Source organism: Parambassis ranga, chromosome 20, assembly GCF_900634625.1.
Source record: "Parambassis ranga chromosome 20, fParRan2.1, whole genome shotgun sequence".
In the NCBI taxonomy this organism is placed as follows: domain Eukaryota; kingdom Metazoa; phylum Chordata; class Actinopteri; family Ambassidae; genus Parambassis; species Parambassis ranga.
In genome coordinates this window covers 14,332,982-14,476,850 of record NC_041040.1, presented here as the reverse complement: position 1 = coordinate 14,476,850, position 143,869 = coordinate 14,332,982, and the positions used below count along the sequence as shown (strand labels likewise).

Sequence of the window (143,869 nt, the reverse complement as noted above, 5' to 3'; positions counted from 1 at the left end):
TGTGCTTCTGTTGTCACTGTCGACGTTTTCACAACTGTCCTCCAAGAAAAACTAAAAACGAAGAAAGTGATGCAGGAGGAGCAGAGTAATTTACGGGCTGCCAATAATCCAGCAATAAATAAACATTTGTTTAGGAGCTGCTGTGGCACCCAATGACCAAATGACCCCCTCCAACAGACAGAACTGCTCTCTACAGCAGCTTCATGTCACTCTGTGGAAAACTCTGCTGTGTAGCTTGATATCATTCATGTAGTGGAGCGAATAAACCTAGACAAGCAGAAGTCTTCACTTTATCACAAACATCTTTGAAAGCCAGGAGAGGACGAGGAGCGGGGCTGATGAAGAGTGAAGGAGAATGGTATTCATGAGGTACAGATAATATTAATGGCATGAGGAAACATATGCAATTTGTGATTATTGACATTTCTACAGATGCTCAAACCATTTATAATTTATTATCATTATTAAAAATGTATTGATTGTATAAATGGAATCAATGGCCTCAGAATAAAAACCGAGCACACATCTTTTCACTGCAACTACAGATGATCAACATTAAGAAGTCATTAAAGGTTTCACAAGAGTTAAAAATCTTTTATCACTTGTATATGACTGTAAAAAGTTTGACATCACCGCCAATGAAAAACAAATGACTGGACACAGTAGTCCATGTACCCCTAGAATACTGCCTAATGCTGTCCACACACATAATGCAGAAAGTCATTTTTTAAAGACGTCCAAATGCAAAACCTGTTCCAAAAACCTAATATATGGACAAATGTTTTGGTGACTGACCCAAAATGAGGGCATATTTATATTTAACCTGCAGTCATTAAAACAGACGCTGCGTGCCGATTTCCCGGTAACACCCTGTGCAGTTTGGATTTCATCTGCTCACTCACACCCGTAACGCTCACACATTTTGAAGCGCTGTGCTGTTTCTATCCTGAACATGGCCTTAGCCCCGGTTGGCAAAGACGCCTCCTGCATCTCAAGCAGAAAGATAAGACCCCTCAGAAAGAGAAGGGGGGGGGAGTGGGTGGACCGAGGGGGTGAGCGGGTGCAGGCGGAGATAGTGGAAAGATGGAGGAGCACTTTAATAGTATGATTCAGCAGAGGTATCAATTCCCACAGATGGCAGGCTGGCTCCTATTGACTTACATAGGAGGGGAGTAAAGAGGCAATCAAAACCACCCCAGGGACAGACAGTCAGCACATCAAAAGGGAGCCGGATCTGTGTGCCCGAGGCTGCCCGTCAGACCCCAGAGGGAACGCACCGAGGCTGTAGAGTGACAATCAAATTAAATATCTTCTTTAAATGCCGCTGTAAACACTGAACTCTTCTTTCCTCTCACTGGAAGATACACTACACAACCAGCTCCCCGCTGCCTGCATCTGTCCATCCAGACAGACAGCTGGAGATCTTGAGTGACAGCAAGGACCAGGATGTCCCTCAACACATAAACACACAGTGACCGTCCGACAGGCTCTGCCGGTTGGTTTTGGAGGCATGCTTTCACACTTACAGCTTTAAAAAAAAAACACAACAGCAGAGGAGAGGTGAGAAGCTGCAGCCGCTCTCACCTCAGTGCTAAAACAGCTTCTCATCTGGTGAATCCCGCCTCGCCACGACAACACGCGGACCAGTGCTGCTCCTGGAGTGAAGCTACATTAACCTTCTGCGGGGACTTTTAATCAGTCTAATGAATGCCACCAGACAGACAGCAGCTGACCTCCAACCCCTGATGAGCAAATGATGGAGGGAGTCGGCACTGACAAGACACTATTAATATTTCATCACTGGTGCTTTAATGATCATTAAACTGCACTGTGAACTCTGCTGGCTACATGTGATCCGTGTTGTCAGTCTGCTTCTCTTTGTAACATACACAGATGAATGTAAATGATGTGGGAGGGCTGAAATCTGATTAACATCAAAAGAAGTAAATGTCTTTAACACAGCACAAAGCATGGTGACGGGTCTGTAAAACATTCTGCATGAGTTGGATTAGTCTATGCCCATTTCTATGCCGCGTGGCACTAAAGGATAAAATTGTCACGTCACCATATCTGACCATGTGAATACAGAGACAAATGCTTTACTAGGGTCATAAAATTGGTAAATGGACAGTAAGATCTATATGCTGCTATCAGCAATAATGTCAATTATATATTCATCATTGCTGTTAACATATTAAAATGTCCTGTGGCTAAAAGCTCAAAAATGTGGGGAATGGTGGGACTCATCACCATGGCAGCCAAGAACATGGGGGAGATATTGTGAGTAGCTGTTGACCTCGCTGGCGTAGCAACAGCTGACCCTTTATAGTTGTTGCTCTTTATGGTGAGTCTGTCGTCTGACATGCTGCATGACATGCGGGTACTGCAAACATAGAAATAAAGTGTAAACTGACCCTATGGATCAGCCCCATTATGCTGCACCTGCTCTATCTACTTATGGCAAGATCTCAAATATGTAATTATTAGAGCGGTGTTACATGTTTAGTGACTACATCCACTGCCAGCTCAGAGGTGCAACAAAACACCTTGCTGCTCCACCGTAGTCTCCTTCACACTGTATGGTAAAGAGCATTGTTGCTCTACAGTCTGGCCTGAATAGGCTGTGAGAAAGAGGTTTGTTCTTCTATATGTATATGGTGTTGTGTGGCACAAAGAGGTAAATAAAAAGTGTCAAAAACTCTGCCTTCTAACTTGATTATATTTTTATATAATAATAACAACACAAAAAACAGAGAAACAGCAGCTCCTAAATCTAAGTTGACTTTTAACAGCCTCATTCAGGCTTACAGTTTTGGCCCAAAACTCTGATGTGCTCTGACAATAACACCAAAACCAGACCTATTTAATTGCTTAAAACCACACACACACACACGGGCAGCCATTATTATTAATAGGCCTGGATGAATCTGTGGAAATGTATTATCCAACATTACACAGATAATAAATGATCGTTTCTTTTCTTCTCTGTAATTCTTCTGGTGACAGTTTGGGGAGAGTAATTTAAAAACTTTGATCATACGCCACCAACATGTGAGAAGGGGGCTTATATGGAAACAACACTGGTAGCACATGTCAGGTTACTCATCATATTTGGCTCTCAGCATCACTGCCGCACATGTGGACCTCACCTCTCACTGCTGCAGGCAAACAAAAGGTGTCTGTTCGTCTCGGGCTCCTCCTCTGCTCTGTCAGCTCGACAATGGAATTTAGAAAGCGGCTTATTAAACGTGTGGGCATGTTTCCTTTCAAACACCAGTCCTTCCACCAGCACAGTGGCAGGACACATAAACACAGTATGTAGGTCAGTCAAACAGTTTGCGTCTGTTCTCTCCCCTCCACGCCTGAGGTAAGCCAACAGTGAAATCAAACACATTGTTTGCAGAGTGTGACTCATCTCAGCCTGAGAGAACCTGGGAAGTGGAACAAGGTTCGCCTTCGTCAACCCACAGAGTTTGTGCCAGCGTCTACCTGCCGAGCCGAACCACTTGTGTCCTGACTGCAGCAGCAGCGGAGGATCACATTTCCTCTGACAGAAGGTTAACGCAGACCTCCTGGGTGTGTTTATAGCTGCATGTCATTTAGTGGGATAAACCGTGTCCAGCTACTTGTAGAGAGAACGAAGAGAGAGATATGTGTCATGGGAAGAAATCCATTCATTGAATTATACACAGCTTCACGCTGAATTTTCCATTTGATGTAATGCTGCTGCCATAAAATTCTATGTGTGACAGCTTCAGTGGACAGAAAATAGAAAAAAAATCCTGGACAGAAAACAGTTTTCTAACTTTGAAGTGACATTAAACGGAGGCTCGGGGAATCCATGGTGTGGTTCAAGAGGTTAAAGATGAATTAACTCCAAACTGGCTGTGCGGCTTTTATTCCACACGACACACACACACTGACCATTTCAGACCGCTTCTTTAAACACATTAAAGTGAACAGGGTGAAGCTGGTAGAGGACACACAAAGCAGGGAAAATGAGCAGTTTTCAAAGGTCTGCACCATGCATGATGGGATGGATGGGATGAGAGAGAATAACTGAAGAAAGGTGGGGATGAGAACAAGACCTATGTTCTGCATAATGCAGCTGATTCTGCCTTAAACACATCTTCAAAAAGATGGAAGCAGGAAACACAGTCACAGTGTTCCCCTCTGTTCCTGAATTCTTCCAACAATCTGCTTTGTGATGTCACTCTGACCCTTTTATCCTTAATGAAATATCTTCCATGTGCCCTTGATGCACTGCATTTACAAAGAGGGGACGGATGTGAGGTCACAGTGACCTTTGCCCACCAAATTCAAACCACTTCATCCTAAAGCTCGGGTGAATGTTTGCCCGCCAAATATGAAGAACAACAATCAATGCACTTCCTTGTTGGTCCATTTCAAAATGATCCATTCAGTTTTCTTTATTCTGCTTCAGCTGGCAGCAGCTGTGGTCATAATAAACAGAGGCACCAGACTGAGCTGTAAATAAAACCTTGACACATTTAAATTCAACCATTTTCCAGCTGTAAAACTACAGGAACAGTTGTGGTAGAGAAGTTCAGATAATTTAAGTTCCATCATCTGTCAGGGCCACTTATTGATCACAGTCTGTAATGTCTATAGGGAGACGTTAATGTGAACACTGAGTAGTATGTCCTTAGACTTCCCTCCTTGACGTACACCGCCAGGACCTTCAACAACTTCACATGGTCAGTCCCGTAATGGCAGCTTAGGCCTGCGTTCATATGTCACATTACAGGTATTTTTGGTATGCAGGTCACCACTCTGCTGCCAGGGTCATCAATCAAAACTCTGGCGCCAAGAGGATCATGTTAATGAACCAATTAACACAAGATTTAAAATAGTTTGCCCTTTGATAGCAGAGAGCAGAGCTGCAGCACCCATTACTTATGATTTATTTAGCCTATAAAATACAGGAAAGCTGTGGATAAATGTCTTTACGTCTATTAAAAAATACACAGTAATAATGAATGACTGGAATTGTAGATGTCATTTCAACATTTAACAACGATCAGTAAGGTTCCCGGCCTGCTTCACAGTAACATATGAACGTCAGTGCTTCTTTCTGTGAAGTCTGTATGTGGAAACATTCCTTCCTTGTACTCTGACTGGGCTTCACATCACTGCCCTCTTCTTGGCCTCCTGTGTGAAAGTCTGCACATCCAACCCTTGTGGGAGAATTAGCACTAATCCAGCTGCTCCACCCCGCTTTGATCGTCACAATAAAGTGCACAACAATACACCCGGCACTCCGCTACAGTACGCATTCATGTCCTCTGCATGTTGATATAAAAAAAAAGGCTGACCGGCAACCGTATTCAGCAGCTCGTTTTCCATCTGAATGCAGGTCGAGCAAGCAGCCTGAAAAGCTGCGCTCCGACTTCTCTGCGAGAGGATGAGACGAGAATCTGGTCTCTGTATCAGTTTGTCCATCCTGAAGTTATTTCCTTTATCAGAATGTATATTTTATGAGCATAGCCACTGACATCACTCACCAGAGGGACCAATAATGTTACATAAGAGCCAGACGTTGCCGAGGGCGTCCCACAACACTTTTCCAAATGCTTCTTCAGTGGATCCACAAAACTTCTTTATATGTGAGAAACGAACAGTTCAGTCAGGCACTGACCTCAAATCCGCCAGAAATAGTTTTATTATAACAACAAGCACCAATGACCATCACTGGAATATACAGCAGGGTGCATCCACATGTGGAGCAACTGTCAAATGTCATGTTGTGCACATTGTTTACCACTAACTGACGTCACATAATGCTTCTTTGATTATTTTCTGCAGTTACACACTTGGTAAAATAACTGATCACCTATAGGGCAACAAGATCAGCAGCATATGAATCAGTGCCCAGCTCAGAAACTCAGCTGAGGGGCTGGTTGTATCACCTCCCTCAGATGTGGCTTCCAAACACATTCTTCTTTTTTCTGGTTATAAAGGATGGATGGATTCTTTCAGCAGGGGACTCCACAATCTGAATTTTAACTTTAGTGGACCCTGCGCAGAGTATTGGCTGGTTGTCACTCTCTTCCTGCTCTGTGTGCACCAGAGAGATACGTACATGATGGCCGAAGTCACAGACTGGTTGGGAGGCGTGGATTCGGGGTGAACTCCGAGAGAAAAGGGCGTGTGTTTACTTTCAAAATCTGGCTGACTCTCACTGAGTTTTCAAAATCTCCTACCCTACCTTTAACATCCACAAATAGATTATTGTGAAGGGACAAATGCTGCGTTATTGATGTTGATAGAACTAGTTTTAAGTATGTTACCTAGCAATGTCTGCTACCAGACGCCACCCTACTACAGCCATGGTAGCTGCCCACCCAGTGGCTTCAAGCTGTGCACACCTTCCACAAGAATAGTTTGAACCCTTTTAAAAATGTGAACAGGTCATACTGAACAGTTACAGTTAAGACTTTAATGGCGTGATGTTGCTGCTTCCACGTGTCACATTTCTCAGAATGTATTCCTAAACAGTCTCACATGGTAAAAAGGTCTTACACAGTGCAGAAAATACGCTGGCAGCCAAACGCAGGTCGTCACTGCCAATAAAAACACACTGACAGCACCAAAACAGAGGATGCAAATGAAGCAGCCAGCTCCCAAAAGAGGACGGTGATGTCATTTGATCATAACGCAGCCCTAAATCAGGAAAAGCTGAAACTGGCAGACAACTAAAGTTTTCAGGAGTATCAGCTGCTTTAATCTGTTCCAGCTTCAGAGCCTGACAAACAGAGATTACATAAGAGCAGACCTCCATGTATTCCTGGGCCTCTAAGTATGTGTGCATGCCTTGTGGTGGGGCGGTGGAGTTTGGCTCCTCGGTACGTTTGCCTGGAAATCACACAGGTCTCTAAGTTACACTTTAACATATACAACGTTTACTGCAAAACAGCCCCGCAGAGGAGGACAAGGTCTCAGTGTGTCAGACCGGCCAGGAGCTGATGTAACCATGCAGAAAGTAAAAACTCTTTGCTGCTTCGAGAAGAAGGAGATTTGGATCTGTGAACACATGGATATCCACCTCCAGTTTTTACGCTGTATATCCACACCAGATATGATTAGTTATCACCGAATTAACCAGATTGGTCCTTAAATATGAGGGTTTGCTGCTTTTTGTTTTAGTCGAACAAGACCCTAAAACCAACTCCTAATGCGTCATCAGTAACGTTACATCCGGAACGGAACCTTTTGTTTTATACGATTAATCATAAGCACTTTAACACTTTCAGTGGATTAAACTATAAGCACCTTATGGATGGAGAAATGATCACATCTGCTGCAGAAGTAACTACAATTGTTTCCTAAATATGGACAGGAAGCAGCACTTTTATTGTGAAGCAACTGATTACAATAATCTCACAATTAAAAAAACGAAAACAGATGTAAGGCTCAGGATTCGACTTCCTGCCTCTGAGAGTACACCAACAGCTACAAAGGCACCAACTGCACAAAACAGAGGCTGACATTGAAAACTGAAGCCGACACAGTTCCTCTAGTGACCTGACAGTCAGCCCTCAGAGACCTCCATGTTAAAATAAGCATGTTTACAGTATGGTCCATACAGATAAAAGTTAGCAGAAACCTTCACATGCATATTGGTGGATTAGCTGTGAGGCTAATCTACTCTCCAGAAAACCTACACTGAACCTCACAAACGCCTCATCCATGTTCTCCATTTGTGGTGTCAAGTACAAATACTTCTGTTACCTTTTCTGTTACAGGTCTTGGATATTCCTACTGTACATGTGCATGCATGTGACAAATAAACAGGCCGACAAGTGTTGGAACTGACGATAGAATACGACAAATGAAATGTCGGGAAGCACCGGCAGCCAGGAGGAAAGCCAGCCGGCCCTCTTACTGCATCCATGGCCGTACCTGGAAGAACTGTTTGAAGTCGGATCAGAGAACAACAGTATCCGAATGGTTTGTCCCAGAGCCCAATCGCCAAGAACTTATGGCATTTATAACTCGCCATCCATTTAAAAAAAGCATGTGGAGGTAAGCTGTATTATTGTATTCTGTCGATCATTGTTGGCCTATCAACGGGAATCAATCCAACAATGTTGTGGATCTTCTGAAACAGGTGATCGACTCCCTTTTGCAAAACTAAAAGCATGTCCAGATGGTTCATGGTGAGCCAGTTCAGCATGAATTTCTGTGGTTTGCAGGTAAAATGACATGAGAGTTTAGACATCATAGTAAAGTAAACTGGGTTAAACCTCAGTGTGTGTGTACAGCTACAGAGAGGTGGTTTAAAACGGCAGTTATTTGTGACCAAGACAGGAAAAAAACCCACTTCTCATTCAAATTTAGCCCAGTTTATCTATTCCTCCAAAACCAGCCTGCTACATGAGAGCACCTCCTCTGAACCTGTCGATAAAGATTCTCATCATCCGGGCTGTGGAGGTTCAACAAACTCTTTAAACTCTGAGCTGATGTATCCTGATGGAAAACTCGGAGTTTCCAGTTTCCGATGATTTGACTCTGTTGCCCCTGAATTCATCCCTGATGCTACAATTCACCATGGCAACAGCAGCTGGAAAAAAAGGTCTGCCAACTTTTCCCTCAAAAATGCAATCATACAATGACTCTAAACATATTTTATTTTTTTAAAGGCAACATGGCTACAGCAGCTACGTACAGACAGTCTCTGTGGTAAGTGAGTAGTATTTAATCCCTCTTATCCCGCGTATAATCCCTCGCAGGTGGAAAGTGATGAAATACTGAACCTGAAATGTATTTTCATGTAGAAGAATAGACATGGAAGCAACTTTAAATGAAATATAAATATACTATAAATCTGTAAGGGTTGCCCCTTACTTCAATAACTCATTTTTTTTAAAAACACAAACGTCCTCTTATCTGTTCGGTTTCATCATTTAAGCTAGAAGTGGGAGTCTGGGTACAGTTATCAATAATATCAAAACAAATAAAATGCTTTGTACATCTAAAAACACTGTGGATGATTTGACTGCTCTCAGTAGTATGAATACGAAGTCACTGGAATATGAGAAAAACTGTCAAACATAAATTAAGCCTCCAGTGAACCGAAGCAGCATCATCTACACGATCCTCGGTCCTGATGCTAACATCCGTCTGATAACGACTGAATGAATGAAGAAAAGAATGAATCTCAGCTCTGTGATGGGGGAGACAGGAGGAAACTCTGGGTGTATTATGTTCACAGACTACGTTACCATGGTAACAGACTGAGTATGGTACCTCACTTTAGAAAAGGGGCTTGGCTCGCCCCCCCTCTTTTTGGTTTGTAAAACAGTAAGTTTCCTCTTTTCAGGCTGAACACAGAGTTTCTCTAGACCTGCTTCATGAACACCTGATGCTGTTCTGGAGCCTTGAACCCGGACCAGCAGCACACATTAGCTGCTCCCTGTCCACCCGCCCTGCCCACCCAGAGAGTCCACACTAATCCCATCTTTTGTGGTCCTCCCAGTGTGGCTGCACCTCATGTCTCAAACATTCAGCTGCACCACCTCTGCCTTTTTTTTCCTCCATATGCATCCAAACAGACAAAAACAATCTGAGGCGCGCGCGCGCGCACACACACACACACACACACACCAGCCCACAGGACCCTTTTGTTATCTGTTATTCTGATCATACTATCACACACTGGCAGACATGCTTCACCAGCTTCTGAGCTGCACACAGACTACATGCTTCCAAATACAGAATAATAAGGAGCCATCTGATCACCTGGAACAACAATGGAGTGGCAGAGCACGTGTCTCAGATCCAAACTCTGCAGCATTAGCAGACTTTCCCAGACAATGGAGGAGCCACACAGAGAAAACAACAACACTTTCACTGGACATCCCACCGTTTTATCCTCCTTTACATCAACTTTCCATCAGGCAGACTCAAACACAAAGAGATCTCAGCCCCTTCAGGTCTATGTGAACATCCAAATAAACACTTTTTAAAATAAGAGGAGAGCAGCGTGCGCAGGGCTCTTACCGGCTGCTCTCTGACGCCGCTTTCTTCTGTCAATTATTCCGTTTCTTTCTGTCTTTTTTTCTGATGATCCGCCGCTGAGCTCCACACACAGACACAAACCTCGACCTCACTTCCATGTGCTCGCGACCAGGACCACGCGCTCATGGGGGAGCGCTCGGGATATGGCGTGTGACGTCAGAGCGAGACGAAAAGGACCAGTGGAAAAAAAAATCGATTCGATATCAATACAGGTGTATTACACACCACACAACAAGGACCTGGATCTGCCTGCGAGGAATGTCTCTGATATTTATTATTTATTAGTAAATAAAAAAAATCCCTGGAAGGATTATACGCTCTATCCTCTGACTCATCACAGATTATTAAAACACAACGCACGTTAGTGCAGTGAGAGGCAACTTTACAGTGAATATTATTGCAATAATGTGTCTTAATCTGAGAAATTACATCAAGAGATTATTTGATCATAATCCAATGATGCAACTTTATGCAAACAAGGACTCTGGTCTGTTTGAGATTTTTGTGCATTTAATAACACAAGGATCACAAGACATGCAAACTGGGATTTACGTGTGAAAACTGGTGGTTTTAAGTGTCTGATTCATTTTACAGCAACTCAAAGACACTTTGGTATCAGGTTTATTAAAAGTATCTGAAGTACAGTGTGGTGTTTCAGCGCCTCTACCTGCTTACCTGCTCTCCTTCACAAGCCTGACATCAAAACACTGCAGTCCACTTCAGGTGCAGCATCATCACTTTACATCAGTCACATGATCCACATATAATAACGCCCCATGTGTGTCTGCACTCATCATGCACCCTCCTCTTGTGTATGTGTGTTCAGTGTAACTGATGAAATGCAAAAACACGAGGACACAAATTCAAGAAGAGACATGTTTTTTTTATATTTCAAAAAGAATCTAGGAACATAATGGAAAAACCAAACACTGGGTCTGAACATCCAGACAAATTGAGATCCAAAAATACATTTTCTTAGGAAATATTAATTATATACAAAACATAAAAATTTTATATTTTAGTTTGAGCCTTCAACAGGACAGCCCAATTTTTTAACATTTTATTAATAAAAATAAACTTTTAAATATTTAAATCCACCCATAACTTCAGTTGAGGCAGTTTCAACATTGAAATCAAACAAGATTCCAAACAACTTAATCCATTTTGCATTTGCATGCAACAACTGTACACCTTAACTCTTGAACTTGCATTTAACAAAAAAAGGCCAAAACAGTCTATGAATCAAACTTTAACCCCGAGAGCCCTGCAGCTGTGCAAGTCTCTGCTTTAAAAGTTCACTTTTCCTCCTCAGCTGCTCTTTGAGTGAGAGGAGTCTCTGTTCATCTGACTGCATGCTGTAAATGCACTCTGTTGCCTTCTTCAGGATCACCACTTTGGCCGCCTTCTCGTTGTTGGCCACCTCTGGGATCTCGTCCCGCAGAGCGAAGAAGCTCATCTTCAGCTCATTCCTCCTCTGGCGCTCCAGGACGTTATGAGTCCTTCTCTTGTCATAGTCCTCCGTGTCCGACGTCCGGGGGCTCGAACATTTGCGGTTGCTGCTGATCTGTTTGAGGACCCTGCTATGACTGTTGCTGCTGCCGCTGCCAGCGCCACCACCTCCTCCTGCACTGCTGCTGCTGCTGCTCTCCAGCTTCAGCCTCTTGACAGCCGGCTGCTCGTGCCTCATGGATGGATGGGCGGCGTAATTGTGCTGGTGGGTGGAGACGTGGCACCTCTTCAGCACGAGTGGGCTGGGATGCCTGGTCTCTAGCGGGCTAGGGTCACACCGTTTCACCGCTTGCCTCTTCTCCACTGTGACCACATCGATCTCCTCCTCCTCCTCCTCTTCCTCTTCTTCCTCCTCCTGATCGTCATCATCATCACCATCCTCATCTTCTGCAAAACAGCACAAAAAAAACAACAATCAGCGATGCACTCTTCACTTTTACATGGCACAGCAGGACGGGATGTTTAAATCTCTGCAGTCCATGTCCCACTCCCCTCCCACATCCACCCTCTGGCTAATCTCACAGCGGTCTATGACATGGGTGGAACTGGCAGCATGGCTCTACCTCCTGCCTGATGAATCAAAGCAAGCCCTGTACACTGAAGCATAGTGGTGTCCCTGTCATGCACACTCAGCAGGGGGGAGACTTCTAATGTTGCACAGAGGGGTGTGTCTGCAGCTTACCTGAGTCGCTACAGCTGCTGCTGCTCCCGCTGCTGTTGGGCGGCGTGTCCAGTCCCAGATCCTTACTAGACGGCGTCCCTGCGCTCTGCTTGGGCGTCTCTGCTATTGGATAGGGGAAAACCACTGACGGATCAATACACTCCGACGCGGCTGTGCTGAGGTCTTGCAGGTAGCTGCTGTTCAGCCTCCACGCAGAGCCGGCGTGTTCCGCGCTGTCACCGGTTGCCGACGACTCTTTCCTGGCAGCGTGGAGGGAGGCGAGCCGCTCCGAGACCACCTTCTTCAGTTTAGCCGCGGCGGAGAAGCCGCTCCACATGCAGTCCTGGATGATGATGGACTTGAGGAAGGTCTGGGAGTAGTCCGCGTCGCAGATGATGCTCTGGTTGACTACGTCGTCGCCCAGGAACTCGGTCACCATCTCCAGCTGATCCGCGGTGGAGGGGAAGAGGCTGGACAGGGACGGCCGGCGGCTCGGTGAGAGGGGAGGGGTCGGCAGCAGTTCAAATTTCTTCCAGATGTCCTCGCTTGGTGCCGGAGGCTGAAGCTGCTGAGGGTAGAAATCCTCCTCCTCGTTGTCATAGTAGAAATACGGCTGCAGAGAGTCGTAGTCATAGTCATAGTTTTTACTCGCCAAACTTGAATTCAGCGGCATGTTTGCCTCCTTCCCGTCGTGGAGCTGCTTGGAAAAAAAGGGGGAAAGTGGGTGATTAGTTGTTTGTAGACGTGTGGGAGGTTCAAAGCTGTGTAGTGTGTAAGCAACGTCACATGGTCACTCCAAAACACCGACTCTGCACGCCCTGCATGCATGCACCACTGCTGCTGCTGCGGCAGGTGCGCAAAACGATAATAAGAGGGGAAATCCCAGCTTCACTACACCCAACTATTTACCCCAAACTGCGATGGGAAGCTCCGCAAAAACAGAGAAAACACTCCTCTTCTTACCTTTTAGACTTTTCACTGCAGACAGAAGAAGAAGCGGAGCCAAGGCGCGCAAAGACAAAAAAGAAAAAGATGGCAGGAAAGATATTCCAGTGCGAAAGTAACATTAAATCCTTCCACTGCGGCGTTTCAGTCTGTCAGGCTGAGAGAAGCATGCATGCAGAGGCGAAAGGCTGCAGCAGCGACCCGATGAGGACGACGCGCTGTCTACCATCAGAAGCGTGAGAATCACAGCTGAGCGCCTCCCCGGCCGCAATAAAAACGACCGCAGCACACTAAGCCAATATCACTCCGCGCCCGTGTCCTTCCGCGCTCGTTTCCCGCGAAACACTCACCGGCATTAAAAATGTTGCCCAGCCTGATTTTAATTGATAAACATACAGCTTAGATTCCTTTGAGTTTTATTTGCACTCTAAAAACGCGCAGTCACATGTGGAATCGATCATTTTAACGTGAATTGTTTCGGCGGCGCCCTACTTCTATTAGTAGCGAAGTGGGAGGGGTCATAGTAGAGCAGGGCTCCATTGACGGCTTGCAGGAAATACTAATGCAAGTAGTAGTGACGGATAATTAGGTTATTTTACTACTGCATCCACTCCCCCCGCCAAAATTACACATAAACAACTCCACGCTGCCTCACTGCGACTTAACCGAACCAGATCTGCACCACGATACACAATTTCACCACTTTTCTTTTAAAAAAAAAAGAAAACACAACTATTATTTTGATGACATTTGTCTGCAGTCAATAACACACTGCCAGGTTTGCACACTTCCACAGAAATGCCGCACAGGTGCAGGAGATTACCTCTGCAGACATGACAGCTCAGAGCAGGCTGGGATTTTGCAGCAGGTTCAGAAGTGATTTAACGCTTCAAGTTCACAAACAAACACACACACGAATACAACTGTTGTATTGTAGTGTGTGTGTGTAGTGTTGTAAATGCTGGGCAGATTAGCACCAATTAACAACAAGCATAAGGAAGCAATTACAGGACTGACATGACGCACCGCACTTACACGGAGGTGTCCTCCTCTGCTGCGAGCGGTGGGTCATTGGACGGGCTTATAGCGCCCCCTACTGTTTAAAGTGCTGCAGGAATGGAGGCAGGTGGCTGCAGCAGGACCAAAGTGCACGTAATCCTACACAGGAACTGACAGATTATTTGCTTAGAGTGTACAAAGATTAAATTACAACATAACAGAATTCAGTGGGTTAGTGGATCTTACTGGATCATTAACCTAAATAAAAAAAACCTGATTTTAAGAGCAGCTGGAAAATACCTAAAAACGGATGTTTATCAATATTAGCCACTCTGACAAATGTTCCATTGGGTGATGGATGTGGTGGAGGAAAAATGATTACTGCACCAGGATGTTGAATTAAACCTGCAACAGATCAGCCTTTTATGTTCCTGCATGTGAAAACTGTCAGGAGGTAAACAGCATGGTACATGTGCAATTATTGAATATTAATGTGCATAGAACAATATGACAGTGACTGTGTCACTGCATGTTAAGTCTGATGGTGGAAGGAAAGAAAGAGTTCCTGAGTCTGGTGGTCCTGCACTTCACACTCCTGTACCTCCGGCCTGAGGCGAGGAGGGGGAACAATGGCTGTAGAGCTGCCGTACCTCTCGGTGATGCAGCTGGTCAGGATGGACTCAACGACGCAGCTGTAGAAGCTGCTGAGGATCTTTGGCGACATGCCAAACCTCCTCAGCCTCCTCAGGAAGTACAGCCGCTGCTGAGCTTTCTTCACCAGCTGTGTAGTTTTGAGAGTCCAGGTGAGGTCCTGGCTGATGGGGACCCCCAGATATTTGATAAGCAGTGGCTGGTGAGGGCTCCTCTCTTTCCTCATGTCCACTATCATCTCCTTAGTCTTGGCTGTGTTGAGGGTGATGTTGTTGTCCTCACACCATGTCACCAGAGTGGCCACCTCCCTCCTGTAGGCCACCTCGCCCCTGCCATTAATGTTCTCCTTGTGGGAGGCCAATACTTGTATGGGTATTTGCATCGAACGTCTTTATTCAGATGTGTGAAAGTTGATGTAGCTCTTTATTTGCTGCACAGGGCTAAATTCTAAAAGCAACAGCAAATGAAATACAATGAAATAATAGTTGTTAAAAATCCACTTCAACTTCAACATGGAACCTGGTCCTCAGGACACTGTGGTCTAGGACATGTTAAATCAACCAGGCTGGAGGAATACAGCCTCTGTTTGTGAAGGCATAGGTCTTTGGTGTTGTGATAGCAAAGGGATGTGGCTTTATTGCCGTCATTGTCTTTATCCCATCAAGTGAAGAACCAAATGGTCCTGAGAGCCTCAAAGTCTGAGCTGCTGTGGCAGCTTACACAATTAAACATAGCTGTGATTTGTCATGGAGATATTTGTTTTTATGATCATTTTATAAAGTGTTTAATTGATCTCTCATGATGATCATTCATCATTCTTTCTTCTAACATTTAAGGTAAAGCGGAAGCTGTGGTGGTTATTTTTAATGTTGTCCTCATGTAACATGTTTTAAGAAGCAAATACTGCCCCCAGTGTTCAGTCTATGAAACAGCAATAACAAATGTGACCTGCTAGGAGTTTTTTTCTAAAAGCTGAAAGTTACTGAAGACACAGCAGAGTCATATCATTTTCAACAAAGGTTTGTAACATAAAGATAATTGCAGTCATGATGACATTGTGTCTTTGACCATTAGTATGACAAGTTATTAAAAATATCTACACTGCCTTAAATGTGAAACACAGTTTATAATTGGTTATGAGACAAATGGTAAGTTTGTAAAATATAAATAAATAAATTGGGCAATTTTCCTACCCACACTTAACAAGCCCAAAAATCAGTCAACTGCATTGTATGATTATAGCGTTTCTTGCTTTTGGGTCCACCTCTTGTCAGCAGCAGACACAACACGCCTCCTTAATACAGCTTATGGATAAACAAAGTCTGGGAGCTAAAGACACTCAGAGTGTCTCTGAGCTGAGGCTGGGTGCTCATGGTGGTCAGGACTAGAGTCATGTTGATACTCATGGTCATGTTGGTGTTGTGACTGGTTCACGGTTGGTGTGCCGTATCGCCGCACCTCCTGAGATGTAACTTTCTGCTTCACTGTCCATCACTGCAGCACCACAGGGACCATGTGGGCTGTGGGCTGAATAGACTGGGCTCTCTCCTTTGGGACTTTGCCCTCCATATTATTCCCAATGTCTGTCTAATCCACCTGAAGCTATAATTCATGGTTTTAATCCCAATCCCTTGAATCTAAAGCCATTCAAGGACAGAAGCACTGTCAGACAGGCCGTGTGCTGGCTGCTGGTCTATGATGTGAAGTCAAAACAGAGAAAATAAAATAAAATTAAATGAATTGGAGCCTATCCCAGCTATCATAGGGGTTACACCCTGGTACCCTGGTACACCCCGTTGGAGGGCCAACACAGACAGACAGACAACCATTCACACTCACACCGACAGCAGATAAGAATGAGAATGAAACCCCACAGAGAGAAAACAGCAGCACCACTGTGCCACATTTCACATCAAATCTAAACCAGAAACACAAAAAAGAAAATGAGAATTAATTAAAATAAAACAAACAAACAAACAAAGAATAAGTAGAGGAAGAAAACAAGAGGGAAAAGAGAGGCATTAAACCAAATCAGAATTACAATAAATACATGCAAAATGTCTTTATGCCATCTTTTTATGATCATATGTCTGACTTTTTCCTTTACAGTGCTACTAATTCACTTCTTATAAAACGCAAATGAATCACAACCATACACATAAACAATAACACAAGTAAGAGCAAATGTTTCTCTGTGAATGTGCTGAAGATAATGATCTGAAGTAGAATCATTAAATGCCACCAGGTGCTGCTCCTGCGCAGGTTCAGATGAACTGTCCAGCCAAAGAACAAACACATCTGCAGTTTAACTTACCAAATAAACTTAAATCCTGCAGAACATACATAATTCTGAAATGAACTGAAAACTTTAAAAAACAGTAAAGAAAGAAAGAAAGAAAGAAGGGCCTCTACACTTCAAATATCAACAATTTGAATGAATGCTTTGCAGCAATCAAACTAATTATAGAATGATAACAGCCAGCAGTGCAGCTCTGCCAACCATTCACTGATCTTTCAGGCACATTTTATTTATCAAATTATTTTTCAGAAGCACAACAGGCCACAGTTAAGAAACACAATATGTAGAAAATGACACCAAAGTGACAGTGGTAAGCCACTTCCACGTTGGCCTCACAGTCAGCCCTGGATTTATACTGCAGCAGCTGTAACACACACTAAGTACTGAGTAACAGATCACAGACAGTTTCTCAGTACTCCTGGTCAAACCTCTGTTTCTGTTTTTCTGTACGTGACTAATGTGCACACACCCTGTGGACTCAACAGCAGCTGCGTATGATGCTAAATCAGATCATATTGGTAAAGTTGGAAAAAAGTGTAGTTTTCCACTTCCTGAAATCAAGCTTATCGTGCAGCAGGAGGTCTCAATCTATCTAATCCCTGAACATACACACTTTAATATTAGCAGAGTATTCTATGTGATATTGTCAAGAAAACAGTTGCTTGTTGAAGCCATCAATGGTAGATACAGAATTCATGGGTTCTATTCAATATACATATAATGTATATGATATTTAGGTCTATTTAAAGTTATTTTTGCATTACATGTCCTCTTTGGAAGCCCTGAACTGCTTCGAGTGTCTTACATAAACCATAGTAACCCTCAGACCCCTGATCAATACTGACAGCATGCTGCGTTAAGTGTCCTCTTCATGTCAGGCAGCCTAATGTACTGACAGCATCCACTTCCTGGAGTCACAGCACTGAACAATGTCTTAATGGGATCCATATTAAAAGCAAATGGGAGTGCATCTGACACACTAAGAGCATTTTAGCTCTCTGCTGGGAACCAACAGATGACAGCATATACAACAGAATAGCTCTAACAGAGGTTTAATAAGACTGTTCTATAAAATACATGACAAATGAGAAAATATTTCACAATCCTACAACTAAAACCAGGTCCAGTATGTGGACCACAAAGACCACATTGTTTGTTATTAAACACTCTGGTGGCCAATAAGCAGTAATGAAACAAAAGATAGCATTGTAGATTCTCACAAAGTGCACTAGCTGGTTTGCTAAAATCCGACTTAAGGTATGTGTGCGATGATTAAATGCTGTGTCAGCTGTTAAACCACCTGCAGAAACTCCCTCAGGCCAAAGTGAAAGGCACAAACAATTCCCTGTTTTGACTGAACACAGCTCAGCAAGGTTTTTCCCACATTTACTGGTGTTCATGTAAAACAAAGTACACTGAGGGCTTTAGGAATCTGACACCAACTTCGAGCTCTTATTGACTGTGACTCCAAACTTTGCAAAATTAGCAGAATATTTTAATTACTCAGCAAACTAATATCATCTCACAGCAAGTCTGATGATACTCTTTATGAGATGATGAATTTAAGTTGGAGCTCACATGGTTAAAGAACAGATTATTTTCCTCAAAGTAAAATATTTGATCTTATAAATGCACAAAATGTTCTGGAAAAAAATGAATAAACAGAAATAAGAAACAATTTTGTGAGAGGATATGAAAAGAAATGTCTCCAACAGTATTCTATCAATGACGGTTAAATCTGATATGCACAGAACAAATAATAATTACTATTAATTACTAAATTACTAGTAATAGGTAAATATTTGATAAAAAAAAAAAACTTATAGAGTATACAAATGAAAAAATAAAATGAAAAATGTAAATGTATAACATATTATTTGATTTTGTTATGAGGGAACACAATATTACAAATATACAATAAATAATTGAAAATGATCCAAATATGAATATTTATATTGTGATTTAATCACATTGCTTTAAAATGCATTACCGTCAGTGTCCACTAGGTGTCAGTACTCGACTCTTTATGTCCCCCTCTATCCTGCAGCAGGTATAATTCCACTGAGGAAGGGTCCAGTAACATAAGCACAGCTCTGTGACATGCAGATCTGTGTTTAAAACATAAGATACTGTCAAACCTGTTCATAAATATATTAATATATGTTTCTGCCATGACGCCGTGCAGTTACGTTTTTGTACATGTGTTCTGTGTTTACGTGTTTATGGATGTTTAGAAATAATATTCCAGAAATCTGTGTGTGTGTGTGTGTGTGTGTGTGTGTTTCCTCTTTGAACAGCGCTGTTTCTGTCTCGTTATTATACAACACAGGCCTCTGTCCGGTGAGTCGCGTGCAGCCGTAATAATAAAAGCCAGGTTTAGAGCCGGTGATGACGTCACGGTCCGGATGGGATGCCAGGCCCACGTGCGGGCAGCAGCGGCGGCGGGTTCCAGCCTCTGGGAGGGTCGAGGGTTTAGCAGCGGCAGCCCGGGACCGCACAGCACAGCACAGCACAGGCGCAGTCCAGAGCGCAGCAGCAGCCACGTTCCGATCCAGACTCCCTGTTTGATCTGAGTCTCCTCCTCGGGACGCTTCCTCGCTTAAATTCGGCGCTGTTTGATGTCACCTCGCGTGTCTCTCCACCCCCTCGACGATGATTTGCGGGGAAGATGCGCTGCTCTGAAATTTCCGTTGACCTTCGGATCCTCTCAGCAACACCGAAGCATTGTGAAGCGCTGCCGCCGCCGCCACAGGAGCGCCCCGGCTCCTGCCGCTGCCCCACTTAAACCCCGCAGATCTCGCTAGAAATACAGGTGCTTCGTCTGCCTTTCTAGCCGCTAATCTTTGAATTTAATCATCAAGACCGAGGCAGATGCCCCTCGCTCTGTCTTCCCGGCTTGTACTATGGTGGAGTTTCCATCTCTCAGTCCTTACTGGCCTCTCATCCGCTTTCTGGTGCCGTTGGCTATCACCAATGTTGCCATCGACTTCGGGGAACAGGTAACGACTCTGTTTTTGTTCGCTGTTCGCAGGGTGAGGACAATAATAACAGCAGCTTTGCTAGCAGCGGCTAGCGGCTTTAAATGTGTGTGTGTGTGTTATAAGCGTCCCTGCTGTCGAGCATCATGTTTGAACACTGACACTCATCATTTCGGCCTGTTTTTTTTATTTTGTTTCAATCAAACACAGCCGGGTTCTCTTCCAGCTAAAGCTAGCTTAGCTGAGTTGTGGTGACATCCATACATTATTTAGGAGGAGAAGAAGAAGAGGAGGAGGAGGAGGAGGAGGTGCCCCCCTCAGAAAGGCCCGTGTTTGTGTGTTTTTTAACAACAATATCGCCTAAAACAACACGCTGCCTGCTCATCAAATGTGCACCAGGGCCCAGATTTCACTGCATGTTTTTTTCCTTCACTGTAATTGTCATCTTTTCCTGCTTGGAAATTTCCTGTCCTGATGTAGGGGCTTGTTCTCCGAGGTACCCTGAGCAGATAGTGTGAGAGTACAAAAACACATAAAGGCTGGGAGATGTCAGGATTAAGCTTATGTAATGGCTCTGTTAGCTGAGTATTAATAGCAGCAGCCCTGTGAAAGGAAAGGGACAGCTGTGGTGGTGTTTTCTGAAAGGTAAAAGTCTATTGTGTGTATGTGTGTGTGTGTGTGAGACAGAGAGAGACATGGTAAAAAGAGACACAGTCATGTTCTCTGTGTGTGTTTTATGTCCTCCAGGCCCTCAACAGGGGCATAGCCACAGTCAAAGAGGATGCGGTGGAAATGCTGGCCAGCTACGGCCTGGCCTACTCCCTGATGAAGTTCTTCACGGGGCCCATGAGCGACTTCAAGAATGTGGGCTTGGTGTTTGTCAACAGCAAGCGAGACCGGAGGAAGGCGGTGTTCTGCATGGTGGCGGCCGGGGTCATCGCGTTTGTCCTGCATATCTTGATAGGTGTGTGTGGTTGTTGATGACATGCTGTGTTTAAACCACATCCTGTTGAAGTTGATGTTTTGGGTATTTGTGGTAAGCCCAAAGTTCAAAACAATCTGAGTGGTGTTAAAATGCTCTGCTTCACCTCTGCTCACCTTCTCTCTGTCTTTTCTATAGCGTACACAGATTTAGGATACTACATCATTAATAAGCTCCACCATGTGGACGACTCTGTGGGTCGCAAGACGAGGAGGGCCTTCTTATACCTGGCTGCTTTCCCTTTGCTGGATGCAATGGTGAGTGCTGAGACTGAAACACACCTGAGACAAAAAAACACGTCCAGCTGCTTACCTCCACCCTGCCATCCAGCTGTGGTTGACTGCCAGAGTGGAGCTTTTGTTTTTTTTTTAGCTAACCTTTGTGTCCACTGTTCTGTTGGCAGGCGTGGATTCATGCAGGGATTCTTCTCAAGCACAAGTACAGCGTCATCGTCGGCTCGGCCTCCATCTCTGATGTGGTGGCTCAGGTAATAATGTGTTTCCTGCAGCGCTGGTCCATTCATTCTCACGCAGGTTGTGCAGTTTTTTTTAATCGCCGCTGTTCTTTCCTACAGATCGTGTTTGTGGCCATCCTCCTCCACAGTAACCTGGAATGCGTGGAGCCGTTGCTTATCCCCATTCTTTCACTGTATATGGGTGCCTTGGTCCGCTTCAGCATTGTCGGTCTGGGTTACTACTGCAACATTCACGACAACATCCCAGACTCCAGTGGACTTGATGTAGGGGTACGTGCTGCTGCTTTCCTCCTGTAATAGTAGATAAAAGGGTCTGCCAAATTATTAACTATACACACAAATGAATCAAATGCACATGAGCAGTTCTTCAGGGGGCTTACTGAGTTTGGCCATGATAAGAGAGTCAGTCCCTGCAGACCTCCATGTGAAGGTGTCCAACTTTACTGCAGAAATAAACATGGTCACAGCCTGTAGGTGCATGAGTTTCTATATAATTCACCAATTTAAATTATAGGGTGATAAAAAGGCTTAAAATTATGCATAATTAGAGGAGTGGCTGCTTTGAGTGACTGGAATGGTAACAGCTACTTTGGCCTTTGCTTCGCCTTCACTCCTTATCGGGAATGAGGTGGAGTCAGGTGCTACTACGGTAAAATGATGTCAGCCACACACTGCTCCTCAGTAAGGAGGTCTTCATCCATCTTTGTATATATGCATCCCGGCGTAGCCTCGTGAACTAAAAAATAATAAACCTCAACTTAAGCACTTTTTCTGTGATTTCTGTGTGTGTGTCTTGGTCCATGCAGGGTGACGCTACCTTCAAAAAGATGCTGAGCTTCTGGTGGCCCCTGGCCCTCATCCTGGCCACTCAGCGCATCAGTCGACCCATCGTCAACCTCTTTGTGTCTCGTGACCTCAAGGGGACCAGTGATGCCACAGAGGTGGGTGAAGTGTTTCATTAAGAAAAATCTGTGCCTTTCTGCGGCTTAAATCTTTTATTTTCATATGTGATCTGGCATTTATTAGCATAGCTGCCACGGACTACTTAATAGTAGCCATTTTTATAGAAATTCAGACTCATTAAGAAAGTCTTTACAGCTATGTAAAGCTTGTAGACTAATTTTCCCCTCAAGTTATTGCAGATTAAATGCCAGATGCTAACAAACTCCCTCTGGAGCTTTCTGGCTTACAGAGACCCTAACTACTAGAGACAATACAAAGCTGTTTACCAGAATGAACTGGAAATAATCGACAACACTGGCTGCCAGTGGTTTGGGTGATTCACCATGTTCATGTGAAACTCAGGCCATGATTACACTCAGTGAAAACATTCCTATGCGTCTCTGCTGCTGCTGCTTTAAAGCCTGACGCTGCCCATTGTTGTTTGGGACACAATAACAAGCTCAAGGCTGCTATCCAATCATAAACTTGTGTATAACCGCATGCCACTGGGAAAGTGAGAGACACACGTGTTGCTTTCATGGCGGCTATTGTTAGGCACCTGTCATTAATTTAGCCGTGTGCGGTGTGAGTGGTATTTTCAGCATTAAAGTAGCCATGACTTGTAGCTGCCGTGTCTTTGTCATTCCAGGCCGTGGCTGTGCTCACAGCCACATACCCTGTAGGTCACATGCCCTACGGTTGGTTAACCGAGCTGAGAGCAGTGTATCCGGCCTTTGACAAGGTAAACCAGACGCCCCCCCCCCCCCTGCAAGTGTTTACTGTGGAGACATCAGATTATGGGTTGTGTTTGTGCCACTAATGAACGTCTTCTACAAACAGAACAATCCCAGCAACAAGATGAACGCTGGCAGCCCCGTCACCAAGTTGCATATTAAGAAGTTTACGTTCTGCTGCCTGGCGCTGTCGCTCACGGTAAGATGAAGCTGAATCATTTTGTACTTTTTCCTGTTTCTGTCCGTTTTTATGTAAATTGAGCTTAAGCTAAAAATAAATATTCAACAGAAATGTACAAGTTTAGTATTATTTTTATTATTATAAACTTATTTTTGGTTCTAGCTTCTCATTTTAAGACTTTCTGTGACTCCTGCTGCTGGCAGTAATTACATAAACAGTGTTCTATCCATGATAATTATGCACTGCATGCAGGGAAAACTCTCCTTGTGGACCTCAGAATATGTTGTTACACCGGCACCTGTCTGTGCAGCATCGTTACTTTAGACTTTAGAAGCCTTTTAGAAGGTTTTTCAGTAGAGTGTGTTGCTGACCCAGGAGTAAGCGGCAGTGTTTGTGTTGTTATTCAATGAGACAGATGCCTCAGTTACATTGTCCCTCTTCGTCCTGTGTGGTGTCATATGATCTCTCGATAATGTGCTTGTCGGTTAATTAGCAATGCTAGTGATGTTGATTGTGCTACGCTGTTAATTCATGTCGATTCTATAGTGATAAATATTAGAGGATAGATGATGATTTAGTAATAAAAAGACGGAATATGTATGCCTGTATATTATGGGGAATGTGAGGTTGTACATTTCCAGTATAGACTGGAAACCTTTACTGATGTTTGTTGTTATTTAATAAACATTAGCTTTATTACAAAAAGGGATAATAGCTTATGTTGAATACACAGAGCCTGGTGGCTATTTGACTAGTTAATTGTTATTACTTCAGGGAATTTACGTTAAACTAATGACTGTTCTGTTGTCCTACACCACTCCCTCCATCTACATAAGTAAAGAGCCTGAGAATCCATCCCTCTGTCCCGTTTGTTTATGTTGGGAATTGTGTTCTGGCCGACACACTGTCATGAATAAGTGACAAACCCCCAACCAGTGACACGTTGGAGCGGAGCCTCCATTACAATTACAGTATCACTGTCAGAGCAGCACGCTGCAGCTGACTACCAGCAGGTTTGATGAAGCTGGTTCATCACTGGGTCATCAAGAACCACTGAACTATACGTTTGGACTTCTGGATAATGTATGATGCTTAAAGAAGACTTCTACTTCTACTCAAGTTATTTTTGGTAGTATGGGTCTCTGGTAGTAGTGGTCTCCATTTCTAGGGTGGTAATTGTTGAGTTCATTGTAACAGTTGTGCACTACACAAGAACAAATAATCCTATTTTGTAATGTATACACCGTCACTCACACCTGCTTGCATTAAGTTTCAGTGTTCTTTTCCATGATGGGTGGTTCCATGTTGTAGAGTATTTGTTTACAGTCTCAGGTGACACTTGACCCTTCACACCATGTCCATCTGTCATGTCCTGCAACACCTCCTATCACTCAAGCTCAGAAAGTGACAGAGGTTTTATTATATTTTGTGTCCGAGCTGTTCTTGCATACCTTCTCTACCCTTTTTAACTCCTGCAGCGTCACAGTTCAGAATGTATCGCATGTCAGCATGGGAACAGTTCCAGACAAGTATAACCGGTCGTGTGTTGTGCAGAATAATGACAGACATGTTGTAAAGTGTGCCAAAGGCAACAGTGGCAAGTCTCCAGCAGGTCTTTTTTAAACCTGACTGCATCTCGCCAAAACAAAAACAAAAGTACCAGGTTCCATGTTCAGTGTCACACAAGGTGGTGGGAATTCACAGCTTGGTTGCATGCACACAAACTGTACTGTGCCGTTGTCATGCTGTCTAGGTTTCAGGTTGCAGTTAGACAGACAGAGAGAGAGAGAGAGAGACAGCGAGACACGTTAGGTGGAAGTTATGAGGAGGCTAAGGGGGCTTTTGTCCCACCCTGCTTTGAGGCATTCACATAAAACATATCAAGTGCCACATTCCAAAAGCCCCTTGTAGGTCCACTGTGCTGCTAAGTAATGAGTGCTGCAGTCACATTGTATACGCTGCTGCAGTGTGTGTGTGTTTTTTTTTTTTTTTAGCTAAAGGCTGGGGCAATTATAGCAGCAGATCAGCAGGAACACTCACTTATCATATTTGCCTTCACCATAAAACAATGATTCAGAAGTGAATATCTGTTGGCAGCATGTGCTCCAGTTTGCTGTCTTTAACAGCTCCGGTAAGAAAAACAGGAAGTTTGTGGCAAAGGTTGGGTCTTTTAGGAGGTGGAGAAGGAGGAGGAGAAGGAGGAGGAGGAGGAAAAAGGCACACCAGATGTGGAATCCTAAAACTGTAAACATGTATGTGAGGGTGTGTGTGTGTGTGCTTAGCACAGCACAACAGGCAGATAGGTACGGGCTGTTTTGGTGTGTGAAAACAAGCCCTCTTGCTCGAACTTGTCCTGATTACTGACGGATGAACAACAAAGGAGTGTGTATGAGAACTTGCTGTGACGAATAATTTAATGAAAACAGACTTTGTTGAGTGTTGATGTCTCACCTTGTTTAGAGAAACCACAGCTGAGTCAGGGCAGACCGGCAGATGATAGCTGGTATTCTAAATCATCATTACAAGTAATCCTGGTGCAGAGGATCAAAAATCAACCACATCAAGGCTCTGTGCAGCTTACAACTTACTGTGCATATCAGATTCTTAAAGAAGAGTCGGACGTTGTTTATTTTACAATCAGCATTCAATCCTACCTGCAGAAGAATGTTGACATTTATATTCTGAGCTTGATGGAAGCAAACGAATGACAATCCCAGCTGCAGTGAATCAAAGAGAGGCCTCTGAGATGTATTGATCCCTGTGGCAGTCCAGTGGCCTCTGATGTAACATTCTTAGCATACTTTGGTGGATCTGCTTCAGCAAGCTGAGAGTTGTCACCACTGACTGTTTCTCATCACTGCAAAGGCTGGAGGACAGAAAGGAAATCTGGTGGTCAAGGAGACCTGGTGGTAGAAAATTGTATATGAGCCTGGGCTGTAGTTATCAGCTGAGATAAGTAAGGTAAAGCCTGTGGGAAATCCACACTAAGTTATTGTTCAGAGATGGGAGCTCACTAAAGCCGTCCTGCTGCAGAAGAAAGTGCATGAAATCACTGTGATTGCAATAAGGGAGGAAGCATGATGGCTGAAATAGCAGTGATTTCTGGACGTACATGACGGGGGAAGATGTGGAGGCTGGACAGGAAGTGTGAATGGATGAGGTCACAACACAAAGGGAGCAGATGCTCCTTCGCTGACCTTTATTTAAATGTTAAGTGCCAGATGTCAAACAGCTGATACATTGATGATTAAATTATCAGTGTATTGCTCACAGTTAAGACTGCATCAGCAGTGAGAACTCCAGAGCGTGGAGTATGATGACGCTCTGCTCTGGGCCCTGTGACTGAGATGACTCAAATGAACGATGATGCGTCCATTTTCTCCGTTACCTGACATGGAAATATCACAGAACCGTCTCTGTAATCGTTCAAAGAGATGAGCTGCACACGGTAAACAGAGTGATGTATTATTCATGCTCACATCAGACAGTTAAGTTTGCATTTTTTGCCTAACACCCCCTAATGTTCTGATCACACTGTAATAGCTTTGAATCACTATGTTAATGCTGCACGTGCCTCGGAAACTGCTTCTGCAAACAATCACATTGTCTGTGCTGTGTTTGGCCGCCTGCTTGTTTTATGTGAGCTTCAAAGGGGCCACGCTCAGTCCGAGAGCTCCTTGAGCTAATGAACTAATGAAATCTAATGAGGCGTGCCAGCGACTCCATTGTAACGCAGCGGATGCAGAAATTAATTTGCTTTTTGTTCATCGCAGCTATGCTTTGTGGTGTTCTGGTCTCCACACGTGTCGGAGAAGATCCTGGTTGATGTCATCGGGGTGGAGTATGCTTTCGCTGAGCTGTGTGTGGTCCCACTCAGAATTTTCTCCTTTTTTCCGCTGCCAGGTAAGATGCACGCATGTTGTTTTTAACAGAATCCCAACACTCCCCCCCCCACCCTCCGCTTGAGCTCGGGTGTAGCTCGGACCAGTGGGGTGATGTTTCCACTTTGTGTTTACAGTGACTGTTCGGGCTCATTTGACTGGATGGCTCATGACCCTGAAAAAGACCTTTGTGCTGGCCCCCAGCTCCGTTCTCCGCATCATTGTCCTCATCACCAGTCTAGTTGTGCTGCCTTATATGGGGTAAGTCAACACCTCAGAGAACACTGTGAGGTTCACAGAAGGTCAGCGCTGTGACTCAGGACTTCACTCGGCACGTTTTCATTCAGCAGGATTCATGTATGAAACTGCAAAATAATTACTTTTAATTGAATAAATCCTTTGTGTTGCAGAGTTCACGGGGCCACGCTCGGTGTTGGATCCCTCCTAGCAGGATTCATAGGGGAGTCAACAATGGTTGCTATAGCAGCCTGCTATGTTTATCGACAACAGGTGAGAACACCTGGTCTGAGATCATGGAAAACATGCAGCTCATTTTGTACACGTATGTTAGAAGACATTCTGAACCAGGTGTTGTCCTGTTTAGTCTAAGAAGGCGGAGGGGGGGGGGGACGTCAGAGCGGCTGCACTTTTATCACTTACTATTCTGAGTCTGTCTCACAGATTGTGAGGAAGAATTCTAACTTTCATTTCTGGAAAAAAAGCGACTGAAAGGCTGGCTCTTCTCAGCAAAATGACCTTGTCGGTGGCAGCTTCCTGTTCAAGCAGCATTTCCATGTATTCTTAATGTTATGAATACTGTAAAGTGTAGGATCATGCTGTGTAATATTCAGGTTTTAGAAGGCAAGATTGTACAAGATTCTCTTTTAAAGGCACTCCGTTGTTAGCCTAGCATAGCATCACGGGCGTAGTTTGAGGAGGTGACGCGTCCCCACCATGCCCTCCAACATAAAAAGCTTCTTTTTTTCCTTCTTGGAGTCTTATACACAATGTGTCTCTAATGTCCGCAGAAAAACAATGAGATGTCTAACGAGCTGGTGGTGGAGGGCGAGGACTCCGCCCCGATGAGCGAGGTGTGCTCCCGGACTCAGATGGACGCCATCGAGGAGCTCCAGGAAGAGGAAGAGGAGGAGCAGGAGTGAGTTCTCACAGCAAGCTGGAGGTAAAGCCCACCAGAACTTTGACAAAGGAGGAGGAGACTGCCGCGGTGTGGAAGAGAACTGAGGACCGGAGTACGGCTTGGTTTCAGAGGGTTCTCTACCACAGAAATGAGGTCATCTTCACACGGACCTACACACCATTTAAAAAAAAAAAACAAAAAAAAACGCACACTGTAAAGAAAGCCATGCACCTCCAAGTGTTCATCATCAGTGTAAATATCGTTAATGTCTTCCGATCTTTTCAACATTTAAGTTTTGCATCATCTTCACATCATTAACCTTTTTAACGTGTTTACTGGTGAACAAGGGAAATCAACGCAGGAGAACTTTTCCTCCTCAGCGGAGAAAACCAAACGTCTGTCGAGTGGTAGTGGAGTTCCCAAAAAATACAGAGTTCATTATTTTACGTTGTTTTATTAAGATTAAGCAGCAAAGCCTTGCTTGAGCTCATTTATAGATATGTTGTGGGACTTGTTGGGTTGTGCAATCGTATTTTACATACACCGGTGTACAGACTATTGTTGTTTTATATAGGTAATGCATTGTGTATATTTAATTGCCCTGAGGGGTCGGGAATCCCTCGATATATCACTGCGTGTTGAAGAATACAGTCATGATTGTTCACTTTTCATGCAGTCTGGGAGTCTATCTACTTTTGTGTTGCAAAGCAGTTTCCTGGTAGTGTTGAGACTGTCGTATGTACTGTACATACTGTATAGGCATTATATTTGGCAAATAAATTGCTTTATTATTAACGCCTGTCCTGACCTGGATTTGGCTTTGTTCGGTCTGACCAGTACTACTGAGCTCAGTAGCTTTTGGCCAATGGCAGCCATCACTACTGTGGGCTGGAGTGTTGTCCTGGTCTTCTGTAGCTGTGTCAGGGATCAGCGTAGTCAGCCCCCTTTAAAGACTCATTTCCAGGTTGTCCATCAGCAGCAGGCCATCACCTTGATGTAGGCCTCACTGGAGGCTTCTGCTGTTTGGATTGTTCTGTGGTTGACATCTTGGTTATGGTGTCCTATATGTTGATGGCAGCCTGAGGAGCACACCCTCCACCATGTCCTTGTGGTTGACCTTAATGGCTCCGCCAAAGGCCGGTGTTGACCATTTTCTCAGATAGCTCTGCTTCTCAAAACAGAAACACCACCACATTTCTTTCAGACTCTCCCTATAATCACTCAAATAGTTGAGCTGCCGCTGCATGTAATAACAGCTGTTTAAAGAAAACACTTTGGAGACTGACTTTGCCAAAAACGTATTTATTGAAATGCCATTAAAACTCTGACGGTGCAAGAACAATCCTGCAAATGGCATCATCAGCTTTTTTTTTTTTTTTAACTTTACCTGCTCTGGAATTAGGGCAAGGAAATGGCCTCTTATCACTAATAACCAACATTCATTCTTATTGTGCATTATTTCTAAGGCAACATGGAGGACCAAGCGACCCCTTTTTTTTTTTTCGTACTGAATCCAGCGGCTGGTGTTTTGGACTGTTGCCAGTATGTGCAGCAACACTGGCACGTTTCTTCCTGTCAGAACAGCTTGGTTAAAAGGCAACATGTTACACATGGAGTTTTAACACACACATGGTTGCAAACACACACACACACTGTCACAAATCACGCCTCTGACACAGAGGCTGCAATTAATCTTCCAAGTTGTCCGATCGACATCTGGTGTTACCTGATAAATCATCAAACCCTTCATTGACTAATACAGCCATTTCTCATGACTGTCACACTTCATTCAAAATGACACAATCAGAAACAATAAATTAACACGCAAAGTGCCAAAGATCCAGTGTAAACACCATCCTTATAGTTTGTTGGCAGCTCCACTGTGTTCAGGATTTTACAGAAAAAAAAATGTCAAATTGTTATTTGGGTATTTTTTTCATAAGAAACTCAAACCGACACCCTGCAAACTAAACTGAGATTATATGTGATATGTACACATACCCAAATAGAAAACTCTTTACAGTACAGTGTGCACAAGAACAGCTAAAATCGCATCTTGTACAGGGTCTCAAATCAGCATATTTCGAAGGGATAGGGTGACTTTTTGGGATGTGCTTATTTGCCAAGAGTTAAAAAGTCTCAAGCTGCAGTCAGGAACATCTGTTAGCTTAGCAATAAAGACTGGAAACACATGACCTCCTGAACTATTACAAAGTCAGGGCAGTGCCTCTGCTGCTCAAAGGTTCGACATGTAAGAATCAGAATATCCTTGATCCTTATAGACCCTGTTTACCTGAGTGTTGATATAATCAAAATAAAGCTGAACTATACTGAGCTGCGTAGCAATGTAATAATGCAATGTAGCTACCACTACTTGGTATTCTGCTAGTGATAACCTAAAGAAGCAAGCTAAGCTTAGCCAACTAGCTATTAGTTATCCACACTGCATGGATCTGGCTCTTGCTCTTTGCAGCATTAGCTAATAAAGTCATAAAGAAAATACCAAGCTTGCACACTATTATAACCACTCAAATAATGTTCTACTAGTGATAAGACTGCAACCAAAGCATGCAGAGCTTAGCTGGCTAGCTGTAGCGAAGCTACACAGAATTGATGTCCACTTAGTTCATCATTAGTTGCTTAGCTGATACTTGCAGCTCCACAAATTTGGTGGATGTCTTCATCCACTCAAAGGACTTCTGCTACTTCAGGGTGTTAGCGAGCTAATGTTTGCTAACTTCCCTTGGGAGCAAACAGACAGTCATAAGCAACTAAGAATGTTTGTGAAGGTCTCAATTTTCAGTTATGAAACTTTTTGGCAACAATGAGTGATTGACACAATTTACTTTAACGTCTTACAGACAGAACCTTTAAAGCGGCCTCTGCGCAGTCTGACTGCACTGTGCACCTCTAAATCTCACATGTCTGCCCACTGCCAAGCGTGGCCTGGCTCTTTTCCCACTCTGTCCTTACAAGGCAGGCTTATTTTTGTCCAACTAGCGCATGTCAGTCGATTTAAAATTAAATGACAAACTATCATGAGGAGACTTTTACCTATTGATCACAAACAAAGCAGGATTATAATTTAAAATGGCTCCTAAGAAAGTTTAAGATTCCTCTCAGCATTGACATTATTCCAACCTTGGGCTGCCATGTCTAAAAATACCAGCCCCACTCCGCCGTGCTTCCAGTCTTTGTGCTAACCAAACCAACTGCAGACTCTTGTGGTGTTAATTGACTTATTCAACTTTCGGGAAGCAGGCTGACAAGCACATTTCCCAAACTGTCCCTTTAATTGGTGTAAATCTATTCATCTTGATGGACCTGAGGGGTGTTTGTATGGCAGGAGGTTTCTCTCAGCTAGAGAGGGGCTCCTTGTGTAGTTCTGCAGCTTCTACAACTGGCACGTTGTAGTGGCGATCATCCTCTGTAACAAGGCACACGGACTGCCAGTCGTCCTTATGGTCGTCTGGGTAGAAGGTAACAAACTCCTCCGTGTCCGCCTTGTATAGTCTGTAAACTTGAATGGTGCACTGTAGGGCGTAGCCCAGCAGGAACATCTCCACCTGGACAAAAGGGGAAATGATTGTATGGTTACAGAGGAATTTGAACAGTTTAATCAGCTGCTTGGGAACACATTGTTTAAGGGTGGAGTCTCTTCATGCCTGTTAAAGCTTGAATCAAAGCAATAAAAAAACAAAAAACAATTAAATCACTCAGCAACCTATCCTGAAACCACCTCAGCCCTGGAGCAGCTGATCCAGTCTGAATTCAAAAACACTTCTCACCACTCAGATCCTCAGATTTTAAAACATATTACACAACTATCACATAACATCTATAATTGCTGTTTTGGTTCATTGTTCAGCATGACAGCAGTTTATTTAGCCTAAATTTATTGGGAGTAAAAAAAAAAAAAAAACACCAGCAGCTTCTGCTAAGCACCGTTCCTACCTGCTCCAGCCCAGCACTGAGGCCCACGTGGCTGAGGTGGTTGGAGAGGAAGGAGCGTGGCGTGTCAGATGAGTCCCGGGCAAACAGTAGCCAGCAGAAGAGAGGGACGTCTCCGCCGGCCTGCATGCAGCTGTGCAGCTCCGCCGCTCTGCCCAGCATCAGCAGCTTCAGCGCCTCCAGCAGCCCGAGCTCCTCTTCCCCGCCCTGGAACACTCGCTCGCACAGCTGCTGCCGCTCTGCAGCTGAGCAGCAGTCCGCTGCTGCCTGCAACTGGACAGAAATCAGAGACACAGTCTATCGGCTGGAACTGCACACTAGCAGGAAACAAACAGTCAGGGCAACGTTCTTCTGTGAGTTTTATGAATGTCATTTTAACAATCTGGCCACACATCACATGCTGCAGTAAAAGTACTGCTGACGTTTAAGCAATATACTGATGTATAAGGTGGAACATACAGTAGTTTGTTTTACAACGGTTTTAATGACTAACATCACTCAAGTCACAAGGTAAAGTAATCTGATTTTATTCCACCAGCTTGCAACACCACTAACCCTTCCTGGTACATGTAAGGGCTGTGATCATGTCTGTGTGAGCAGGAACTCGATTACCCTAAATGACTGGACAACCACATAAAAAAACACCATTTTTGTTACACGGCTCTTTTGCGCCATCCACTCAACCATTCCAATCATGCGACAGCAAAAAAACACGGTGACTAAGGTTTTACCCTATCATCAGGCTGATGTTTTAGTTCCTCAAATGTGGTGAAAATGGAAACACGTCAGTGACACATGGAGCTGAGTGTCTGACTGGGAAATTTTCTTTGCCACAAGACATACTGACGCTTTTAACATTACCCTGTTTTTTTTCCTTGCAAGGTGCTATTTTGTATACACACTAGTGCACATGGACTGTACAGCACACACCACAAAACACAACAGAGCCTATTCCAAGAGAAACTACATGGAGCCCATGCAGCCAGGACGCAGCTACGTCTCATAAAGCCACAGGTCTGCAGTAAGCAGCAGAATTCCTCCACCTACAGAGCGGCACTGACAACTATAAATCCAGCCTAGGTCCTCATAATGTTACAGTAAAAAGTCTCAGTGCTTTTAACAGTTCAAAGACTCTCTTTGAGGGTCCACCTAATCCTCCAGATCCTTCAGAGTGCTACCAGGCAGGGTTAATGGCACACTAAGAGAAGAAAAGCCACAAAACTACCTCCTGGTAACATATGGTAGCAATCACATTCAAAAGGTCTGTGGACGAATATCAATACCCTCAGTGTCAACGGGTGACAGAAGAATAGTGCTGCGTCTTTAAAATACTTTTTGACAGTATGGATGTTCCACCCGTACCTTCTCGCGGAGAAGCTCCATGTAGCCTTTCAGCTGCTGGGCGACATCTCCTGTTCCCTCTCCCTGCAGACACTCACCAGGAAACCTCCACTGACTGATCAGCCCCTCCTGGGCCTCCAGTTGCTTCGGCAGCTGTAAACAAAAATAATTAAGATGACGTATGATCAGCTGTCTCAACATGTCCTAAAATTATATATATATATGTATATTCAGGGCTGGAGAGAGGTTTTCTTTTCCTACCTGTTCCTTTCATAGTAATGCTACGTTCATAATTAGCACATTAGTTTTCCACTAATTTGACAGTAAGGTCCCAGATGACATTCAGGCTTTAATTTGTAGAGGGTAAATGTGAGCCTCTGCACAGATATGTGCATCCCCATGCTGTGGGAGAGGATTCTTATAGGGCTGACGGTAATGTTTAATGCTCTTTAATGTGACCCCAGATTCTACAGGTACCTGTGTAGGTTTTGCAGTAGCACTTTCTCCCTGGACACATAAGCAAAAGTGAACATTTACCATGGTTATGTCGTCCTCCTGCAGCCAAGCAGGCAGCTGGGTGGTGTGAGACAACACCTGGAACAGTGTGGCTCTGAGGGCACAGTAGTTGTCCCCCCTCACTCTCCTCACGCTGCCAAACTTCTGGGACATCTCCTTATAACCCTGTATCAACACACAGAAAACACCACAGGAAGCCGTTTAGCCGTTCATGTAAAACACAACAACTGGCTTTAATCTGAAATATACGTCCACAGGCATCAACCTTTTTAATGAGAGCACTTCTGGCAGTGTTTCCTTTCCACTCTCTCTCACTGTAAGACAGAATATTCACTGCCGGGGACAAACTGCATCTGTCCTTCACCTTCAAAACTGAGAGGAGAGGAATGTGACACAGCAGACCAAAACAAAAAGGCTACTGTCTACGTTTCATGTCAAAAAACAAAAGCAGTGGTTGTTCGGAGAGAGGGATGTACTGACGTTTAGTTTCTAACTCGGCTGGTGGCCCAGGTTTATCACGTTGTGAGGCAGACAGCTCCTCTGCTCCTCTGTACAGATCTTCCTCACTAAAAAGAAACAGACAGACTCGCAATAAAAAAACACACATTCAAACAGTCCCTGTAGTCCTGTGCTTTACAGACCTGTTGCTCAGACCGTCTTCCTGTTCAGCTACAGGTACAGCATCAGCCTCCTTTCCTATGTCCTCCTGACTCTCAGCGTCTTTCCCAGTCTCAGTCTCAGTGGCAAGAGTCTCCACCACCTCCTCCTCCTCCTCCTTCTCCTGCTGCTGCTTTCCCTCTTTTGCTTTGGAAACATCTTCATCTTGCATCGTATCCCCCCCAACATCCTGTTTCATTTTCTCAGAGGTGGTTGTACACTCAGGAACTTGATTTTCATCCTGCTCAGACTTCAGGCTGCAGAAAAATAAACCATGTTACACTTACACAGTCTTAAACATGTTCAACTGTAAAGATATTGTATGAAACAGAAGAGTGACATGCTGGTACACAACCAGCAATGGTAAAATTTTGCCCCCTAGTGGTCACAATGCCACAATCAAAAACACTAGTAAACAAGTTTGTGTAAACAAGTGTTGTGTTTTGGTATCACTCGCTCTGAACTCACTGACCTCTCGCTGGCAGCTGCTGGATCTGTGGTTTCAGGCGCCATGACAGAGCCGGCAGAGTCCTGTTCCTCAGTGCTGTGGTTGACTCCTGCAGGCGTCTGTCCAGAAGAAGACTGAAGGACATCATGGCTGTTAGTGTCCTCTGGACCGGCCTCCGTGAAGCACACAGAGGAGCTGCTTTGCTCTGAAGCCTCGGTCACAGTGCTGGACACACAGCAGACAGAGAGGATCTTTTAACAAGCTGAACAGCCTGTTTCCACATTAAAAGTGAATTTGTAACACAGCGATGTCCCCTAATGTAATCACAGTTGTGATCGATCAGATGAATGATTAAAGGACTGTAACCTTGGGACAGCAAACATCAGACAACAGAGAAAAGAAGCATAAATCCTCCAGTATTCAACCTCATCATGTCAGATGTAAAATATGGTTGTTTACTTCAGTGGCTTCTCATATTTTTGACCTTTAAAGGAAACTGTCAACACAACTCAATGTGTGACACCAGTTTAACCAAAACCAGACCAGTTATTCTTTCTCTGACTGTTTTATTTGGATTCCTCTAACCCTCTGTGCTCAAAAATACACCGGCAGGTTCCAAAGGACACAAACACACTATCCTCTTCACAAGAGAACAAAAATGATTTTCAGCTTTCTGACAGCTTTAGAATGAATCATATGAGAACCAGCAAAAAATAACCAAATAAAAACCAAACAGGTTCAGAATTATATTCATAAAAATCACCCCCTGCACAGAAGGGCGGTGGGGTGGGGTCTATATTTATCATCACAACCATGTGAAATGACTAAGTTAAAATAAATGGCTTAAATTTAGCAACGCTAAGCGCACAAACCACAAATCACTGACCAATATCTTTATATAACACACACATATGAAATTAATTATGTTTATTGTGAGCATGACAAGTATGAAAGGCGCCCTAAGGGCAGGGAAGTCACTCTTCTAAAATATTTTAAGAAAATGAACCGTTTGTGTTCACAAGATCTTAGAAATAATACTCATTAAAAAGTAACAACTTATTTTATGACCAAAATCTCTCTGACTTTCACCATGATCCAAAAAGGTGCACGGTGCTATATTCAAAATGATTAAACTAAATAAGCAGAAATTAATGACAAAAAAAAAACATAAAAATGTCAGGGTGTAATTTCACTGTGTCACTTACCTGATCAGAGTCTCTGTGTTGTCCTCCTGACTGACCACAGTGGACACCTGACCTGCAGCTGCAGCAGGCTGACTGTTTGGCACAGACAACACTTCATCATTTTGAGTGGACTCCCCTGATGGTTTGGCTGCAGCATCGACAACAGTGACTCTGGGGCCTGCTTCTTCGTCTTCCTCATCATTATGAGTAGCACTCGCTGCACTGTGCTCTGTTGTTGTGTTTGTCTGAAGACATGAAGCACTTTCTGAGCAGACCACCTTAGCTGTCTGTGAGGCGCCATCTGGGACTTTGTCCTGCACTGAGGCCGGATTTTCTTCCTCGATTTTTACATTTGTTTTCCCAAGAATCTCTGACTCCGCTGTTTGTTCCTGCAGTGAGTTTAAAGTGCAATGCAGAGGCTCGTCTCCACTGTCAGCAGGCGATTCTTTAACATCCTTGTCTTGTCCTCTAATGGCATTTTCTGTGGGTTCGGACACTTTGCGTGGAGAATGCGTCACTGCTTGAATACCTTCCTTCTGCAAAGGTCCGTTTTCCTGAGTGTTATTGGGCTCCGTCTCCTCATTCTCAGGACTCTGCTTCTTCTGCGCTCCATCAGCCTTCTCATCAGTTCTCCTGGGTGGCATAAGACAGCAAGCAGAAGCCATGACACAAAGGAAAACACACTTTGAATCAAAACTCTAACTCAGCTGTGATATTTTATATGATCAGATATGTGACCGCAGATAGGATTCTGAGAAAAGATCAAGATTTTTCTACACTGTGGGTGGAGATGAAACTGGGACGATGATGAAGTGTCACCTTTTACTCAGTGAACCAAATGATACAAACATTTCTTGCCCTTATGACTTTTAAGATTAAGAAAGATTGAGAAACCTTTATTAGTCCCACAATGGGGAAATTGCATTTGGAAGTTCCCTCATCACTGCTGTGTGTGTGTGTCAGATTTGGTTTAAAGGCGCACCCCACACAAACCGCAGGGGGAAATCTAATCCACTTTTACTAGTTCTTCAGAAGGTTTTGTTATTTAAGTGTGTGTTCATGATCAGAAATCTCTCTAATTTCTGCCTGCAAAAGCAAACCTGGTTATCTGGACACGGAAACATAAAAAGCACACGTCATCTTACTGATGTCCATCACTTTGAGTTAGACCTTCTCTTACCTCATGGCATCTTCACCTTCACATCCAAAATTGGCAACCACTTCTGCTTCGCCCGTGACTGCAGTGACTTTCGACTCATCCTTCAGCAAACCGCTTCTCTCTTCCACACTGCCACAGGGACTTTCAGAACGACAGCAGTTCCCCATCTGCTCACTCCCTCTGCTCGGGAGGTAGTTCTGAGCGGTGGCGTCCGGTCCAAAACAACCACAGAGCGACCTGACGAGTCGCTGAAGCCTGAAAATTCATGAGGAGTTCATGATGATGAGGAGGGTCAAGCAGCTGCTGCTGAAACCAGGAAGAAGAATGTGTTTATGTTTTATACAGAAACATACTGCGATGAAGAGATGCTGTCATTGCCACTACTATAATTGAATTAAGATTACAGTATGTTTTGAAAGGTTTTAGTATAAATTAGGCACCTGTGGTTTTTAGATATAGAGCATTAACTGTATGTGGCGTCTGAATTTTGTCAGGTGCTCCACAGATACACCTGTACTCTTTAAAAACACAACATACAGCTTTTTAAATCAAACTACAATAAATAATTTAACAACTAAAGCAGTGTCAGTTGAACTAAAATGTCCTGCCTGATGTGAGAGCTGATTCTGCGAGTGTACACCATGAATTTAATATAGAAACACGGTCACACCCCTTTGTTAATGCCAACACACGAAGTATCATTAATAATGACAGCTGCGTACTCGACTGTCAACACAATTTAATGACACACAAACATACCTTGTTTTAGCTTCACCGGAGTCAAACTCCTCGAGCTTTCACCATGTAGCTACTGTTTTCCTTTCACTTTTGGTGAGCTGGTTAGCTAGCCAGCTAGCTGCGGAAAACTTAAAATACACACATGCGCTACTAAAGAGTGGTCACCGCTCATTGGAATCGCTGCAGCAGCAGCGCTAACCGCCTACTGTGACTGCGCCGTTAACGTTTAATGCGGCTCATTTCATTTAAAAATGGGTATTTGCTGTGTGGAACATCTGGTTAGTGCGAACCCTTAGCATAGCCGGAGCAGCAGGTCACGGCTCGGTCCGAGCGCATGACGTCATACTCATGTGCGAACGGAGTTTTGGTGCGTTCAGGTTCTCCTCTGACATTCGCGTTTCAACTGTGTTTTTTTATACGAAATGCCCTCGAACACGTCACATCGTCTAAAATATGATGGCGTGTTTTGTTTTCTTCTCAACGTCCCAAACAGAATTACTTATAAATGTTTAAAACGTTTTCAGGATTTAACTTAATAACGTTTTTTTTTTAACTTTGTTTATACAATTTATTTGCACCTAATCAGAAAATCCTACACAGACACTGTGAGTACCATAGTACCGTGAATTACCATAGATGTCTCAACTCAAATGTTAACATACATATGGTGCATTTTATTCTCAGATTCTGTTCCAAAGCTTCTGTAAGAAAATTCTTGCCAAATGTCTGCTGCAGCATTAAACTATATTTACACAAAGTGGATTCATCGTCAGCTTTGTTTAAGGAAAACTCTGATAATCAAACCCTTTGAAATGTATTATTTGTTTCATCTTCAGTTAAAACATTTTAAATAAATAAATAATGTTCAAATAGGAGATAATATACAATAATAATGAGAGCATCCATATTGTTATTTACATACTGTTTATTTTCAATCTTAATGAAACTGTAAAAATACAAAAACTCTATATTATATGATACATTATATACATCATACACTCTTTATGTGTGTATGCAAGAACTTCCCTTCAAATTCATTTCACAGTTCACGTGTCACGGCTCCGGCCCACTGTGATGTCACATCTTTTAGAAACTACATGTCCTTCAGCTCCTGTATGTGTCCGAGCAGCTCCATCGGCAGTCCCATCTCTGACACTAAGTCCATGCAGCGCTGCAGGAGGGCATTCAGGGCACCTTCATCTGAGCTGGTGGAGCAGCCTGTGGACCCTGAACAGAGCTGTGATGGCTGGCGAGGATGATCCAAGTCCATTTTCGCTGCTCCCTTGCAGCAGCCCGACTCTTTACATTTCCCTCCGCAGCAGCCTGGATCTGTCTGCTCCACCTCCAGGTCTTCCATGTTCTCAGAGATGTCGCTCACACTAGGAGGAGGATTTGTCAAAGTGTTTCTGATGCGCTCCGCGATTTGTTCCTCATGCTGCGTGACCTGCTGCAAGAGGTCGATCACAGAGGCTGGGATGGGGTTTTCCGGATGCTCCGTTTGGCACCAGCACGATATCGCACTGTGACATGAAGCACAAAGAGGCGACAGTGTTACATACAATGGCACAGAGTAGTGACAGGGACAGAAAAGAGTCTTCAATGACATCAGTACAAAAGAGACTCGTGATGTTTCTGTGCCAGAAAGAGAGAGTTCATAAACAAACAAACAGCCTAAATATCTGAATTCATTTTAGAGAAACATCTTGTGCCATCCTTGTTTTAAATACGAAAAATAAAATAAATAAATGCATTTAAGCAGTGTGAAAAAATATTGAAATAGTGCAAGCTAATATAAAAAAATATAAAAAATGATAGGTGAACTTGTCTACCTTCAGTGATTAAAAAAACAGGATCAATAAAATCAAGAAAAGTTTACATACATATGTATATATATATATATATATATATATATACATATATATATATATACACACATATACATATGTATATATATATATATATACACATATATATATATATATACACACATATACATATGTATATATATATATATATATATACATATATACACATATATATATATATATATATATATATATATATATATATATATATATATATATATATATACACACATGTATATATATATATATAAAATGAATATGTTTTGCAACAGGATATATAATTATCACAATATATATATATATGTATATACATATATATAGCATGGACATATTTCACAAACATGAGACCCAGAAGAAAAGACCCAACTCGGAGCACAATGTTTGGAGGATATTGATTTTGACCCGTCCTCAATAAGCTCTGCTGGCAGCACCACGTACAACGTACGTACAACAACAATAACATGTATATGTGGTGACATTACTGGCTTGTAACCCATTTATAACTAATCTCCAACCAGAGCTAAATCTCTTAACACGTCTTCACTCACATGTGGTGGATTAAGTAGTGTTGTTTACCTCACAATTCCTCTGAGGCGGCTCACCGCCATAGTCTGCTTAGCTCCCTCTTTAAAGCCCAGGTTGAATCCCAGCTGAAGTGAGGCCTCCTCCCCGGCATCGATTCCGTCCACGTACCCGTCCTGCACACAACAGCCACAGCATCAGTGTCAGTAGCTCCATTCACATCTGCCTGAAACACAGCTACAGCACATGTTAAGCTAACACTGACTTTACCCTGATTCGTTTCTTCATGTTGGACGCCCACTCTTTACTCAGTAAACCCAGCTCGTCCGCGTTCTCGTCGAAAACATCTTCCCCGCTGGACGACATCGCTTTAACCCAAGACATCCTCAAACCTATAAAAGCCTGTTTCGCAGTAGAACTGTCGATGTTTCACTGACATCTGAGCAAACTTCACCGGCTCAGCAACAACTTCCAGCGAGCATCAATACGTCATCACCCTGCGACGGAAAGTCCGTCCCAAACCGGAAATGTGACATTAAATAAAAATAAAATGGACTTTATCGCTGCGCTCATAAGACAAATATAATCTACAACAGTAAATTTGTTTAAAATTTAAACTTTTCATGTTCGCATAATGTATATCATGTTGGTCTTGTATATTTTTTGAAAATAATAATAATAATAACAGTGACATTTAACATTTTTTTTAAATTATAATTATTATGAAACAGTAAGAAACACATTTGAATAATTAACAAAGTTTTCACACATTCTTTGTAAGAATTTCTAGCTGTCTAAAGAGTTTTTTAAAGTGAACACAATCATCATGAAGCTTGTTTACACTTTACAGTCCCTATTCATCTAGTTTGTCCTGTTTCTGTTCTCTGATAAGAATATAGGTAATTACTAAGTCTTTTTTAGGGTGGAATTTCCCTTTTAATGAACCCCAATTCTTCACATAAGTGACGCTGCGATCTGGTAAACAGGCACTAACAATTAAATCCAGCAGGGGGCGCTAAAGCATCACTATAAAACTTGCTGTGGTCCACATGGCTGTCCTCATCATCATCATCATCATCCTGCTCTGGTAAAGCTATTCCAGCAGTTTCCTGTTTTGTGATTTCGTTTTGTTTGTTTGTTTCACAGGTTTGCTGTTATATGTTATTTTAGTACTCAGACGCTTCTCATTACACTACTGCTTATTTTATCTAATCTAAATGGGCACATTAATAAATACATATATTATATGACATATAAAGATCAGAGATCGTTTTTAATCAAAGGGTTTTTTTAAATACAGCATAGGTAAAAAAAAATGTAAAATGTAAATTCAGACTTTGCACTTTCACACAGCATCTCCCAACATTACAGAGTAAACTGTGGGAGTACAGCAAACAGATAGTACAGATACATCCAGGTTGATTATTTGAGTACAGTAAATACTGTAGAAAATACACATTTACATATGTGTGATGGATACTTGTTGATGTTACAGTCAATAAATAAACATGTTCCACTAACACTGTTTCTAATGTAACAACATAAGGACAAATAAATGGATCTGTATGTATGCCTGTGAAGAACTGACACACATGATGCCAGAGTGTCCGGAATCCCTGAAACAGTTGAAGATCAATACAAATGTTCTGTTGAAATCACTGTCCAGTGCATCTTCACAGCTTCCTGTTTAAGTTTTCAAACCAGGAAATGTCATCCTTCATGACAAACACATTATTCACTCATCAATAATGCATCTCACTTCCTTTTTTCTTACTGTTGAGTACAGAAAGAGGGGGGGAGACAGAAAACCCTCCTTGTTTTATTTTCAGATTTTCTCATTCTTCATGCCGTGCTTTATGGAAAACACAGGAGAGAGTGGAAAGAGGGTAAATGCATTTCACCTTGGTGAAGTGCATTTGCAGCCGCTGGACAACAATGGCCTTGAGAATACTCTGAGGCCACGGCGGAGCTGTCTCTGTTCTGGAAATGGAGTCGGGCCGCAGGCCTCATTCACGGCAGCCACACCTTTCGGTCCCCTCACTAGAAGAGTCAAAACAAGCAGCCGGGGCAATCACCTGACACATTTCCATCCAATTTCCACTGCAGAATGTGTTCATTTTCAGGCTAATGGCATGTCATTTTGCAGGAGCCTTTGGTCAAGAATTAATCCTGGAATCAAAACAGATTTTCCGGGGAGCAATCTTCCATCAAGTATTGATTTTTTTACACTCACGGAGCCTGTACTCCCTAATTTAACCTGACAGCCAGCAGCACAATGGACTGGGAGCACCTTGGCGTCTCACAGAGGGAGCTCTCCTCCTCCTCCTCCTCCTCTCCAAGAAGTGAAAGAGAGATTGGGAAGGAGGAGAAAAAGGACTCCCAGATGTATAAAACAAAGAGCATTGCTTACAGAAAACAGAGAGATAAAGCTTCCGTCTCTCTGTTTTACCTCTAATTATGTTTTCTAGGATAGTGCAACTTGGGCAGGTAAGGCTGAGAGGGAAGAGGGGAGAGTGTTCTGGGGCCATCAGCTATCATTATGGGCCTGTTGACATCTCCCTGTCTTTGAGTGATTCTCATCTGTGATTTCCCCTGGCCATTTTCTGTAGATGCACGAAGAGGGGTTTCATCATGGCCCCATAAAAAGGGCCCAAAGTGTCCGTACAGGCCCTCACTAATAAGAAAGCAAAGATGTGTCCGACCATGTCACTCCTCTCCCATCCATATCTGCTCTCTTGATGCCTTCAGATATGCAATCATTCTCTTTTCTCCCTCCTCTTCCTCTGCCGCTCGCTCTCAGTATGTGCTGTAAGTATACTATACCGTACGTGGAGGTCAGCGGGATGAGAGGATGATGGAGGGCAGGGCCGGTTATTTTCCTCTAGCTCTTAAAGCTGCGATGACCCGTGTGCAGGAGAGTTGCACTTTGCCAAAGGGTTTTTCATGCGCTGCTTACAAACTACCTGACAGCAGGGAAACTGTTTCAGTTCTCATCTGCTGCTTTTAACTCGTAATCATCCATTTTGGAGCGGGTTTGTGATGCTGCGGTTCCATCTCGTTTCAGGTTAGGGGGGAGGGGTCATATTTTAAGTGGCGATAACCTGCTGCTAAATCTCTGATTTTAATCATCACATAGCCCCACTGCTTCCTGTATGTAAATGTGTTCCTCTTCACCAACCAGGACTCCGCTATGCTATGAGCTACATGCTAGCAGGCGGTTCGGCCCAGACCGGATTGGTTGAAGTTACTTTTGGTTTATCTGATCACCTGCCAAGTATACAGGTGTGACTCCTACAACAACACACAGGTGTTTGGCAGCCGACTGTGTCTGCATATGAGGGCGGTGGGAGAGATGGTGTCGGTGGGGTCAAGGCTTTTGTTTTAGGGTTTAGGTGACTCATCAGTGAGTTGGGCTGGTGTCATTCAAGTTGGATTAAAGGCCTTTACAAGCTCCGAAGATGTTGTTAGTTTTCTCGACGTGGCAGGAACAAGAACCTGCTCTGCTCCTTGCTCTAGACAGAACATTTTAGACTTCATGAGAAACTCAAGTGCAGAACTCCTGGGAAGTCCTCATAGGGCACGTCCCACAATACAGTGACAGCACAATGACAAAAGCAGAGATGGCAGTTTTTGAGTTGATGAAGGAGGAGAACAACATGTTTGAAGTGGAGGAGTAGGATTTGTTGTTGCCCTTTGTGATTACCAAGGAGAAAAGAGTGAACGTACGACCTCTCAATACGACCAGAGTTGAGCAGGGTGAGTACAGTGTCGTGGGACATGGACGGTGAGAGTGGAGTTCCTTAGTTCAGGATGTCGGCCGGTCGTTTTGATGACCGTGTCTGTCAGATCATGCTGTTCTCTCAACACACACACACACAGCGTGCCGATCTCTACCAATATTAGCTTCTGGGAGCTCACAGAACATTTCTGCTTTTCCACATCAACCACGCCCACTTTACATTTCTGACCAATCACTCAGTAGTTGTTGGAGACCACAGGAGACAAAGTTCTGCTCAGACGATGTGTCGAAAACAAGCTGCAAGAACTCCCAAAAACCAAGAATGACGCCATTCTTCTATCACAGCCTTTGGGAGAGAGAACGAATGTCTCTGTTCTTGCAGAGTATGAACAGGTCTTTACAGGGGCCAGCATCACCTGACGCACAATGAACGCCCTCTGGAAGCATTTAGATACAACCGATCAGAGAAACGAAGCATGTGAGGTAGACAGAGCGACAATCAAAAAGACAGTTACAATGCCATGCAGAGGAGTAGGCAAACAAAAAAAACCCTTGAAAATCCAAGGTGTTATTAGCAATTCTGCAAATATGTTTGAACGAGGCATGCAGCATGTTCCATGAACAGCAGCTGCGTCTGGTTGGAAAGGGTTCGTACCGATGAGGGGAACTGGCTGTGGAGGGGGGGCAGGACTGACCAGGCTACATGGCTGCACAATGTTAAACACATGTTACAAGCCTAACTACTGTGGTGATGGAGCCCCACGCTGACACACACACACACACACACACACACACACACACACACACACACTACATTACAGCTCTTTCAGTCTGCTTTCACATGAGACAAACATCATCATCGTTTAGCAGTAATTGGTAGTAAAATGTTGAAGTAATTTACCGTAAACTGAATTTAATGTGAACAATCCAGTGATTGTCTCTTCATGTAAATAAAATGTTGGAACCACCTGAGGCTGCAGAGGAACACAGTGAGATAAGAGAAACCCACGGACAAAGTCTGACTTGAAATGCGCTCAAACATTTTCTTGGAAAAGCTGCATTTTCTTTTTGTTTTCAGTCCTGATCAGAGATCTGAGAGCTGTACACAGCAGTGTGAGGAGCCTTTGTGGTGTGTGATGTTTCTAGTAAAGACATTCGGCCAGTAAAGACGAGTTTTGATCTTTGAATCTTTGTGATTTTTGTTGTGAACCTACAGGAGCAGCCGAGGTCTCAGGATTTAGAGTAAGCCTTCCTTTATTCTGCGTCGTCCCTCCATCTTTGTGTGTTTGTTTTTTTTCTCCTCTAAGCAGAATCAAAGTGAAGACTTTGACTTGTTGAAATAAAACATTCCTGTTCAAACTGCAACCACCTGAAATTGTCCTGAATGGGGACAGGGAGAAATATAATGACATGTCGGCGCTCCAAATGGATTATGTTTCAATATCAGTCAGGACACAGAAACAAGAAAGGTGGAGGAGGAGAGTGCATGTGTTGGATGCAGATGGTTTTAAATTGCTGCCTTTGTTTTCCATCAGGCATGAAGCATTCACTTTCCTTATCTTTCAGACAATGTGCGGTGGGCTGATGTTCTGGGTAAATGAACTGTCTGTATATCCCTCACCCTCCGCTCCTCCGCCTCCTTGTTTTCACTTCCTCCTCAGGGTTGAGATGTTGGTACACTGACTGTGAAGCCCGAGCTGCTCAGGCGTCTCCCACTTTGCAGCTCTGCACACCCAGATGCCTCTGGGGGTGCAATTACCAATCCTCACATGCAATCGAGCTTGGCCATGCATATGATCCCTTTTGCTTTCACTCATGTTTCTGTTTTTTTTTCAGCGTTATTAGCAATGACACACAGAGAGGTATTTGCAGGTAGAGGAGTTAATAGCCCCGGTCTTTACAGAGACACCTGTCTGACTTCAGCAGCTGATTGCATCGGCCCATAGTCCATTTAACTTTCTAGTTTGTGAATGCATGTCTTTAGGCTGTGATGTCTCTGTTTTCCAGCCGCCTGGACAGGAACGCTTCCCCAAAGTATCGCCAACAAACAGCGGCGGAGATGCTGCACACCTGCTCTGCCTTCTGCCGGCCTCACACACAAACATCAAGGAAAGGATCAATAACGCTTCATTTAAAAGTTCAAATCTATTTTTATTACTGAATACATTTAGTCTGAGAGAAACACACACAGAGGCCTGTCAGCTACAGGGGAAGCTGAAGCATTGTTATTATTATTAGTAGCATGTATTTAATTAAAGTCTTAGTTCTGGTTTTCTCAGTTATCCACTGATTTACAGGCATCATTTGATCAGCTGGTGACTGAAGCGGTGGAAATGGCTGCTTATGATATTTGGCCACTATGAAACTATATTGTTCCAGTGCACTCTGGAGGTCCTGGTTCGATGAAGTCAACAGGACAACATCGTCCGCAAAAAGCAGAGAGGAAATCCTGTGGTCCCCCATACTGGACCCCCTCCAGGCCCCTCGCTGCACCTAGAAATTCTGTCCATTAAAACAAAGGGCCAGAGTCCAACATGCACCAGGAAAAGTCTGACTTACTGCCAGCATGCGACCCAAGCTCCTGCTCTGGTCATACGGGGACCGGACAGCCCCTAGCAGAGGGCCTCGGACCCCGTACTCCCAGAGTTTGGCTGTGTTCTGTTTGCTTTTACAGATCTTTCTACACTTTTGTCATGTAATTCTGATCTGTTTTAAGTTGTGTCAGTTTTGCACAAATAATAATAATAATAATAATAATAATAAAAACATAATTTGTTAGTTTTGATCAAATAATAAAACAAAACACCTTCTGACACGTTCGTGCACGTAAAGTATTCTCAGCACAAGCTTCAAACTTTAAGCCGTGAACAGATAAGAACTAAACTTTTTTTTTCCGTCTCATTCTTACCGGATTCACATCCAGGAATGATTGATAAAAAAAAAATAATAAAAAAATAAAAACCTGACATTTGAGGATCCCTTTTTAACTAAGCTGTTACTCTGTGCTGTGCGGCTGCTCACAGAGGATGGAAAGAAAACTTTTATCAGGCGCAGAATACAAACAGTTTGAGACAGCAGATATGGGTCAGGAGCTGCATCTGCACAATTACATTGTTAATGGCAAAGACAATGAAAATGGCGCCGGGTAGAAAAACAAAAGAATATCAAATAACTCGCTGGAGCTGCGTACACCTCAGCCATCACAGCTCAAAAATACATCCAGTGCTCTGAAATGAAGGGTGGAGAGACAGAGAGAGAGAGAGAGAGCTGAAAGGAAGACGAAAAAGCATCTGGAACATCAGTTTTCAGTCTAATGTTAATAATTTATGTTGTCTGTGCTTTTTATTATTATTATTTATTTATTTACTACTTTCTTTTTCAGCTGCCTGCCCGTTTTTTTTTTTCAAAGGCGTCGTGGACGGGGGAAGCTGTATCAAACTTTTGAGTTTAGTTTCAAAAGGCTTTCTTCTCGTTTATTTATATATTTCTTCTCCTTTACACTTGTCTTGTTGTTATTTGGTGAGGCAAACACATGAAGCTTTGATGAGAAGCAAACCTGACATGTATTCTTCTCTACTGACCCCCCAAGGAAATCTAAATAAATGGATAAATATTGTATGTGAGACTCTTTTGTTTTGTTCATGTGCTCTCATTAAAAACACTTTAAATGGCCAGTTCATCCATTCTCCCACTAACAATAAGTCAAACAGGTCAGATAACGCCCCCCCCACCACCACCCCACCCCTACGGCCGCACTTCACCGTGACCTTGGAAATGGACAGGTTGGATTTTTTTCAGACGCTCTCAATAGATGTGTTTATGTGAGCAGCTCAAAAAGATGTTTTCTGAACGTCTGCACGCATCTGCTTATTTATAGTCAAACAAACCATCTTGACTTCTTGACTTTAACATCTTTGCTATTTAAATAAGCAGTACATCAAATTTGTCTGTTTAACTGCACTATAAGCTTTTCCCAACATGTTTGTCTGACTGTGAAGTAGCCATACCTAAGCTAGTTAGCAGCTTTACCCCCTCTAATGTGACTTAAGTCAGACTAAGGCTCCATTATAAGTGTAATTAGAAGCTAACTCTGTGACGAGGGGTTAAATAAGTGAGCTGCTGTCTCATATAGATGAACAAACAACAACACAGAAAACAGAGATTTAAGTCAGCATGACATTTTTCATCATATTGTTTCATTTCATAGCTTTTATGGTGTACGGTACATGTTTTGATGACTTGATGTGTTTCTGTGCAGATTTATCATAGTTTTGAATCAGATTAATAGAGATTTGTTGCGAAAAGTCACCCAACTAACACAAAACTCATGTCAAACAATTGTTTATTACTAATTATGGTACAAATCAATGTGACAGACTTGAAGCTTTTTTTTTCTTTTCTTTTTTAAGAAATACACAAAGTGCTGCTTAACTGACCAAACAGATATTGCTCTATAGATTACAGTTTTCAGTCTATAAAAAAATGAAAACCACCCTCTGCAGGCTCTTCAGCTTTGGTTTCTAGTTCTTCAGCTATTAACAAAATGTCAGAGCAGTTTGTCTGTGTTAGTAAAATTTCACAAATGTATTCAAAGGTGAGAAACAAATCATCCCAATTGAGTTAAGAGCAACATCTCCTTCCTTCCTCTACACGGGTCTACAGGGCTGTGAGAACTGAGAGGTGAACGTACGGCACACACAAAAAATAAATAAAGAGAAATAATTCTACATTATTATAAAAACAGATGAGTCACATGTGGCTCAGGAAGCCGCTTCACAAACAATAAAACAACAATGTGTCACGTAACAAAAACACCCCCCCCCCAACACGGAAGGTGAACATGGACACACACAGTGAAGAATAGTGGTCTGTCTCTTCTACTGACCTGCGGCCGCTCGTATGGCATCTGTATGATTCTCACAAGGACGTCACTGAGGTAAACCTTGAATGAACTAGTCTACATTTCTACTCCTCCATCCTTTTCCTCTCAGATTTGAAAGATTGTCAACATCATGAGTCTATTTCTCTGTACAATGTGCATAACTATAGAGCTTTGGTCCAGCATTGAAAAGTTAAGCGAAGGCATAACTCACTTTTTTTCTGTTTCATCTTTTTTTTCTTTTTTATTGGTTTTGGTTACAGCTTTTATTGTTTTAAGCCTCAGAACTGCTGACATGTTGAATTTCTTGGCCGAAGGTTTGCCTGAAGTTGGGAGCGAAATAAAAAAATGCACAAAAAAGCAACACAAACATAAAAATGAAGTTCAAATTCTGTATGGTCCCTTTCACAATCTTACATGTAAAGCTTTTATTTCATGTGTTTCCCAACATTTACAGTGTGTGTGTGTGTGTGTGTGTTTTCTAGGCAGTAAAGAACCCAGCAGTGCGCATGGGGACTGTAAATCTGAGATAACCAAAGTGACATGGAAGGACATGTATCGAACAGACACACGATTCTGAATAAATTGCATCAAATTTCACCTCACTTCAAATTAAGTTCACTCGTTCTGACATGTGACACTTACTCTCAGCATTCGCCTCTTTTTCCTTTGAGGATTTTTTGTGAGAGCCAAATATTTGTAGCGACGGTCTGAGAAGGTTTTTGTTTTTGTCTTGCCAGGAATATTGACATTTCTGACAAGGTAATACTGTGTAAGAGAAAAAAAAAAGTGTAGCACACACACACAAGGATCGATGTTTTTCCAAACACCACCGAAGTGCAAAATTGTGAAGAAAATATCCACAAATACATAATAAATAATACATCTGATGTGACAAAATACACAATGAGCTCAGTAGTTTGGTCAGTGGCAACAAAAAAATGCACACATTTCATTTCAGGGTGTGGTTAAAGGGTTTTTTCGTGTGGTTTTTGGGGCCGCCTGGTGAAGCATGCAGAGGAAACCTGCTGAAGAAAAAAAAAAAAGGAAACGCAGCTTCTATATTGTCATGATAAGAAATTACAGCAGACACTGTTGTGGCTGTTTGACATGATTTTTTTTTGACCCACAGAGTAAAACACTTTAGAAAAAGGGGGAATAAAGCCATGTGAACAAATAAATAAAAAGGTAAAATCATCCCCAGTCCTTGAGCAGAAGTTTTTTTTTGTGTGTGTGTTCTTTGGCTATCAGGCTTTGGCAAAAGAATGACACAGTAGCTCCAAACAAAGCTGCAGCAGACTCGACAGACCCATCATCATCATCATCATCATCATCATCATCGTCTGACAGTCCTTTGTCCATCCTCATCAAATCATTAATAAATACCTGTAAAAGTTGTACAAAGTTACACTGTGACTGAAAATATCTGCAGATGAAACACAAATTCGGAGGCAAACAACATTATTATGCAATTGTTCAACAGCAAAGTTTTTTTTTTTGTCCAAAAAAGAGAACTTTATCAGCGTGATTTTAATTTTGAAGACAGTATTTTTTCCTTTTTCCCCCCTCTCTTACATATTTACATACAAACAATGAAGGAAAAAGTAAGCGAGACAAAGATAAAATGTATACTCAACCGCACACATATAGCTTAGATTTGCCAGTACAAATGTAAAAATTTAGAGCACATTTACATTACAAAATTATTCTTAGTACTCAGATGCAACAGACTTTGGTAAATAGTGTTTTTGATTTGGTATGATTTCTTTACTAAATCCCTCCTGGTGGGAACCAAAATTTGGGCGACAGTCTGGTCCATAAAGGCCAGAATCTAAAACTCTTTGAAACAGCACACTGTATGTTTTTACATAATTCTCACATATTAATCTCTTTTTTTTTTTCATATTTTTGGTTTCGCCAGGGTCATTTACATAACGGTGGTAATCACACTGACAACACATAGTTTTTGTTTGCAAACTCATGACTGTCCATCCAGGTGACGAAGAAGAAGAAGTTCATCCACCTGTCTTGTTTTTAATGGCTGCCACTTTTTTCTCCGCTCCGCCGTCTTTTGTTTTGTTTTTATTTTTTGTGGAGAGCTCGCTCACTTGGGGAGCTCCTCTAGAGAATCACTGAGAGGGTCCATTTTTGCTGCTGTGCCGATGTCGGGCTGTTTCAAACGCTTTATTGTGTTTTTCAAGGCTTGCCTCTTGTTGCAGAACCAGACGCGAACCACCTCCCGGTCATAGTTCAGTTTCTCGGCTATTTCAGTCATTTCCTGTCCGGAGGGGTGTGTGTTCTTCTCAAAGTGGCTGTTGAGGATCTCCAGCGCCTGCGGGGTGAAAGAGGTCCTCCGCTTGCGTTTTTTGGAAGGCTCGCTGCCGATAAACTCAGTCAGGTTCTGCATGCCGGATCGGTGGCGGGCTTCAGCCTCGGCCATCCAGCGCTCCAGAACAGGCTTAATCTTCTGGGCGCTTTTAGGGGTGATGTCCAACTTCTCAAACCTGGCAGGATATAAAAGGCCAGGGTTCAGTTTGCCTGTCAGACTGCTACCTATAGTGTTCTCTTGGGCTTCCTGTGGTAGGAAAAAGTGGCTTCTCAGGATGGTGTGTCTGGGGAGAATTGAGAAAAAAGAATCTTACTTAGGTGCCCTGCCAGAACAAGGGATAAGCTGCCTGCCTCTTTGTCTCCTCAACCAGAATGCCACAGGGACTGAGACTAACATCCAGGTGCACATACGTACTCTGCACCTGGAGACACCTCAGCTCCAGCGGCGGAGCTGGAGGTGACCAGTGGTGTGCTAATTTTTTGGACGAGGCTCTGGTTCTCTGTCCCAAATTGGCAATAGTGGAACAAGGAGATTACTGCCAGCGGCTGCAGATCAGGTCCAGCTGAACCAAAAACATACCAAACATCTAACGGAACGTAAAACCAACCAGGAATTACTCCAAAACATCCCGTTTCTTTCCCCTTAGGTGATGAAAACCAAAAAAAAACTAACACTAATGCATGCAGTTAAATACGGCACCATCATTTATTTACAAAAAGACCTTGAATTATTCATCAAAGTGTACATTTAATACATTTTTCAAACTTTGTCTCATCTTCTGAGCACCTCTCATCTTATATTGAATAAGAATACATTTACACACTGTAATAACAGTTCATGCAGCTTTACACATAATTCTGACCTCACATTTTAGTGAGTCACAGTAAGAATGCAGAATGGCTGTGAAAACCCTGCTGGGTGGCAGCTCAATGACTGTCAGGTGCGTTCTGTGTGTGACGTGACGTGTGTGTGGAGTCTGAATAAAAAATGATGAAGGCTATGAAAGGATTCCTCGAGTGTCTGTGTCAATATTTGTGCCGCTTTGTGTCTGACCTCTCTATATCTTAATGCATATTTAGTGTTTAATGATGATAAAGTTATCTTTGGGATGTGTTAATATTACAGGGAACGTTCAAAAACAAATATCTGCAGTGCCTCTCTTTATTATTAAGGAATAAGATCAACTAAAAACACTAACGTTCTCACTGATTTGTTCCTGCTCTTGTAGACCGGAGGTCCAAACACTTTACAATAAATAACTGTTGTGTGTAAAATGCTTTTAGTAAAATAACTCTTATGGAAACAGAGCACAGTGATGCTCTGCTCTCTGTGGAACAAAAAATGCAAAAAGGTGAACTGAGGGCGACATGCCCATGCATGCATGAACTTCCTCTGTTCCTACACCTTCGTCGGTGCATCCCTCCTTGTCGAAAGGCGGTATTATTTATAACCTCCTCCTAAACAGTGGAGAGAGGAGAGCTCCATACTGCAGGGAACACATTAGTAAATACAGAGAGTCACCAGAGACAGGACATTTCATGGATCAACAGGAACCACAGATACTAAAATGAGTTGAGAGCTGCTCAGCCGGGGTATGTGCTCGCTCCTCTAGTGCATCAACACGATGGAAGGAGTCTTCTTAAAAGTACCTCCGGAGCTCTGCTGCATGTGCGGCCTGTTACAGTATACTTGAAGGTTTACAGCCATTTAAAACAAAGCAGCATCACATGCTTCTTCTTATTTCTTTGAACTTCCTGCCTCCATATTTACCTCCATCATTTAAAACGTTTGAATATGTTTGTCCTGCTTCATCAGCATATACTCCTTAACAACATACACTGGGACTGTTGTATTAGACCATTGTGAGTATCATTAAACCACTGAAGACGAGGACAGTTTCTATTGGATTTGGACCTGATTCTGAGATCGACATCATGATTGATCAGGTTCTGACCTCAGTCACAAACAGATATTATTGATTGTTTGGTTTGAAAAGTGTGTATTTGGTTGGACTTTTCCTGTCATAAAGGGTGAAAACAAATGATTGTTTACAGTGTAATTAATTGTATACATTTAGTGTAAACAGGTGAGTCAGTAAAGATGTTCATAAGTTATACAATATGGCTGTAAATATTGCTTATACTGTTTAATTTTTACCGTTAGAGGTATATTTTTAGTATGCTTGAGTGCCTGTATTTTGCTGCTGCAATAGCGAAATTTCCCAGCTTGGGATAAATAAAGTATTTTCTATTCTATTCTATTCTGTGGATAAGATGTGGGGCTAACTGTTCATTACTTTAAATCAGATTCTCTTTTGTTTAGCTGATTTCATCTAATCCAGCCTCCATTTCAGCCCAAAGAGGACAGCCACTGGTTTGAAAAATGCCTTCATGTTTAGATAAACTAATAAAGCGCCTGAAAACACAGTGAGCAATGAAAGCAGACAAGATGGAAGCATCTGTCAGTGTCTGTTCACTGTCTGAGTCCAGAGCCAGAGCCCCAGAGCTACTGTGACGGCCCCCTTTCTCCTCAAACTTCATGTCTATGTTGATGTTAACTAAACTAAAGCATGTGAAGTTTGCCCCGCTACTTAAAGCATCAGGATGTCATGTCCAATGTCATACAAACAGAAAAAAAAACGTCTTAACGGCTTGAATAACAGCCCGCAGAGCGTTTATTTTTGAAGCTAATGGCTTTTAATGTATGTTATAAATATTTGAATTATGCTGAAGTGTAAATATTTCATGTGTGATTTTAAGACTTTAAACATTGGTCTGGGCCTCATAAGAACCCCGGCTCCTGTACTGTTTCACTTTTTATCGGCTGTTTGATGTTGATGTGATGAAAATTTTAAAAGTGCGTGGCACTGCTGTGTCGCATAAACAGTACGGGTCATCAGCAAAGCACATGCAGAGTGAAGGAGACATTAAAATTAATACAGCCATAGGATCAGCGTTTTTTGCTGGATAATCACAAAACAGTTTACGTTTGTGTGATTTCAGCGTCTTTATAAATGATTTACACTGTAAAACATGTGATTCTCAAAATGTAATATTTGGACTCCATGTAGCCTGATTATTCTGATTCTCATTTCTTGCTAAATGTTAGTGGAGTGGAACAATGTGAGGGATGAAGCGCTGATTGTCTGATTGTCTCATGAATATATAATGCACCATTTATGACTAAACTGTCCTGGCGGAAGCAGTAAGAACACGGCAGGCTTATTAACAGATCATCGCCGTCAAGCTCGCTCATGTTCATGCAGAGCGAACAGCAACGGGCCTTAGAAATTATTAAATGCTTTAAGTGCTTGGTGTAATACTTGTGTATGTATTTTGCATAAGTAACACGCTGCTGTCATGTCAGCTGGATGAGAGGAGGACGGGTGAGTGCGGAGCTCGTCAGTCAATTATGTATTCTAATATCTTAATAATGTCTACTAAAAACGTGACATGAAAAATAGATGACAGCACCAGACAGCTCATTGACTCATCTGCTCTCTTTTAACAGAGTCTGATGATCAGGATGTATTGATTAGAAATAATGATCGATTAGTGTCCTTACCTGCAGATGGCAGACTGGCTGTACGCCGGGCCCTCAGCTGCGCTCAGCGCCTGGCCCACCTGAGTCTGAGTCAGGCCCAGGGACAGCCGGCGGATCTTGAATGCTTTGGCGAACTCACGAATCTCCTCCAGGTTAACCCCGTCCACCTCACTGGGGGCGGTCTGAGGGTCTACAATACAACACACACACACATCTCACTTTATTAGCCCTCTGCTCCTCCACCGCTTACTTTATTTTTGAGTGAATGAGGCAAACATATGTGATCAAGATCTCTCTAAAAAAAAAAGAAGAAAGAACACAGTCCTGCTCTGGGTCAGAACTCCTTCATTCTTCCTCTGCTGTGAACTACACGTCTGGGAGATGTTTCTGAAGAACACATTCATCTGAGGTGTGAATGCGGGCATGTCATGGCTTTGCAGAAGTTAATCTTTAATCTCCCATACAAAAGCATACAGGTAAAAACACGACACACAGCTTGGTAATTCAATAGATGGCTGCTGCAGCGCTATAGCTTTTCTCTATGAATATGTATATATTCTAAAGCGAGCCCTCTCAGGTAAGCATTGAAGACATTATTTCATCCATTGAACCCTCAGTAAAGACAGTTCGAGTCTTCAAAGCAACAACTGACCTCACACACAAACCAAAGAGAAAAGACATCACGCAACAAAACCCTTTTTTTGTGACTCTCCGCATGAAAACCTTCACTGGAGCATCTTGAAGAATTTCCCTGCTAATAAAAAGTGATTTCACATTGTACATCAATGTCAGGTGCCCTGGCATCCTGCTTACTAAAGCAAAGTTTGCCTCTGAATTATTCATTTTGGTCATTATCAATGAATTATTAAAGGAATCCTCCAAGCGTATTTAAGCAAAAATCTATGGGGCTGCCATCTTGTTGTGCCTCATAAGTGACGCGTAGCGTATGTAGCATGCTCCAGACGTGTGAACCCTCTGAGGATGGGGGACTCTAAGCACTTACAGCTTCGGGTCCCATCATCTCCACGGTGATGAGCATCTCTTCATCATTCCCAGCGGACACTATTTACTTAGTGGTTTTTGAAAGACTAATAGCAGCAGTTCTCAACTGGTCTAGATCCACATTTTTCAGTAGACATCAAGTCAGCACCCGAACATAATTTAAGATTTAAAGCCTCCTCATTTCTTTTGCAATAATGTATGGTGAAGTAAAGCTTCACAAAGAAACATAAAAGAGGTTTAGATCCAAACAGAAGGATTCAGGATTCTCATAAATGATGCTATGATGTGTCTTTAATTTATGACACAGTACAGCCCAGCTTAGTCTCTGTCTCTGTTCTTGATCGCTGAAGTGCTGATGAGTGATGTTTTTGCTGGTGCAGTTGAGAAACATTAGAGCGTTAGACTACACAAAACACCTGCTGACAAGGACACCTGACATTAACGCGTGTAATCAAACTTCAGCTTCTTAGTCTTTATCAAACCGAGCACACTGTGTGAGCTGTTACAGGGCCCGCTGCTCTCCTGGCCGTATAAAGAGTGTGCAAACACAGGGGTGGTGATTGTGTTGCTTCCTTCCTGAAGTCCTTTGTCACACAATGAACATGCCACTTGTGGTAGGTTAGGGTGAGGAAAGGATTGTAACAAAAAAACACTTAACACAAGTTAAACGTGTTAACACCATGCCTGTACAGGGCCTTTGGTCCTACTCCCACTGTTTTAGCAGTAATTTACTTGTGTTTTTCTTTATTTTACTCTATCCTGACTGCAACTGAACCTATTTTTTCTTCCTATGCAGCAGTTTACGTTTTACCAGTTTCAAAAAAAAGCACAAAATACTGCCGGCGTTCTTCTTTATGATTGACATTTTGCCATCTGATTATTAAGAGACATTCTTCAATCTGTGTCGGATGCTTTGTGGACGGAGGATGAAATGGCATTTCATCTTCTCCTGTTCTGATTCTGTCATGGGATTTTGTGCATGTATGCTGTAAGTGATATTGAGAGGAAGTGATATGGCTCATACTCAGCATAAAGCATTAATTCTATTTACTGCACAACTGAGCCACTGTGTGTGTTTGTGTGTGTTTGATATTTTCCAAGCTACCAGTAAACATAAACTAAACACAATGTCTACAACGAGTTGATCAATGGTGACTGTTTTTTTTATTAAATCCAGCAGCATTGTAGCTGCCTCTGAAATGAGTTTACATGGAGTTTAGGAGAATCGACTCTGACAAATGAAATTTATCTGAATAAAAGAGAGTTTTTAAAGGCAGTAGCTGCGTGCTGACAGGCTGCAGCCTTGTGATTTATAAGGCCCTGTCGAAGGCCCACGCACTGGGAGAATGAAACTTATGTTCATTATACATAACGCACGCCACTTTGGATTGTCTAATAAACCAAAGAAAATGACAGTCGGGGAAGAAATGAAACAATCGTAGGAGGCGGGGATCAGTCAAAACCTGTCCACGCTGACACACATCTAAGATTTCTGGCACCACCCCAGTACGCTGTAGGTAGATTTCTTTCCCTTCGTTTTTGTTAGGTAGTAATATATATATATATAAAACCTTTTTTAAGGAATGGATCTAGTCTGTCAACTGCAAAAAGTTTTATAATTTCTGTTGTTTCTGAAAATAAAGACATAAATCTAATTTTTGTAACATTTAATTTGTCACTATGATTTGGTTGGTTAGAAACTGTTTAGAGTAAATACTTTGAGACAAGAATGCATGTGACTGTGTGTGTGTTAAGAGTTTTGACGGTAAAATAGGTCACAGGATTTTGCATTAATGAAGCCACAATTTAAATCCTGGAACAACATTTCACATCCATTGTGGTGAAGTGGACACAGAATTCTCAGAGACAAATCAAAACAATCTAAATAGCTAAATTCTAGTAGTGGTATAAAATAAAATGCAGTTTTAACACAGTGGGGACACAATTCTTTCAGAGTACCGCAGGAATGCATCATAAAATCTGAATTATTAGCAGTGTTGCATGTCTAATTTTCTCATTTGAAAGTTGATGTTTTTTTAATATGGCTGTGGTTACATGATAATGTAACCACAGATAATGATAATAAGTTTAAAACGTTTGTTGCTATAAAGTGGCTGAATAAGACAAAGGCTGCTAGTAACAAACATACCACACACTGTGTTGTAGTTTGTTTGTAGTGTATCATCACCTTTCAACTTCTGGCTTGTTTTTAGGCTTCATAATCAATGAAGTGGTCTTCTTTTGAAATCATCTTCTTTCTTTGGGGGGCACCAGTGTGACGCCAACTTCCATGTTGGCCTACAAAAATACGTCATCCCTGCGGCACTCTATTCCATGTATCTGAAGGCATGTTGTGTTTCTGTGAGCTGACACTTACTGCTGACCAGCTGCCCCACGCTGAGAGCCGAGGAGGAGGAGGAGGTGGAGGAGGAGGAGGATGCCTGGTGGAGAGGACTCTGTCTGTGGGGCATGTGGAGCAGGTTGGGCTGAGACGATGCAGGGCCTGTCTGACCCTGCTGAGCCTGAGGCAGCTGGACACACAAACACACAGAGCTGACATTGTACATATCGACAACAGAATATCCGCTACATCCTCCTCTGTAACATCATCATAATAATCACCATTTAGAGTGATCATGTCATTACAGTGATTGGACTACAATATTGTCTCTAATGCACTAATCAGTACCTATCAAATTAGCCAATTAGAAGCCACATATAATGACATTTACCGTGTGGCTGATGATGAAGAAACGTAATTACCACCTGCAGTATGTACAGTGGTGGAACAGAGCAGACTACAGCGGTAGTTTGCCGTTGTGGGAGACAGTAAGAGTGGATCAGCTCAGACTGTCTTTATGAGCTTTACAATTGCTTCTCTGCAGAAATCAGCTCATGACAATTAGAGTCTTCCCTCTTGTCATCAGGCTTGTGAGGGTGCTCTAAATAGCAGCGTGAATGTGAAATAAAAACATGTGGACACAGCAGTCCCCATATCAAACATAATTCATGATCCACAAGCTACCTGCTATGATGGCAAAAAACGATGTATTTTCATGTTTTATGCACATTTGAATTGCTTTTACAAGATCAAGATGGTATGTCTTCACTTTTAAAGCGAAGAGCTGTCTCCGCCGTAAACTGGGCTGGCTTCTCCTCTCCTTCTTTGCTATTAATTATTTTCTCTGTGGCATGTGTTTGTTTGGATGGTTGGGGGGGTGTCAACAGCGATGCACACACTGTCAGGACTGTTGACAGGCTCGGAGAATTATCTAGCCTCACTGGAAATATTCTAGACTGCAGGCTCTGACAACCGTAAATTATGCCTGTGGAACAATGTGTACATGCGGGCTTTGAAGTGGAGACAAAAGCATAAACATTATTACAAATGCATTAATTCATTCAAGAGTATGATCTGCTGCTTCTGAGGGCCACAATTAGGTGTCCGACTTCACCCCATCTGCATTGTATAGGGGCCTTTGCTGTGAACCTTTACCCTGTAATTGTGCACTGACATCATCATTATCAAGTCAATAACATTGTCATTGTGCATATACCTGGCGGCACCATATAGATCACCAAATTGGAAGGAGAATGTGTATGTGCACTCTCCACTTACAGTGTAAACTCAAATCAGGTGTGCATAAAAAAAAAAAGCACTAGAGTGTGCCGTACTCTAAATCAAAACAAAATACTTGTTGTTCAGGTCAGAGAGGACAAATCATACGGCTGGAGAGCGTGACTGAGGAAGGCAGGGAGAGTGAAACGGAAAAGAGGTGGAGAACAGAGCCAGGAGTGTTTGAGTTTTAAGTGGGGTGATGAAAAGTGTTGTGTTGTTGTAGGGGTTTTTTTTTTTTTTGGGGGGGGGGGGGGGGGGGGGGGGGGGGCTCTGCAGGGGTTTAGCAGTCTGAAAGGTTGGCTGACAAGTACGCACACACGCACACACACACACACGCACACACACACACACTGAATAATTGTACCAAAAGCTCCAATTTTTAGTAGAATGAGTAGAAGAACATTCAAGTAGAATGATGCAAATGAGTGTTATGAGTATAAATATGAGGTGTTTAGCATAAAAGAGAGCTGGCTAGCATTGCTCTCATGAGTAAACAGAGCTCTCGTCTGACTCCACTAGGTGATGCTCATTCAACAATTTTAAAACCAGGTCTTGATGATATTTGAAGTTTAAGAATGCAATAAGCTGACATCTTCCTTTTATATAGAAGTGTGTGTTTGTACATGAGTGTATATGTTACCTGCTGTCCAGGCTTGATTGGTGACAGCGTGATTCCCTGGGTGTTGATGACAGGCAAGATCTGATTGCCGATCACTGTGGCGATGATCTGGCCTTGAGCGTTGGTCAGAAGCTGAGGTGTAATTGGCTGTACCTGCAGTGCTGGGTTGCCACCCCCTGATTGGCTGGAGGGCCCTGCGGAGTTGGGCATCAGTGGGATTGTTCCAATTATCTACAAAGGGGGTAGAGAGGAGACAAAATCAGCTGGGCAGTTTTAAAAAGGGTGAAGGAACAGAGAGGGTAAACACTACTGGAGATACCAGCCGTAATGATATCTGCTGCTGTGAGTCTCTGTTCGGGGATTTTTGGTCATTTCTGCATGTTACGAAGCTAATCAGAGCCCTCGCAGTTGGTCTGCGTGTGTTTTGGAGAGAGAAAAACATGCACGAGTGTCCACTGATCATCTGTCACTGAGGTGGTTTTACAGGCTAGAGCAAGTGAAGCCAGCGCAGACTGCTGGGAGCACACTGCAAAGGTCAGCGCTGAATACCTGTGTGTGTGATGGTGCACACCAGTGACTGTATTATCCATCACCAGGCCAAGACCGGGATGATTGTGAACGTGTGCGTGTGTGTGTGTCTAAGTGTGTTTGTGCTTAAGTGTCTTTGTCTGTCTCTGGTAAGGAGTGAGGCTGCTGAGAGACAGAGACGCACATACAGGCAGACAGGAAGGAGTGGAAAGCAAGAAAAGAAACAATAAGAGGGAGAAAGAGGAGCATCAGAGAGTGAGACAGGACCCTGTGTCTCTAATTCAACTCTCAGGGTCCCAGGGGTACTTCATCCCCCCCTTCCTCCAGCCCATGCTCCTCTCCTCTGTGGCTGTAATCAGGAAGGGCAGATCAAAGGGGTGGCAGAGTGTCACTGCTACGTTTTAGCTCTCAGAGCTGCCAGAGTGTGGCCAAGAGTGGCGCTTTAGGGGGGACTTAGCGCCTCTTCACCATGATGAAGGTTAATGTCATCTGGGGACTGGTTCTGGGCAGCTCCTGAGCAGTCGTTGCCCTGCCCCCCCCCTCCTCTCCTGGTGGCAGCGCTCCTCGAACCAAGCCTCATTACACCAGAGAGCAGCTCAACGTGGATGAGACGCCATCATTCTAAATTCTGTTATTTGGCAACTGGGCAAAGAGCTGCTTTTGCTAAAATTGCACTGGCTTCTCTTCAGGTTTGTATTTCAGTATTGCAACACAACACTACAAGCAGCCCGTCCAGGCTCCCTAGTCTCTATCGCCACCACTGCTAATGTATTACAGCGCATGATCTATCTCCCCCCTCCTTTCTCCCCCCTATCTCTTTGACATAATAGGGAGGGATCAGTGAGAGAAAGGTGGGCCGACAATCTGTAATTCATCCCTGCCATGCCTCATTTGCTTACGTTACTTCGCATTAGGGGAGAGATAATTTATCTCTCTCTCTGCGCTGGCTTTACACACTCTCTGTAATGCTCTCCTGCCACTTAGCATATTTTATTGCCCTGTCTGACGCTCGTGTCTCCTGAGTCCCACTGATCCTGCTTTGCATGCCACTGTGGCGGGGAACTTGTTCCGCTCAATTATTCATCGTCATTGGACTAAGTGGTTGTTCTATAAGCATAATAAAAGAGCAGGCAAGTGACAGCTTAGCTCCTGCTCCTGTCCCACCATGCCATGCTTCTCTATCTGAATATCTCAGGCAGCTGTTTCATGGCACAGAACTCCACTCCTCCAGGCTGGAAGGGTAGAGATGTTAGACTGTTAACTTATGGTCAGGAGAGGGAGGGCTTTGCTGTATAAACTAATGGGAAAATGGGAATTTTATTCTAGCATAATAAGAACTGACAGCTCGTATTTTATTAGGCAAATAAAAGAGAAAAACAGTTTACATTTTCCCATGTACTATGTAAAGTAGCGTAGTAGAGTGGTGTGTTTAAGAGCCACAAACCTGTGTTTACATCTCACATGAGGTGACTGTGTGTGTGTTAGATGGAAAAACCCTTCATGAGATCACAGAAAGGCTGTTTGTTACCACGCTGTTTATTTCTGCTGTAAAAAATTCAAATGCTAATGTTAGAACTGGAGTTCTTTACATGTTGGGTTGCCTTCATATCTCATTATTAAAATATGTGTAATGGTTTAATTTGATAATACATATATATCTATATTTATTAATGGCAATACATACTAGGGGAAGCTTCTTTGCTCAGAGTCTGCCTTTAAATTTGTGGAGCTCTAAATCAATCAAGATTAAAGGACAAGACAACATTTCCATTTTCAAAATACAAGTTCTTTTTTAAGGCACAATAACATCAGCAGGACCTCTATCCATTGACTGGTCTCACTTTTCAGTTTCAGTTTTTTCTTCTTTTCTGGGCGTGCTGTGTTTGTTTCCACTTCATAGTCTGGCATGTGAGAAACGTGTCTCTCTCTCTACCCAGCAGAACTCATTAAGATTATGCTGCTCTTGTTTCCACAGAAATGTCATCTCATCTCTCCAGCCAGGGCAATCTGTGTCTTTAGCCATGGTCACCAGGCAATATCTCTGCCCATTTTCTCTCCTCCACTGTTCAGGCAGTGAATTGAGACCCGTGAGGGGGAAATGTTTGGGAAGTTTGGACTCGTGTCAACACACAAGTCCAAGGAAGCTAACATTCATAGCAAATTAAAGCCTGGGACAGCAGACTCAAAGCGCTGCACTGGACAGGAGATGACTGTTGCTTATTATTTTTATACCTTAAGACAACATCTAAGTCTACAAATACAATATATTAGGAAAATCTGATCAGCAGACGGGTTGAACATATCATTTATTGAACTATTTGCATCTTAAATGTATTTCTGTGTTTTTGTTAATCAGTGGTTTTAGCACTACAGTAACCATACATTATAAGGTTAATTTACACTGTGGTTACACTTGATGAGGGTTAAAGGCGTCTGCTAGCTGTGTTTGTGTTGAGGTTCAGATGCACCTGCTTTATGGGCCAACTACTTTTGCAAGTCAACAATGAAATCCTTACCCGCTGCTTTCTACATTAGTGACAGCATTATCTGCAAAACAGGCTCAAGGCCATACCAAAGGTTGAGTATGCTGAGAGTAAATAGGGAGGACACGGTTTCATGAACACAGCAGAGGCCGGGGGGTTAATTGAACTAATGCCATTCCAGTGGTACCTACACCTCTCGAATGTGGCGTTTAAGACAGGAAACAACCCTAAATGTCCCCACAACAGTTTCAACCACATTAAACACACACACACACATACACACAAAAAAGGATTTGTAAAGGGAAGAAAAAAATACCGGAGTGAGAATGACTTCATAATTGTGGCTTTTATCCTCAGCCTTAATCACTGTTGTAAAGGAGGTGAGGATAAAAGAGTCTCATTGATTCTCCTTGGAGAATAAAAAAGCTCAGGCCAATATAACTAAGGTTTAGAAACATACTGAACTCCAGCTGTCCATCAGGACTGACACTATTCAAGGTCCACAGAGCTTTTGCTTATGAAAAGATCTTTTGACTGAGTTTACAATTTCTCAAATTCAAAGAAAGTTCACTCTTTACATATAGAGCATTTGTTACTTAAATTTCTAATTAAACAATATCCTGAATGGTTCAATGTAGCTCTCCTCAGACCAATGTGTGTGTGTGTGTGTGTTGGAGCTCCAGCCTTGTTCGAGGTATAGATTCGCCTGTATAATATCTTGTGTGTTCCGGGGAAGGAGGGGCAGAACCTTCTGATAGGGCAGTGCATGTTTCAGAGCCCTCTGTCTGAATAATGCTGTGGAATAATGAGGTGGGGAGCAAAGGCTGTAGCCCAGGGCTTTGACCGTCTCTGTGACCTGATTATGTCAGGGAGTGTCAGCCACCAAGACACTACAAAAGCACAGAGCATCCCGTCAACTCCATATCCACAGTGATCTGTTCCCAGTGCTCCAGGCACCTTGCGAGCCAGGGAAGTCCATACTGTCTCATTAGCAACGTTTAGCATCAAGCACTCACAGTGGAGCATGGCCAGACTGGTGACTCTGAAGTGTAGGTCTGCTAATTTAAAAGCAAGCAGTTTGTGTCACCCACTGTTTCTGTTTACCTGACACTATGAAGAGAGCTTTAAAAATGAAACAGGGGTTAAGGTAAATAACACAAAGTGGCATGAAAGGGCACATTGTCCATACAATCTTCCTTTAATATGTGCTGTGTGCACCTGAGATAAGATGATTCATTAGATAGGGCTGCACACTGACAAGCATCATCGTTCAAGCCTCTGGCTACTGATGGAACAGTTCTGCAGCCACCCTGTAAATATGACAAGGTCAGCGTTTTACTGCGACAAGCGCATGTGGATAAGAGAAAGATGAGCTTTGTTTATTCCCAAAATGCTTAATATATGATGGGGAAGCTAGAGGGGTGGAAACAAACAGCAAATACAGAGTCACCACTAGAAATCCATGTGTAAAGATCAGAAAAACCTTTAGAAGCGGTTTATTTGTAGTTTGGTCTCACAATACACTTGTATGTGTAAATGATAAATCGGCAGCCATTCTACTCCACTCACCTGTCCTTGTGCATTGGTGACCAGCTGCCCGGTGGCCCCTTGCAGGTTTGACAGGGTGTTGCCGAACACCTGAGAGCCAGCGATGGATCCCATGGCTGCTGCTGCTGCTACCGCTGCCTGGCTGGCCAGAGGGTTCAGCTGGAGAGGACAAAGACACCATTTGTCAGAACGGCATCGGCTTATGTGACCTGTGCAGTTGTTTGTCTGTATAAAACATATTCCTAAAGAAGCAGCCTTTGTTTATTTGATGCTAAGACCGGAAGAGGCTAACAGTAATGTGGTCTGTGCAGTCCAGCAATGAAGGCTATGCAGTCCATCACACAGTTCCCAGAGGTCTGTGCTCCTGGACCCAGTGGGAGGCTCCAGAGTAAGGAGGAGCAGTGAAAACTGGAGGGCGGCTGTGAATAAGTGGCCATTTTACCACTCTAAGTGCTTTCTCTGGCCCTCGGGGCTCCCCACGGGCCAAGCCCAGTCTCTCCACCCGCAGCAATGGCCCCACAGCTGCCAGCTCTCACAATAGAGCCAGGCAGTGTGGCCATGCATCACTGTATCGTCAACCGCTTCAATACGCTTCGACTAAGAAATCCTCCTGCGTTGTATGGCTCTAACATGGTGATACTGTTGGAGCAGAGGAGGGTTTAAATGACTGTCTTTACTCCTGCTGTAATAGACTCATCTGGTCTGGCCTGTGGTTGTGAAAAGAGGCTCCTTGCATCAGGGAGAGGTTGAAGAGCCCCGCCACATCGCCAAGATTACCCATATAAATCAAGCTAACCACTTATTAGGGGGCTGAAAATGCACTGCTGATTTGGTTGTAGTGCAGCAGAGCAAAGTCTTATTAGGTTGAGTAAGTAGATCAAAGACCAAGAAGAGATACGAGACCTCCCAATTACTCAACAGAATAGAGAAATAATAGAAACACTGCTTAGAAGCAGGCTCCCTGCTCCCTGCTGCTCATACTGGCTGAATCCATATTCAAACAAGAAATTAAAAATAGTTTACAGACAAAGACCACATGAAATTCTTCCCTGAAACATCAACTTTTCCACACTCTCTGTACTCTGCGGAGAATTGCTCTTCTGAGATCATTCAGTTTCCATTCATCTTTTATCTCGGCCCCCCACCATATATTATTACACTTTCTGAAATCAAATGATGAAAAAATGCCACCAAGCGATCAATACTTTTTCATTGACAGTAAAGGTTAAGCACATTAAGAATGACACTGCATTTGTCTTATGAAATCATATTTCATGTTGGTGGCCTCAAATTGGCCGTGATTGATATTGCCTCCTCTCGTCTGAAAGTCATCCAGTTTTTTCTCGATAATCGCAAGATTGTCTTTTATGTGTCCAGCGGTCGTCCTTCGGAAATATATAAACGTCTCAAACCATGAAAAACTACAAGCCTGACTGAAAGTACGCAAACAGAGACGCAACATAGTAACTGATGCAAAACAAGTACGTGGGTGAAAACATAGAATGTATATATAGTGTAGTGAGTTGACATTGACAAGAAAACTTCACTTAAGGTGTGGGAATAACAGGGATAATATAACTACATTTTAGTTAATGTCCAGTAAACACAGGAGCTCTCTGGTAGTGATGACAAATATTTAAAAAAAGAAGATATACATTAAATAGTACCTAATCCCTATGTGACAGAAGAAGTAATAAAAAGCAAGCTTTTGCATGATATGGCAGACAAAGCAATCATCACTTTAATACAACATTATGATGGACATCACCACCTACTAATTACAACTATTACTGACCAATATTTGGTCATTGATTAAGAGGTGCTAGCTGAATATTGATATCTGCCAGGAACTGAAAGTCAGCAGATAATCCTGCTCCTCCCCGGTGCTCTGATGCTCAGTATACCTTAGCTTAGCTAAGTGAAGATGTGAATATAAAACACTGACTTGTGGCTCTTTATGCCATGTAGGTAAAATCTTAGTATAGTGTATTTGTGATGAGGACACAGAGAAAAAGGCAACCGACAGCCAGTTAAAGAGAAGCCACAGATCACGACACAAATAATGTGATCTGCTCAGGCGAGCACGCCCACTGTCTCCCTGAAAGTCGGCTATGCTTGGTGTCATTGCATGAGTGATAGGTTGTTGTAGGAGCTTTCAGATTTATTTGAAATATGATCATTGTGTTTTATTCGATGATAGCCCCTTTAGATGCCATGTTATTCAAGTAAATCTCGGCGAAAAGAGAGCAGGCTTTATTGCTGCATCTCTTGCACTGGGTAATATGGACAGCAGAGGCAGGAATAAGGAGAGGTGAGGCTGTGTTCAACACCTAAACAGGTGATTTTCCGCCATGGTGACTCCTCTCAACACCTCGGCAGGAGGCACAAAATGACAGACCAGGCCTAGCATTTGTACTGATTGCATGTGTTGGAGGAGATAAACAGTGATCTTCCAGTTTGTACAGCCTGCATGTTAACCATTGTGTTTGATTCTTTTCATTCGCCATGAAAAGGGCAGTGTCAGCCAGTTGAATGTTAGAAAATCATAAAGTAAGTATTTTTAAATATTATTTATGTTATTATTCTTTAGTTTCTACCATCCCCAGACACTGCTACAGCATATCAATCATCCATTATCTGCTCTATAAGCGACACACTCTGATGGCAGGGCCCAGTTCTTCAGCCCTCGACATCACCTGGTGGTTGTTGCCAGGGCATTATGAGTAGTGTGCATGAAATCGGATGCATGGCAAGAGGTCCGTGCTAAGCTAAAAACGAACCTTCACTAGTCAGCTGTCCTGTTAATGCTGCTCTCTAATGTTCAAACTGTACAAACAGCTTTCACAACGTTTACACTAGAATTATAGAGTGTATCAAAGAAAAACAGCTCTCATTAAGCTCATGTTAGACTGACGGCAGACTAGATGTTACATTGAATCACTATCCCATCTAATGGTACCAAGTGGTATTATGCTATGCGATGGAAAATCTTATAAATTTAACCTTTAAAAAACCTGTTTCTTTTTACATTCCTATGCTTAAAAGCAGTGAAATCTAGCACTGCCAAAGCCTCCATTATATCATGTGACATCATTCTGTCACCTTTGCCTCACTGCAGCAGCTATCACTCTCTCCATTATCCCAGTTTAATATAGCCAAATATACAAGGCTACATAGGGATCTACAAACCCAACATAAATGTCTCGGGGTGGAAAAGAAGCCTGCAAATTGTTAAAAATGCATCTTTTGAATGAAGAAGAGGTAGACTAAACTTCGCCAGGCTCTCCGTCGCCTGTTTGACCATGAGGGTCATGTGGTGCAGCAACCCGTGTAATCTCGGGAATAGAGGGAAAAATAGTGTCCACGCACACTGTGGAGAGACCCCTGGAAAATCGCCTGACATAAACTAACTGGAGTTTATTCTTGGTTTTTGCTCTTTTCATGTGCCTGTCTCTTACCTAATTTCTTTTTTTGTGGGCTTGCACAGGGAGAAAAAGGCCAAAAGATAAATGGACAAGCGCTGCAGATGCTTGTGAAGGGGCAGATTTGTCTATGCTCAGGCTTCAGTGGTGTGTAAAACGTATTTTCTGCTCATCTATAAATCAAAAACAGAATCAAATGTTTATCTAATGGAAAAGGGTTAGTACACTGAAAGACCAAGAAGGATTTAACACAACAGTGATGACTTTAACTGGCAATGGATGTAGTTACATGTAAGCGTTTTCATTACCAGTAGAGTCAAATGAGGTAGAAGCTGGGAAAATGTAAGTCATGTGGCAAAGCTTTATTTGCCATTAAAGTGGACCCAACAGTCGATACTGCTATTGTTTCTGGGTGAAAAGAATGTCCTTTATCTGGAACAACATGCAAGTTTCCCTCGTTCATTCCAGCCGCACATCTCTGTCTGCTCCCTGCTCTTTTCCCACTCCAGAGTGAATGTAATCAGCTGTGACATGAGAAAACACGTTCTCTGTCTGTCAGGACTCTGCTAGTCTTCCTCTGACAGTCCTCTGCTGACTCTCCTCCTCCTCTTTCTCCCCCAAAATGGCCTCTCCCCCACCTCCCTGTCTCCCCTTCCTCACATCCGCTGTGCTTATGAACATCAAAATGCCATTAGGCCCTCCAAAACACCTCTGGTCCCTTGGTTGGTGAGGCCTCGCACTGCGGTCGTGCACTCTGAGCCCTCCGAGTGCCGACTATTGCTCACCACTGGGCCTCAGCTACATCTGCTGTGAAGAATAAACCCCAAAAACAGCCATTCTTAAGGAAAGTATTGGGACATGAAAGACAGATAGAGCAACCGGAGCAGATAACGCCCGGCAAAACACAATAAGGCTGCATCCAGGGACAGTCGGACATTGTAATTGCTTAAGGCAGTGAAGGGATGGTGGTGGCAGTGGGTGTGGTCGTGGAGATGCCTGAGGTGGCATGGTGGGTGCTAATGAAGTGATGTCATATGAAACACCAGAATGACAGCTAGTTAACTGAGGAGGTTTGGCTGATCAGATAAAATGCATTAACTCCAGGAAATGGATATCGTGAACAGTCTCAGAAATGGCCATATCTAATGAGGCAAAATGCAAATGAGGGAGGAAAAGAGTCATGAAAACGTTTAAACTAACTATAAAGGGATGATGGAGAGCCAGACAGTGGCCGTCAATCTCCCCACTCATTACCTTCATGTGAAATTAACAGCAGCTTTAATCATTACATAAAATCTGCTCCAGCCCATTTGTTGATAATTGTGAGGCACAGCGGTTCAGAGTGGGTTCTTAGTCATCAATCACAGCAGCAGTATATTTCCTCTAGTTCGGGGACACTCGGAGAGTAAAAATATAAGTTATACTACAACCCTTTTCCACTATTCCTCTTCCTGAGGAATGATCTATAATATTTAGCTGTTTCCAGATGTATTAAATTTGAAACTACTTGGTGATTAAGTATCTACAGGAAAGTGCTGACCATTTCAGCTCATGATGTGACATATTTGGTGCAGTTATTTCTGTACCATGCTACTCCTGGGTTGGAAATCACAGCAGCAACCGGTGTTGCAGTAAATCTACTGCTGCTCCAGCTCTGATTTTAAAGTGGATACCTGGCTATGGTTGTAGTTGCTGCGAGAAAATGAAAAATAAAATCATTAGAGCCAGAAGAGAGAAAACATGAGGCCTATTATTTTGGTTTATTAACAAAGACCAGCTCAAATATCAAATATGTAAGAACATACTTCTTGATTCTAAGAGGTTTATTTCAACTGGACTGATTACAGCCTATCTTTTCCTTTGGGTGAAAATGGCATCTCTTTTCACCCTCCTGTTGTTTGACATATAAATATAGCATTTGAATGACTTTAATATCCTCCTAATCAATGTCCAGTGATCTTTTGATGTCCTCAATTCAATATAGGAAGGGTCATCCATGCCGCAGCTTTATAAACACAATAAAGGTAAATGATTACTCTCCACTGTGGTGTCCAAAAATATGGCCAGTAATGAAGAGAAATGGAGGAGTTTGAGGAGGAGGCCTGTCATGTGTCATTGGCCAACTCTAAGCCCTAAGATTAATCACGAGAGAGGGGCTCTGTGGCTAAGATGTGGTCACCCTTGATCGATAAATCCGCCACCCTCCCTCCCCTCCTTGCATGCCTCACTGCTTCACTGTCTGTCTCCCTTTTTCTCCAAAACATACACAGTTGTTGGCACAAGCTAAATCAGCATAAGTGAAGAGATGAATTGATGAAATGTACAGCAGTATGTGTATTGATTACCTCAGTTTTGACTTCAAAGGCTTCCCCTAAAGAAAATACACTCTATTTACAAAACCTATTAATTGCACAAAATCATCCAGAAACAGAAGCAGAGACACGTAAAGCAAGTGCAGGGCAGCACAGTACAGTGCAGTTTAGAGGAATTCACTTCAATACACTGTTAAATATACACCAAATCCAGCCTCAGTCAGCTACAACTGAAAACACTGTGGAGAAGAATTTCTGATAACATTCTGCAGGGACCAGAAATGGGACTTTTGACTTGGTCTATGAGGAGGGCATAATGCAATAACATTGCATTAAAAGGGTCTTTTTACAGCGTGGCAGTGCTGCGCAGCTGTATTCCTTGTGTGAGCGCGGTGCTCTGTTTGCGGTCACTAATGGGCATCAGAAATTACAGGCAGTGGAATCGCGCCCCGCGGGGGGACTGGCCTCCTCAGCGGAGCGGAGCACTTAGACGGTGTCTGGAAGGCTGCTGGAGGAGAAAGGGGGGAACTCAATGTCACAGCCCTGCCTCATAATTAAAGAAACCCTATTCCTTATCCACTGTTAGGTGAGCCCTAGCTTGGTGCTCCATCTGAGGGCTCCCCTGTGGGCGTCTAATGCGTGTTGCCCCCAGTGTACATGTGGGCTGATCAGGGAGCTGTGCCTTTCTGCTGGGTGTCTGAGCTGGAAGCCCTCTGCCCACCTCCAGGGTAACGGGGCCAGCTTAAGAAGAATTGCAGACCTCAAAAAGGAAAATATCAGCCTGGTGAGGTCTGAAAACCACCAAGTCAAGAAAAGGAAGTGCACTGCCCAGTGTAGGTGCAGTTTTAAAAGTGCCTCCCAAGTTTTCCAAAATGATCCTTCAGAAATATGAATTTAAGTTTCTACCTATTTAGAAATTCAAAGCTCATCGTTGGTCCTTAAGTCTGTAGATTTTCTCCCTGCCTAATCCCTCATTTGAAGTAAATAAAAAGTAGTAGAGCTGTCATGGTCAGGTTGTTTTCCTCATCTAGCTCCCATGCTTTATAATTATTCATATGAAATGTGGTGCTGTTGATGGGCAACAGTCTTATTTTCTGCTTCAGTCAACAGTGCACATTTGTATTTCTAAATTGTGAAGCGCTTGTTATGTAAGGCAATTTTCTGCCTTCTTAAGAGCTGGCTCTCCTGTGCATTAATAAGAGGCTAGGCTGAGCAGCTGCAGAGCTGCTGAGGGCCTGTTCATGCTCCTCTAAACCACACAGCCACCAGCATTTAAACACAGGCTGCTCCAACACACCACGCACATATTTAAAAGTTTTATTAGAAATGTGTGATTTTAAAACAGGATAATGCTAGGCTCAGGCAGATTATTGCTTTGAAATAAAATTAAACGTGTGTTTGCCAGACATGCAGATTTTTGGTACCAAGGCATTTTATCCATATTTATTTATTGACTCACCAAATTAATTACATTTTCCACCAATTTTATTTTCCAAAATGTTTGTTCTTCAACACACTGCCACTGGCAGAACCAAAAGTCATGCACTTGGTATTTTACTACAGGAAAACTGTTCACATTTTTTATTTAAATTCTGCTTTCTTCAAACCACTGTTGAATTCTAAAGTGTTAGATAATGGACACTTCCCTTTTTACTTGAGTGTGACCAGTTTCATTGACAAGCCACAGCATGTGCCATTGGGTCTAGATTTGAGCATGTCATTTTAATTCTGATTTAATATCCCACAGAATGATGGTGGACCCGGTTTGCTAAATTGAATGAACATGGAGCTGATCTGGAAAATCAATTAATCAATGTGCAAGGCTCATTTAATACACATGTTAATATAATGGGAGCAACACCCACTGCCTATAAAAAAGAGAGATATTTGGAGCAAATTGGACAGTGGTGATTTTAACAGCGGTTGACATAAGTAAAAGTGCACTGCAGCGGAAAACGGTGACATGAGTGTCTGAAGGGGCCTCAGCTGGAGACAAAAGCAGCAGAGATGGGCCCGAGATTTGAGGAGGATGTGGGGGAGGAGGAGGAGGAGGAGGAGGAGGAGGATGGCAAAGAGGTGAGGAAAGATGGAGAGTGCAGACAGTCAGGCCTCTGAAAGGCCGTTGTGGTTGGCAGCAGCTGACCTTGGTGACGATGGGTTTTCACCAGAGGCTTCTAATGAAGGCTGATTGCCAGGGAATAGTGAGGGAGCCAAGGGGTAGAGAGGAGAGTGTGGAGGGGGGAAGTGAAGGAGCAAGAAGGGAGAGGGTAAGGATAGAGAGAGAGAAAGAGTGAGAGAGAGAGAGAGAGAGAGAGAGAGAAAGGGATTGAGGAGAGACTCAGGTAATTGCAGCACTTGTGGGTTGAGGCCCTGCGGTCCTGTGATGTCGGGGTGCAGTGGGGAAGAAGAGAGATGTCTGTGGACGCTTTGGTGGTAAATTGTGGAGCACAGGGATAGGAGGCAGGCCCCTAGGCTGTAATTACCCCTATGAGTGTGCGGATGGAGAGTGGACAGGCCCAGTGTGGGGCTCTGACAGCGATCAAGGAGACGACTGCGAAGTGGAGAGAGACAGACGGCAGGAGTCTGACGGAGGAGGAAGACAGGACGCCTCCACCTCTGCCAGGCCCCCCGAAAAACCAGCCAGCCAGACACTGGACCAAGGTCAGAGGCTATTAGTGAACACACAACATGCTGGTGACAAGACAGCCATGACAAGAACAGCAGCGTTGTTTCTGGATGAAGAAAGACATAATGTAGAAGCAAGGAGGCCAATAAAAAGCAGCTAATTAGATCAGAGGCAGAGAGAAAGAATGCTGGGGCTCCACTGGATGGCGCAGCCGGGTCAGGAAGGTCCAGGCATACAAACTGGAATAAGAGATTTGATAGGCTGGCCTAAGCTTCCCGCTGCCACGGATCAGTATGTACTGCCTCTCCTCTCCCTGCCTCGGCTGATGTAACTCACTGGAGTGGCAAATTACACCAGACCTACAGCTGTAGCCCGACATTATGATTAATTTGATCAGTAATTTCTCCTGTTTTTCATTTTAATCGCCGCGACCATTCTGCTGTGGCAGGTCTTTCAGATCTAATTAAGATCAATTCCGGTGTAACAGACTTGGTGCGCCTTTACCCCCGTCAAATCCCTGAGCTCTCCGGGCGTGGAGAAAACCCACAGCTCTAATCAATCAACTTCCAGCAAAATCCAGCAGGCTCCCGCAATCAGCCCATTAACACACTTAAGCAAATTTCATAATCTCCCCCCCGTCTATTTGTCATCACTGTGGTGGCTATTTCAGGCAGCTTCCCACTGTACTCTGGCTGCTGGGGGAGCAGAGAGGGAGACTGGGAGGTGTAGAAAGGTAAATTTTTCCTCCATTTAACTAAATTAGCTGCAGTAATCGAAGTCCAGACCGTTGACTCAAGGGGACTTAGTCTGTTGTAGAGTGATTTGTATTCTAATCTGGATATTAATGAGCCAATTAATGAATTTTGTCCCACAAATTAAAAACACAAAACACTAAAAACACTAGGGATGTAATGAATGATCAGGATTTTCTCACTATGAGAATATCACTCACCTCCCATGAGAAGAGAATTACAATGGGACATTAATTGGAACATAATGAGTGTTTGTCTCTGCAGCCCTGCGCTGCCTTTTTCTGCAAATAGCTAAATGGCTGAGTGACTCTACTTGTCTGAATAATGACAGAAAGAAATAGGGGTGTTATCTGTGTAATGCTCATTGTATTATGGTAATTATGACTCCACTTTATTGCACAAACCTGTTCCTCTGGGTAAAACATGGTAAAATCACCAATGCCCTTCTGTGCCTTTAATTAAAACATACAAAAGGCTGATCATGGTGAATATCCATTCTTCTGCTTTCATGCTTTGGGAGTTGGCTTGAATTAAGAACTTCTATAAGGTGTTTGGCGACTCTGGGACTAAAAATCCAATCACTGACCCCAGCAGTGGAGGGAGGCGGAGCAGCCGTTTAAATCCTATTGCAGCCTTGAGAGGGTGCTGAGGCCCCGGCCTGTCCTTGAGCGAGCCCCTTGCAGCGATACACACTTTGACAAACCCAGCACAGACCCACAGAAACTAAACCTTTTACGGCCATTCTGCTTCATACACACACGCACACACACACTCCATAATCCTATTTGATGAGCCAATATCTTAATGATACCTGATGTGGCCCCTTTGCCCCCCTCAAGGGAGGTCTGTCCTCAGTCATCATAATCAGCCAGGCTGCTTCTTTTAGAAGAAGACCATCTATATAAAGCTAACAGTCTGAGTCTCATCAATGCCGTAAGCTCCTGTTGTTGTGTGTAAGAGGAAGATATTCAGAGTTTTGGAAATACTAAACTAACAAGTAAATCAGCGTGTTATAAATAAGACAGCAAGTGTTTGTATTCTGTCTGATGGGGGCTTAATGCAGGAATCTGTATGTTGGTCAGTAGCTTTTTTTATCCACAGTCAGACCGGACAGTGTGTTTGGTGCGATGTAGCAGCTAGCCTTTGGAGCCCATTAAATCCAGAGGCTGTTTTTCCTGCTGAGTCTCACTAGGCCGTGACAGGGCCGGAGAGGGCTGCAAGGGGAAACAAATAGCCCAACTCATCCTGGCCATAAAGAAGCTTGCACCACAACCCAATAAGGGCCTGACGCTGATGAATGTGACCAGGGACAGAAAGGCGACCCTGGCTAGTCTCCACCAGAAATGAAACCACAGGGATATAAAATAGGTTATTATCGTCACACAGTGACAGGCAGACGGACAGAAGGAGAGAGATGGATGGATGGACAAAGTGACTAAAAAGGAGGCTGAGTAGGAAGAGCAGCAAAGATTAAGGAGCTGATTACGACTGAAAAGTCAAAGGACCGCCAACCTCAGGATCCCTTCTGGATCAGAGGAGGAGGATACATTCCTCTTGTCTGGTTGTGAGTTTGGATGTGCACAAGTGAACCAAGGCTTCAGCAATAAGATGCATTCTAATAGCTTCACATAGACAGAAGAGCTGCCAGCCTCCATTCAAACAGCACCACTTGATAAAGATTAAGTGCTGACAGCAAATCAAGCACTGATTATATTGCTTAAGCACTGCATTTTCTCAAGGTTGAAATGCCTAAATCACAACATCAACAATGACACTATTCAAATGCACTCTTTGGCACTTAAGGTATTTTCTTCTTTAAAAAGACTTACATACCTGGTTTGTGCCCTTTACATCAAATTACAGACTGCCTAGGCCGTCTCCAGCTTTATTAATAAAGGATTACATGAACGGGCATGGGCATGAATCAGAGCTTTAGACTGGTGAATATGGCAAAAATTATGCAGATAAACAGGGTGAATTAATAAATCTGGAGTTGGTCAAAATGAATTATGGCATCACAAGTCAACACAGATATTAACAGTTACACCAGACAATTTACAGAAAAATATATTTGACAATGACGTGTGTGCGTTGCCACTTTTTGGCAACTGTGTTGCACCTAAAGGTGTGGATGTGTTAATTTAAATACATTCATCAAAGCTTACAGATTGCATCATTAACGTTATCAGATTTGCTTTTGCTTTCAGACAAAAATCCTCTGCAATCATCTTTGTTTCATTTTTAAAAAACTACAAATGGTGGGAGCAGATGCAAGTAACATAATCAGTGTATGTATGAACTCTGAGGACGGCTGGTTCTAACACCTATCTATCCAAAGTACATAATGTAAACTCTACAAAATTCTAATTTAGACAAATCATTAAAGATTGTGTTGTATGGAACTTAACATCAACACAACACATCGCACACATCTTCACTCACCGGCAAAGGCAAGGGCGGAGTGACTGGAGAGGGAAGGCTGCGGGCCGGCGACTGGTTGGGCCGATGTGGCGGAGACTGCTGCGGCTGACCGGAGGTGGAGGAGCAGGCAGAGCCTGGAGAAGGGACAGAGGTCTGCTGCTGGCTGGGCGGGGTGATGTGATGCTGAGATGGCAGCTGGTTCTGAGCGTGGGAATGGGCCTGTTGGTGGTGGTGTTGCTGTTGTTGCTGCTGATGTTGCTGTTGCTGCTGGTGGTGCTGCTGCATCTGTTGGAGTTGCTGCAGGTGCTGGAGCTGGGAGTTCAGTGATGAGGTAGCTGTTGATGAAAGGACACAGGAAACAAACAGATGAGCTCTGACTGACAACCTGGCAACAAGTGTTTTATCACATGAACTGGAAACCATCATTATCTGAAGAATATTCCAACACCTCAGACAGAGATACTGCACACACGGAGCTCTGGGTGTACAGGGTGTATAAGTGAGAGACAGATGTAAATTGCATGGAGCCACAACAAGGTGCTCCAGGGTTTTTTTTTTTTGCTTGACTGATAGAGTCAGTGAATTTAATTTAGCTAGTTGGAGGACAAAGCTATCAAGCCTGACTGATATAATTGCTCTCTCTGGAGCCAAAAGTCGTCATTGTCACTTGGAGAGTGACAGAATCTTTGGTTTAACGGCAGAAAATCTCATAAGAAAGAGACATCCATCTTGACTGAGTTCAGAAATAAAGCCATTAACTAATTGGATCCAATAATGGCACACCATTAGATCTCATTTCTACATTTAAATGCTTATAAATTTTTATGCTGTTTAAAAAAATCACTCAGGGTGCAGTTACACCAGCCATGCAAATATCTTCAAGAGCTCAGAACATTTATATAAAAATCCATGTAGAAGCATCTTGCTCCCATGCACAAAGCTTCTTACAGTCTTTTTTCCCTCTGAAACATCCAAATACAGCTCACACAAGCTTTCTGTTTGAATGTCAGAAAAAAAGAACACAACACAGTGTCTATGGAAAATATCAACAATAAAACCATATGTGGAATATCAGGCTAAACAACATCTGAGCTGACCTTCACAGCTGCTTAAAAAGAGGAAAGGACAAACTGAGTTTCCATACAGATACAGTGGATACAATAGATTTATTTTAACCTTTGTATGCAGTGTCAGAAAGTTCTTGACAGATTTATTTTCACTCAGAAAACAAAAAACAACTGCCAGTGTTACACAGAACACATGATTAAGACTTCCATGATATTCATTTGTCTGTGCACTGGGCTGCATTAGAGAAAGACCTGTCCTTAATTCACATGACAAATTCAAGGTAGAGATGCAAAGTAAAGATGTCAAAATAGAAACACATGGAGCTCCTTGTTTACTTCCTGGGGCGGTTGATATAAGTCCTATGACCTGTCTATGTGCTATGAAACTGATTCTGGCTGAAGATGCACGAGGTCAAAGTTCTTAGCAAAATGCTTTACTTGTAAACATTGTGCTAAGCCTGTAAGACGGAAGGTAGCTAAAGCTGTGGTTAACTGGAGAGCTACAAACAGCAGCTAACAAAATCGAACACAATGAGGAGACAGACATCATTCACCAAGAGCCACTTTTTAACCCTAACTAAGAAACTAAGAACTAAGAACTAAGAATACATGAAGGTGAGAAGACAGGTAGGATGAACATGTAAGCAAGAAAACAACATAAAGGTGCTCTACATTAATTAAAGTAATTTTACTTTTAAATAACTTCATTTCAAACTTCATTTTTTTAAGTAGAAAAAAATAACATTCATTAAGTTATTCGTTTAGTTTTTTATTTATTGAACTGACTACACGCATAAAGTATCCAGGAGTAGGGTTAATTAATTTTGCACTGTGAAACATTGTTATTTTTATTTGGACAAATTGTGAACGATTGTGAACATGACGGAGACAAGCTTGTATACACACTGAATCAATGCACTTAAATAATTTAAGCATGCTTGTCTCATAAAAGATGAATAAAACATCAGGGCAGACAAGTCTTTGATTAGTGTGGTCACTACGACTGCAGGACGGGCACAGATGAACATTTGATGAAGATCAGATCGTCCTCCTCTTTCCCCCACTCTGCAGAGGCACAGCCAAAGAGAGCCGACGTCTCTTGGCCAGTAAACACTACACTTTTACATTTCTTCTACCTCCTGACACATTGACACCTCTCTCCCACCCCCACCATGAATTATATATCATCTGTGCAAACGGCAAGAGTCCAATTCTCTCTTGAAATGTTGGGGCAAGTTGTCTAGCGAGCACCGAGCCCCTGACAGGACCGGCTTTTTTCCTTCGCAACTTCACAACGACAAAATGTTGAGCCCTATCTAAAGATGGAATAAAAGGGAACAAAGACTGAGAACACAAAAGGGGGGTTAAAATGAGATTTCTGTCAAAAAATTATAAAAACCAGGAGAAGATCAAAGACGATTGGAGAATTTCCTCCAGCGCCAACCATTACGCCAAGAAACAAGAGGCACAACAAAAGAATATGAGGCAAAAAGAAAACAAATACAGAGGGAATATGGAAGAAGCCCCATGTGGCCTTATTATAAGGGCTACACTGCAGGTAACTATATTCTTTAACAGCAGTGCTTTATAAATTCTGTCATCTTGTTAAGACTGTCAGGACCACTGACCCTCCCTTCCCCTCTAACTGGGCAACTGGCATTTTGAAGCTCATTCTTTTAACCACAGCTGTCTGATTGCTTTGGTTGAGCACATAATCCAAATGGCTTGTCTCAGCTAATTGTTTGTGCTCCTTCCTCCAGCAGACGCGGGGCCAAGGATGAGAGTGGGAGCTTCACTTATGATGGAGGGAGGGCGAAAGGGTGCCAGGATCCTATAGTGCTCATTATATCTCCCACTGTCTCTTTGTTGTGTTTCATATTCACCAGTCCTTGTCTGCTGCGATGCAAGCAGCGCTCCCACTTAGTCATCATGCCTGAGGTGTGATAGAGCAGAGGTCTCACTTTCACTGTTGTCACAACTTGGCTGTGTTAATGTTTATAATGAGGAATGAGCAGCTAAATGATCAGACACAAGTTGAACTTTGATGCATTTAAAAGCATCATCTGTTAAACAGCAGCACTGAAACGTCTGTGGCCTCCAACCTCGGTACACTGAGAGACTCTCTGTTATCCCTCTTTCAGAGCTTTTGTAGCTTTAGTGCCACAGTAGAAATCAACTGTTATCTTTGACTGTCCCAGCCCTGGCTTCTGAAGCACTGGAGGACGAAGTGAGACTGATTGTCAGAGGTCGAAAGGCTAGGTCAGAGCTGGCTCATTCGTCAGACAAAATGCTATTTTTGTTTCCTGTGCAGTTGAGGAGTATTGTGTATGTGTGTGTGAGGGTGTGTGGTGGTAGTGGGGGGCTGCTCCCTCATTACCAGTGCTGTCTCAGTAGTCCCTCTCAGCCCCCCTATTACAACACTTTTCTCTCTGGGGTTGATTCAACTCCTTGTTTTCCTCCCAATGCTCAACACTTACATTTACAACTGTTCCATGTATTATACATCGTATACATCGTTTGTGTGTGCATTTTCTGTGTAGTGATGTTGTCGGCATCAATGTCCAACCACGAAAAGTGAATATAAAGGAGTGTCTAGCATGAATGAGTCAGTCTTATCTTCATCTGCATCCAGATAGTGTTAAAACCAATTAACAAGAAGAAAATTTAAAAAAAAAAGTCAATTAAAAGTTCTAATTTTGTTTCTCTTCATTGCCTCTAAACTAATCCTCTTGAAATAAGAAATGAGCATTTTTACTTTCTGTTCGCTCACATCATAAAATGGGTAAAAAAAGACATAATAATAATAATAATAATAATAATAATATATATATATATATATATATATAAAAACAACAATAAATTATGATGCTGCACAGAAGCTAGTGCTCATACTGAATGTGTATAGTCAAAAGGTTGTTCAAAGGCTTTAGACATTTAGGTGCGTATATATATATATATATATATATATATATATATATATATATATATATATATTACAAGACCATTGGCCAAAAATGTATTACACATCTTTCTGGTTGTAAATTGGATGGTTTTCAACATGTATTGGTTTCTAAGCTAAAAAAAAAAAACATGCTTAGCAAGGTAGCTACAATGCTAACAGGTTTATCATTAGCTGATTGGCTAAGAAGCAGTTTTACCTGCAAGTGTACTAAAGCTACTTTAAAATGTCAGGGTGAATATGACAGCACCTTTTTCAATTTATGAAATTTATGAATGTTATTGTATTCTGATGAACTTTTAAATGTAACTACATAGAGTCGCTCAACTTTTATGTTCCCAACTAACAGCGCCTGTATGTACATGAGTCTTTAGCTACATTTTGTAGGTATAGAGCACATACAGTAACTTCACTCCTGTTCCTGCTTATTCTACATTTTGACTGTGCTTTACATGTATTGTGTTAAGTGAAATATGAAAACATCTTTTGATGCATTTAGTCTTTCTGGAAAGCAACAAATAGGTGCTCATCATCTTATAGTCCTTAGAAAAGACCCTGCCAAGGCTAGTGTGAAGAGTGACTGCAGTGTCATAGTAATCACACCTCCACAAAAGGACTTTCATTTTACCAAAGTGTGTGCGCTCCACGTTGCATAAAGCAGGGTCAGAAGAAGATGGAGATGATCATCTCATGTTGGAGGAATTCAAGAATGCTGGGCATCAGAAAAGAAAGCATAGTTCACAAACCTTGAAAAGAATGTATTGAGTTCATAAGAATGAATAGAATCTAGCAGTGTCGTTTATGTTACACCGGTTAGTTATGTGGATGTAAGCACACAGCTTTTCTTAACGATATACTTATTCACTCTGAAGTAGTTCTTGTACTTGGTGTTGGTGTGCATCACATGCATCACCTCTGCCATTCGGCTCAAATACATAATTTAACTAAGAGCAGAAATGTCTTCATCACACTGTGCTGCACAGTCTGAATGTGTTACAGAGGGGAGTGCTGTAAATTAAGAGCTAATGAAGAGCCTGTCAGGAGTTGATGAAATTGTCCGATGTGACCCGTCATGTATTTTTAGGAACTCCTTGTCTAAACACAGCTGCCATTCTTGAACAAGAGAGGTGAGAGGGGACAAACAAACTCCCCATTACTGCCCTGCCTCACGTTCCACTATGGAAGTCCATAAACCACTGTCTCAATTGCCTTTTCAGTGAGTCACACCGATAATTACTCCACTGGAGGTAAGGAGATTTAGACTCTATGAGATCTGGTAATTATGAAGGTGGTCAAAGGAAGGTCATTTTTTACTCTGCGGATTAGTTTGGAGCATTCGCATGCTGATGAAGGGAATCAAACCTTTTTTAACTTTTATCACGTTGGTCCATTTGTTTAGCACTTGTCCACGTAAAGCAGTAATGGCCCTTGTTTTTTTTTTTATATATTTCTTGTAAACTCAATTGTGACTCCTGAAGTCAATATTGTGATTTTGTACTCAGACCTGAGATCAACTTTTAAATTCTAAAGTTAAACTGTTAATTTAAAGTCTGAAATCTAAAGTAAAGTTCTAATCTAATCTGAATTCTGTAAAACAAATTAACAAATTCGACCTTGCATGAAGGGAAATTGTTATATGTCTTCAAGTGCAAGATGGGTCACATTTTTCAGTGACGTACTTATGACCTTAAGAAGACCTGAAGAAAGAAAGACAGATAAAACATCAAAGAAAAAGCAGAAAACCTAAATTCTTCTGCACAGTTTTACTTTGTATAACTTGGTGTAACATTCCTTTCACCATGTGAGTCCATACAACTGGTAATCATGTTAAAGGAATGGAGACAAGATTTCTGTGCAATGGCAGGAATAAACATAAGAAAATGAAATGTAAAAGGAGCTAGAACTGCTGAACAAAAACATTACTCAGAGCCACAGCAGGTAATATCAGTGTCTTAGTCCTGCTGCAGGAGGAACAAACACAGCCTCTACAACACACACACACATATATATATATATATATATATTATTTATGTTTTTTTTACTTTAGCAGTGTTGCTGCTACAGGATTTTCGAGAATAAACCACATCGCTTGTAGGGATCCAGAGATAATGCTTTCACTCTGTGATGCAAGGCAATATCAAGCAGCGTAGTTGAATTCTCACTCTGGGGGGAAGCATTTCAAAGAATCAAATCCTCTCCATGGAGTTGTTACACATACAAGAAAATCCCTGTGTACTCGATAATGTTGGCCTTTTGGTGTTGCTTACGCTTTGTTATTGATTTCCAAAGTGTGGTCCTGGATCCTCCAAGGGGCCCTGACAAAGTTCCTGGGGGGTCCTAAGCGAAATAAAACCCACTCTATGCTTTTATTCCTTAAGAGAATGTATAAGGATATCTATGCTTTCGTTTTATAGTGCAGCTTGGAATTAGTTTAACTGGTTAGCTGATCACACAAGTTTGTTGATATTGAACCCCTGGTTTAAAAATAGAGAAGAAAAAAAATATAACTGAATGATAATTTGGCAACAAGAAGCACTTTTAGAAGAAACCGTGTTTTATGTATATATACATCATAATTAAAACACCTAAACAATTCAAACTAAAGTACAAATTCTTCCAAGGTGTAATGCTGTAGTGCCCAGTAAGGGGTCCTGCTTTTGTCCTTCAGAGTCCAGAAGGTGTTGGACCCCCTCCCTTCTAAAAAAAAAAAAAACAAAGAAAAAAAAAAGCCCGTCTGCCTAGCAGGACAGACTGGGTTATTACAGCGTGTTCATGGCCCCATCATGTGTCGTCAGACCAAAGCGGAGGCCGCGAGTAAAAGCCTCATGCAAAATTTATGTTCATGCGGCTGTTTCAGTGGGTGGAAAAATCAATATTGCGGGCCTGATGCACGGAGATGACTGAGTGCTCTCTGACTGACAGTAAAAGCTGAGAGAGATTGAGGGGCTACATTTACTGCTCTAGAAATGGAGTGGAGTAGAGTTGCCATAATAGTCTAGTTCACCTTAAATTTGAATTTCATTGTGGATTATTTTGGTAACAACTTGGATATTGAGGGCTTTAGGGATTTTGCCATTAGACATATACATATAGTAAGTAAAGGAGCACTAAGCAAGCTTGTTTTCAAAGGACATAAAACTTGCATTGTGGCTTCTGAGCAGCTACAGTATTGTATATTATGGGGTTATTAAGCCTTCCCTTCCTTCCCAACGTACATAGATATAAAATGATTGTAGAATAATCAAAAGACAATGTGGGTATGAGGAGGACATCACAGGGCTTCTGTTCTGCGCTGCTTCGCTTACATATGCTTTTGATAGCATGCCACATACCCACAGTGCATTTGGGGAGGAATGTAAGAAGAGAGGCGAAAGAAAGTGAGAAAAAGAAATTCAGTGGGATGAAATAACCCCAAACAATGGGATTTGCTTTCCATTCTTCTGCCTCCATCTTCTGTCTTTAATTATTCCCTTTGGTTGTCTGAGGGAGCGTGTAAGCACTTTCACACAGCACAACATGCCCAGCAGCACAACACTGTCTGCCTTAGTGATGTGGAGACTTCTGAGTGACACTGAGCCTCTTGTGATTATTAATGCTGTTTAATACAACACAGAGCAGCCACTATGACTGAGGGAAAAACAGATTTCAAAATGCATGCATTCACAATGTAATGTGAATGGAATTATGTACAACATGAGCACTGCACTTGAAATACATTTTCCCCCTCTTGCTACATAAACAACGTGTACACTGTGAAATGAAGGCTAATGTTTTGGAGATGCTACAATAAAAATAGTGTATTTGATAACAAGTGTGCTCTATTTTGTACACAGCATTTAATGGAACCTCAGCTGATCCTGGCGGGATCCTTTGTGCCGGTTTAGTAGTTTCTTCCTGAATCGTATATGAGATATTTGAGAGCCCAGAACGATGTATGATGAATGAAGTAGCATGCTACTTATACGCTTATCGTGCTCACTGACTAGCAACAGGTTCAGCAAAGGGCAGCGGCAGTAAATGAAATTCCGCACCAGGACAATATATCATCAAAAGAAATGTATGCACCTGAAACTTACAAGCCTTCTTCGGATGCGGACAAGGTGCCTGACGGGGACGGGGGAGGGGTGAAGTGGAGGGGGATGGAATAAAGAAGGGGGGGGAAGGGTTTCTTTTTTTTTTTTTGAGGAGCATGCCAGGGGAAGCAGCAGATTTTGTTGAATCAGTTCTATTTTCATACTGGCTGATCTGTGTCTTTTAACCATTTCACTGCAACTGGAAAATGAGAAAAGTACCAGGGCTAATTTCACAGTGAGAGCTCACTGAACAAAACCCCCCACGCTCTGTGGAAAAAGGTGCTAAGTCTACTTTGTCATTGTGAATTACGGTGATATAATTCAGGAAACGGCCTTGTGCATGAGAGAGGGCAGTAAGAAAAGCGTTTTTTCCCCCCTCTCACATGTATTCAGTGAGGTTTTCTTATGATCTGTAAGTAACAGATACTGCACTCCAAACATGCCGTCCTGTACTGATGCCACAGGATCCATCTGTGATGTGTCTGCAGTTAGTCCAGAAATAGCACCCACGGGACTTACACACTCCTCAGGCCTCCTGCGGGACCTTTTAAGCTGCACTGATACTGATAAAAGCCTCCACAAATCTGGCCCCCAGATACCCCTGCCATTAATTAAGGTAATTAGGCCCTGGTCAGCAATTAGTAACCACAGATAGCTTTTAGCAGCAACTCAGACGTCCCTGCTGGTGAGGGGTTTGGTTCCACACCATCTGCTGACAAATGTCACCACGGACTCTTTGGTTTCACACGTGGGGAACAGGAGAGCCGTGTTTAAAAATGACCTCTGTGTGATCCAGGCTGCCTCCCAGACTCCCATAGCGTTCCTGATGCAGCGTCACTTTGTTTGTTCTTCTCTCCGCTTTTAGTTCTTTTCTCTTTGAGACACGGAAGAGCGAGCTCTATGAAAATCCATACATGTTGTACACAGCCAGAGTGGAAACCGGAAACGTTCAGTGCGCAAGGTATCGAATAAAATTAAAACATCTGGGCTTAGTGTAAGTAGTATTGATTAGAGCGTAATGCTGCATTGATTTGCTTGTATTATTAAGTCCATGATAGACTTGTATTGATATTATGTTTGTTTGTATTTTTTAGAGCTAGCTGCTGATCATGTAGTAGTTATTACCAAAAGAAAACCTGCTGAATAAATGTTAGAAACGTTGCAGCATTTGTACTAATATCACAACACAACAGTCTGTGTGTTTCATCCTGTGATATAAGGCACTCTGTAGAATGCACAGATTAAAAAAAAGAAAAAAAAAACGTGCTGAATACACAGCGTTCAGCCTCAGAGGACAGATCATGCATTAACTCACATTACTGGGGAATGGGAAATAAAGGATGCAGCTGTGCTACTTTACACAATTCCATATTTGAAGCAATCGGTGATAACACCATTTTCATTCCAGTTCAGTCCCATAAAATTACCATTAACATTACAACTCATGCAGAACACAGATAAATGTAAAATGTCACCCAGTTCTGCCAAGCAGGAATTCAAGCTCCACAAGATTACCATCTCTGTCTGCTCTCTCTCCCACTGCACCTTGTCTAATATTTCATTTACAACATTTCATAAGTTCATTTTCCCCTCACTGACCATGTAAATCACAAATCAATTTTCATTTAAAATGCTTGACTACAGATTGTTGCTGAAAGCTTTCTGAGTTGCGCTGTGGCGGACCTTTAGCAAATCTTTCGGAAAACAGATTGGCTCCAAAAAAAAAGGGGGAGGCGAAAAAGTGAGATGTAATTTCTGCAGAACAACTCCAGGGTGAAGTGGTCAAGGCCTTTTACTGCCAGAAATAATGAAAACAACACACTAATGTGTACTGTATGACATTCAATACTCACTCATTTACAGATAATTGACTACACAACAGGAACAATAAGATGTGATAATGAAAAGATGAATTGTATTGATTGTGCATAATTGTTAATCAATTTATGCAACTATTAGAGAATTACTGTGCAGTTTATTATAGAGGAGGCACAGATGATTGAGGTTTCGAAGGATTTTAAAGGACCAAATGGAAACTGTTAATTTGGCCAAATGTGAAAATGATTTTGAAAACTTAATTACAACAGATGCTGTGTAATTTGAGCTGAGGGAATAAACAGCTGGAAATGTCATTATTTCAAAAAAATGTGTCACTAACCTCTACTAATACACAATGCCTTATTGCAACCTTGAGTAAAAGCCATTAAACAAAGACATTACACTCCCTGCAGACAGACACAATGCAGAGAGTCTGCCGTGTGGACTGTGTGTTTATGGCAGGAGGTTTGCAAAAAGCCTCCCTCAATGTTTACCAGTGAGGGCAGATGTCAGGGTTTGCTGTGGAGGAGCAGACACAGCCACATCTGATTAACAATATTATTGTCCTCCTCCACACCGCCATAAAGACACATCCTCCCACCCACCCCCCACCCCTTTCTCTTTTTCTTTTCTTTCTTTCTATTTCAGGCTGCTGTCCTGTGGCATGGCTGAACCGGAGTGACACTGCCACCATCCACCGAAACAAAACACCAGTCAAGGGACTGAAGGTTAAGACAAACAGCGCTACATGAAAATGTCTGGGGACACGTACAATGAAAAAAAACAAAGATACCGTATATAGGCTATTCAAATACACTGTAAATCATTTGTACAATTATGAAAAACATGCAACTTGAATAGAGAACAAATCATTAGCATGTCTGCAACAAGTGAAACAGCAGGAGGTAGAATTTAAATTTACTTCCATCTCTGCTTCAAAACAGACATCAGAGTATAAATCAGTCTCATGGGAGAGTGTGTACAGTAAATCTGCGCCTGGGTGTAAATTTGTGTGTTTGATTCTAACCCTCACGATGCTCTTCTGCACGTTTTGATTGGTGATTTTTTTTTTATTCTTCTTGTCACCAAACTGTCACAAAGGCAGTAACCCGGCACGTTTCCAAGCTGCTTATTGAAGACAAACAATAAACCACTGGCAGATATCAATGGCAGAGATGAGAACCCGGGTGCCATATCTGCTGGGACTGCCTGGCGAACCTGCCTCTGTCTGCGCTTCATCTCCAGCAGCACCTCTCACTCTCAATTATTTGGCTGCTGTCACAACAAATCAATCAAATTACCGCTCCAGGACTGTGTGCAGCTGCTCCTATTGCACCGCTAGTTGCATTAGCTTTGAAATGTATGAGGTCTACATTTTATCACTGTTATTTATTTAATGCAGTGCTCTCCCCTGCGAGTCATCTTACAACCACAGCAAAGTTAAATCATTAAAGGACGACGTGGAATACATACTGCTTCGAATTAAACAGTGATAAGGGAGAGGGGATGGATTTGGCCTCTATTGTGTTAAGACGGCAGCTGTTGATGTGAGGAAGTGTGGACTGTTTGCACACAGCCGCCTTAATGTACTCTTTTATTGACTGATTGTGCCCACAGACATCATGTTATTCTTTTCTTATCCTAAAATGATCCAATAAATATACACAAGAGAGAAAGAGTCTAACAAAGAGCTGTAACAACCCAAAAAGGACGTCAGAAATTCTCCGATAATGTAATGGGTAAAGGGACACAGAGGCATTCCCACAGCAGACAGAGGTTAAGTCAGTGGCCCGGCCCGGTGAGCTAACCTCTTAAAGGAGCAGCAGTCAGCTGAGGCAGAAGAGATGCAGTCTGACATTTCTAACTAGTGTGGAAACATTTGGCTCTTCCCCCAGGAGCCCACCCTTTGGTGGTGTAATGAGCAGAGTGATTTCCCTAATTTGTATCGTGCCGAAACCCGCAACCTGCGAACGACACCGCTGAGCGTTTTCATCAAAACGACAGACATGCCTTTGATTGGCACTGACACAGGGTCTCATTACTGCAGGTGAGTGGGATGCCGACCTTTATCAGGAAGCTTGAGTGCTGTTTTGTGTTTCCCGCGGACGAGTACAGAGGAACAATGCTCTCACCTCACCATTAGAACTCAGCTCTCTGATGTGATGTGCTGCCTGGCTTTCTGCTGAGAGCAAATAAGACGGGATATGCTTATTAATATGAAAGCGCTCCAGTAAACTAGCTTCTTGCATTACCTTTGAGTGAGTCAGAGAGGAGAGGAGTAGACAGATGAGACTTTGTTCTGCTTCCTCCCATTGAGCATTACATGCACAGTGCTTTGATACAACTAGTTTTACAAGTATGGTAATCATGCTTTGCTAGTTTTAAAATCATATGAAATGAAAAGGTATTAAAAATGCAGGAGGAAGTTAGAATCATATCTGAGAACAAAAAAAATGCTTCTGTTTTGTCATGCATACTTAGATGTGAAATTGTGAAAATCATGTATGATTCTTTTATTCTCATCAGCCGTCATATTTACAGACCTCTAGCATGACCCAACCTAGTTTTTGCCTCTGTGAAGTCAGCTAGAATTGTGTGCACTCTGTCACAAAAGATAACTTTCTCCCTTGTTTAGTTTCATTGGGAATTTGTTTTTACTGCATGTTTGCAGGCATAAATCATTCTGACAAATAACCAGTTACACTGGTGCCTGTGTTTACTGAGTCTGCCACAAGATGCTGCTCAGTTTTATTTAAGCAACTGCTCCAACTTTATAGCACAACCCCATTACAGTGATAGTTATTCATCACAGTCTAAAAGCGCTGCCCTCCTAAAGCTTGCAGGAGTCCAGCCGCTTCCCTTTTGTCAACATTTGTTCTCTCACAGCCAGCTTTGATTAGCACGATCAAAACATGTGATCAATATACTCTTGGCACTGATTGTCTTTTTGTTTAATTTCCCTCATTAAAGCTTAATTAAAATAAAAATAAATGTAGCAACACTTTGGACTGACGACCTTGATTTTGATCTATGACAGCTCATATGTTCCGGACCAGGGGACTACATGCATATGGTATAATGCAAAGCATACAATTCCCCGAGACAAACAGCCTTATTAGTTGGTCATTAGCTGCCTCATTACATTTAAATGCAACCACTGGCTGGGCTCCACCCAGAGTTTCATTACTGTGCCTCACTGGTGTCTTGTGTCTGATCTGACGCTAATTAGCTAGCAGTGTGAGTGCTGTAAAGCACACTTGCTCCTGAGGTTGTGAAATGAGCTGACTGCTCCCCGGCGACAGCGTAGCACCGTATTATATGTGTGATTAATCAGGCCTGGAGCCCCGGAGGGCCGGGGAGGGGAAGTGAGGGGGACACGGGGGCAGAGGCCAGAGCTGCAGTTGTCTGACAGAGGTGCTGTGCCAGCAGGCCTCATTCAGCAGAGCTGTGATGAACTCAGACAGGGGAGAGTGGAGGAGCGCCTCGTGGCCAGAGGGGCCCGGACACAGTCAAGACATTTAGCTTCACTCGTGACTTGTGTCACTTTCTCTCCACGGAGGTCCCTTCAATGCATCCCCTTCAGATAAGAGGACGCGCGAACAGGCAGTCTGTCAGTCCGCACACTTAAAAAAAGATCTGCCACAGAGGCATTTCTCCACAACAGTTTTTTTTTCCTCTATCTCTTGTGGCTGGAGAATTTTATCAGCACACTGGATTCAGACTGTTTGTTGGTTTGTTTGGCAGTGGACAATATGGATGACTGAGAGGTGTTTGTTTTGGTGTTCTGACACCCTGACAATGTGTTTGTCGATCAGTTCATCAGATCGCTGAAGCCTCTGGGTTGTCCCTCACACACCAGGAGGAGGATCTGTTGAAGTGTGACTCAGACAGGCCTGCTGGGCCCATTATCGTCCACTACTGACGGATACATTGAAGGGCTCGCTGGATAGATGTGGGTTTATTAAAAGCTCTGCCCACAGCGATGGCTGCTGTTATTTATGCATGTTTGTGTCCATTAGGCTTCTACCTCCACATTTCCTCACTCAGGGCATCTGTCCATCCATTTCCCCACATGAAGGCAGCCTTCGCTGCACTTTGTGCTGCACTGGCATTATTGTAATCTCCATCCTAAAAACACACTGCTTTACATGTAGCCTGGCATCTTTTTACATTAGTGCAGCTTTCTCATCTAAGATTCATGACTGATGGTTTCCCCATCCATCCTTCAATCTAATGGTATAAAAGAGACAATGTTTTAAACATTAAAATGAAAACCATTTACAACTATGATCAAAAGAGAACACTTGGGCATTAAAGTTTAAAAGGCAGGGATAAGTACAGCCATGTGGATGGACAGATGAGGTGGAAAAGAGATAAAAAAGTGAAGTACAGTGCACTCTTATGCACAGGAAAGAGGCATAAAGTGCTTTTGCGCTGCAGTGCAAAACGTTGACCTGTAATTAATATGGTTGTTCCTCTGGGCGAGTTGAGGATAGCTGCTTTTTGGGATACAAACCCCTCAAGGATTCTTACCTGGTCCAGACCTCTGTAAAGCCTTTTTATTAGGAAAAAACACGATTTCATGACATACCATAAATGTATAAAATGCCATTATTGGTAGCAATATTTGTTTGTTGTACTCTCTACTTAACACGAAGAATGGCTATATGGATTTACAGTCCAGAAGTCGAATTCCTTTTTTGTTAGACATCATGTTTATTCTGTTTTACCTATAAGAACTAGTTTTTCCTTCATGTCTGTGCTGCCCTTGTTTTCTCACCTTGCAGGTTCTGGAGGGGGAGTGTCATGATGCCCCCCGCAGCAGCAGCAGCCACCAGGCTCTGGATGTTGGCTGTAGGCAGGGAAAGCACCAAGCCTTGCTGCCCGCCCAGGTGTCCCCCTGCGTTGAAGGGGATGAGGATGGGCTGATTCATGCCGGGCGCTGCACCGGACATCACACCACCTACTGCGTTTGCCAGTTGCTGGGCCACCAGGAGAGACTAGAGACATGCACACAGACACACAAACACAAGGCTTTAATGGTTAAACATTATACTAACAAATGGGTAGTTTTTAGTTACATTATTTGGGCTGTAAGAAAATAGGAATCCACTTGTGATGTTGTATGTTTGCATTGATTATGTTTTTTTAATGGTTTTTCTAAAATATTTAAAAAAAAAAACATTCCAATTTTGCGATATATTGAATTATAGGCACTGTATCACAATGTTTATCACATATCACGCATCATACAAGGCACTAAAAATGAATGTAATTAGAAAATATGGCTAATTTTTAGCTATGTCATTTTCATGTTTAAAAACACATTAGATACCATTAAAGTGTTTTTAATGTGGGATATGATTAAAACCCAAGCCAGGAGATTGGAGTTTTGTAGTAATAGCAGAAAGTAATGATATTGTTTTTGATTATAACTTGCTTGTAATAATGTTTCAGTTTAATAATTGTTAATGAATATTAATGAATGATAATGGTAAAACGAGTTATCAGTGCAGTGCTGATGTGTGTGTGCTGAAGGATGCTTGTTTTACAGAAATAATATAATAAAAATGCAACACATACTATTTTATATTCTGAGATGCTTAATTAACAGAATTAAAGGAGTACAGCAGATATCACAAACTTGACTTCACTAATCAGAGCACTTCAGTAAATCTGTTATTTTGCAGCTGAACACTGTGCTTTGCTGTGTCATAGTCTGACAGTCAAAACACACTGTTGTTAGTACTGACAGAAATCAAACCCTATCTTTGTGAAAGAGCTGAGACTTTTTCCTTTAACAGGAATGCAGAGCGATTCATGTTTCATCCCACTGAACGAATCCCTGGTACCACAGAATAATGTGCTTGAAATACACAGTGCTTTTTTTCCTCTTTTTTTTTTAAAAGTAGCAGTACTTTACTCTTTTTATGACGAATATAACACATCACTCTTGTCTCTTCACGTATCCATTCACTCATATTAGTTAAAGTGGAATCGGTGCAGTCATACACATAGAGGAAGAGATATGTTATCAGAAGTATCGCTCTAAGATATTTTGCTCAGCAGAAGATCTATTTAAATGTATTTTTCAGGGAAGCGGGTTTGGAAATACACCTACACATTTTTTCATCGAGAGTTGTGAGCCAGAAGTGGGAAGGTTTGTACTAGGGCTGAAATCTCCATGAATACATGGGAAATGACATCTTAAATTCAATTCATTCTAACCCAAGCTTTTCAGTGTTTGAGCATGCCAAACAGATTTTGCAGAGGAGATATGAGGCATGAGATACTGAAGATGTTGCAAAATCCAACAAAATTACTGTGTAAACATGAATTGAATTCTCTGGAATAAAATAATAAAAGTCAGCTCGTGTTGTGTCCACAAGTAAAGCCGACTGCCTTTGATATTGCCAGGTAAGCCTGGCTGCACTACCTTAAGTTCGCAAGCCTTTAACTCCAATTGTCAGCTATGTGCTTCTGTTTTGCATGGTGTGTGTATAAGTGTGCAGCTCGCACAGGAGGCAGAACGGGCTGACTGGTGCGAAGAGCCCAGCCTGGTGCTCTTAGGTGACAGGCGTGTCACTGTGATAACCCTGCATGGTGCAGAACGCCTGCACCCGCTCCGACATACATGTGATCACAGTTTAGGACATGCAAGGTCACGTGGGTTTGAAGCCACAAAGCGTCAAGGCCAAATACGTGCACAAACAAACACTGTTTGTGTTTCAGAGCTGTTAAAAGAGGTGAACATTGCAAGCACAAGTAGTCACACGCACTCTTTCTTCTCAACATTTGCTTTGATACACAACAACAGTGCATAGCAAATGACAATCTGACACTTCTGAGAGCATTAAAAATGACATTTGCCATTAACTTTAAAAAAATGAATTAATAATTCCACAGCTCACAGAATCCTCAAAGGACACTAACAAAGGCGACACATTGTTAGCTGCAAGTGACATATGTTTAATCTGGCTTTTTTAAACTAAATTTAATCTCAAATCGAAGCAGCGCATAATCAAAGACACTCTTTGAACATTTCATGTCTGAATCAAACAAAATGAGATTGCCAGGCTTGACAGCAAAGACAGCCTCACATAGAAGGGAATAACATTAAAAGACAATTCTACAATTATCAGATGTTGCGCTGATTTATTTATCATTACAGGCGGCTGTGGAGAAGCACTGAGAAGATTTTTTTTAAAGCATGCAAGAGCGTCTGGTATTTAGGCTGTTTGTTGTGCCAGTTTAAGACTGATTATGATCTTCATTGGGGGTGACAACACTGTACATGTACACATCACAATCTGATATAAAAGCGAATTCAGAAGGAACATAATTAGCTCAGCTTCACGGCAACAAAACGAGGGCTTGCTGCTAGAAACCCCAGCATCACTCATCTGGATTTATAAGCAGTTCACCTTCTGCCTTTGCGCCTGGTACTCTCACTCCTCCTCTCCATAGGTGCTGGAAAGCTGCTGTAAGGTGTTTGGCAGACCTGACAGCTGAGTGTTGAGAAGTGGTCTCCTAGGGGCCACACAGACACACTGACTGGGTGTGTGTTGGACTCTGGATGGGGAAGCAGGCCCACTCAGGACTGGATGTGGTACCCAGCCTCTCTGCCCATCAGGGGAGAATAGGCCCTTCTATCTGCTTGGCAGCTCTGGCACTGAGAAATTGCCCATAATCACCAAGATAGCAGACTTTTGTCATCCTAACTGCGAGTGGGAAACAGAAGGAAGGTAGATTCATGTTGGGTAAACTACCATCGGATAATGGTTGTTCGAACAATATCCGGCTCTGGAGCGAGAATCTATCAAAACATATTGATCCTGGAACAAGAGAATTGGGTATGGCATGCCGAGCGCCTTTGTTTCTGAAAAGTGTTAGCTTCACAGAGACTGTACTGACAGCATTAATATATTAGATGGTGACTGCTGAGAGCCGCCTGCTGAGGCTCCGACTGTAACTACTGCCTACTCGAGATGCTTTAACTTCGCTTTTTATTTCTTATCTATTACCAAAATGGCAGCTTTGACCAGGGAGGGGTTGTGTAATCAGAAAAGTGCTTTTAATTAGGCACATTTTTTATTATCACAGCAGACTGACTCTTCCACTGGAAGATTTCTCACCCTGCGAACCTGCCAACGAGTGGCTGAGTGGCTCACATCTCATGTTTCCTCTTTTGTCTGTGTTGATGAGGATTGACTGTCACAGAGTAACACTGAGTGCAGGGAGAATGGCCTTATTAAAGAGGGTGGAGGAAACCTAGTTCTGTGTGTGTGTGTGACATTGAGCAACACTAATGAGATAGATGTTCATTAAACATCGCCGAGCCACCAAGCCAATAAATCCAATCAGATAGGACAATGCCTGATTGAGCTATTAACAAGGCTGCAGGCTCGGGCTCTTTTCTCCCCTGCTTGTTTTGACAAGACCTGTATTGTCAGCTCATTAGCGCCACAGCTCCATTACATTTGAAGATGATGTGTGATGACTTAATACTTTATGATTTCATAATTTAGCTGGTAAGGATTCATTTAGCTGGGGTGGTTGTGTTTTTTTATGTTTTGTGCACTGAAATAATATGAATGTAGACACACTAAAAAGGACAGTGTTTTATTTATTTTGTTTAATAATTATTCTATTATTAATAATGAATATAGTCCGTTGTCAAGCTCCTAAATCACTACTAGAAACATAAACACATTACTCTTGCTTTTTGAGTATTTGATTATTGAATGCAGATTTAGTGGTTAGGTTAGTGTTGATTTTAATTTTAGGTACATAGTCAAGTGCTTCTTAGATCATTTCCTTTCTTTACATTCTTTTTTTTGCCAAAGTACGTTGTAATAATAGAAAGTAATGGTGTTTCCCACTCACAATAAAAGGGAAAGAATCAGATGATGCAGTAACTAGCAAGGTAGCAACTACCACCACTATTCTGAGCAAAATCATGTCAGAGACAGAGAGAATAAGGTGAGGCGCTCTACAGCTAGCACCCGGAAAAAGTTAGTCTGCCATTGTAGGAGTTAAAAAAGTATGTTGGTGTATTTTTCAATCAGTAGCTCTGACTAAAACTGTTACTTTTAGTAGTTTCATCCTAATTAAATACTTTTCAAACTTTTCAAGCTTGAAGAGAAAGAGGTTCTAGAACTTTTAGATCTAAGGTGTTCACTTGGTCACTGAATTTTCATCTCTCCTTACTCACCTGTGGGCCCATTGGGTATCCTGGGTGAGACTGGCCCAGCTGACTCTGCTCAGAAGGACTGCTGCTGGCGTCAGACTGAACTGATCCGTCACGAACTCCTACAACAGCAACAGGTAGAGATCCATTAAAAAAAGCAGAAAGACAACAAAAAATGAAAGATCTAGCTGAGATCAACAAAGACAGTGTAAGTAGATAAACACTCAACACAGACCATGCTGGGATATTACAACAGAGTGTTCTACAGAGCGGAGGTGGGCAGCTGCAGAAGAGGGAGAATTTGTATTTAAGTGCTTTATCAATAACCGCTGTAGCACTGAATAAATTACCAACCAGCGGAGAGGCTCATTGATGGGGGATGATGCATACTGGCGGGTCCCCGATGGCCTAGATTACCGCTGAGAGATGAAGCTCCACCACAAACGCTGGGGCCATATTATTCAGCCATTTACATCACTGAGTATCACTCATCTAAACCCACTGCCCCCCCTCTGCTCTAAGCCTGCAGCTATGAGATACAATTAGACCTGTTTGCTATGAGGGCAGAGTGGAGCGGAGCAGACAGGGACATGATAATAAGCTTGCTGATGGCTGCAGGGAAAATAAAGAGCACCGACGATTGGTTATCATAGCAATCCCTATCTCACAGGATCTCTTAGCAGTGCAGAGCGTGGACAAGACAGGCCCTAAAAAGGCTGCACCCACCCTCGCCCTTTGACCTCGATGGGATCACGAAAAGACTTACAGTAGAAAAGACCTAAGGAGAGTCTAATCTTGTGGAGTCATCTCTATTTTACACAATCTAAACCCTACAGTAACATTCAGGTGGATGTTAAGCAGGAAGATAATGATTTCATAAATCTTTACACAGTAATAACAATAAAACAAGCTGCCAAACACTGAACAACACAGAGAAACCTTGCATTGATTTCCCTGAGAAGACTTCAAAAAGTAGTTGGAGCACTTTCATGGCTCGTGTCTTTTAAATAAGTTGGTTGAGGTGATTGTACAAAATCTTGCAAAATCTATGCTCTATTATAAGCAAGGCCCCCCACTCTGTTACACATGCTCCGTCAATAACACTTAATATGTCCTGTCAGATTTGACTTCAGGCCTTTCATTACCATGTTTCACAACGACAGCCTTAACCTGGGTGAACAAAGCGTTCTGAGCTCGACCTTCAAGCATTTTTAGAGCGATTTATTTGAAGGCATCTTTATTAAGTGATGTTTTTGTTGGATTTTGTTGAATAACAAAAAAAAAACTCTTTTGTCTTACTGCAAATTAGTATAAAAAAACCTACTTTCTCCTTAAGCATCTTTTAATGAGTAAAATGTCTTACATGAGGACATATGATTCCAAAGGGGAGTCAATACTATAGACCTCTATGTTTAAAGTATATCGTAGATAACTCAAAATGAAAGTAAAATTATAAACTACTCGCTCATTTAAATTAAGTGTTAACGTTATGGATATATAAGGAGCTGAACAGGTTGCTGCCTGCCTAAGCTCCACACACCCAGCTCCACCTTTCCCATATCTATATAAACTAGAAGTTAGGTGGACCACATACTACATACATCATCCCTCCTCATACAACAATTCTTCCCCAGAATAAAATGGATTTTGTACATGAAATGAAGCCAATCATGTAGAAATGCATTTGAAGGCCACAAAACCTTGTTAAAGCAAACAATGTAGGCAATGAATTAAAAAAATGTAATCACATTTCCACTGTAAGATCGATTTTCTTAAATGGAATATCACAGCTTTTAAATAAAGAATAAATCCCTGAAAGCATTGTGTCTTTCTATTCACTGCTGAAAAGGTTTTTTTTGTTAAACATACAGGGCATGCAGTGGTTTCTAGTCCTTTCATAAAAGCTTCACACAAATGTACCATTCAATAGCTTTGCCAGCAAGATCTCATTGCCTGTCAAGTATATTTATGCAGTGCATTTTAAACTCCCCTCCGCCAACTAAAATCATTTCATCTTTGCATAAAATCCAAATAATTGGTGAATGCCATGACCCAACAAATGAACCTCAAGCGTTTGATGGTTGATGTGAAAGCCCAAGGGTAAGCCTGCTTTTCCTGACTGGTTTCTACCTCTGGCTGGCTGGCCCTGCTCCTCGATAAATGTCCACATCCTCTCGCTTATCAACCTCGCAACGCAGCGGCTATTTTGACAAGCCAGTCTCTTTTCACCAATTATTTCACCCATTACAGATCATGTTGTTCCCAGCCCCACCCCAGTGCACCCAGTATCTGGAATCAAGATATTTCTGAACACACAGAAGATACTTTGTGGCTATATTAGAGTCTATAAAAAGCTATCACAGCAATATCATCAGTATTTGCTGTTTAATTTTAAATTTGTTTGTAAAATCAGAGACAGGATATTATAATTGATTGCGCAGGATTCCATTAGAAGTGTTGTCTCTAAGCAGTTTATTCTCAGTTATCAAATTCATTTCTTTCCTCCAAACTTCTTTATTTACTGCCACTAAAACTTTCCAACCATCTTAAATGCAATTCTCTACATGTAGCTGCCACCCTGTGATAACAATAACAAACCCAGCAGTGCTACTGATGACAGTGAATTATCCAATTAACTTCATAACAGAGTCAATTAGCAAAATTAGGATATTTAGCTAATAATGAAAACTCCAATGAGCTTTGTGTGTAGGAAAAGATACTGGCTGTCTATAAGGTATTCTATCTGATAAACCTACTGAGTAACGATTCAGTGATGCCTTTCATTGCATCATTTCACAATAACTTAGAAAGCTTCATCCCCTTGCAAATACCTGTACTGATAACATGTTTATCGTGGGAGAAAAAATCGATAATAAATAAATACACATGCACATCTGCCCCCAAAGGATTTGTGTAATTTCTTTAACTAAATTAAAAAGCTGACAGGAGAAATACCCAGGGACTCAATCTTCAATTCTTTTTTATTACTTGAATCTTTGTACACATTTAGCTTTTGTTTTCTTTTAAAAAAATCTACTGATCTAATGTGAATGAGATAGATGGAGATTAATACTGCACAGAGGAAAATATCTCAATCAAACCTTTACTAAAAAGAAAGTCTTTTGATGTCGTGATTATACACAGGTCATACAATGGATAAAATAGAATGAATGGATGTATTGACGTGAGGAGAGATGAAAGAAGAGGCGACGCACATTCAGCATAGCTTTACATTTATCTGGGACATTCAGCCTTTATCTCTTTTCTGAATTTCCTGAGAAGTTTAATTGCTGTTGTAACAGCACAAGTGCCCTTAAATCACAGCGTCATCCTGAATGACAAAAACACCCTTTAGATGGTGAATGTGCACACATGTGTGTTTCCATGGCCTTGACTACTTAAATAAAACAAGTCTTATTTATTCCAAACACATACTGACAGTGACATGATGAGACTTCCAGTGAAAACATTCTTTTATGTAAGTGAAATAATTATATTTATTACAGGGCACAGGGTGCAATTTGATGTGACTTATGTCATGGAAATATTGCCAATATCCACCACTATATAAATTCTCTTTCATTGATCACCAAAGTGGCCACTGGAGAGCGACTTTCAATGCCACACAAGGCAGACAGAAGGCCTCTCTATGCTGCGTGTGGCTGTGTTGAATAGGGGGGCAAAGAGCTATATTTATTTGACTTCATTCGGCCTGTCTTAATGCAGGGTGCCCCAAGGACTGCACCACAAAACAATTAGCCTGGATTTCATAAAGCAATCAGCATGCCACCTTGTCTAATGCAACCGCTTCATACATTGACAGTCTGTATAAAATGGGTGTTATTGAAAGCTTTGTGTTCACGTTAGCTTTCGCCTCAGTGCATTTATGAATCAATTTTTGCCCATAAAAGAAGCTTTAACACTTAAGCTATTTTAGTGGAAATGCATTATGTAAGTTGTCAAATGTACGAGAGAGGGAGAGAGAGCTGGTAACGATTCAGGCTATTCAGAATGAACAGCCCACCCCCATTTTTATAATGGTCCTTTTGAAAATGTCTGGCTGAGTGCATGTGTTTGCTATTAAGATGTTGTCAATCATTTTCCCACTGAAATCTAATCCCTGGAAAATAACTTTTTAAGTTTAAAAAGGACTGAAAGTTAATCACATCTTTAATTATCTACTGAGTGGAATTATAGTAGCATTTACAAAAAGATGCAAAATAGTGCAAAAGTGTGTTGATAGCTGTTGAGTCCGAGTATTTATGGGCAGGGATCTGTTGGAGCGTAAGGGATGGGCCCTGATAGACAACGAGCCACATCATACACAAGGTTTAATTCCATCAATACACAACCAATTGTCCCAGATTGTCTAACCATTGATTTTGTTAATACCACTTGGAAAGTTGATGTGCCAATCTGGAGAGAGCCAGACCATTTCACTTTCATTTTTCTATTGCAAGCAGCGCAGAATAAAAAACAGGTGTACTGCTGTATAAAAGGGAGCAGCTGGCAGCATAATGTGCAGGGTGAGCTTTGTAGCGATTTACTTAACTCCTTGTAGAATGCAAGAGAGCCCAAATCACCAGTGATTTAGCTCTGTGTTTCATTACTCCCACCAAAGCCCTCAACAATAACACAGGGCATAATCTGCTGCCAATAACTCCAGGTGCTCTTAGTCAGATGGCTCCCTCTGGACCTACAGGGAAGTAATACTCTGTTTAGAGGCCAGGGTGGAGAAGCTGCTTGGGATAGGTCAATAGTGTTTCTGGGGATAGAAAATCACCAGAGACAGATTTTTGAGTGTCTGTCTGTAACACTATTAGCTACATTATGGCTACTGCTGCTGCTAGGAGAGCTGTCATTTCCTTAATTAAGAGCACAGCCAGGGGCAAGAGGGAGAAGAGGCCACAGCAGCCTCTTCAGGGCCAGCAACATTAAAGCCCAAATCCTCATCACATAAGGATGTAGACATTACAGGGGGGAAAGCCATCTCCTTCATTATTCTGGCACAAAGTGGAATTATGGCGTTTAAAAAAATTACATAGAAGGTAATGCTAAACGGAAAATATTTTATACCTCAGCAGTTCTTAGACTATTATTGAGATTGGTAAACCACAATCAGATGATGGAACAAAATAGGGAGAAGAAGAAGGAGGTAAGTGGTCTCCACTGACAGCAATGTAAACAACAGAAATTGTTCACTTCAACACTTCAGTTTGGGGAAGAAGGCTTCTGATGAACGGATGAGGAATCTGCATGCAAACACTGCTTAAAGCAGTCAGGGTCCTATCCTTGAACACTTAAGCTCTCTCTCGTGGCCACAGGTCTTCCAGCAAAAGGCTCTCTGACATGAGAGTGCTCTGCTGCTGCTGCTGCTGCTGCTGCTGCTGCTGCTGCTGCTCTTACCTGTCTCTCCCTTGATGCTGGAGTGGAGATGGAAGCAGCACAAGCACAAGAGGGACCGGAGGGAGGTAAATTGGTGAGAAGAGGCAATGCCCATTTCAAAGGTCAAGAAGGAGAGATGGTGTGATGGAGAGAGGGAAGATGGAGAAGGGAAGAGGAGGAGGGGGAAAGAGGGCTTTTGTGTTGCATCCTCACAAGGGACTTGGGACACTTTGCACATGAGCACATCTGTTATGGAGCGTCCTCCTCATTCCCAAAGCAATGTCAACCTGATTAGCTCAGGGTTGAAAGAGGCAAAAACAATCCAAATTATTGTTCATCCTTTTATAGCTATCAGCAGAGGCGGGACACTGAGATGAAGACTAGCTTTAAGAGAGCTGTAAGCCTTTTAGGAGATGCCTGCTTCACTATTGCTCCTCCTCCTAAATTACCTAAATGATATTTGCTGTAAATAGGATTCTGCTGCCTGCAGCCGGCAACGCTGTGATGAAAAAAGGCCTCCCTTTCACTCTGTGACATGCACCCCTACGTTGTCTGTATATAAACCCATAACTCTGCAGAAATGAAAAAAATATCTGCAAGAGTTTTTTCTTTTGTTTTTTTGTATCTCTGGACATTTTAACCATTATGTTTCTCAGACCAATAAATGATATATTTAATGGATTAACTGTAGCGATAATTAGTAGATTAATAACAACATGTTAGCTGTAGTAATTTAAAGCTTCAAATTGCACAAATCATAGGTTAAAGCTTTAAGTAATCAGTAGCAAATTAGGATTTGTAGTAGTGACTGTAGTAATGTAAGATTAGCATGAACTTTGTGCTTCCCTTTCTTTTACAGACATAGAAAACAATTATTTTTAAGTTTAGGGCTGTTGGTAAACTACAATAGGCACTGCTAAGACATTTGTTCTGACACAGAATTTAAAAAACAGATTCATCAATAATGAGCTAATGAGCTACACATGTGTATCTTAAAATTGGAAGCACCCAGGAACAGAATTTTTGCATTTTTGTTTCAGGTGGTCAGCTGGACATGTAAAAGTAGCTAGTAGGGTGTGAGGACAGTGCAGTCCTGTGTGTCCGTGTGTGTGTTGTGTTGTGTTGTGTGTGAGTGTGTGGGGGCTAGACACCCACATGTCAAGCCTGACACATCAGCCTCGGCCCCCCAGGCTATCCGGCACTAATGCTGCCTATGTCCCACTTTCTACCCCTTGCCCCCTCAAAGCCTCCTCCCCCTTACTCCTCCTCCTCACTCGTTCCTTCTGTCATAGAGGTATAATAACAATGGATCACAGCAGCGCTGCAGCACAGCCTCAATCACTATAGGATAACATCAGGTGATACAGGCTGTACAACAAGTATATCTTACCTCCACTGAACCTGAGCTAAACGGAGTTCATGTAGAAATGAGTTTATCTAGAAAAAGTGCTGTTTTAGTTGTGGCCGTATTCCCCTATTGTGGAGATATTTACAAAGCTGAGTTGGTACAGGTAGAAATAAGCAAATAATCATGTAGCTAAAAGACATCCAACCCCACCACACCACACCCAGCACATTATTCTGGTGGAGCAGACAAATAGTGGAAGGTGGGACGTCAGGAAATAGTATTGCTTTGAAGCCCATAACTCTATTCTGGAGAAAAGAAGCATCACAGTGTTATTCCACATCCTCAGATATAAAGGAAAAAAACATAATAACTTCTCGATAGCCTGAATCTCCACTGCCCTATACTCGCTCTCCCCCTCCGCCTGCCCACACCCCTGCTTCATCCACCATACACCCACTTCTCCTGCCTCAATCTTTGGTTTCAAAGGAAGCGAATCAGCCAGAAGGACAGAAGGTTATGCATTAGTACTGGTCATTGCTCAAAGAGCGAGCGTTATAAATAATAAAGGCTTGTGAAGGACACAAGGGCTGTGGGATGCATCTCTGGTTCACGCCACACAAGTCAAAGACAAGACTGTAATTTCTATTCCGAAAATGTGACCCTTGCAGCTTCAATTACATCTCAACAACACCAGCCGTGTCCGTGCCAGGAGATGTGATGCCTCTTTGTTAGCTCTACATGAAAGGCTTATTGATATTGAGTATGGAGAGCGTGCTACACATTTTTTTCACATATTTCCCAACTTAAAGAAAGTGTATAACAAAAATAAATGCACACTGAAACTCAATTTATTTTCTCCCTCAGATGTCTACCTGTAGAACTTGTAAAGCACTTTCCTCTGGAATTCTTCTACTCAGGGAAAAAATAATCTTCTTAACTTTAAACATACAATCAATAGGGAAAATTATATTGTCAGTTATTTTGAAGTTCTCTCTCTCTCAATGTCATTTCCGCATAAACAAGCCTCTGTGAAACCTGACGACCTTTACTGCTGCCTTTAGTGAAAACAAGAAGTCCTCCTCATGCTCCTCCTCCCTCCCTGTCCTCCATGCCACGCAGTGACTGTGTTGCTATAGCCAGGGGCGCAGTGGGCACATTAGCAAATGTATTACACCTGCTTTATAAGCATGCATTAAGCTTGTTTTCAAGTTTGCACAGACAGCTGAAATCCCTATAATGAGATCCACCTCCTGGGGAGAGACCTGTTCCCCCCTCTGCCTCCTTTATCCACTCTTATTTACTCAACGTGGCCCATTCAGCGCTGGGTTTGCGCCACTTTATTACTTAACCTCACTACACAACATTACTGGGCTCTTTGCATCAGCAAGCAGCCTGTCCCACCATGCATCCTGCTCACTAAGCTGATTACACAAAAATAATAAGAACCCATGCCTCAAGCAGTGTGTGTTTGTGCATCTTTGTGTGATTACACGTGTGTATGAAAGAGAATTTTACATGAGAGACATTTGTCCCATATCTGTAAGGATGTTAATATTAAGGAATTACTGCTGTTTATACTGCGCCTCACCCAGGGGAAATGAAAGACTTTTTCTTATGTTTTCTGGGTGTTCTTCCATCGTGAGTTTATGACTTTCAGAATAGCCTTTTCAGAATATGTGCTTAATTAAAGGCTAAGCACCTCTGTATTAACTTTTCTAACCATGCAACTCTACATACATGTTAAATAGTCTGGGTGAAATTCTTTCCACTAATCCACTGATAGTAAATGTAGCCTAATGAGCCTAGCTGCAGATGCGTCATGCAGGGTGGACTTTTTTTCTTCTTCTGGATGACTTCCAATACCAGAAATCAATGAAGATTCATTTTGCTCTTTTTGGGAGGGGGGTTCTCTAGGTGACCTTTGTAAAAATGTTCCACCATTTTGGCAGGATCCATATAAGTGCAGACCATTTCATGTAGACAGTAAGTGTATGAAATGAGTGCTCCTGTCGTTCCAGCCTGGCTCTCTTTGACAGCATGATGATAGAAGCGTCACATCCTTGGGAGAGTAAATGCAAACTGACAAGAGATGAGCCTTTGGTTGCTGAATATAATACGGAATTGTGCTCTGAGTGTCTTATTATCTTGTCTGTTGATGTCTGAAAGGGGGAGATTTGCTTGAGAAGAGAAGACAGAAACTGTACGCATCCAACACCATCTCGTCCTTTGAAAAAATAAAAATTGCTTGCCCTACTAACCACAGCTTTCCCACCTAATGTCCACTTCTACTTGGAATAAATACAAGGCAGCAGGATGTTTGTGGTGCCTTGTAGCCCCTGTTACCTGAAGTGGAAGACTATTTGCACAGGCGAGCTTTTAAGGGGAGAACGACCCTTTCACCAGCGCAGTAAGCATGTAGTGGGTGTAGAAGGTGGACCATTTACTGTAGACAAACATGACCGCTACTGTCATTGTCTCCCACTGACTTTTCTTTCTCATACTGCCAAAAACTCTTTTAAGACCTATTAAGGCACCAATGCTATACATAACTCAGTGGAGGAGAAAAAGTTGTTGACTTTCTAAATATAAAAACAAAAACATCAGACATGTAACCTAATTATAAATTCATTCATTAAAAACCAGAGAGACAAGAGATCTGGTGTAATTCTGAGAGTCTCAGCAGAAGACTTACAAACCCTTCCCTAAACTGTTCTAATCACAAATCAAAAGGCTGCAACTGTGTGTATTTATGTGAAAGTGTGTACTGTGTGTGTACCTATTGTATTTAAGAGCAGTGTTTTTCTTGTCTGTGCAATAGATAAAGTCACTGAAATTCTAGGGGAGCAAATTAAGTCTCAACATTAGTATTAGTGTGTTGTTTGTGCAATGTGACAAGTTGGTTTGTGTGCGTCTGTCAATCACAAAACTGGAGCAATCTTTTAGAAAGCTTTTACATAATAAGAGGCGTGAAACAGAACAAAGTACTATTTTTTTCTTCTGTATATGAGGTATCAAAGTATCTCATGCTGCTTCATTGCCATGAGGGTAAGACTCTAAATATTGTGGCTTCTGCATGATGCAGAACCACATAAAGAAAACCACTGAATAATATACAGTATGCTTTGGTTTAAAGACTGGTTTCAGAATTGCTCCCATATCAGAGGCATTCATGTTGATAATAGTACTGCATCTTAATATAGTCTCTTTGCAGTCAGGACTTTGCTGCACATACTGTATAAACAGATAATGTTATGCTGACATTATCAGTCATTTGAGAAATTAACATAAACAGTCCAATGCTACATTTGTGTTAGGCTCAGCTGGTATTGGAGAAACCTACTACACCTTATACAACTCATGACAGGGATTATAATCCAACCTTAAAACTTGAAAATCTCTAAAATGTTCACTCAAACCTCAACAACAAAGCAAACAAAACAAATTGAACAGGAGACAACCATCATACCAACGTCTAAACTGTGAACATTTTCATGGACCAGTCACTACCAGCACACCGTTCCCATCAGTCTGGAAGCATTTAAAGAGGAAAAAAAGATGCTGAGTCTCTTCTCCTCAACCTAACTTACTCTTTCTCCTCCCCGTTTCCCCCAGCAGAAGACATGACTGCAGCACCTCTCCTCGCATTTCACTGACAGCTCATGTGGGCAGTGGTTCCCACACTGGACCGACTGCTGGCGCAGCCCAGGGCTCTGCCACTGGGCAGAGAGAAAGCATCCACCCAAAATTCACAGGAGTTACACATGAGTGTCTCCGGTTTAGCCACATACAGGGCAGACTATCAGCAAACACAAAGCAGAAAATGGATGCATTAAAAGTCTAAAATCATCTTAGTTTTTTTTGAAATTACAAAAACAAATCAATTACAAAAGCACACAAAAATAACTAGCTTCAAATATAAATAAACAGTAAAGCAACATTATAGTGTTGCTCATAACAGAAAAGATGCGAGTGAGGAGCAGGAGAGGAACAGGATAAAAACTAATCAGAAAGGAAGAAAGAAGGACAGACTTGATGCTTATTAAACCAAATTGCAACACTTTTGAGACAGTACGCAGTCCCTGTTTATAAGACTAGCCACAGGTTATTCTTGAAATAAGGATTTGAAAGACAGCTGAACTCTCACTGATTATGTTTGAGAGTAATTTTCTGGCTCTCCCTCCCTCTTTGTTTTGTTCACAAATGTCAGTCTATTTTCAAGTTACTATACTTTCTGCCACTTCCCACACACACACACACACACACACACACACACACACACACACAGACATATAGACACATACACACCATTAACAGCTCTTAATAAATCCTGAAAAACCAATATGCACTATGAATTCATAACCACCACAAATACAAGCCTATATCAACACAAACACATATACAAAAGACAAGCACGCACGCACACACACACACACACACACACACTGTTTAACTTCCAGAAATGGAAAAGCAGACAAACATACCATCACCAGCAGAGGAGACACCAAAGTTTGTATAAATATTCAAAACCAACATCTAAAGCCGTTAGAGGAGGATTTTGTCACCTGTCATCTTGCATCCACATCAAAAACAGAATAATATAACAACATTAAAACCTGACAGAGAGGTTAAATGATAAGCAAATCCTTCACATTTTCTACTGAAATTGAGCAAATGAAAAAAAGGCTCTGGTTTAAAAAAAAAATGAGTAGAGAAACAATAGGAGCACTTAATTTCCATGAAATGAAATATATAAAGTCAGGCTGAATTGATTTAGCTTTGTGGAACATGACAAATCTGTTAAATCTTAAATTATGGACACTGCAATTTGATTTGAATACAAATATTTCATTTCTAATGAATGCATTATAATGAAACTGAAGTTTAAGACTTGATTACCTTCTTCATAATAAATTATAATGAGAAAATGTGCTAAACGGTTATTTCTATCATTATACTTATTGAGTCATAACAAGGCTCAGTGATTAAATTAGTCCAGCTAATAAAAAGAGACACACTTATCTAAACACAACCAAAACAGCGTCGACACTTAATTAATGAGATAATGGCAAAAATAATGGGCATGCTGATAAAGAAATTGTCTAATTTTAAAAGTCATTTGCAGCTTATGAGACTACAAATAAATAAATCAGAACGCTACAAAATAATGTGTAACAAATACAAAGAATACAAAAAATACATATCTCCTTACCTAAATATTAATAAATAATAGGTTTTATGCAGGACACATACGAACTTCTAACTTCTCATTATATGATCACGATAACATAAATAATTTGAAGTGATAAATATAACCATGTTTCTCAGTCTTAATTATGGAAAACTACCTAATATTGCCAGACAATATGAGGGCTTCTAAAGTGGAGATAAGCAAAATATTCATGCAGATGAAAGTAAAATTTAGTTTAGAGTCAGTTACACTATTTCACAGGTTATATATAAACAAGCAGCATGCAAAACTACCGATTCAATATAAACAGTAAAATCTGAATTTTCAATGAAAATCTACTGTGACTTCAGTACTTGTACTGCTGATACATTGTCAACTGCTTTTCTGAGAATCCCAGGTCACATCACTGATTTCAACACTAACACTTGCTCATTGCTAAACTTAAGTTTCTGGTGTTGACACCTGTCCCATTGCTGGAAGCTGTCTGTCTCCACCTCACTGCTGCCTACTCTAGACCTCAGCTTTGTGCAGGCGAAGGGACAGACATGAGGTGTGAGCACACTTACCGTAAAGCTTGCTGGCAGTGCTGTCTCTGTCCGTGGCCTCAGAGGGCAGGAGCAGGGGCTCGTCGTTCAGATCGCTGTCTGGGGTGGCCGCTTTGTCGTCCGCCCGGAGTTCTGCTGCGCTCATGTCGCTGCGCAGGGAGAGCAGCGGCTTGCTCAGCTGCCCTGTAATCATCGGATCCTGGAGGGAGCTGGGAGCCCAGGTAGGAAACAGGGAGGAGAGAGAGAGAAAAGAAAAAAAAGAGAAAATGCCCCTGGTTAGATGTGCTTCGGCGGCGTCTCACCCTCACCGGCTCCTTCTCTATGTCTCTACTCACTCTCTCTCTACACAGCTTCTTCTTTCTATCGCTCACTCATCACTCTCCCTCTCTCTCCTGCTCCCTCCCTCTCCACAGCTCTCTCTTTTATCTGAGGCTGGTGCTACCCCGCTGATACTGCCGGCTGCTGCCTGGTGAAGAACTGTTACGGATCGCGTGGCTTTACCATTATACCCTGCAGTCCTAAAGCGGTGATACATCCATCTCCAAGGGCTCATTACTACCTGACATGTGCCTCATCTTTGGCAAACACTAAGCTGACAGCAGCCTTAAGAAGGTTCATGGACTGTGTGCCAATGAATAAAAGAAATAAATCTAATTCTACATCTGAAAGAGATATGAAGAGATATCAGAGTAAATATATACAACACTGATTATATCAATTTTCACATAGTTGGGGACACAAAATGAGATCAGAGGTGACATCTGAGTGTGAGGCAACATCAGCTAAAGGCCTGATTTAAACAAGAGATGAAGTCAGATGTTCTCAAATTTTTAGCTCAATTATTTTCTTTTTTTGTCAAGAATGAGCAGTATATGCACAACACCATCCTCTTTTAAAAGCAATAATTTTGTGTCACATGGAGAATAGCATAAGAATATAAAAACTCTGCACAAATTAAGAAAACACAGCTTTTGGATATTTTTCTAAGTGTAGAAATCCTAAAAAAGCTGTTGAAAAAAAACTTCTTACCTCGACAAAGCTCCAGACAGAAAGAGCAAAAATAAAATTTCACAAAGTCCAAATGTTGAGATCAGCCAAACAGCAGCTACAACATGCCACCACAGTGCAGGGACAAGCTAGTGCATGCTTTGAACCAGAAGCACCCTCCTCAACCTTCCTGTACCAGAATGGCCACCACAGGTCCAAGCCTAAGGTTGCTTCCTAGGACAAGCCCTGGAGATGTCACCTCCTCCCTCCCTCTCTCTCTCTTTCACACAAACACACACTCCCTCACACTTTCACTCCCTCTGTCTCTTCCCCCTTGTGTCTTCTGACTGGAAAGCTCCTCAGAGAGTGTTCACCCCTCCTCAGGCTCTGAGGCACAGACACGGAGCAGCAGAATTACAGTCCTCTTTCTTATTTATGAATCAAGTCCAACCTAAATATGTCTGAGCAAAGGACAGGTGACCGTTGCATATATAGACACAAAAAAAGAAAACGAGGTCTTATCTTGCCCCTGCACCCATCAGCCAGCAGCCGTTCTCCCCCCGCATCCATGTCTATCAGGGTGGTCGATGAATTTCTACCCAGAGGGGCCTTCTTAATGTGCTCATCACGGGAATCGGCCCTCTTTGATATGACACATGATAATCTATGAAAATGTTAATCAATATAAGTAGTTTAAGCTGTCGTTACAAAACGTGAGCTGACTGGTCAATACTCATATCCCTGGTCCCTCATATCCCCACAATGTCACTAGTCATCAGGGCTTCATTTGTGGAGCACTTAAATGTGGGACACTGCGCATCAATGCACCTCTCTGGCCGCCGAGGTAAACACATTTTCCCCTCTGTCTGAGGCTGGCCACACTCTGCATGCATTTGGGCCCACCCCCACACCTCCCACCACCTCTCCTTTGAGTTGCTTGATAGGTCCACTGGAGGGCAAAATTAATACCTAATTGAATCTTGCAGTCATCAAAATAATCAATAGTTTTTTATTATTTATTCTTCACAGTCTGTTGACTGTTTGAAAGCTCAGAGGGACAGCGCAGAGCACAGGCAGCCCTGAAATTTCTACCGTTTCACAATGTAATTTTCACTGGGGCATGAGAGTTTGCAAGACCTATAAAAAATGAGAGCAGTGGTTTTTGTTCGGAGGTGGGGAGGAAAAAATAAAGGAAAAATGGGAATCTTTGCCCCAGCAGCTACGATGAAAAATAGAATAAACAAGCTTCTGACACTTCAGAGAAGGGCAGGGTCCTTTCTGTCCATCCCTCCATCTTTTTCCCTTTCCCCTTTTCTCCTTATTTCATCATATCAGGAGTGTGGCGGTACCTCTCTAATGCTGGCATTTCTCTTCCTGACAGACTCCAAACAAGTGCTGGGAATGAGATCAGAGCTCTAATCTTCCTCTGGCCTCTGAGGCTCCAGGATAAGGGAGCAACACATCACTCACCATCTTATGCAGCTGTTAATTACTTTGAAACAGTTAGCTTTGCCTATTGGATGCTTTTATTCATTTAAGCTGAGGAAGTAATGTAATTATACATAATGGGATAACTAATCTTATTGTAAAAAAAATACCTAATAAACAGGGATATTTTAGAAATCAGCATGAAAAATTACATTACTGGTTCTAAGAAGGGGATGTGTAAGGGATTAGCTTCATTTTCTGAAGTAACCCTCAGACCCCTGATTAAAGCCATTATGTGAGCTTGTCAATGTGTTGGTGGGAGCAGACATGGGGGAGAAGGTTTGTCTCATTTCGTCTCTGTTCACTCAGTCTGGCCACAGCCCAGGAAAAGGTTGCAGAAACAAGAAAAAGCACTTGATGCCCCCCCTTGCTCACCAAATACCCCCAGTGGCCAGAGAATCAGTGGTGAGCAGAAAGTACCAGCCGTCATCAGATATCTATGCTAAGAGCTGGTGGTCTTACCAGGGTTGTCTCAGTGTGAGGTACAATAGGTAAAGAGTTGCATTCTGTCACTGAACATGCTTTGTTTTTAAATTTAGAAATATTCGTCATTATAAATATCAAAATTAGCTTTATCATTTATATTGGTAATTAACATGGGCCACTAAACTATATCTGTGTTCTGATCCCACACCACACTAACAGATAACATACTAAGATATATGTACATCACAAATAAATGTATCACAAATACTGAAACAACATTCAAGTGAAGATGTTTCAGAATTTACAAATAATGTGAAATTTAAACATATGAAAATATGTTTGGTGAAGAGAACAATAAGGTCAGAGAGGTAACTAAGGAGGGCGTAGCTGCATAGCAACAGTTCAATTAATTCAGTTAATTACTGAAAAAAAAATAGTCAGCAATGCTGCACAAATGTATAGAAACATTTTAAACATATTTTGGTTTTGTGCAAATGATCATATGAGAAAAGTTTATTATATCACCTGAATTGAATTATTTTACATCATTTTCCTATCAAAGTAATTCTAAAAATAATCATCAGTAATTAAAAGTATTGTTTGTAGCATCTCTACATCTCACAAAATAAAGGTTTCTTTCATGAAGACTGGCTTTGGACTGATACTGACAGCACTAATAACAAATATAAATGTGTCTGTGTTTACCACCATGTTATTGGACATCAGACTGTAAGGACAGACTCACGTGTCACATGCTTCTAAAGCAATGTGGTCATCTGTACGTTCCATAGGTGACTATAACAATCTGTGCTATGCAGGCACACAGATACTGACAAAAAATAATTTAGTTTGATCTACTACAATAAAAGCAGTATTCCTCCTTCAACTTTTTCTTTATATTTCCAGGTGTTATTTCAACAAAAGCTACAAAAACACACTATCTAGGTTTTATATTAAACCATACTAATATTTAGATCTTTTCTCAAACCCTCACTGTTGAATTAATAACTAAAACAGTATGAAACACTGAAACAAATGCAACTTCATACAAATAATATTTTGTTTAAATACATAACTAAATTATCAATGAGACACCAAGTATAACCAATAATGGTATGCAGTGTAAATATCTTACATGTATATGTGTATTTACTGTGTTTTCATGTGTTGCTGCGCGCCATCTAATGTGCTTTAGTAGATGATGATTTGTCTCCCCCTTAGGGTTATTAACCAAACTGTTCCCTTCTGAATCAATCATTGTGTACTCGACTGAGAATTTCACCGCAGCCTCTTTATGCATGCAAATATCTACCAGTGCTGTTGATAATTTCTGTGATTTACTAATAAAAAATACAGAATATTCTAATTGAGTTAACGTACTTTCAGTCTTGTGCATTAGCAGGTCAGTGGTGTAAAAAGACTTGAGATGATTTTTTTATTCCATACTCGTTAATATGATCAACAGTTATCCTCTCTACTCCACTAAAGCTAAAATGCTCCCCAGTGGACGGTCGGTGGGTCAGTGAAGGCTGAGGGCTATCAAAGCAGTGTATTAAAAGGAGCTCTTTGAAGCTTGTAAACCACGGTGCCCAGCAGGTCCACAACAGATAGACGCCTCTGATTGGTCAGGTGTGTGTGTGTTTTTTGCTAGATCGATCCACTGAGCTGACATTCTGGAGCATCAAAGCTTTCAGTGCACTAATCTGACTCCTCCTATGAGGGCAAGGGTTGTTTTTATTATTTTCCTTTTTTGTCTATGGAATGCTTAGAGGGGCTCTTACATGCTTATGATATGAGTCTGGGTGAACCCTCTGCTTTTAAGGTTTTTAAAGGGAATGAAAACATATTGAAATCAAGCTCGGACAGTGTATTTATCAACCAATAAATAATGCAAATCTATAGAGAGGAGGAGAGACGCACAGAATCACAGCGGTGTCCATTGGACATACTATTGGCAGCAGAGGAGTGACACCACAGAGATTCACACACCGCTGCTCCTCAAAGTCAGTTTCCCCTCACACCGTCTCTGGAGACCTGCACCACATACACACTCATGAAAGGTGTGAAAATCTGATTTCCCAAAAAGGATTGGTAATTCTCTGTGAGGGTGGAAGCCGCAATCAATAAATCATTGCTAAGCAGATTGTAAAGAAAAAAAAAATTATTCCCCCTTGGTATCAGTGCATTAGGATTCTCCTGAGGATGGATGAGGCAAGAAGGGGGTGTGAGACAATCTCAATAAAGAAGAGGCAAATCATACCTTTGGCATTCATCTGGACTCTGGCAAGCAGCTGTCAGCAGAGTGACAGAGGACCGAGGGAGTCGACCAATATCTGAAGGGTCCATTTAGACATCACATTCAGGGATGTCTGTAAATATACGGAACCAATGATCTGATCACTACTAGATACATTATAAATCCTTAAAGACTATTTTTTTTTTACTATTCAGTGCATAAAGTGGTTACATTTACCCAAAACCTGCAGCATATAGTCCTAAAGTAACATCTGCATTGTATACTATACAACACTACATTTGGGTTTTAAGTCTACAACAAAGTATAACACAAATAGCTGCAACATACTTGATCTAAAAACATCACTACAGGTGTGTGAATAGCACACCGTACTTTATGATAGTATTTTTTTAAATACTGTTGTTCTATATAAAATCTTTATGCACTAATTGAAGAAAAGGAACGTTTTTTGGCTCTAGAATGTAATAGAGAAGAAATATAATCTGTACCTGACTTGAGTGAATTAGCCTAGCTACCTTGAACTGAATAATCCCAGAAGCGATCAGTCCTTTTGTCTGATTGAAGAAAGTTTGAAGGGCTTTAGTCTAGCTATGATTTATTGTATTAATTGGCATTTGTTCAAACGTCTGTGTCATAAAACGTCTGCGAAGATATAATTTGTGGGTATATCTACCTGCACACGAAGCAGTTTAAGCTTTGTAGAAGAAATTGGCGTTTCCTTCAAAAACTTTCCCATTACACATGAAAAGACTGCTGCTAGAAAGGTTCAAACCGGGCAGAATCTCGCTCTAACCGTCGTCAGGTTTTGGGGAAATAAAAATACAACAATTGGGAAAACACTTTCAGCTTCCACCTGCCTTTGTTTGTGCTAATTTGCCTCTTTTTCTCTCCATTAGAACATTAGTAGTTTTGTCTCTGTATGACTTCAATACCCACAATGCTTCGCTGTACATTCAGTCATGTGACTTAACTCGTGACAGGGAGGTTTCGACAACAAACATGATTTCGCTGTAATGTGAAAGTGGAGATTTTTTCGTCTTTTGTTGACATGTAGAGGAGATTTGTCCTTTTATTTCTAAACACGTGTTGAGCTCACATACTATTCTCTTTGGATATAACGGTACATAGCATCACAATGGCGGAAGTGGAGGAGCAGGTAAGCTCAGCATGCTAAAGCTAGCATACTAATGTTGATGTTTTTAGACGTAGCTGCATCAAAATGAATAGCAAATGTGTCGGTAAATACTGTTATCGATGACATTGTTATCTAAGGTTTATGTGGCTTGGGAGGCCAGGAAATTCTGCCTGTTATGGTTGCATTCAATGCCGTACCATTTCCTCTCTAAAGAAACATAGCTTTAATTCAAATGACGGACCTCTGTAAACATTACTGTTCTATTAGTTAATGATAGTGACATGATTGTTAAATGCAAATCAACTGTGTCTTTATTCAGGGAAGAAAGGCAAGTGAGGAATACACAGATGACTCTGAGGTAAGAACCAGCAATAAAATTATCATTTTCTGATGCCATTTATTTTCCTTTCTAAAAAGATACGGATCTATAAAATGTCATGATGTTGCACCAGTATGTCAATGTAGAAATGCATCAACAGCAACATATCATCGGTGTCAGGGGTGTGCATAGTTCTGTCAAGTCTGGGTGATTTTTGAACTCAAATGAAGCCCTCTGCCTACTGAAAGGACTGTAATACATAGGCAGCCTTTATCATCCCAGCATGATCCCTGAAGGATCTTTGTCAGTTTTTGAGAGGTGTCAAACACTCATGAATTACAGATAGTTTTCCACATCCTTCAATATTATGACTGAACTTTGGCATGTTACAGTACACCTGTGCTTCTGAGAATCACACATGGGTTAAATAAAATATAACATTATACATCAGCCTGGCAGGGAGGGGAATTTGTCTTTATAGGAAACACAGAACAGAATGAAATATACGGGATAGCGCTGCAGCGGACACACCTGGCTGCACCTCTTAAAAGAAAACGACTGGCAGTGGAAAAGCAAAGCTGAAAACATCCTACAGTGTTCCTACATCTTGTTTTCCCTCTATGCAATATGTGTGTAGATCTGTAGGACATAAACACTCAAAGGAAAACTGTGGTCTCCTAGAATACTACTGTATACTGCAACAGTTTGACAGCTGCCTTGCTGCATTGGCGCAGTGAGGGCCTGTACTATCTACTCACAGAAAAAATGAGATGGATAACAATTTAGCTCTCATCACTGATTGGTAATGACATAATAAGGAAATGCATGCGCATTTTTCTTGAAACATACCAATGGGCATGTTTTGCATATCTTAATATCTTAACATTGATGTCATTTTTACAAGTGCCTGGCAGTGGCCTGTCTAAATATTTGGCTTGGTTACATGATCAGTAGTGGTTCCATTGCTTCACTTGGGTGTCAGGCTGTCGTTGTCCATTTAGAACAGCTTTTGTGTCTTAGGGGCCTCCATTTTTGTAGATATTTTTATGGGCCAGGGCAGGAACTTCAAATAATCTGCAGCACGCACACATTGTAAACTCAGACAGGTCATTACTTTTGAACTCTTTTCTTGCTTTTGATTTAATGTTTGAATAAATACTGATGGCTTTGTTGCTGGTTACTAAGATTGCAATTACCTTTTACTGCACACTAGACAAACATGTGCCTTGTTAGCGTAACTAGAAGGCGAACAGAATTAATTAAGAAACCTTTATTAGTCCCACAATGGGGAAATTGCCTAAGGCAGCCCAGCAAAGAGCGCCATACACCAGTGAGTACACTGGAGGCTATGCGGGTAAAGGACACACAACAGTTGTGGGATTGAACCACCAACCTTCCGGTTATTGGACAACCCTGCTATACCACTGAGCCACTGCATACTGAATGTATTTTTATTTAACAAGATAATCAAATCAACACATCTGTCTATGTGTAAGTGTACTGACAGACTGACCCATATCAAGGACCAACACACACAGAATAAATTTGAATGTAACTGCTCATCTCTCCACGCCAACGGTCTACTAGAGATTTAAGTAATTATCTTGTGTTGACCACAAGATGTCTAAAATATTCACATATTTGCATACCTAACCACCATATTTAACATTACAAAAGTGTCACTTGTAAAACATTGGTCTAACTTTTAGTTTAGTGAGGTTAGGGCAACAAAATCGGTAAAAATCGCATTCACTCCTCCCAATGGAATCTGTACACATAAGATTCACCACTGGTTTGTAGTGAAGACACCAGCACAGGAAATGCACCATCTTGTTCGCAACTGCTGCAAAAAAAATCAGCTTAAACCTTTAAAATAGCTTAAGTGATCTTTGTCATAGCATCTACAAGTTTCTGTGGGTATATTATAGCATAGGTGCCTTTTATTAAACCACTTGTCATTTGATGTTTTTACAGTAGTGGCAAGATAAAGACAACTATCACTAAATCAGTTGTGTTGAGGTCTGAAGCATGAACCAGATAATTTTTATATGCGCTTTCTATAGAAGCATTTGCTTTGTTTGTCCCATTAATTTACCACATGTGCACATGTGTAACAGGATGATTCATTATTTTTTTTTAATATTGAAGGACATATGACCTCCTTTCCCATCCTGAATGTCTGTAATGGTCCTTAGTGTTCTTTTAAAGCAGATTGTTGTCCTTGATGTAGTCACATGGACGGGCTCGGCTGCCTGTTCTATTTGAACTGCCAATAGGCAAAGAAAATGGCACAAACGGTTACAACATAAGGGCCAGCTGAGTAGTTGACTTTGAAAACAAAGAGCAACTTACAAGAGATGGCAAAAGTTTTAAAATGGATACTTTCTCTCCGGGGATGAAGTTTGCCTTTGTTGTTTGATACGCCTTTGAAACCCGTGACAAATGCCCTCGCATCAGAAATCTCACAACCAGAATACACAGGAAATAGCCTAGATATGGCGTTGTTGAGTGGGAAAGGATTGTTTTTGAAAATAACATTTTTTCCACGCTATTGTCCCCCACCTCCAACCCAGTAGCACATAATAGCAGACAATGTTTTGAGTTGATGCACCCTCTGGGCAGCCACAGTCTATGCAGCATTGGTTAGAAACTGAATTATGAGTAATATTCAGGCTGTGACTGGCCGCAAATGTTGACTCTTGCTGGAAAGGGTAACACAGTACAATACTGTTTTAAGTTTGCTTTATAAAAAAAGGAGATTCATGTATTTCACTGGGGATGAAAAGACTCATAAAAAACAAGAAAATTGTTTTATCCTGTATTTCATGGAAGGTAATTTGTCTTTGTGCATTTACCGCTTCACATGTGCATGTATACACACCAGACTCCCAAAATGGATTAGTTACATATTAGTTATTGGTGACTGGATATTGTGGTAGGGATGCTGTGGAATACTTTGCAAGAACCCCATGTTATTTCTTTTGTATATTTTTTTCATTCAACATTTTTTTAGAATGATACTAAATGATATTTTATGGTCATGATGAGAGGATTTTATTCCTTTCTTCATCAAGCACAATAGCTATATAATTACTTTTGGGTTTTGATCTCTTGAACAAGAATGCAAGACGGGTCATGTTGGACTTTATTTTGTATTTTTATTACATTCGATAGATTTTATTTTAAAAATGGGCTGATTAATCTACAATAAAAGCAAATGTTCCTGACCTAATTCGTCACTTTATTTTATTCAATTGAAATCAAGAATGTATATGAAAATAATTTACACACAAACAGCTAGTGTGTGTTTATCCTTTTCAGCATGTAATTATGTGGTTAAATGAACAGTGTTGTTGTTGACGAGCTGTTGCAATTTAATTTTGATTATATGAAGTTTCTGGCTTTTACACAATTCTAACACTAAATGGAGTCATCTGACAATATACTGTTAAATCCATAGATGAACACTTGTTTGGTGTAGAAAGAATAATTGATTATAAGCCTGTGCATGCACAACCAAACAGGCAGTCAAATGTAAAAACATTGTTTTCAGCTTCTTATGGTCAACAAAGTTGGGTTGCTTCATGAAGTTGTGTGACCTTTCATGTTCCTTACACTTGTCTTTATAAAAGAAGTGAAGGTAGACATTTTGCATACTTCACTGCATGGACTTTCTAAAAGCATTGGGAAATATGGCGTTTGTGAGGGGACACTGTTGTAATGAATACCTTTAAGGAAATGTTACATCAAGAGCCAGTCTTCTCCTCTCTCATCCAGGAGGAGGACAGTGAGGAGGAGCCCAAGTTGAAGTATGAGAGGCTCTCCAATGGCGTGACAGAAATCCTCCAGAATGATGCAGCCAGCTGTATGACCGTCCACGACAAGGTAGAGGCTTTAATCCACCATCCACAAGGGCATGTCAGCTTTGAGTCCACCCCTCTGAAGAAGAGATTTCACATTGTTTATGTACACATTTGAGAGATGTCAACTTCAGACTTGGTTTTCATGCCTTCTGTTCCATCTGTCGAGGCAGGCCATTCTTTTCTCACCTATCCCTACTTTTCCTCTCAGGGAGGTACATCACAAGACACCAGGCACCATTGTCTTCTCCTCTTTTTATTCCCACTCACATATTTTTCACTCCTCACCTCTGTTTGTCAAATGTTGATATTTTTAAGAGGACCACTCTTGTTGAGATGTTTAATCGTCGTGGCACTGGCGGCACACTTGCATACCCAAGCAGAGCAGAAGTCATACCCGGTTATGTCTCTTAACCTGATGTTTTATTAGCCACTACTGATTTTCATTTATTTATTTCATATTATTTATTTATTTGTTCTTTGAGGATTTAATCTCTTGTTTTTTTTTGGAAAAGCAACAGTGAAAGGAGACTTTACTGAAATCCTAAATTTAATCTGACTGTCTTTCTACCTGGAATTTCTCTTCTTGTGCATCACGCAGCTACCTGTGTGGTCACACTAGCTCCCCTCACAACTGCTGCAACACACTCCCACAACCTTAAAGCCACCGATGGCACATATTGCCTTATGTTGCCTCATATTTTAAGTGTCTGAATTGGAATTTCATTTGAACAATTCCATCCTGATAAATCCCTTTAAAAGTCGCTCCGCCTCACAAGGTTGAACCCTTTATTTATTTATTTTTGGTTATTTTATTTGGGGAGATTGCAGGGGCTCTGTCTGACATGCTCAGCTGTGCCTGTAAATATAAGCATTTCATTATAGACTGCACTGAAGCATGGTGGGCTCGCCGCACATCCACATGCTGGTCTAGAAGGGAGGGGGATTAGGAGGAGGGCACGGAGCAGGGGGCTGGGGTGGAAGAACACATACTTAATCTAATGCCAAAAGCCCCCAGTTCCTATAATTTTTTTGTCCCGGCGGACTCGCATACACACACTTGCACACACTCACACACACACATACATATGCACACATGCACTTCTGCTGAAGCACAACACACAGAAACCAGTTGCTGCTCAAGAGAAATAATGGCTCTGCGCTGGGCAGGGAGGTGATTGGGTCACACAGGGAGCATGGGAAGAAGTCAGATGTACAGTGCAGTGCATTTATTATGCTTAAGCATTTTAATTTGAGAAAAAAAATGCCATTTCACACTGTCTGCTTTAATAAATAGGGCTTTTCCACCCCCTGCAATTTCACAGTTTTGCCTCCAAGCCCACCCAATCCCCACTCTGCCCATGTCGCTGCAGCTCCAGGAAGTATTTTTTTATCCTCTCCCACAGCCTTCGTAAACACAGATTCTTCCCTGAATATCTTGAATTAAAAGTGTCTTCTGCTTTAATTTATGTCACATCATATGTCTCTCTTCAGTTTCTTGCACTAGGTACTCATTTTGGAAAGGTCTTCCTGTTGGACATCCAAGGAAATGTAACTCAGAAGTTTGAAATTGTGAGTACATTAATATTATTTGGTCCATATTAAAATATATCACCTTGTATTTTCATGGTTAATCCCTTACTTTTAATGATCCTTGACACCTACCGGTACAAAGCATGTGATAAAATTTTAATATCATCAAATAACAGGAGGGGCTTTTTAGAATCAATGCTAATCAATGGTCTCACTTCCACTGCTTTCTTCATCTATGATTATTAGTAATGAAACAAACAAGTAGTGGCCACACAGACTATACAATGGTTAGTGGTAGTTTCTGCGTAGCTGTCTCCAGAGTGAAGGATTATGGGAATTTATCCTATGAAGAGGCTAAAAGAGATGTGCCTACATGCAGTCCTCCAACAAGCAATCAGTGCATCGTTACTGGATCACAACACTGTGTGTAGGTTGGATGCTGAGTGACCATAGCAGAGTGGTGAATGGCTTTACATTATACAAAATTGGATTTCACACTCCAGCCTTTACCAAACTGCGTTCCCAAATGATCCATGTTTTTGACCACCAAGAGGCAGCAGACAGCTACAGCAGGTAAACATGTAGAAGATCATCTGTTAAAATAAAAACAAGGTGCTTGTGTCACTCGCACAGAACTCCATACATAGACATGTTTTAAACTCCTGGGACAAAAGAGGAGATATTTTGAGATTTCACATTGTACCTTTAGGCATTTTTTGGGAGTTGTATACTCCCACTGTTTGCGTTTTCATACAGAAATGCGCTATAATTTAATTTGCAAGTCAAAAAGTGCGGTAATCAGGGCTGATTTGGTCAACACAAAGGCACAGGTTCACATTTCTGCACCTGTAGCAGCTGACTGTAGCGTTCCTGCTGAGCATGTTGATTCAAGTGCCACTCACCTAAAGGGAACTTAGCCCAGTTATCATTTGAAGTGACAAAGTTGTTTCGTTAACAAGAAGGGACACCGCTGAGTTCTGGCTGTTGGCAGAATGAACTGATCAAACCTAACAGAGAAATTATTGATAAACAAAACTTACTCTCCTCTTTTAGTTTACACAGAGGCACTGTCTACACTTTAGGGATGTTTTTTTAAAGTAACATTTGCTCTAATTTATGCCATTTGGCTGATCCTTTTATCTTAAGAGCCCTAAATTTAAAAGCATCTACAGTGACGGGACCCCTCACATTAATGCACTCTCTATGCATTGACACATATAGGACCATGCATCTATTATATACTCTTTTCCTGGCATTTCACTTAGTTGGGGTAAAATGTCAGCCAGCCACAAAGATATTCGCCCACCTCTTAAAAAAAAAACAGAAATAAGATGATATTGTGTCTCCACAGACTTCAGTGAAGATCAACCAGATCAGTCTGGATGAAAGTGGAGAGCATGTGGGCATCTGCTCTGAGGATGGGAAGGTGAGATCTCTCTCCTCTCTCTGTCTCTCTCTCTGTCTGTCTCTCTCTCTCTCCCTGCTGGACTGATTTCATCTTTTCTAATCCAGCCCTGATTCATATAAAACTCATCTTATCAGCTTTATGCTAATGTTTTGCAACTTTTTAGGAGGCACTTCTTCTACAGTCAGAGCATTAACCTGGAGTTTTATCTTCATCACATCTACACGTAAATCCAGACTTTTTTCCATGATGTAGGAATTTATAAAAAGCTTGTAAGATTTTTGAAGAGTGTTGCGCTCAGATCCGTTGAGCTGTCAGTCAACCATCAGCAGTCTATGGATACCCTCTCCATGTTCTCTCCACCTTGCTGCTTATCTTGTCTCTTCTCATCATTACCACCATCCTTCATGGATTTTGCAGTCAAGATATGCTCTCTGATACCAACCCCCCTACTTCCAGCACTCCGGTGGCAAAAACAAGATCTTGTCACACAAAAAGTGGAGCAGACAATTAAAATCAATGCTACAGCAATTGTTTGCCATCACCAGTGCTGCTGCCTGTTAATCCTTAGAAATCTAACTTAATCCTGAATCACTGATGTGGTTTGAGAAATGCGATAGCATCACATTTTTGCTTTTTTGGGCCCTTTGGATAAAGGAAAAGTAGGTGTCATGTAGTCCTAATGGTACATTAGAGTCTAACTGTAGCTGGCTGTGGTCAGGTCCAAGATTAGGACTTCTGTTCTAAACCCTGCAGGGTTCAAAGAATCAACTTGTCCACTAATTGGTGACCCAGCGGAGAAGTAGGGAGCCAATCAAAGTCTTCTCTGACCACACTTTCCCCCCGCTGGCCTCACATAGTTGCAGAGGCAGCAATTAAAGGAGAAATTTGAGTTATTCACCTTCTGTCCGCCCCGTCTCTGTTTCAGGTTCAAGTGTTTGGCCTCTATACAAGAGAGGGCTTCCACGAGAATTTTGACTGTCCCATCAAAGTAAGCGATCCCGCCTGTGAACTTAAAGACCTGCAAAGTAAAATTCTCTCTCCTTAAAGCTGAACCCTTTTTTTGCAGGTTGTTGCATTACATCCTCAGTTCACCAGATCAAACTACAAACAGTTTGTCACCGGGGGCAACAAGGTAAGTTTGAACCGTGTTTTCTACTCGTGCAGTCATTATTGTTCAGCCATTTGTGGACATTTTCTTACCACAATAATTCGTCCTGATTGTGTCCGGGTGAAAACCGAATCCCTGCAAACCTTCTCACTTTGGCTTGGCTGAAGGCGATGTGCAGGCCTTTGTCTGGTGTGAAAGCCTCTTACTTTTTTGCCTCTTTGCTGGAGTGCTCTCCGGAAAGCTGCCCATTTTCACAAAGTGCTGTTCGCTCAACAGTGTTTGAAAGGCAATGCTTCACAAGCACAGCAAATAGATGTCATTATCAGGAGGGTACATAGTCTTAGGATTTCCGGGCGCATACAGTAATCTCTTTCCTTTAAGTTGCCTCTGATAGGTGTGTCAGTGCAGTAGGTGAGAAGTATGTCAGACAGTAGATTTGTCATTTTGTTTTTTAGAGGTAAAACCAGCTGCCTATTACTAGCACAGTACTATAAGCTGCAGTGATGTGGCGTCAGTGCACAGCCATCTATAAATAACGTATACTGACATTTATACAACAGGGGTGAGGGGAAACTTTTTTCCATGAAACTCTATTGTTAGTGTTACTTTGCCATTTTCCCTCAATTGGTGCTGATTCCTCTCAGTTCCAAGTCGTGAAGGCCTCCACAAGGTGCCTGTGATGAAAATCGATAAGCCTCAACGGGAGCCACATCCTGTCAAAGGAAATTCAATTTTGTCTCCCCAGTTCTTTTGTCATATCATCTCTTTGTGGAGCAAACTGTTTATTAACATAGCCCAACTGCTGAATTAAAGAGCCTATACAACCTTGTCTTGGCCTCCGTGGTAATATTATGCGCTTTTTTGTATCGTTTTATATTGAAGGGCAGCGACAGTAGCAGGGAATGTAAATAAAGGCTTCGACCTCTACAACATGTAACACTGTTCGATTGATGAGGATGCTCTGAGGCAAAATATCTCTGTGAGACAGGACAGTAAATACACAGAATGATAATGAACTGGTGTTTTAATATCTATATTTTACTCCATCCATAGTGTCCACAGTAAACGGTGTGCATCCAAAAGAGGCATTAAGCATTACGATGAGTGAGACGGATATATGTATGAAATCATGCCTGTAATGCAGCACGTTTTTAACTCTTTCTTTATGGGTTTCACACCAAATTATGTCAGCCATGTGGATCTTTTCAAACGACTTCTTCCAACAAGCTTTTCTCGCTCAGATGGAGTCAAATGAACAATCCATCTTCATTTTCTTTGTGCCTAAATGCTCTCGAGTGGAATTAAGTCTGCATATAAGGAAGGAAATTCAGGTTTTACTTCATTGTTTGAAGTTAAATTTCTCTGCATGCTTTGTCCACAGCACCTATGCAATGTGCTGTTCATCTACTGCCCTCTCTAGGTAGAGCTGCACTACTGCATGCCCCTGACTCAAAAGTTCTTTTTTCTTTCTCCCAGCTGCTTCTGTATGAGCGAAACTGGCTGAATCGCTGGAAGATGTCAGTTCTACATGAAGGTGAGGGGACAATCATGAACATCCAGTGGAGAGCAAACCTGATCGCATGGGCCAACAATGTGGTGAGTGCTCTGTGAGTCACATAAGTGAATATATACATGTACAGTGTGAAAAAAAATGTTGTCCTTCCCCTGGTTTTCTATAGGGAGTAAAAATCTATGATATCAGCACTAAACAGCGGATCACCAATGTACTGAAGGATAACATCAGTCTAAGGGCAGACATGTACCCTTACAGTCTGTGCTGGAAAGACAACACCACGCTCATAGTTGGCTGGGGTACTTCTATCAAGGTTTGCTTTGTATTTATTTGACTAGTTTTTACAGGCACGGGCTTTGGCTGCTTATGGGTCTAACCATCTTATTTTTCTTCAGATTTGTGTTGTGAAAGAGCGAAATCCCACTGAGATGAGAGATCTGCCCAGCCGCTATGTAGAAATAGGTATAAATATGCCAACCAATTGGTGTAGCTTCATTTTAACCTTAATTGTACAGTGCATACAAGGTGACTGATAAGTTTGTGGCCCAATGTAGAAGGAGTGACTGTGCAGAATATTTAGTAAATTTTGTGATATTTCTGATTAAAGACAACCCTTCTAAGAAACTGTACATTGCCTTTCATGCCACTATTTTAGGTCTTATCACCCATTCTACCCATGAATGAGTATTTGTGTTTACTTCCAACCAGAGAGACACTGGAAACACCATAGAGCCTCCAAATTAGTAAGCACTGCATTGAAATGATGACCTCTATTTCCTGACTACTCTGACTATGTTGATCTCTGATTATAGGGATGGTGGCTGCCATCCAACACCCACCCTCTTTTGTTGCTATTTTGGAAATTATGACATTATCCCTGTTTCTTATCCCTGTCCAAAACACCCATTTCTGCAAAGATGGGATCTGTATTCTCATCCACTGCTGAGTGCTTATATTATATATTCTACCTTAGGCCACAAAAATCAGTCACCCCCTGTATTAATGAATTAGGTATAATACAGGTGTCGTTGGATGAACGAGGAAGTGAAATATTGTAAAAGTGCTTCTGTCTCTTTCAGTGTCTGCGTTCGAGACGGAGTTTTTCATCAGTGGTCTGGCACCGCTGGCAGATCAGTTGGTCACCCTCTTCTTTGTGAAGGAGAACTCTGATCAAATGGTGATCACACAGTGATACGTCTGAACATACTGCTTATAGATAAAAGGATGTATAAGTTACTCCTTAAATGTGTGTGTAGGAAGAGGAGTTTCGTGCACGGCCTCGTTTGGACATCATCCAGCCTCTGCCTGAGAGCTGTGAGGAGATCTCTTCAGACGCACTGACGGTTCGCAACTTCCAACACAACAAGTGCAGAGACTACCGCCTCGGTGAGACTATAAAAACCGCCCTCAGAGAAATGTCACACAGCCTTTTACTGCCTTGTGATTTCATTATGCATCGACTACAAATGTCAGCTGTAATGTGCAGTACACAGAGACATAAATGTATTTTCATTAACAGAGCATTCAGAGGGAGAGTCGCTCTTCTACATCATCAGTCCCAAAGACATCGTTGTGGCCAAGGAGCGAGACCAGGATGACCATATTGATTGGCTGCTAGAAAAGAAGAAATATGAGGTTTGCGTTGGTAAAACTTTATGATGTTGCTAAAGGTTACAGTCCAGCAATGATAGAGTTTAATTTTGTGTCCCGTTACTGTGGATTAAATGTGACAGGAGGCACTGATGGCCGCAGAGATCAGCTTCAAAAACATTAAGAAGCACGACGTCCAGAAAATTGGAATGGCTTACATCAATCACTTAGTGGAGAAGGGAGACTATGACAGTGCTGCAAGGTAGGTTCACATGTTCTGCTGTTGTACAGTGTGCAGGAGGAACTATGTGTTGGCCTTTTTGTAGAAGTCCAGAAATGTGATGTAAATTTAAGTCATTTATTCAAAATCAGTATACAGAATTGTAGAGAGAATGTCATCCTTATTCTAACTACAATTAACACAGCTATGTGATGAGGTGTTCTGTCGTAGAGTTATACTTATTCTTATGACATAGTGGTGGGAGTTGTGGTGCGAATGTTTGACTTGTCAAATAAGGAACAAAAAGCAGAGCTTTTGTGTTTGTCATTTTATGGATTTAAGCTTTTTTTTTCATTGCAGGAAGTGTCAAAAAGTTCTTGGAAAAAACATGGATCTGTGGGAGAATGAGGTGTATAGGTTCAAGACCATCGGACAGTTGAAGGTATGCTGGAAATAATGTGTGTTTCATGCACATTCCTGTCAGTACCTGTGACACATTTGCTCCCTGATTTCAGGCCATTAGCCAGTATTTGCCAAGAGGAGATCTGCGTCTCAGACCGGCAATCTATGAAATGATCCTGCATGAATTCCTAAAAACTGACTATGAGGTAAATTATTTTGAATCCTTTAGAACTGTCTGATCAGCTGATGAACATAAATTGACCCCTCTTTCTTTCTGTCTTTCTTTCTTTCTTTCTTTCTTTCTTTCTTTCTTTCTTTCTTTCTTTCTTTCTTTCTTTCTTTCTTTCTTTCTTTCTTTCTTTCTTTCTTTCTTTCTTTCTTTCTTTCTTTCTTTCTTTCTTTCTTTCTTTCTTTCTTTCTTTCTTTCTTTCTTTCTTTCTTTCTTTCTTTCTTTCTTTCTTTCTTTCCACAAAGGGTTTTGCCACACTGATCCGAGAATGGCCAGGAGAGCTTTATAATAACATGGCCATTGTTCAGGCTGTCACTGATCACCTGAAGAAGGATCCCACCAACAGCACACTGCTCACCACACTGGCTGAGCTGTAAGTGAACACTCATATCACTTTAATTTAAACACATTTTATGTGATTAAGGATGACCTTTTCTGTAAGTCTTAGGATCCAGATCCACACCAGTGCACATTTAAAGTGTAGCTTGCCGGTCTTTGTTGCTGCTTCAGGTACACATATGACCAGCGGTACGACAGAGCTTTAGAAATCTACCTGAGACTGAGACACAAAGATGTTTACCAGCTGATCCACAAACACAACCTTTTCGCTTCCATAGAGGACAAGATCGTCCTCCTCATGGACTTTGACAAAGAGGTAAAAAAGCGATTACTGATTGAATACATTATCAGTACATTTACTATAAGATGCATAAGTAACATACTGTATGAATTTATGTTGTCAGAAAGCTGTTGACATGCTTCTCGACAATGAGGACAAGATATCGGTAAGTCATCTCACGTCGTTCCCTTCTGATTACAAACTGACAACAAGCTCAAACTGATTACAAGCTCACTGATTTTTTTATTTTTTTTTGTCCACACCTTACAGATAGACCGGGTGGTGGAAGAACTCGCTGGCAGGCCTGAGCTTCTGCATGTGGTGAGTTCAGTGTAGTTCATAGAATCAAACTTATCACGCAGCAAGGTTTTGACCAACCTTTCCCCACCAACAGTACCTTCATAAACTGTTTAAACGGGACCACCACAAAGGCCAGAAGTACCATGAGCGACAGATCGGCCTGTATGCTGAATATGACCGACCAAATCTCCTACCTTTCCTCAGAGACAGCACACACTGCCCTCTTGAAAAGGTGCTGCATCCTATTTATACTCCCAGGTCTCCAGAACTTACAGAAAGACATGAATGATTTTATGTCACTTCTCTCTCTCAGGCTCTGGAGATTTGTCAGCAGCGGAACTTTGTAGAGGAGACCGTCTTCCTGCTCAGTAAGTTGTGATCAAAGGTTCATATCTAAACCTCATAGCTCAAACGAAGTAAACTTATCCAGAATGCTGCTTCCAGGCAGGATGGGGAACTGCAGAAGAGCACTGCAGATGATCATGGAGGAGCTGGAAGACGTGGACAAAGCCATCGAGTTTGCCAAAGAGCAGGACGACGCAGAACTGTGGGAGGATCTCATCTCATACTCGATCGACAAACCACGTATGCCTAGTATAACCCAGTATAACGACCCTCTGTAACTATGATCTAACTTCTTTCTTTGTCCTTTCGATTTGTTCAGCATTTATCACTGGTCTCCTCAATAATATTGGTACACACATTGATCCCATTCTGCTCATCCATCGCATAAAGGAAGGCATGGAGATCCCAAACCTCAGAGATTCACTTGTTAAAATCCTTCAGGACTACAACCTACAGGTTAGACCTGCTTCTTATCCATTCCCTTCCTTTAAAGCTACTCAAGAAGACACAATGACAGAAAAAGCAGCAATATATTTTTCATTAAAAAAGTACAAGTTAAAAGCTTCAGTAAAGATGCAGATTTAGTGAGTGAAACGTAGTGTTAATTTTCTGTGTCAAAAGTAGTACAGTGTGACCCTGTCCATTGGTCTGCTTGATCGGGCTAAGTTAAAGTACAATTTATTGAACTTTAATTGTTTTATTTTGCTGTTAAGATTCTTTTGAGGGAAGGATGCAAAAAGATCCTGGTTGCAGATTCCCTCTCACTGCTCCAGAAGATGCATAGGACACAGATGAGAGGAGTCAGGGTCGACGGTGGGTACAGTTTTTTGTTTAACATTAAAACATTCAGTGTGAATTACATTAGATTCAACTAATAAATGTGTTGTTTTTTTTCTTTTATTTTCAGAGGAGAACATTTGTGAGTCGTGTCATGCTACAATATTACCCTCAGGTGAGACATCTGTGCAAGTGAAGACAACTATTTTTCAAGTTGGAATTACAATTACATAAGATGCTTAATGTGTGTTACAGACATGGCCAAACCTTTCAACGTAGCGGTGTTTCACTGCAGACACATGTTTCACAAGGAGTGTTTACCATCTCCAGGAACAGTGAGTTAAATCCCTTATTTTCTCTAAGAATGTCACTTGCGTGTTCGTGTGAATACGTCATATTTTTTGTATCTTTCCTGTCTCAGATTCCTGGGGTGCTGTTTTGTAACATCTGTAGTGCGAAGAGGCGAGGGCCCGGCAGTGGAATCCTTGAAATGAAAAAGTAACAGAGATTTTATTTATGCACTCACGATGTTATTATTGATGCTTTTTGTCTTGCCATTGATCAATAAATATCACTTTCTCTCAGTCACTGAAGTGTACACTAGCAAATATGCTAAACAGTTATATTAGGCTGTCTCTGTATATTTACATCAAACAACTGTAAAGTGCTGCGCTGGTTCTGCTTGCCACTAATGTGATTTTGTGATGAAATAACAAATAAAAATGCATAAAACTGTGGTTTGTGTCTGATTCTTATGCACATATTCTCTTTGATTAAGTAACTCGATTCTGATGAGTCGGTTAAAAATAAAAAAACAGATGCACGGTTTATTCTACACATTTTGAGAATTTGAGAAGCACAGGTAATGTTAGATATTAAGCTAGTCAAAGGCCTGATTTTAAAACTTGAACTGTTGTATATAATTTGTATTTTAAATCAATTTAATTAATAATTTTAGTAGGTTTATTTATTTATATGATTAATATTTTTTCACTTTTACATTACAACAATGTAAATAAGTGCCAATTAATAAAATAAAAAAAGATTTGCGATTTTTTTCGAGTGCATCGTGAGGAGCCTCTACGTCACATCCGCCTTTTCCCTCCGGAAGTACAGTTAATTTTTTATTCACAGGAAAAAAACAGCTGTTGTTGAAAAAGAAAACATCAAAGTGAGTTCCACTGACGAATGTCGTACCTTTACCTTTCCGCTGACATTATTATCGTGAGCTTTGCTTTGTAAACGCTCCTCTCCGTCTGTCGGGTTGCTGTTTAGGCTGACTTGAACAGCGAGACTCGGTCCGCTCATTTGTTGCGAGTTGCTGCTGCTAACGTTAGCTCCCGTCACTGTGGACTTCCAGCTAGCATGCTAGCCACTTTTAGCTAGCTAACAGTCCATTTGTGTCTGCTCAACTCCTGGTGACAGCAATATCTGTCTACTATTAGGCAAGTAGTAAGTTCATCTGTAGAGATTATATGTACGCGAGGGATTGAAAATTGTACATTGTGTACCTCGTTAGCCACCTACTTTAACGACGATTTGTCTGTGTTTATGTCCAGTCTTAGCCTGCCAGCCTTGTTGCTTGTAGGAAAACAGGTAACAGTTAATGCATGTTTAAAGGGATTATAGTTCATGGTTATATAACTGTACTCTTTAATTTGTGTTTTACATGTATCTTCAGATATATGATGTTTGCATCCTCTTTATTCACATTTTATTGGCACAAACAAAATGAAAACAGGAGTTGCAGGATGCTAGGAAAACTGATTCTTCCATTTGTTAATGGTAACAGTGTTTTTAAGTTGCATGTGTTTTGTTGTCGTCTCTTTATCATGTGTGTGTGAAATATTTTTTGCAGAATGCCGGCCCCAAAGAGAGGATCAGCTCCCCTCGATCCTCAAGCCAAGATCAGAAAGTTGGATGAGGATGATGACGCTCTGCCATCCAAAACTGCACCTGCTGCCCATAATCAATCCCTCATAACAGGAAACATACAAGAGAAGACAGCACCCCCATGGACTAAGAAAAAACTCTCTGATTCAGGGGAAGAAGTATATAAACCAGCCAAGTCACCCAAACACACTTCCCCTCTGAAGGAATCCAGCTTAACCGTTTCTGACCCACCTGTGAAAAAAGCCAAGCTCCTGAAAGCCACAAGTGCCTCCTGTGGAGAAGCTCCCTCACAGAGAGCCAACTCCAAAGCTTCCCTTAAGCGAACAGCCTCCACAGAGTCGGAAGATGATTTGAGTAGTGATGGTAGCAAGGTGGACTTCTTTAGAGAGCGGGATGATGAAGACAAAGCCCGCTGCATCAGAAAATATTCAAACAAAGCCAAGCGTAAAGCTGAGGAGTCATCTTCTGACCCACCTGATACAAGCCACGGCTTACCATCTCCACTTAAGGATCCTGTACAGATGGACCACAATTATGGTAGATTCTCAGATTTGCCTTGTGTTCAAGGCACATGTGAGGCCAATCAAAGTGAGACAGAAATATCTGCAGAGACTTTCACTGAACAAGACAGACTTACAACTCCAGAGAGTAATACACAAGAGGTGTCAGAGGAAACCTCGGTAACAGAGAGCGCTGAGACAAGCATCAAATCTGAGTCTGCAGCTAAAGAAAGCAAACAAAAGGATCTTCAAACCTTAGAGAGCCAAAAGCTGGCAGAAGATGAAATACCAGCATCATCAAGAGAAACATTAGACCCTGTCACATCTAAGACTACAGAAAGTGAAAAGACAGATAAAGCAAAGTCCAGTAAAAGCCAAGAGGATGTAGATGGTGAACCACTATGTTCTGTTACTGGAGAGGTGAGTTTAAGGTGTGATGGTGAAGAACTGGCAGATGAAAAGACCGATTCAGCCTCGAGACCAGAGAGTCAGACTGACATGAGCACAGAATCTAAAGAAAATGAGATTACGGAAATTTTTTCTGAGAGGAATTCAAAATGTGAAAATGAGGAAGGTGACCATGGCAAGCCAGAGGTAGCCAGTGTCTCTGCAGGCTATACAAATATTGTACTAGATGAAGAAAGCAAAACAGACTCAGCACCTGAACAGATCCTGGTAGAAGAAAGTAATTCAGAGGGTCACAGTAATGAAAATCTGGCAGAGTCTGTTGGCGTTTTAGAGACTCAAACAGATCTCAGTGTGAAAATTCAAGTTACTTTTGAATCCAAGTCAGTTGATACACAGGGCCAGGTGTCTGATATGGTCACCAGCCCATGTGATGATGTGAACAAAATTGAGGAAAAGCTTGAAGAGAGCAAGACAAAATCAGTTGACTCACTGTCAACTTGCACTGTTGCTTTTCCTGGAGCTTTGGCTGTGGAACAACTGAGCCATAACTCTCTGACTACTGAAATATTAACACCTCATTGTAAGGCTGTTCCTGAGGAATACCAAAAGGAGGTGCTTTCTGAATGTTTCACTGTTCCAGAGGCTCCAGGTGTGGAAATACAAAATCAGGAGAACCACAGAATTCATGACGACACAGAAGCTAAAGATGATTCTTCAAGCAGAGAAACAGAGCATGCACCAGACAGCCAAGCTACTGTGGATATACAGGCCTCAGAGGAGACTTCTAGTCCAGCTATTGCAGTGGAAACTCAGAGCAAGAAAATACAGGATGCTAGGGAAGCTACTACAAACATACCGACAAATTTTCATGAGGATCATGAGGGTGAACATTGTAAAATAATGGAAAACAGCAACACTGTGAACTCTGAATGCGGTATAGAAACACAAATGAGAGTAACAGCAGAGATTTCTACTCCAGGACCTACTGAGGAAGGGCAGAACCAGGAGCGTCAGGACATCATTGGTCCTACAGCCATATTTACAGAAGTTCAAGTTACAGCTGATACATCTGAAAGTATGGAAACATGTTGTAGTTCAGATAGTCAAAGCAAAACTGCAGTGCCAATTGTCACAGCACACCAGTTTTCTAACCCACCAGAAAGCCAGGTGAAGCCTGAGGTCAGTGAACACAAGCCTGAAGTTCCAGAAGAATTAGGGACAGCATGTTGCATGAGCAGAGAGGATTCTGAATGTGTTGCTGCTTCAGAAAATCCTGCAGAAGCAGACATACAGACACTAGCAGTGGAAGCACACAGCCAGGTGAGCCAGGGTGTCAGTGAACCTACCACGGACACATCAACTGAACTTCATGGAAATCACAAGGTTGAAAATGGCAGCATTTTGAAATCTGTCACCGCACCAGAAAGCATTGAAGTAGAAATGCAGACTACATTGACAGTGGAAGTTTCAAGTCCAGCTCCTTTAGTGGAAATGCAAAAAGCAGACTTAGTCCTGCCAACAAAAACAGAGGAGAATTCAATGCCTGCGATGGAAATGCAAAGTCAGAAAAGCCAAGAAGTCAATGTGCACCCTACGGATGACACATCCAAAGAGATTCATCAAGACATACTGATTGAAACTTCTGAAAATGTGAATGAAGATAAGATGAAAGGTGAATCTGCAACTTTACAAGAGACTCCAATCAAAATGGAAAAACCTATTTTGTCAGCATCAGAGGTTTCTGAATTAGTTCCTTCAGCAGAAATGGAAGCTATGGACACTACAGCATCACCAGAGAAGGTTTGTAACATTCCACATGCTGTGGAAAACCAACAGAGGCAGGATGTCCATGAACATGTCACAGACGTGCATACACAGTCTTTGAATCAAAACAAAATGGAAGCACAGATTACTATTTCTCCACAAATCCAGACAAGTCAGGAAATCACTGACCCGGAATCTGAAAACGACCACGAAGGTTTAATGGTTTCCACAAATGCAGAATGTGTCAGTGCAGCTGTGATTCCAAAAGAAATGGAAATACAGGCTACAGAGGCATCAGAGGAGACTTCTAATTCAACAGAAGAAATGCAAAATCAGGGAAGTGAGGAGGGGAGTGAGCTGACCACTGACACTCCAGAACCAAAGGATTTTACAAAGAGTGAAGGAAACAGTGAGCAGGTTAATGCTGCTGAGAATCAAGTAGAAATGAAGACAACCGTGACCCTAGAGAACACTTCTGACCAGAGATCTGATGCAGAAAACCAAAACAAGATCAATTCTGTTCAAGAGAGTCTGCAAAATGAAGATGAGTCTGCTTCTGAATGTGTTCAGACTAATATGGAAACTTATGCAGTGCCAGGGGAGACTTCTTATCCAGCAAATCAGCAAAACCATGTGACAGAGGAAGTCAGTGAACACACTGTGTCCTCATCAAGTGAAATTCAAAAGCCTGTTCTTGTCGCTAATATGGATAATAAAGAAAATGACAGACAGACAGAGCCTTGTGCTGAGGATGTCCAGGGGGATGTAGATGGAATAAGTGGAACACCTGAAAGGATAGATTATGTGTTAGAAGAGGAGACAGGAAGGCAAGTGAGTAATGAGGTCAAGTCCATCAATGATGTTGAAGGACAAAGAGTTGAAAGCAGCGAAGTGATTGTTTTTGTTTGTGGCCAGACAGATGACACTAATACTGTAATTCAGACATCAGAAGAGCAGATTAAGACGGTGAATCAGACAAAAGTTGAGGAGATAGTGTACGAGCCCATCAGTAGTCCTGAAAGTATCGATGGCAGGGAAGTTTCAACGGCAGCAGAGGAGCATGATGGCGTTTCTTTACTGGATGTACAGAACAAAGATGTACAGCAGATGGAAGACGGAGCATCCAACTTTTCTACAAATAACAACATTGCTGACCCACGCTTGGAAGATGAGGAATCCCTCCCAACTGAAATGGAAGTACAAACTGTCAATACACCAGAGAGTCCTGTTCCTGCACAGTTGGAGGAGGGTAACACAACTATAGATGTGAAACAACTTGCACTGATCAGCTCAAGTGATGACATCAGCGTGCCAGATGGCCGGTCAGAAGAAGCCACTGAAAAAAATGGCTTTCCAGAGAGCATCAGTGCCACAGAGATTTCTGAACAGGTGCAGGAGGATGCAGACATCATGGTGACAACAACTACAACAGCCACCACAGATTTAGAGGTACAAGCTGGTGCACCTGAGGAGTATGTGATCTTAGAACCAGTCCTTGAAAGTGATATTTCCTTGGACATTGTCACTCAGGCTGCAGCTGAATCGGGTCTGTCAGCTGTGCTGTCAGAGGAGGTGAGTCCAGACAGTGTGTCAGTAGAAAATCAGATGATTTTGAATGGTTCAGGTGTGGAGTTAGATCAGAAGACTGGCACAGACGTTTTGCCCTTAGAGGAAGACTCTCAGCATTTGCAAGATTCTGAACAGCAACCATCCGACACGAATACCTCAGAGATGGAGGTGACAAATTCTCATCCTCATCCTCAAGGCACAACTGAGGAGTGTAACACAGTGGGGACAGAAAATGCTGATGGTAATTTGAACCTACAAGAAGTGCAGATTCTAGAGGATATAGAGATTGGTCGTGAGATTGTAGTGGCAGAGGAAGAGAATGAAGAAAACGGTGACATTGCAGTGATAGAAAAACCACCGGAAACACCTCCAAAGTCTGAAGAAAAAGTTAATGAAAAGAATAAGGATGGGAGCAATGTTATGAAAAACAGCCCAGCTGAAAAGCCTGAAGATGAAAGAAAGGGACAGGAGCCCGAAAAACCCAAGAAGCAAGAAATGAACACACAAGCGAGAACCAAAGCCCGTCTCGCTGCACTGGCTGAGCAGAAGGCGGCCGCAGCAAAGAAGCAAGCAAACAGACAGCAGCTGAACCTCTTAGCCCTGTGTCAGGAAATTGCAGAGGACATTGCAACAGACAGCATGCTGCTGAAGAAGATAGAAGAAGAAAAACAAGCTGCGGCGGCAGCGGCTGCAGCAGCAGCAGCAGCATCGGCAGCATCAGCAGCAGCCAAGAGTGAAGCCAGCAAGACAGACCCTCCCCCTGTTGACACACAAGATCCAGACACGACTAATGTTGCGACTCCTGCTGGACCAGAAGGATGCGCTGCCTCAGTGACCCCTGCTGAGGAGACAACTGCAGCCCAGTCCTCAACCACTGAATCAGCTGAGACCAAGCCTGCAGCAGAACAACCTCAGAAGAGACGCTTCTTCATCACACAGGTTTCAGTGCCGCTGAAAGCCCATGAAAAAAAGAAGCTAACTAGATATCAGAGACTGAGACAGGTTGAACTGCAGAGGGAGAAAATGTCTTGGGCACGTGTAAAGAAACTAAAGTCTGACCAGGCAAACCAGATGTTCTCAGACATGGACTGGCAAGCACCTTTGTTGGGCACCTCCCTATTTCCAATGAGTCCTGTAAGCACAGCTTCTCCACCGGCAGCCAGTCCTTTAAAAACCTCACCCACAAGTCCTGCCACCACAGCTAGTCAATCTGCTCCACCAAAGGCAGACACTCCCACAGCTGAGACTCCACAGGCCGAGCTGGCTAAAACTGAAACCTCCAAAACTGAACTGGCTAAAAGCGAAACTTCTAAAACTGAGCCCACTAAAACGGAATCCTCCAAAATGGAACCTGCTAAAACAGAACCTGCCAAAACTGAAGTCTCTAAAACTGAAGGTCCTAGTACTGAAAACCGAAGAACAACACGGCAGAGTAAGGCTAAGGCCTGTCAAGCAGCAGCAGACTCAGCTACTCCTGGGCCTGCTCCAAAAGTGACCCGATCAGCCACCAAGAGGTCGCTCCCTGCAATGCCTCCTCCCATGCCCAACGGATTAAATGCTCAAAAAACGAAGATTGAAATTGAATACAAACCCTACCGACCCAGGCCCAAGTACTCCCCTGATGACTTTGAACTAGATGATGACCCAATGCCAGTTCCAAAACGGCCCAATCCAAAGGCAGGGCCTGCACAGCTTGTACGACCTAGCCTTCAGTCAAGCTCTGCAGCTCAACCTAGACCCACTGTTTCATCACAACTTGCCCATCAGGCCAATCCCAAAGCTCAGAGCTCACCTGGTGCACAGATCCCCGGTCAGATGAAGCCAAATGTCGCAGCTTCAGCTCAGTTGAAGCCTGCACAGTCAAAACCTGCTGTTCCAGCACCCGTCCAAACAAAGGCTACAGCTACGGCAGCAGCTTCAGCAAAACCGCCTAATTCTCAAATGAAGACTTCCGTCTTAACACCACAGTCTAAAGCCGTCTCAACTCCTGGTCAGTTGGCGCCTGCTGCTTCTGCGTCTCCTCAGTTAAAGACAGCAGGGACCACTGTAGCACAGCTGAAGCAGACTAAGATAACAGCAGCAGCTTCAGCCAGTCCTGATGCTGCTTCTTCAGTGCCTCAGAAACCGCCAAACCCTCCATCACAGGAGGGTGGCAAATGCAAGGTGAGTCAAAAATAAATGATTCCATTAAGATGTGTCACCAGCAGCTGTAAATGTTACTTATCACCTCTCTCTTGCATCCACAGGATGCAGCTGATCCACTTTCACCGGCTCCCACCCCTGATGATCCACGGCAGTGTGAAGAAAAGCCTGCAGGTATTAATTTAGTGTTATTTTGTTTTCATATTTTCACAGTAATAAGTGCAGGATGGATTCAGTTTTCAAGACATAACTCAGAAAGCATTTAATCTGATTATAACATCACAATAACAGTGTACAGCAGAAGAAGAGTTTGTTTATATGATGTTTTTAATAAGTTAATATTTTCTGATAACAATCCAATGCATCTATATGTTCTGCTGTGTAATACGTGTCACTTTTCTTCCAGTCTCTGCTGTGGATCCTCCTCCAGAGACTAAGACAGAGACTGTCAAGAAAGAGGAGAATACGTCAGAAAAGCCTTGTCAAGAGTAAGAAGCTTCTCTTAACTTGTTTGACATGTATTTCCTTTTAGCGACTTAACCTTGTAATAATGTGATGTGCGTTTGCATCACAGTGGAGCAGCGAAGCCTCAGGGTGGTGAGACTCCTCTCTCTGATGGTTGTCTGCAAAAAGAAGTCAAGAAACTAAAGGAGGCTGACAAAGATGGCACCCAGACTATTATTGTGAGTATATTAGTTCACTCCCTCTTCAGTCACTTTTGTTTCAGTACTGCTGTGGTATTTGTGTAGCTTACAGCCATAGTCAATATCTGTTTGATTCTGCATGTTACTTAGAATATTATGACTGCCCTCAGATATGGAGATGAAGCCACTCTATCCCTCTCTTCAAAGCCACGAACCCCATAGATAAAACACTATTTTTACTTGACTATTTTTGTTTTTTCTTTTGTGCCATAGGATGCAGGACAGAAGCATTTTGGAGCCGTGGCCTGCAGTGTGTGTGGGATGCTTTACTCTGCTGCCAACCCCGAGGATGAATCTCAGCATTTACTCTTCCACAACCAGTTCATCAGCGCTGTCAAATATGTGGTAAGATAATAATAATTGGTGTGTGTTGGCTCTTCAAAGCACAAAAGACAACTATACATCTTTGTAAATATGTATCTTCAATGTAATGTGCATCGTCTTAAACAGAGTTTTACCAAAAATTGCGTCTTTTTCAATTTATCAAATCTTTTAAATGGACAAGTGACACAAACAGGATACAAATATATATATATCACCTTTAACCTCTGTTTATATTTCTCTCTGTTTAGCTGACAATGTAAACAGCTTTTTCAACATTAACTGTAACTTGTTAACACTTTAATAAACATCTTTTTTTTTAGGGATGGAAAAAGGAGAGGATTCTGTCAGAGTATCCTGATGGCAAGATCATTCTTGTCCTGCCAGATGATCCCAAGTATGCTCTGAAGAAGGTGTGTTTGCAGAGTTAAATATCCCCACATATGTCCTCCAGCTTTATCACATTTTTTTAAATCTCTCCTGCTACAACCTGTATGTTATTTCCTGACTGTTTGCTAACTGTTACTCTACTCAGGTTGAGGAGATCCGGGAGATGGTGGACAATGACCTCGGCTTCCAGCAGGTGGAGACCAAATGCCCCTCTCAGACTAAAACCTTCCTCTTCATCTCGAATGACAAGAAAGTGGCCGGCTGTCTCATAGCAGAGCACATACAGGAGGTATGATATCACAGCTCTGTGTCAGCCAATATGTGCTTACAGAGTTGTAATTAATGTGGATAAATACATACAGAACTGCTGGTTTAAATAAACTGAGTCTCGTGGATGCTGGCAGGGTTACAGGGTGATTGAGGAGCCTGTACCAGAGGGATCAGAAGGAGAGAAGTTGATGTTTGAGCGTCAGAGAGCTTGGTGCTGCTCCACCACACCAGAGCCCGCCATCTGTGGCATCAGCCGGATCTGGGTTGTCAGCATGATGAGACGCCAGGGCATCGCCTCCCGCATGCTAGAGTGCCTCAGGTCAGTATGTCCCCAAGATCTAAATTAGAATTTTAATCAACTGAACGAAACAAGTTAAACATATTTAATATTTTTTTTCTGTGCAGGAATAACTTCATATATGGTTCATACCTAAGCAAAGACGAGATCGCTTTCTCAGACCCCACTCCTGATGGAAAACTCTTTGCCACAAAATATTTCGGCACCTCTCAGTTTTTGGTTTATAACTTTGTGAGCGGAACACGCTCATCCCAGCCCAAAACTGACGCAGTATGACGGCGTGCAGGAGAGGTAACGATGGATTCATCTGAGACGCTCACTGACCTGTAGTGGGACCCGCCCTCACCAAAACACTGAATCAACTACAGAAACTGTAAAATGACTCCTCGGGGAGCTCACAGATTGGTTTAAATCTCAGGATGAAAACAACAAGTCGTTGTTGAAAAATGTTATTAATTCACCCTTTAACCCCTCCCTGCATAGTATTTTGAAAAAACAGAGTATTTTCTTTATACGTTTTTAATTAAACAATTGGTTTTATTAGAAGTGTAAATTTTACATGCATGACCTGACAGCAATAGAAAACCCCTGAGAGGCAGAACATCAAATTGTTATTTTAGAGTTTTACCTCATGATAGTTTAATGTTTTTACATCAGAGAGGTGATTGGTAAGTTTATGACCTCGTGTAGAAGCAGTCATCTTTTTTTAAAAAACACAGATACCCCTCCTACATTTACACACCTGAGATATACAACACCGTCATCGTCCACACTGACCTACACTTTCCTCCAACTATAGTTACTTGTTTCTACATATTTTAAACATGCACAGAAAAGCACAGATGGAGGCTGTTACCTTGTTTTGATGCAGCTGGTGCCTTTACAGAAAGTGGTACAAGAAATTGTTTGGTAGTGCAAAGAGGGTTGTACACTGCACGACACTTTGTCTTAACATTTTAAACATCAAGGCAGAAGTAAAAGTTGGATGAGGACAACACATGGCAGTTTTAAGGCTGTAGACTTTGACTTAACACCCTTAATTCTCCAGGTTTTCCTTCTGCTTATTTTGATTTTTTTTAGTTATCACAAAGTCAAATTATATGATCTTTAGTCTCAACAACTTGTGACATCACAGCCTGTTCTTGGTTTGTTAAGGTGTCTTTTGTCCAAGCTGTCACACCAACTGAACATTGCTGTTTTGATCATGAACACCCCATAGGGTTTCTCCATAGGGTTTCCCCAAAATGCATTGACTTCAATCATTCTGCATGTGTATATAATGTGAGCTGTATAGCTCATCTTTATTCTAGCTTAGGCCATGAACTTATCAATCACCTTTCATACAGTTTGTCATGTAGTAAACTATATTACAATCAGGGTCATTTTCATCCCTACTGTCGACAGTGATGCTGCCTTCGTTTAAAGTTGTGTTAAATTGCACAATTTCTATTGAGCTTTTAATGTTTTTTTTGTTTTTTTTTAATCCCACATCAGCTTGTTTGGTTTCAGTGGTTTTGTTGTAACATTTCGAATGAACCATTTCAAACAGGACTCCTGTAAGGAGATGTGGGTTAGGACTGTAGCTTGGGCATTAACTGCGTGCTCTAATTCTCTTAGATCACCCTGCCTGATGTGTTTTCTAAGCCGAGCCATATATACTGTACCGTTTAGCAGGGCATTGTAGCCTTTACTGTACGAGTGTCTTTTTAAATATCACCGAGACTGTCAGTTGCTTTGTTTGTGCCTGAATGAATAATGTTGGTTCATTTTCTCCTGTTTTTTTTTAGCCATGAGTTCTCGGAGCAGCACATAGCTTTTTATTCTGTTAGTGTAGAGTATCATCCTCCTATTCCTTAGTAATGATGAATTAAAGTGTATATCAAATTATCATGTAGATTTAAGCATACTATGATGAGATTTATAATGAAATACGAGCAAGGTCGTGATCAACCAGTGATCAACGTGAGGGGTTGACGACACAAATTAACAGCATCATTGTATCCATCTCTTAATTTTTTTCTTCCTTGTTAAAGCAGCCGGTTATAGGAAAAAAAAAATGTTGTGTAAGAAAAAGAAATTTGATTTATACAAAGCTGTTATGTAAATATTTATTTAAATAAACAATAAAACATTTTTTTGCTGCAGGTGAGCGTAAGACATCTTTTGGGCCTTATCCACTTTGATTTGGTTGTATTGATCGCCATCTAGTGGCCACTGTTGTGGTGTAATTAGAACTGATCATGTATTTTGGGATATTATGTGAATTGTGGGAATTGTCTGGCTGTCATGTTCTCTCTTTGTAGTTGCGGATGTAAACAGCCTCCTCGCTTAGCGCATTCCTCGACGCTCCTGTCACAACATAGGCCAGCTCGATGGCAACTTCTGAGAAGCAAAACAAGCTTAGAACAACACGAATACTTCCTCAAACAGAGAGTGAGAAAACAGAGGTCTCCGCTCCTCCTCAGACGTCTGATATGAATCAGCAAGAGAAAACAACGCACAGAGCTGAGCTTCCTAAGGTGTCTGTGACATAACGACCACCGTGGCCTTTTGACTTCTCTGGACACATGGGGTCATCTCAATACCTGACAGAATTTAGCCAGAAAAAGTACGAAGCATCTGTAAACACACACTTTTATTGTTACACACACATTTAAAAAGACAAAGATGTCACAGCTGCCACGTTGTAAACCATAAAACCATTTATCCTAATGATAAAGTAAAGCTATGATTCATTTATTTACACTGCACACAACCAATGTACAATTTACACTCTTTAATGTCATAATTTCTACATCTTTCACATGACCTGCTGTTAATTTATCCTCTTTTTAGAAAAAAGAAACGGCACCGTTTGGACCTGAAGCGCATGCCAAACCTGAGCTGCCGCTGTGAACTGACCCCCTTTACTCGGGTGCAGCTGGGATTGGCGTTGTTGCCTGACATCTGCGGGGGAGGAGTTGATCTTTTTAAAGTTTTAAAACAAGATTACAGTAATGCTCTGAGTTCTTGTTGTGTTGACAGGCAACCTTTAAGAAGAAAAGAGCTGCTCTGGTGTGTGCATGGCAAATACACAATCAAACCTTCCCTATTTTTACTCTAAACAAGGAGCACAAACTGACAAACATTTTACCACAAGCTGATAATATACATAGAAAAGTTGAATGTTGGCTTGTTAGCAGTTAGCTCACATGATCGTGTATTATGCCAAGGCTATGGCAACATCAAGATGTAGGCACCAAAACGAATATTAGCCTGAACTAAGGTCTTTGTAGATGAACGTGTCTGTGACGTGAATTCAGTTACACAACTTGGTGTCCACAGAGCATCTTGTTTTTTTCCAGAGGGCCATTTTTGTGCGGCCTCTCAGAGCACTTTAGTTAAAAATGGAACAGAAGCTTGTTTTGGACGTTACCATGCCACAAGCTCTAAGACATCAGTCAGAACACAGATTAGCCAAATGTGATCGCTCCTGCTGAGAGGTGTGTCTTCACTCAAGGTGATGAAACACAATCTGTTTTTTTTGATAGGCGCTATGTGGACGCACACCTTTACAGTATGGGACAATTCTGACCACAGAAGTTATACAGTATGTCCAACATATCAGGATCTTGAATCCTTCTGTTAACGACAGCCTGGCCTTTCCCAGGCTGCACCACTACTACCTCGCCTTCAGGTGGAAGCTCCACAAGTGGGTGCACTTTGTTGTCCTTCATCTTGAAGTCAGTAACGCTGGGCAGCATGCCGTTTCTCTCTGCCCAGGTTTTATTGTCCTCTGAAGTGTCCTTTGCTTCCATCACACTGTCGCCGTTCATGCTGCTCCTGCCCACTGAGCTCTGGTCGTCCTGACATGCATCTGAATCACTGGCGTGAGGCAAAGCAAAATATGTGCACTTTCTTGAAAGTGTCTTAGCCTTTTCTTCCTCTTCAGGCTTGGTGCTAATGAGAGAATATAGAGTTTTGTCCTCTGTGTCTTTACACATCTCTTCCCCTACTGGCGTGTTTGTAAAGGTTTTGTTTATTCCAATTGGATCTGAAACAGACTTTCTGATCACTGTATTCTCATTAATGAGCCATCGTCCATTATCAATAGGAACGCTGTCTCCAGGCCCGACCTGTGCATTAAAAGCAATGCACCTGGTCGCTTCACTCAGGGTGTTCAGAGCGTTTGTAGAGTTGAAGTAAGATAATTCAGACATTGCTTTTTCTCGGGCTGTGTGGAACGGAGAGAAGATGCTCGAGCTGTTCTTTTTCTGCTTTGGCTGAGATGGGGGTCTTTCACCCACTTCCTCATCGGGAGGAGAGTCTTTCTTTCCATAAAGTCTTTCAATTGTTCTCCTCACAAAACCTTTGGTGATTGATTTACGTGAAGAATCATCTTCACCACTGGACAGCTCACTCGAAGTCTGGGACTGGTAGCCACCGCTGATTGAAGTCTCAGCCCTAAGCTCCTCTGATGGGCGACGTCTTTGCGTAATATCTGTGGCACTCTTTGCCAAGAACATTTCTCTGATGGATCTGACCCTGCTGCCCTCGGGCTCTGTGGTTATGACCCCGCTGGAGTCGTAGCTGAAAGATAACGACGACTGAGGAGCTGATCGGGTGCAGAGAGCCGACTGAGTCGTGGGCGATTCAGAAGGAGAATTCTCTAGGTCTGACTCAGGAGGGGCTTTCCTTTGTGAGACATGTCTAAAGGCAGACGCACATTGTGTTTTCTGGGCTTCAGCGACCTGCTTTTCCAGAAGAACGACTCTCTCTGCAACAGACTGGGAGGTTATTTCTTCAGGCTGATGCTTGAGCTTTTGCACATGCTTTTCACATTTTGTAATGACAGACAGCGGAGCTTCCTGATATTGACTTTCGTCCATGTGTCTGTCCATAAGGGGTTGCTCCTCCTCTGAG

At 42.0% G+C, this 143,869-nt stretch overlaps 7 protein-coding genes across 9 annotated transcripts; 3 read left to right on the top strand and 4 right to left on the bottom strand.

Annotated features, from left to right (window-relative positions):
- Positions 1–10,903: 10,903 nt before the first annotated feature.
- On the bottom strand, positions 10,904–13,387 carry myca (MYC proto-oncogene, bHLH transcription factor a). Of its 2 annotated transcripts, none has more exons than XM_028432994.1 (3): positions 13,175–13,387; positions 12,233–12,911; positions 10,904–11,937 (listed from the first exon to the last, which is right to left on the bottom strand). In XM_028432994.1, exons 2-3 carry the CDS (start codon positions 12,882–12,884, stop codon positions 11,291–11,293), a joined length of 1,299 nt encoding a protein of 432 aa, XP_028288795.1. In that variant the 5' UTR covers positions 12,885–12,911; positions 13,175–13,387; the 3' UTR covers positions 10,904–11,290. The 2 variants fall into 2 exon arrangements, with proteins under 2 accessions (XP_028288795.1, XP_028288794.1); XM_028432993.1 differs by having other exon boundaries at positions 12,233–12,908.
- Positions 13,388–19,524: 6,137 nt separating this feature from the next.
- ankha (ANKH inorganic pyrophosphate transport regulator a) lies at positions 19,525–29,758 on the top strand. The gene is made up of 12 exons (XM_028432569.1): positions 19,525–20,104; positions 20,831–21,047; positions 21,204–21,322; positions 21,469–21,552; positions 21,640–21,810; positions 22,347–22,481; positions 23,132–23,224; positions 23,323–23,415; positions 27,171–27,300; positions 27,416–27,539; positions 27,689–27,788; positions 28,307–29,758. Exons 1-12 carry the CDS (start codon positions 20,009–20,011, stop codon positions 28,436–28,438), a joined length of 1,494 nt encoding a protein of 497 aa, XP_028288370.1. The 5' UTR covers positions 19,525–20,008; the 3' UTR covers positions 28,439–29,758.
- Positions 29,759–29,850: 92 nt separating this feature from the next.
- On the bottom strand, positions 29,851–38,734 carry LOC114452983 (uncharacterized). Of its 2 annotated transcripts, none has more exons than XM_028432568.1 (11): positions 38,432–38,734; positions 37,694–37,978; positions 36,535–37,146; positions 35,354–35,554; positions 34,866–35,138; positions 34,705–34,790; positions 34,490–34,596; positions 34,246–34,389; positions 33,730–33,861; positions 32,371–32,640; positions 29,851–31,982 (listed from the first exon to the last, which is right to left on the bottom strand). In XM_028432568.1, the coding sequence occupies exons 2-11, from the start codon at positions 37,837–37,839 to the stop codon at positions 31,773–31,775; spliced, it is 2,181 nt and encodes a 726-aa protein (XP_028288369.1). In that variant the 5' UTR covers positions 37,840–37,978; positions 38,432–38,734; the 3' UTR covers positions 29,851–31,772. The 2 variants fall into 2 exon arrangements, with proteins under 2 accessions (XP_028288369.1, XP_028288368.1); XM_028432567.1 differs by having other exon boundaries at positions 37,694–37,975.
- Positions 38,735–39,422: 688 nt separating this feature from the next.
- Positions 39,423–41,289, bottom strand: otulina (OTU deubiquitinase with linear linkage specificity a). The gene is made up of 3 exons (XM_028433264.1): positions 41,068–41,289; positions 40,852–40,973; positions 39,423–39,930 (listed from the first exon to the last, which is right to left on the bottom strand). The coding sequence occupies exons 1-3, from the start codon at positions 41,179–41,181 to the stop codon at positions 39,504–39,506; spliced, it is 663 nt and encodes a 220-aa protein (XP_028289065.1). The 5' UTR covers positions 41,182–41,289; the 3' UTR covers positions 39,423–39,503.
- A 10,230-nt stretch (positions 41,290–51,519) lies between these two features.
- On the bottom strand, positions 51,520–108,385 carry pou6f2 (POU class 6 homeobox 2). Its single transcript, XM_028433335.1, has 9 exons — positions 108,214–108,385; positions 95,751–95,848; positions 91,317–91,536; positions 76,641–76,954; positions 65,108–65,245; positions 60,549–60,758; positions 58,667–58,820; positions 55,309–55,477; positions 51,520–52,027 (listed from the first exon to the last, which is right to left on the bottom strand). Exons 1-9 carry the CDS (start codon positions 108,383–108,385, stop codon positions 51,520–51,522), a joined length of 1,983 nt encoding a protein of 660 aa, XP_028289136.1.
- A 5,929-nt stretch (positions 108,386–114,314) lies between these two features.
- On the top strand, positions 114,315–129,445 carry vps41 (VPS41 subunit of HOPS complex). Its single transcript, XM_028433316.1, has 28 exons — positions 114,315–114,506; positions 114,805–114,843; positions 118,582–118,689; positions 120,159–120,236; positions 121,549–121,623; positions 122,531–122,593; positions 122,672–122,737; positions 124,190–124,309; positions 124,393–124,539; positions 124,622–124,688; positions 125,306–125,403; positions 125,483–125,612; positions 125,746–125,861; positions 125,960–126,078; positions 126,397–126,478; positions 126,552–126,644; positions 126,913–127,040; positions 127,178–127,322; positions 127,411–127,452; positions 127,557–127,607; positions 127,681–127,818; positions 127,900–127,954; positions 128,031–128,171; positions 128,251–128,387; positions 128,645–128,744; positions 128,839–128,883; positions 128,964–129,043; positions 129,130–129,445. The coding sequence occupies exons 1-28, from the start codon at positions 114,486–114,488 to the stop codon at positions 129,208–129,210; spliced, it is 2,565 nt and encodes an 854-aa protein (XP_028289117.1). The 5' UTR covers positions 114,315–114,485; the 3' UTR covers positions 129,211–129,445.
- Positions 129,446–129,814: 369 nt separating this feature from the next.
- Positions 129,815–140,887, top strand: LOC114453120 (mucin-17-like). Its single transcript, XM_028432786.1, has 10 exons — positions 129,815–129,879; positions 130,567–137,005; positions 137,089–137,158; positions 137,391–137,472; positions 137,559–137,667; positions 137,902–138,033; positions 138,333–138,422; positions 138,545–138,688; positions 138,804–138,988; positions 139,075–140,887. Exons 2-10 carry the CDS (start codon positions 130,568–130,570, stop codon positions 139,241–139,243), a joined length of 7,419 nt encoding a protein of 2,472 aa, XP_028288587.1. The 5' UTR covers positions 129,815–129,879; position 130,567; the 3' UTR covers positions 139,244–140,887.
- Positions 140,888–143,869: the final 2,982 nt, after the last annotated feature.

Coding starts and splice junctions, on each gene's coding strand:
- myca (XM_028432994.1), bottom strand. CDS start 12,884: ATGCCGCTGAATTCAAGTTTGGCGAGTAAAAACTATGACTATGACTAC. Junction 11,938..12,232: donor CAGCAGCTGTAGCGACTCAG/GTAAGCTGCAGA, acceptor GCTGTTTTGCAG/AAGATGAGGATGGTGATGAT.
- pou6f2 (XM_028433335.1), bottom strand. CDS start 108,385: ATGATTACAGGGCAGCTGAGCAAGCCGCTGCTCTCCCTGCGCAGCGAC. Junction 76,955..91,316: donor CCCCCTCCAGAACCTGCAAG/GTGAGAAAACAA, acceptor TTTCATCAACAG/CTACCTCATCACTGAACTCC. Junction 58,821..60,548: donor CAATCAAGCCTGGACAGCAG/GTAACATATACA, acceptor TTGTGTGTCCAG/CTGCCTCAGGCTCAGCAGGG.
- LOC114452983 (XM_028432568.1), bottom strand. CDS start 37,839: ATGGGGAACTGCTGTCGTTCTGAAAGTCCCTGTGGCAGTGTGGAAGAG. Junction 34,597..34,704: donor AGCCGAGTTAGAAACTAAAC/GTCAGTACATCC, acceptor CTCTCCTCTCAG/TTTTGAAGGTGAAGGACAGA. Junction 33,862..34,245: donor AGGAGGACGACATAACCATG/GTAAATGTTCAC, acceptor TTTTGTTTACAG/CTGCCGAAGCAACTGGAGGC.
- otulina (XM_028433264.1), bottom strand. CDS start 41,181: ATGTCTTGGGTTAAAGCGATGTCGTCCAGCGGGGAAGATGTTTTCGAC. Junction 40,974..41,067: donor ACATGAAGAAACGAATCAGG/GTAAAGTCAGTG, acceptor TGTTGTGTGCAG/GACGGGTACGTGGACGGAAT. Junction 39,931..40,851: donor CGCCTCAGAGGAATTGTGAG/GTAAACAACACT, acceptor TTCATGTCACAG/TGCGATATCGTGCTGGTGCC.
- ankha (XM_028432569.1), top strand. CDS start 20,009: ATGGTGGAGTTTCCATCTCTCAGTCCTTACTGGCCTCTCATCCGCTTT. Junction 21,811..22,346: donor CCAGTGGACTTGATGTAGGG/GTACGTGCTGCT, acceptor TGGTCCATGCAG/GGTGACGCTACCTTCAAAAA. Junction 22,482..23,131: donor GGACCAGTGATGCCACAGAG/GTGGGTGAAGTG, acceptor TTGTCATTCCAG/GCCGTGGCTGTGCTCACAGC.
- LOC114453120 (XM_028432786.1), top strand. CDS start 130,568: ATGCCGGCCCCAAAGAGAGGATCAGCTCCCCTCGATCCTCAAGCCAAG. Junction 137,159..137,390: donor GTGTGAAGAAAAGCCTGCAG/GTATTAATTTAG, acceptor CTTTTCTTCCAG/TCTCTGCTGTGGATCCTCCT. Junction 138,989..139,074: donor CGCATGCTAGAGTGCCTCAG/GTCAGTATGTCC, acceptor TTTTCTGTGCAG/GAATAACTTCATATATGGTT.
- vps41 (XM_028433316.1), top strand. CDS start 114,486: ATGGCGGAAGTGGAGGAGCAG. Junction 128,884..128,963: donor TGCTACAATATTACCCTCAG/GTGAGACATCTG, acceptor TGTGTGTTACAG/ACATGGCCAAACCTTTCAAC. Junction 129,044..129,129: donor GTTTACCATCTCCAGGAACA/GTGAGTTAAATC, acceptor TTCCTGTCTCAG/ATTCCTGGGGTGCTGTTTTG.